At 40.2% G+C, this 144,179-nt stretch overlaps 1 protein-coding gene across 1 annotated transcript; it reads right to left on the bottom strand.

Moving 5' to 3' along the window:
* Positions 1-34,798: 34,798 nt before the first annotated feature.
* Positions 34,799-99,731, bottom strand: LOC132969366 (BMP/retinoic acid-inducible neural-specific protein 3-like). The gene is made up of 9 exons (XM_061034328.1): positions 98,912-99,731; positions 75,080-75,445; positions 57,247-57,437; positions 53,836-54,026; positions 46,183-46,288; positions 45,254-45,490; positions 42,710-42,932; positions 37,474-37,816; positions 34,799-36,119 (listed from the first exon to the last, which is right to left on the bottom strand). The coding sequence occupies exons 2-9, from the start codon at positions 75,301-75,303 to the stop codon at positions 35,349-35,351; spliced, it is 2,286 nt and encodes a 761-aa protein (XP_060890311.1). The 5' UTR covers positions 75,304-75,445; positions 98,912-99,731; the 3' UTR covers positions 34,799-35,348.
* Between the last annotated feature and the right edge of the window lie 44,448 nt (positions 99,732-144,179).

Here is a 144,179-nt window from a genome sequence, read left to right as displayed (position 1 = left end):
TCTGTCTGAACTTTTTTAAACTTCAGGAAAGAGCGTGCAGCTGTGGGTCGGTTGTCTTTCAACTGGAAGGTCGGGGGTTCGATCCCCAGCTCCTGCAGCAACATGTACAATGGGCAAGACACTTAACCCCGAATTTCTCCCGCTGCTTCGCTGGCGGTGTATGAATGGGATTAGTTACTTCTGATGGTCACTTTACATAGCAGCCTCTACCATCAGTGTGTGAATGTGTAGGTGTGACCTGTGGTGTAAAAGTGTTTTGAATGGTCAGAAGACTAGAAAAGTGCTTTACAAGCTCAAGTCTATTTACCATTTACAAATAAGTCTGTCACACTGTTGAGGTTATTGTACTCTAAAGAATGGCTTTCACACAATACTCCTAAACACCGAATAGAAGTTTGTCCACTCGAATTCATATGCATTCAAGTCAGCTGGAGTCCTATTTTTAGTCCAGCAATATGTCAAGCGTTAACATGACACCACCACCACACATTGTGTAGTTTCTCTTCTTAATGAATTCTCCGACGTTATTAGACGGCTCAGTGCTTCTGAGCTCAGCAAACATCCCAAAAGTCATGGTACATTTAGAGTTATTACTTTTTTTTTTTTTTTTTTTTTGCATGGACCAGAGGAAAATCCTTCTGCTGTTTTTCTAATGCAATGTATATTAATCTGCTCATCCGTAAAATCAGATCAAGGATTATGAGAAACGCTGAAACCAATACTTTTCATGAGACATTAACCTCGTGTGTACTCATCACAAATGGTGTTTGTTTCATCATCACCGTGATGACAAACAGAACCACAGGGGGACAAAGAGAGGCGGATTAGAGAGTCCTTCTTTTGTCGTTTCGAGCGCTCGTCTTCTTTAGATTTTGTTTTGCAGACACGGAATGATTACCGCTGAATAGAACAATAGCAGGAACAACAATAGAGCTTTATTGTTGATGGGGAAAAGCCACTTTGGCTTTCAGGATTTCACAATTGTCAAATCAGACACCAGGTATATACTATTCCCTTTTAGGAGCAATTACGCTGAAGCACATCAGACCTGTATTCTTCTCAAATGAGAGGCTGGACAATACGACCCAACATATGAGCAGCAGTTCGGTTCAGACGTCATGATAAACTGTATGACACATCTATGTTATTCTCTTCAGTTTATTGACTGTTATGATGAGCAACATGTTTCCAAGTCTTTGTAAAGAGCCCCAGAAGTCATCCTCAGTGTGCCCCCCCCCTTCCTTCATACATTTTAAAGGCTTCCTCTCACTTATGCTGTGCCTTTCAGAGAAAGAAATAGATCCAAGACCAGGAGGACAAAGGATATCAGTTGTGACTTCATAGAAGGGGGTGAACTATAGATAGAGAATGAGCAAGTGTTTGGGCAAGTCTCAGGGGAGCGCAGAGCAGAAGCAGAGGTCTTCATGGGTTCAGGGAGGAGAGGGGACAGAGGGAGGCTGGAGGTTGTTGGGAGGGCGATGGAGAGTAAGAGGCTGAGAAACCAGGGAGACGTGGAAGGAAGCGTTGGGTTTAAAAGCTCTGAGAAGGAATGAGGACAGTGGTGGTTTGTTTAAAGCCAATGTATGTTTTTATGATGTATGATCTTAAAATGATGACCACCCTGTGTTATATGGGAGAGGAGCCCTCGTTTTAAACGATATTGTATTCCAGTGTGAAGGGCAACCTTCAACAGAAACCACACAAATGATGTCAGAAATCAGCCCAGAATCATTAGAACACAATTTACATTGAATAAATATCAAGTACATAAAGGGCCAATATGCAGTAATGAAGAAGAAAGGGTGGAATGCAGGTTTTTTTTCATGTATCTGAACAGTAATTTGTAATGTTGTAAACATAACCTTTTTTATTTTTTGTCAGTGGCAATGTCCCAATCAAATGGCTGCATCCTTTCAAATTTCACATTTGGAGGCCAATTACAATTACGTCAAATGCTTCCCTATTTTTAAGGCTCCCTCTAATGTGACCTCCTTCTTCTTCCTCCAGCCAAAGAAGGAGCCATCCTTCACCTCCTTCTTGGGCCAGCATTTCCCAAGATTCATTGCACACCATTTATTTTACTTTTTTGGTTAACCTTTATTTGTAATCAAAGTCTGACATTTCAATTATGAATTTGCAGACATTACAGGATTACAGACTACACATAAGTTACTAAAATAAACAAAAAACAACAAAATAGCCTCAGACATCGCCACTGCCAATTTGTCAATTCTTCTTCAAATGCATAATTTCCAGGATTAAGCGCCCCCTATTGAGACCTGTTCTGATCATAGATAATACATATTAATGGACGAAGCCTGAGTGACATCAGTCATCTGTTATGGCACAGGGCTCCAGAGACTCATCAGAAGGAAATGTCATCTAAATTTTCAGTCAACCTAACGACAGGCTGAGAGCTGAAGGTGGGTTATAAGCCTCTTGACGAACCGTTACATTGCGCCCACCTGTCAATCAGTTCAGCTACACACCTAACTATGGATAACATGTATCATTCATAAAATCAAAACAGAGGCGTTTAAAAAGAAATGAGGACCATAATCAATCAGACTTGTTTGTTTTTGACTATACACATATTAATTTATGCTGTAAAAACAGCTTTTTTGCCTGTTGTTTGTATGTGACTACGGTGTTCCTGGAGCCAGCCTCAAGGGGACACTCGAGGAACTGCAGGATTTTGAACTTCAGCATTGGCTTCATTTTTCAAGACTGGAGTTTGCCGCTTGGTTATGACATTTTAATGTCAAGTTGTAGACATCGAAGACATCCTTAACAATGTCAGTTTTGACCAAAAGACACTTAATTATCAAATAAAGTGTTACCTTTATGCCTTTGGTATACAAACAAAACTCCAATTTTCTTTTTATTCCTTTGAATAAGAAGTCTAAAAAAACATGCTTTAATGTAAACAAGAGTGTTTACATGAAAACAGAGTAAAGGTTGGAGAAATCATATTCTTGTTTGCTCCTTGTCTGACCTTCACTGGCGCCAAACACCAGATTTTTCTCCATCACCCTGCAAAAACAAAAAAGTCTGACATGTTTGCCCGGGGCCCATCCCATTTCAAAGGTGGATTTTTGTATGTAGACAACAACCTAGTAATTTCCCTCGGCGCAGCAGCTGAGCACACTCGTCTGTGCGATGACAAACGGAAAGGGTTATCCGGTCCCCTCAGACTACCGCACAAACATCGCTCAGATAAACCTAATTTTGCCCAAGGCTCTCTTCACCTGCTCCAAAACTAGAGCAATAAATTTGCAAATATCTTCAAGAATTCCCCTTCCCCGAGCCTGCAGTAACTATCCCTCCACAGGGGCAGATCCCCTTCCCTTGAGGACTTTGGGAAATATCATTGAGGCCTTCAATATCTTTTTTTTTATGCTCTAACAATTACAAATGTCATGGAAGACAAATCTCAAGCTCCATCAGGGGCCCTGTAGCACTTTTTTTGGAGGGGTGACATTGCTGATGTGTTTGCTGTTTATTTATTAATTTTCTACTTTTTTTTCTCTTGCATAACATTATTCATGAATATTAATGTTTGCGGTACTCAGCGGGGCTGGAAGAGGCCATGAGACAAAGCTGGGAAACAAATCACACTTACTAATGTGAAGTGGGCTTTTGTTGAAGAGGATCGGTCGTTGGGATAACTGCTCACCAACAAATTTGACACTTTCTATATAAAAAGTAGTCGAATAAACTGAAATTCCCAAATAGCTGTCCAAGTGAAGCTTCATTTTTCCAAGTCCTGCAGGAGCTTTGAGCTGACCTAAAGTGGGTTTTTACCCCCAGACTAGAGCTTCTTTTAGATCAGACAGCCAAACTCCAGGTCAGCGGGGATTAATTAGCTTTTTGAAACCCACCCAGCAGATGTCAAGGTAATCTTGGGATGTTGGCTGCAGGGGTCAATGCAATATCTCTACAGCAGAGGGAACGGGAGCTGATCTCACCAGTGTCCAAACGCTCTGCCAGGCCAGGCATTAGTCCCAAACAGGCTGAGACCGCCCTGTGCCAACCTCCCAGCCTCATTCAGGCCCCATTAATGGCAGAGCTTTTAATTAGGTCACATTTTTCATGGCTGGAGGAGTCAATGTAACTTTCTTCCCACTGTTTTACATATAACATCGATATAGAGTAACTGTAAAGCAGGATCAGATTTAATTAACATAAACAAAACTTGTGATCTATCTTGGGAGGATTCACACAGTCATACAGTAGCACTCGTCTGTTTTCCCTTGCCCCCCTTTTTATCTGAGCTAACAGTATAACATTGTCCCCTCTGTTCTGGAGTGCTCTGCCAGCATAGGGACGAATCTCTGGCCAAAGCTATTATTATTCACTGAAAGGTGAGAAAACACTCAGGTAGGAAAGGCTCTGGGATTAGAATTGTCAGGGGCCGGCCTCAGAAGTGCTTGACTTCTTCGCCTTGTCAAAAAATTTGAACCATTTTGGGACATGAGCAACACACCCACATATACCTGCTTGTTTCTGAAAGACGTTACTGCATGCAAATAGATTCGATTTATAAAAAGGCGCCATTATGCACATAAGTTTTTCAGCATAAGCATGTACCATGTTAGATGGTAAGCAACTGTCAACCCTTTGCTATTAGGGTTGGTCAGAGAGGTAATGACAATGGAAAGGTAAGACGATGCACACACCAGGGAGCTCCCGTTAGAGGATTTATTCAGCAACAAGTGACGGGCCGACATGCTCTTCCTCAAACTCCCCGATGGCTACATGTAGTTTCTATCAAGTTTCTATCCATGTAGAAAGAAATGCACTTTCTTGAGTTAGACGCTAGCCGGTAGCATCCATTAACTGATCTACAGACACATATGCAAGTGGAAAGGAGGTGTAAGGTGTATAATCTGTGGAGGCTGATAAAGTATTTTGTTTAGGTTCTGAATTGAAAAGAGGAATTTATAGTAAAAGCCAAACGGCCAAATTTGGATCAACAAATCTTCCGAGTCAGAAAATCCTACAAAATCCAACCCTAGAAAATCTATTGTGTCTCTACATGCAGAGCAGACATTAAGGGGTGAAAAGATGACCTAACTGTTGAGAATCTGTGACCTGCTCTGGAGCTGCACAGCGTTAATGAATCAGAAAATGCAGCCATGCAGAATGCTTCCATGGGAGCGTCAGTCTGTCCACCATAACAGTGGGTGTGCATGTTGTTTTATAAGCAGAGCGGGAATGCTGTTCTCATCAATTTCAGCAATTAATATGTTGGAGTAACGTTGGTGTTGAGCATTTATTTCTGAAACAGCCCAATAAAGAGCTCTGAGTTCAAAGTGCCTCATATAAATACTTGTTTTTTTCTCTCTTTATGTTATTGCAGGTGTGTCTGGTTAGGAGTCGTGCTCTGCACTGCAATACTATTTTCAGTGTGCCAGGGTATACGAGAAATGCCACCCATATTTCTTCAGACTTAGTGCTGAACACAGCAAAGCTTTCTGGAAGAACCTGCAGGCCGAGGGCTGAATAGCTGAACTCTTGTCTTCTACAATTACAACAGACTGTCATTCGAACAGATGACGGTAATAGTGTCAAAGTTCAGGAATAATCTTCTCGGAAAAGTATCGTGTTGAAATAGCATGGTCATTACTGTCACAGCTCAGGCTCAGTGAGCTGGACAAACAGGGAGGCCACACAGTTGTAAAACTATTTAAGCTGTCATTATTGAAAACTAAGGCAAAATATCCTAATAAAAGAATACGCAGTTTGTAAACCAGTGGTGATGGCAATGGTAAATGTGTTGTGGAGGCTAAATAGAGACCACAAACCAAAGAAAGTGTTGACAAGACAGAGAGATAGAGACTGAGAAGCCATCTTAAAGAGCCCATATTATGCCCTTTTTGGGGTTCGTATATTTAATCTATGTACCTACTTTTGTACGTTCACAATAGCTAAAGTTCGAAAAAAAGTGTCTGTTTTCATGTACTGCTCCTCCTTGCTCCCTCTACGCTCTGAGTCTGTCAGCTACACTCTGCTGAGCCCACACTGTTAGACCCCACGTGGGCCAAGTCTGCTCTGATTGGTCTGCCGATCCACTCTGTCGTTATTGGTCAGTTGCTCAGCACGTGTCTTGGATTTCAACATGAGCTGCTGGGCTTGCCACAACGAGCCAATGGGCTTAGATCAGTGATCTCAAACTGACAATGACGTCGGACTGACAATTTTTTATCGAGGCAGGCTAGAACCGAGCGTTACATGCAGCTAATGCTACAGCTAACAGGAGGAGGTAGGAGAACCCGTGTTTCCACGGACTTTGAATTTTTGCACATAGATGTGCCTAAACATGCACAGGACACTTGGAAAACACACTAAAGAGCATATAAAACCAGAAAAAGCATAATATGGGACCTTTAAATACTCAGAGCCAGCCTGCCCAGGTGCATGACACCAAATTGACCAGCCCCGCCCCTTACTACCTGAAACCAACCTGAGTAGGGAGAGATACAAGGCAGCATGAAGAGCACTGACACAGTCAAGGGTTGACACATTTCCAAGATAGAGAGAGATTTTGTTCCCTTCAGGCTTACCAAAAAACTGACAGCTTCTAAATCCATATCATAGCTCAGTATACTATTGGAAACTAACAGGTGACACCTGACTCCAGAGACATTGACCAGAGCCACTGCAAACCTGTTACTTCACTTCCTGTTGCTACAGAACTTGATGATGTTAATTCAAGGCAAGCAATAGATTAATTTGGGAGCACAAATTGCATATTAGTGGGAATGTAATACCAATTTGTGCACCCACATTAGCTACTCATGCGTATAAAGAAACAACCCTTACACCCAAATTAGGGATTTGAGGTTAGCATTTCCTAATGATTAAATATTTTGCTCCTGATATCTGCTGAGCTCCACAGAAGGAGGGAGTGTTTTGCTGGTTTGATTAACCTATTTGTAGGTTAAGTCACACTACACCACCAGTTAGATCTAGCTTTCTAAACTCTGGTTAGGGAGATGTGAATAGTATCTAGAGATGGTTTTAAAACGAAGGTCACGTGTTTCAATTTCAAATCATGCACTGGAATAACTACACACACACACACACAAACAATAAAACTACTACACAAAAACACCTTAACCTACTAAGGAAGGTTTGAGTAATGCACTTAAGTCCTGATTCGACGCAGACTTGTGTGTTTACCTGTTTGCACGTTCATGTTTTGTTCATGTGTCGTGGTGATGTGTGGATTGCAGTCTGATCACTCTGGATTGAGCTATCAGGGACATAGAATTTAAAATTCTGATTAATAGTGAGTAGTTTGCAGGTCATTTTTAGTTGATTAGAGACTGGCTGCAGCCGACCCACCACTGCAGAATCAACCAGTGCATTACATGAAGTTAATATATATTCATCCAGGTTCGGGACCAGGACTACGCCCAAACCACACCTTCAATTACCTAAGCCTACTTATACTGAGCCATCCCACTCCACACCCTCCTTCCTTATCCCTCCATCTCGTTCGTCTGATTCTAGGCTCAGTCTGGGCTGTGATCAGCTCGGCCAGAATTAGGCTTGAGACAGCTGCTCTGCATCCAGTCCATCTTTCCAGACCAGCCAGCTGACAACATCCTCTTCCATCATAATCATTACCTTAACATACATTCATCTGTATCTTCTTTCATATGATCTATCACTAAATATCTAAAACGCATATGGTTTGGTGTGGTCCTTGCACACATGAAAACGAAGGACTGAAGACTCGACTCAGACTCAAAACTCGACTTGAGTCACCAAACCTTCAGTCCAGCACTGGAAGGTAGGGATATGTCTGTGTTTGTCAAATATACAGACAGCAAAACCTTATTTGAAACTCGATCTTTTATTCTTCTTTGAGATCTCGCCACTGACAGAATGAGATCTTGAAAACATCAGATCCAAATAACCACTTGAGAATGTGTACAACTGAATCCATGATAGATCTGTTTTTCTGATCTTTTTATATTTTGAAGTGCAACTTTAATTTGCAGCCATGCCGATAGATGGGGGATGGTTAACAGGTGTGTATTATCCAAGAGGAACACTTTGCTTACTTGAATTCTTCCACTTGCAACAGATCAGGCAGCTAACAAACTGTCATGTTAGCGCTTCTGACATACCAGTGAACATGTTCTTCCCTTCACATGAATATCTATCTGTCATATCCTAGTTCATTTCAGACAAGGGCCTGACAAATCAGTACTGCAGATCAGTTGAATTTACATAATACATCAGAAGACAGAAGTATTCACATGCGGGAAATGAACTTGGTGAAGTTTCAGACAAACCGGAAGGAAGGGAGTTCAACCTCAATGTAGGTCATCGAGTTTCCGGCCTCCGTGAAGTCAATCATCCTTTAAAACCGTTGTATCTGGGGCAGCTTCCAGTCTAAATGAGACGTGTTTTTGAACTGCAAAAAATAAACTTGTCATGACGGGAAGGAACGATGATTGAACTTTGATTAGAGTGTTAAGATCGTAGATTTCAAAAATGTGTCAGCGGAAGGCAAATATAGCGAGAAGAGTCAAAGTTGTCTTAAACAAACCTAAATATACTTATTTCAAAAAGTTATGTCTGTGAACATTTTTAGCCTTGCCTATTTCCTTCTGACATTTACAGGAAATGTATGTTTTGCCTTTCATCAATTAGCAACTGTCTTTATTAGAACTGTGTCAAAGGTTCCTCATTAAACTGACGTGCATGATGGAGTTAGAGCTTCCATCGTTGTGTTGCAGGACATGTTGTGTGGGTTGATGTTGCGGAGTACTACACGAGTTAGTCATGCATCTTAACGCATAGTGTTCTATTGATTATGTCAATACCTTCAGGTCCATGCAGAACAGAGGTGCCGTGCACATTCAACCTGTGGGGGGCTGGAGCCTTAAGGTGCATTTAAAAATGTATTTAATTAAAATAACACTTTTTCCTGTAGATTTCATTCTGTAGGTTATAAAAGAACACACTTTCTTATATCCATTATTTTTCCTTAGCTGTACCCTCTTTAGGGACTTTGTTTATCATACTTTTTTAAATAAAAGGAGAGAGTTAAATCCTAAAATTGGACCAAAATGAATTGATGGAGAGGAGGAAGGGAGATGAGAGTATTGGTCCTTGCAGATATTTTTCCCTTTTTTGCCTGTCCCCTTCCACATGGCTGCAGAGGTCTAGGGTTGTTATGAGACAAAAGCCACATAAGAGCTGCTATAGAGATTCACTGTCTTGCTCGAGGACACTTCAAGGTCCTGAACGGTTGAAAGAAAGCTCCGCCACACACAGTGGAGCCCAGAGTCATGATGTGAACGAATAAAGACACTGAATAGTATAGAAATAAGAGGCCATTATTTTCTTCTCTCGATGGCCTTTTCAAAGGGCCGAGGAGTTCATCTCGAACCCATAAGTAATAAAAGGATGTAACACTTGTATAACGCACAGGTTCCTGAGTTTACGTGCATCATACAATTCACTGTGACTACCGAGAGCAACGTTAGGCTTGATGCCCATCAACCTTTTGCAAGTCGAGCTCTAAATTTGCCTAATCTTGATTAGAATTAGATGATCATAAAAAAATTCAAGTGTACTGAGACTGTTTTTAAAAGGATCCTAAATACATGAGTTTACTATATATGACTATACTATCCATGTTCACATTCATGTACCAACTAAGTGAGGCGTTGGGTTGTCATGTACTGTATCTTATATTCAAAGTATTGTAATGAGCATTTCAGAAACATCATCATCAAAAATGTATTCATAACTACAAATGCCAGGCACATAAAGAAAACATAAACGCATGTGTGTGGGTGGTGTGTTATGGCTTGTATGAAAACTACAGCCATGAAGACATACAAAAGGTCAAACAAAAGCACAACGAGGTTAACTGGATATCAGACATCGCATACAAAATGGAGGGATTTAGTATAAACAAGCAAAGAAAAAATGTATAACAAAAAAGGAAAAATCCAAGCAACAACCTCCGGTCTTGAAAAATGAAGCCGATGCAGAAGTGCAAAATCCTGCAGTTTGTCTAGTTTCCACTTGAGGCTGGCTCCAGGAACACAGGAAGTCACATACACATGACAGATAAACAAATCTGTTTTAACAGCATGAATTAACATGTTTACAGCCTGGTACAAAAAACAAAATAGGTCTGATTAATTATTTTCTTCATGGGCACACATTGTACCGGGGTGAATTTATTTTTTAAATGGCTCCATGTTCACTTTTTGAACGATACATGTTATGCATAGTTAGGCGATTAGTTGACATGATTGACAGGTGGGTGTGATGTAACGGTTCGTCATAAGGCTTAAAACCCGCCTCATCTCCAGCTCTCAGTCTGTCGTTAGGTTGACTGAAAGTTAGTCTGAGACAGCATTTCCAGTATGGCAGCTGCTGCAGAAGAGCCTCCAGAGCGCCCTGCTGTAACACATTGGCTGACGTCACTCAGGCTTCATCTATTAATATTCACAGTCGGGGGAAAGCCATTGACAAACAATAAATAATTCACAAATTTTCATTTTAATGGATACTGCTCAAATCTTTATTTAGAGCAGGCGTTGACAACTGGTGGCCTCTGGGCCAAGAATAATATCTGGCTCGCAAGATTACTGTGATTGTGACTTTAATATATTTAAATATTTTCCTAACAACACCACCATGACAATCAGTGACATACACAAACATTTTACCACAGAACACAGTGTGAGCAGCGCTGCAGAGTGGACAGCGCCTGGTGCTGAAACAGAGCACCGTCACAGCAGCAGCAGTTATCACCAGAATCACCTCCGCTTTAGCCCTTTGCCTACAACAAGAATTCCAAAGACAGTGTTAAAAACAAATTGTACAATACAATTTGGCAACAGAATGCAAAACGACAGGCTTAGTACTTACTCGATGTGAAACTAGTATCTCCCATCTGCCACGATTGTTTGGATGTCCTGCATGTCACGCATGCATACATTGAGGAGAAGGTCAACGCGACCCTTGTTTCTCACACATACAGTAAACGGGCTGCCCAAGTCCAACCTGTGTTCATAGATTTGACGGGGAGAGATAATACACTACAAGGACATAGATCTCACTGAGCTCACAAAATTGCAAACTGTGTGCACGGGTTCCCAATGCAAATCTTTGCACACAGTTTAGTGAACCGTCCCCACAAATCGGAGTAGTGGTGCGTACTGATTTGCAAAACGTGGGTATGGATTTGAAAACGCCTTGTCATTTTGTTGTCTTAACTGAACCTTTGGATGCTCAGTGCGACACAAGTGAAAATGTTCCCTTACAATTCTGTTATCACAACAGGTGAGCATTGTGTGGGGAGCCAAACCAAGAGTAGAATCTCATCAGAGAGAGAGAGAGAGAGAGAGAGAATGGTTTGCTGTCCGTATGTCCCTATGTCCGTATGTCCCTCCCGTCAATGCATCGACTGAGGGGCAGGGGTCATGTCAAAACTGAAGCCTCTGCTGCCGGTGTGTTAAAAAAAAAAAAAAAAAAAAAAAAGAAGCAGTCAGTCATTCTCAGAATACACCTGAAACAAGGGTTGGCTATTTAAGATATTGTCAGGTAAAATAAAACTCTGGTCAACAATAATATTTTAGCACTCAAATAGGCCAATAATGAACATACAGGTATTTCAATCTCACACTTTCATTGATGAATAAAGACACACAATTGTAATATTTCATGCACAGCAAAACCCAGACACCATCACACATGTGGCTTTTTATTTCTGACTAACAGTCTGTTGCAAGTTCCAGCTGCATTATTTCAATAAATCCACTTCATAAATCAACCTCTGATTATGTTCTCGACTATCTAGTTGCTTAGAAAAATGTTTGCCCGAAGCCAACTTACTTGCCGACCCCTGACATCGTGCGATTAATTAAAATGGCAGACTCAACCCAGAGGACTCCCAAATACTTGATCTACACTATACAGTGAATATGTCATGATAAGTGATGTTGTTTTAAGCCTTTGAAAAAAACAATAAAAAGGCAGCTTCTCCATTGAAAAACATCTGTGCAATACGCATACATCTTGAGGAGGCTTATCAGACATGCCACGGAGATATTGCTTCATCAGTTCATGATAAATGGATGCTGTGTGGTTCCCTTTTGTACATGTCACACTGTGTTTTTGATTAAATTCATCGGTGCATTTACACACCAGAACATATAAGATTACATCCCATGTAAGCCAGAAATATTCAATTACAATAAATCCAATCTAAATGAAAAAAAAAAAAAGTGCATGTAACGATAGCTAGTGAAAGACCGAGGACAGAATATTAATGCAGAAGCATCTCTGAGCAGCGTAGGAGCAATGCTGCTGAATTCTTCTTCATTATCTTTTAAAGGCAGCAGAGGCGTCACTGTAGCTGGGTTTTGTCTCCCTTCAGGGACTATTTACCTCCGACTTAATTTCCTTGTTTTTGCTAATTCTTTGCAAGTTTCTTTGGGGGGGATGTGTTGGCTTTGCTGTTTATTAATAACATCACAGGGAGGTGTTTAATTTACAAAATGTAACAGCATTATAACGACATAAACCAAACAGTGAATATTCACTTCTTTTTTTTCTTGCAGGAGTAAATATTTCAAATTGTTGTTCATGATCTAAAGTGTGTTTCTGTGCTTTTACTATCCGCCTTGTATGTCTCGTTACAAATGATGCATAAAACAAGCAGCCTTCTTCGTGCATGGTGGGATTTAATTGAGTGGATATTATTGCAAGAGACAGACCACTGTGGCGAGGATGTTCACACGAGTTCCGAGCTGAGAAATAGAGGACACAGACCCTGAATATTTAATGACCGTCACATTACCCCAGCCCGATCAAATGATCAGATATGCACTTGTTTTTATTCACTCAGTCTGTGCATAATGCTCCCTCTCTTATTCGAGAGAGGGGATTCTCTGTGAATTTGCATGAATGCTCAGAGTTGAGCTGAGGATGTTCTCGGCGTAAATGGAATTTGGTGAGTGTGTGTATGTGTGTGTGTGGGAGATGCAGGTGAAACAACAAGAATAAACACAAATGCCAAACTGCGAAGTGTATTTTTAGAACATTACTTTTCAACATTGAATAATCTCTCCTCTTTCAAGAAAATCCTTCAAGGCTCCAGAAGAGATTTTGTGGGCTTTCCAGCAGTTTATCATCAGTTCCCGCTGAGTGCTCTCTCAAAGAATATACAGTGATCAAAACATGATGGATAGCTTCCACATTAGCCCTCATCTGCAGTCCCTCTCGGCAGCACCCACAGAGGTATTCATTCACACTCGGCTCTGTAGGCGTAAACTGTGAATGTATGTAGCCGTGCAATCTGTCAGGCTTGTGGCACGCTGGGGAGCAATTTACTTTAATCAGGCTTCAACAGGGTCAGTAATTCTAAAAGCAATCACAATACTCCAGACATCCTGACATTAAATGTAGACCCGGCAGCTCACGTTTTCCCTGAGAACGTTTGTTTTCGACGATACTGATGAGCAGCATTTGATGTCTTTCAACAGACAAATTAGCCAATAAACAAAATTCATAACGAGTTAGACTACTGTTGAGTATTTTAAGTAATACTTTAAGAAGGTTCTAAGTAAGAGTGGGCAGAACCCATGCTCACATTGAATATCCCTCTTGCAATTCAGCAGGGTTCTGAATTGAATCTCCAAAGCCAACATTGAGCATACTCTCTCTACTTCATCCTAAGAGGTGAGAAGTTTGCAGAGCTCATGGGAGGAGGTTGTGGGAGCAGATGGGCGTGCAGGGTATTGAATGTTAATGCAGGAGAGTGGAGTCGACTAACAGTGTGACCAGACAGAAAACAAAGCAGATATTGCATTGTGGAAGGGGTTTGGACACTGGATCATCTTTGTCAATTCACAATTAGAGATGCACCAATCCACTTTTTTTCAGTTCCGATCCGATTCCGATACACATGTACCAATACTGATTACAATATTTTTCACATCATAACCAATAGTTTTATTGTTGTTGTTGTTGGCATTATGTGAGGCTACACAACGCTGTAGTAAACCCGGACATTGCATTGTATTCTGCTGGCTTCACATACAAACAGGAAGCAGCAATAACTGTCAGGTTTTTCAAATGAAATCTTTTAAACTGAAGTGTAAGAATTTAACTTTAGATCATAAAGAAGGAGCTGTTCCATCTCGTCTGAACGTCGCCATGGAGACGATTTGTGGACACTTCTTACAGCTCAGTCTGAACATCTTCAAAGTGAGATGTTGAAAGTGCCCAACCATCTTTCTTGATCAGTGACGTGGAACGACGCCGTCAGTCCGATATCCGATGTGTGAATTACATCAAAATCGGACCCGATACCGATGTAATATAGGATCAGCCCCATCTCTATTCAGAATACACAAACATTCACTTTCCTGGATAGGTCATTGAGTGAAGTGCCATCATGTCTGGGTTCGTCAAATCCCTCTGGAGCAACATAGCTTGTGTTTTGTGTTTTTTTTTTCAATGCTTTCTCCAGTAACTTTGTCTGAACGAATTAAAATGCCACTTTTTTTCTCTTTAACTCGGTCTTTGTCTGCAATTGTCAATGTAATTTGTGGGCGGCAGTAGCTCAGTCTGTAGGGACTTGGGTTGGGAATCGGAGGGTTGCCGGTTCAAGTCCCGGCACGGACCAAGTCCGGAAATTGGTCTGGTAGCTGGAGAGGTGCCAGGCCACTTCCTGAGCACTGCCGAGGTGCCCTTGAGCAAGGCACCTAACCCCCCCCCCCTAACCCCCCCACAAGCTCAGGAGTGTGTGTGTGTGAGTGTGTGTATTTCAGCCTATGTTTGTGTAGCATGTTTACTAGACAGAGTGTAAAAACGAATTTCCCCTCGCGGGATCAATGAAGTATAAATTCTTCTTCTTCTTCTAATCTAATTCATAATTGAGACTTCAGATTTAAAAGCGTTTAAATACAAATGTAAAAAAAAAAATGTATGCAAGGAATCTTTGGCTACGTTTGGCCAGGAAGGATGCACTGAACCGATCCTTCGTTGGAATGGAAAGAAGGGCACATTTGTCAGCCGCATTTGAAGGAGCCTTCAAAATGGGACACCCTTTGACCCCTGCGGCTATAACATATCCTTTCTTCGAATGTGCCCTTTGAGGGATGCAGCCCTTAAATTGGGACATAGTAGTTACCACCCATCAAGAGGGATTCTGAGCAGTCAAATTCAACAAATCTTCTCTGCAGCTTCCATGTTAACAAGTAACTTCTAAAAGAATGTGAACATACTGAGTTCAGAAGAATGATTTCTCAATTTGGGAAATGGGACCCCCCACTGAGCATGTGAATGCAGGGTAGGATCCTTTTAATGGGAAAGCATTGTGCCACTATAATGGTGCTGTTTCTAAATGTGAATTCATTATTTTTCTTACAAATGACTACTGTTTGTTTTGTTTTTAAAAAAAAATCATATTTGTTTTCTGGTACCTCCCTGTGACCTGCCACAACATGCCTACATTCATTGTTAAATGAGCATTTTTCCTTCACACTTGCTCTGCACCATGCCTTATGAACACAGCTGTAGCCTCTGATCATGTATGAAACCTGAGCTTCCCATTACAAATGTATTCAACTGTTGCTTTGATGGGAAATCACACAACTGTTTCCCCAAGCTCCCCAGAGCTTGGACCCTGATGTATATGGGTGTTTTCACACCTATAGCTAGCTTGCTTTGTTCTGATTCAGACGATTAAATTATTCATTGCTGCATTTTCTCCTTGGGTCTTTATGTGTTCACACTACTTTAATGTATAATGGGCCACAGCACACACCAACACAGGAAAGACCATTATGACATTATGTCATAGCCTCCTTTCCCCAATGTGTAGGTAAACAATTGTCATGGGTACTTTTTGCTCGTTTTATCATGGGACGAATCCAAGACGCTAGTTAGCCAGTTACGCTACCAACAAAATGAACCATGGTTTGACTTACAGCATTCCAGGGTCTATAATCTCATTGACATTTGGGCAGGTGATCACATCTGTCAAGTGTTTGACACCTCTTGAAAATAAGACATAAGTTAACAAACATGTGAATCAGCACTTGAACGAGAGGTGCTTTCAACGCTCTGCTGGTGTTACAGTTCAGGTGTGACCCTGATAACTGGATGCTTTGAGCCCAATGCCAGTTGAAAACAAAACAAAAAGTCTTCAGGAATGCTTCTTTGTTTAGTTTTCATTAAAGACATACCTGATGAGAGGCATTCATGAGTACTGAGTGGGAGGCAGCTTCTCAAAAGAGAAGGTTCTAGTGATGAGAAGGTCAAATTCCCCTGGTTCAACCACTGGATATAAATTCTAGGGATTATACAAGTTTTTTTGAACCAGTAGATGTTGTAGATTCTCATGCTCTGCTGATGTTGAACTGGATGACAATGAGAAACGTTGGCCTATCCCAATATTTACGCCCCTTATATAAGTGTTAATCGAAATCGCTAACGACTGCATGTTTACCACGACTACTTCTGCTGCTGCTTATAGCCTACCACTGTAACTGTGATGAGACGACCAGTTCGGATTTTTGTTCTGTGTCGACTGCGTTCTCACTGCAAACGAACCGCTCCAGGGTTGGATTGGAAACAAGCTGAGACCACTTCTTCCAGGCGATTTGTTTTGTTCCACATCAGAGTACGATTGCTGTGTTCGCATATGTACAGAAGGACCAGGCCAAGGGGCCAACACCCCCTTGTTTTGGAACAACTTCTCAAAAAGGTCCAGGTGTGAAGACACCCTAAAGTGGATGGAGCTCACCAAAATGCCCAAGAAAACAAAAAATCATTTTAAGCATAACCAGTGGTAATTTTAAAAATGTCTATCTATAAAAAAAGGATGATTAATGACCCAATGATCAATGAATTAAATGAAAAAGAATCTAATGTTTAGCTGCAGGCCTATGGTGAAACACAATTCTGTATCTGCAGGGCTGTTTTTCACTGCTTCCTTTGTAGATTTTGACTTGTGTCTATTTTAGTGTGTGCCTCTACTGTATGTGTACTGTGTGAGGAGTCCTTGTTTACATCTGTTCCGGTGCGCCGGGTTCATTGTGTGAGAGCATTTATTCGATAAAGGCTTAGGGGGATTTGAGATGAATCTTGTTTCTCTGCCGTTTTCTGCTGCCTGTTTGATTTTTGGTATGAAAGCTGAAGATGAAGATTAGAGAAAAGCTGTGCGACCTTAGAAAGCATGTGTTTGGACTGTCTCAGGGCTGTGCTCCTTTCATTTGACCACCCTACTGATTTATAAATGACTCAATCAGACCCTGTAACTATTCAAATTCAGAGTTGATGTACTTATAATCACTGAAATTAACTTGTCCTTCGATTACAGAATCCTATCAAGGTTTGACCCTGAGGCCTTTTGACAGGTTCTGCTGGTTCTTTATTCAACATCCTCCTACAGACATCATGCAAAACTGAGTCTCACTGAAACATAAGAATTGCACTTAAAAAACCTGAGCAAATTCAGAATTTGGTGCTCGGATCTCACACATTCAAAATAACCTTGCACCTTTTTGAAGGCCAACATTTTATTATGAAGAGGTCCAAAAAGTCAGCAAAGAAGTGTTTGACCTGTGAAAGAAAAGCAAGTGTTTTATGTTCCGTCTCTTTGACTGTCCAAAGCCAATGCCTGCCCACACAGATATTTATTGTCTTTGACTGTAGCATAGCAAGGCCTGCAGTAAATCTCCCTTGAAATAAATCTCTTTAAACCAAACAGAATGTAATTTAGCTACATTCGTCTTCAAAGGATCTGCAGGATTCCCTGCAGGAGACACTAACGCTGTACCTGTTTGTGTCAGATTGATAGTTATTACATAAGTTACATGATATCCTGCTGTTTGGCTTATCAGATGGAGCTGCAAGCTAACACATTACCAAGAACAGTGGTGTCCTTATCAATATTCACTCTGCGTCCCGCACCGCTACCAAACAGATGGCTTTGCTGCTCTTTTTGCATAAACCCACAAGAAATGGCTACACTTCTTGCATACAAAGCATGATGTAGGCTCCAATAATGGAGTGTCACTCTGCATAATGTCCACATTTCTGATGGATTTGTGCTCATAATGGATTCTTAATTAATGCTTGTAGGTTTTTGAAAGGCGCCAGTGACTGCACAGATGATAAGGCTCTCAAACCACCCTGCACCCTCACTTTTTTTTTTCTTTTAGGAATCAGTGGACTTGAACGTGATGATGATGGCGATGATGATAACAGCTCTATTTAGATTCCTGTGCGTCTGTGCAGCCACCAGCCTGCCACACATCCATCTGTGGTGTTCTAATATTCTCGAACGTGGGCTGAGAGCGTCATTTGTCTTAGGTGTCAAAGGCACTTGACATTACGGGCCCTACAGCTCGCATCTCAAAGAGAGGTTGTCAGGAATCTGCCAGGCGATTTGAAGCCATCAGAGACAGGCCTGATCCGTCATGAGTGTCTTGTCTGTGCACTCTTAAGTTAACCACTGTAATGACTGTTGAGAAACTTCAGCTGAGGCCTGAGAACCAAACCTTTTACTGTAGAATGTCACCAGGCTGCAGCATGCTGGATTGAGCAGATTATTCACTGATTCCTGCTGAATTATGAGCTCTGGCAAGTTGAGCAATTTATCCAAAGCCAGTTAAAAGGTTCTGATGGGCGATAGTAAGAAACAGAGAAGCAACTGTATAAACCTTTATTTAAGTCTCATATAGACGCAAAATTAAACAACTGTGCATACTTCCTGAACCACATGATTTCTTGATCGTCATACCTCAAAACTGTTTATTTTCAGAAAATAAAAATTGGGAAATATTGAAGTCTATATTAACAATGTAAAGCAATTCTGACCAGTGCTTGTCCTTTTTCCTTCTCCGCATCCTGGGTCTGCAGAGCCTTCACCTCCTCGACCAGGTCTAGGATGCTTTATTGCTGCAGCCTGAGAGCAGAAACCTCCTCTGTCAGGAAGTCGAGCGACTTCTTAACGTCATCAACATGCTAAGACGTTGATCATCTTTGAACCCATTAAGCCCGGTTACGCTAGTTGTTTTTAGCACAATCAACCGTTACCGCAGGCAGATATTGGCTAAGCGGCTAGTATGATAGTCGGCTCCGCTCCTGTTTGCCGTCTAATACCAGGCAAGGGACCGGGGGTCTCAACAGAACGTACAGTGTCCGTAATCCAAAATGAGTGGTCAGGAAATCCAAACAGTTGTTAAAAAAAAGCCAGCGCAAACATCCCATGTCATAGAGCCGAGATTTGGGAACCAAATTAATTCAAATTGATGTGCTTTTAATTATTTAACTTTCAGGCTCATCTTTAAATAAGTGCTGCACTGCTACACCAGTGTGGTCTGAAACCATGACCTAGAGTCAGAAGACAGCGTCCAAGTGGTTATTCTGTGAAATACAGTGTTCATATATTGTTTTGAAAGGATAGCACTGTTACTGTTAGTGTTGCTATTTGCAGCCATCTGCGAATGCATGCCAGTATTCCTTTTTGTTCATGTACTTGTTTTCTGTTGAAACCAGTCTAGAAGGAAAACATGCACTGCTGCTAGGTCCTATGAATGTCTCAGCAATGATTTATTTCCATCAGTTCCCATAGCGTCACCATTCTGTCAAACTCGCTCTGATCAAGGAGCAATTTCAGCAGATACACTAGAAAGGCCTTTTTGATTTAGTTTTTGACATTTTTTGCCAATATGTCTGACATGCAATATATGCAAATTGAACTTCTCTAATAAGCATCTTCTTTGGTTCAATTGGTTCAGACCTTTTTTTTTCTTCTCTCATCTGACAGTCCACGTTTCTAATTTGGGTCATGAAAATAGCCTTATTATTTTCCTGATAAGGGCATGCCTATTGAGATGTCACTATTCTCTTCTCGCTGAGCAATCACCCCATGCGTTCAATTTGAATTCAAAATATCACTCTCACTTCTCGGGGGAGATTGTTACCTCTCTGCAGCATGTTCCAGGCACACATACAGCCATTTGCTCACGCTCAAGCACCTCATCATTGTCATCTCCAATAAGACTTAAATGATGGATGATTTTGTATTCAAGGCCAAATAGGAACACTGAGTTCTCTCACTCAGCTCCTCCAAGTTTTTGGCTCCCTGCTCGGCATCAATATGTGCTGCTCATATTTTCCTCTCTGAATATAAAACAAGGCGTAAGTCAGCTTTAGGTCATTGGAGGGATAAGCTCAATGCTATATATCTGTGCTTTTTGTTGAAACATAAGCACCAAAAACTGCAGTTCCTTCAGTGGCCACTTGAGGCTTGCTCCAAAAGTGAGTCGATCTCCATTAGACCCCATAATAAAGTACCCAAATTTAGAGTGAAATGAAACATGTTTCCCGGAAGAACTGAAAAGTTTGGGTCAGTGACTCACTTTTATATTCATGAGGGGGTAATAGGTCAAATCTTACTTGTTGGTTAAAATTCCATTCAATCTTTAAAGTTCAGCACATAGTCAGCGACATGGCGGCTGTGATTGACAGGGACATGCCACAAGCTGTCTGCTAGGTGCTGACTCACCTAAATCAGATACATAACTTAACCTCTAGTCTGTTGTTGATGCCTCTTTGATATTTTCAAAGCAAATCTATAATATAGGTTACTTTGAAGTTTATTTTCTTTATACCATGGACCCCCATTAGTTGCGACCACAGACTACTACTCTACTATTTTTGTCTTGACTGTGATTGCAGTTGCTGCTGTGACTGTATAATTTCCTGCAAAGGATTAATAAAGTATCTATCTTTCTATGTAACAATACATATGATTCACGATGAAGAGACAACATACAGTTGAATCATCACAGTCTTACCCAAATACCCTGTTGAATTTCTTATTCATCGTCTCCAGTTCTAAATAAATCATAAAATAGAAAATATTATAGTTATCATTTACTTACAAATTTTTTTTGAAGCTCTTTTTCAAAGATTGTTTTTTTACTGGTAGATCTTTTCAGGGGACATGGCAACATATTCCATTGAGTGTTAGCACAGTATAGAACTGTTTTCTGCATGGCACAGGAACTACTACATGCATGTGAAACCTGACTGGTAATATGATGGTGTCTGTTGATACATGAGATCTTTTGAGTATAGGCTTTTTACGTTTTTCATTGTGCATATATATTGCAAAAGGCAAGGAGAGTGCTTAAAAGTTTATCCTCCACTTTAAGCCATGAAAGAGCATGATGCATACCATGGATGTTCCTCCACTATGAAAAGTGCAGTGCCAGACGTGCAGCTTTATTCTGCACAAGTTGAAGCTTGTGCACGTCTTTCATCCACCCACTTGTGTTTTCCCCACAATTTAAATTCTCCTTATTGTTATTGATGTTAAACTGTAGCTTTAGGTTCTGTTATATCCATAATGCATGGATTTCTTTTACATACCCTTTGCAGGGAACTCGGGATTGTGCTTGGCTTTTCCCAACAGGAAATGAGACAGGCAGTCGTGATGTGAAGAAGGATTGTCTTTAAGTCTCTCTGTGACAGGAGAAGGGGAGGGGGATCAAGCAGTCAGTTTGTTGACTTCCTCAAGCTCTCTTAGCTTCTTAAGTCTGACAAATGAACAGTCCTGGTTAGCTACCATCACAATATCAATCTTATTCTGTGGGAAACCATAAAGCTAACTAGCTGATTAGCCAGTTAATGAATTAGCCACTGGCTATAGACTGTTTGCCAAATCCTAGCTCCTCTCCAGCATCACCAAGTCATCCAAATGTTGTCACGCCTGGCTCTTTAAAACCAAATTTAGGCTTTAAAAATGTAGCGGGAAAAAAAACTAATGGGCAACATTACAGTGGCTAAATCCAATATTCATGCAGTCTAGGATTGAAGATTAAACAACGGCAAGATGGTCATTGGAGGAACAGGTTGGAAGACATGCAACTCTACCCATATGCCCTTATTCCGGTCCCTGCGTTCTCTCTAGGTGTGTTCCCCCCGAGAGGCTGACGAATGAACGTCACCAATGCAGATCTGAAGAACTGTTATCGAGCAGCTGCACTGTGAAATTGATATTAATTGAAATTGATTATTCAATCTGGGACACATGGGTCATTAATTTCTAATCTCTCTTTTCAATCAATAAAACATCCCTCTCTCTCTAAAGCACCTTTTACAACATTTGACTTTTGTTTATGAAGAAAAAAGGATTACTACGATAGCATTCTATAATTAAAGCCTCCCCGCCTCTACTAGCAAGGAAAGTCAAGCTAAAAGAAAAAGGGGGAGAGTTAAGGGGAGGGGGGGGGGTCTGCTTGTTTGAATGTTTGCACTTTTTTGTACTTGATTTTTTTGGATGCCCGAGACATGTGTTTTCAATGGGTCTGTATTTCCCTCCTTGCATAACTGGCTCCATGTCATTTGTATTGAGATGGGAAAAGACAACAAGGTCCATGGGATGATCTATAGAAGGCTGTCAGGTCATTTGACTCACTTTGCCAGTCATGCAGAGGCACCACACTCCAGATCGTTGGTCTATTCAAAAATGATTTTATCAAATCAGGACAGATCCACTGTAGCAGCATATTTTAGTCAGCTCTGCATTTAGTCGTTGTTGTTTTCGTTCTGTATTTGTCTGCATCCAGTTCTTCTTTTGACATCAAGAAATTATTCATTTGAGTTCAATTTGAATGTTTTATACCAGTAGGATACCCAAATGCAATGTGTACTGATGTCATTATTACTGCTTCTAAATGTTACTGGCAATCAGTTCATAATAAAGGGACAGCAGCTGGTGAAATTAGGCTCACAGGACAAAGCCCTCCCATTCCTATACAATGAGACAAGTATTCTTACACATAACTTAGAACAATTTGTTTTAAATTTTGTAGCAACCGAACATAATAGTTAAAAGACACTTGCACAAAATGTCTAAATGGGCTTATTTTTTAAAGCCCAAGCACTGCAGCCACCACCAATGGACTGTTTCGTCCCCACAACCACTGCTGCCCTCATCCATGCACGGCATGCTCCGACCTCCACCTCAGCAGCAAGGAAGTGTGGACAACAGGAACGCGAGGAATACAAAGGAAACATAATTTTCTGCTATTATCCCATATGCTATATATTATCCCATCATCTTCCATTCACTTTGTTAGTGTTGTAGCATGAAATTTCTATGGAAACAAATGTAGAGCCTATCCATCTTTATTTGTGCATTAAATCGTGGTGTAATACTTACAATTCCAAGAACTCTAAAAATCTAAATTTGGTCAAAGCTTGAATGCAGACTTCTGCATAAGCTGTGCTAACTTTTGTAACTATAGTAAAATACTGTGTGCAAAAACCCTGCAGTCTCATTTGAATGCAGACGCCTCACCACCATTCACTTTCCGTGGATACACAGAATTACCACGAGGTTCTTCATGCAGAGCTGTTTGCCACAATACCTCCTGATTGAGCGTTGATTATGTTTGTTGGTTCAACCTTAATTATCCCGCCTGTTTGGTACCCATCTTCTGCCTCTGATTGCTGACGCATATTACCGTGAGGTTGTGAGGAGCAGCATCCTGTGCATGTCAACTGCGACATTTCAAGTGCCACTGAGGCTCCTAATGATCATTTCTGAGCACTCCACGCTGCTTGGGATTTGAAGTGTGCATGCCATTAAAAAAAAGGAGCTTTTTTTTCTTTTCAACAAAACACACAAAAATAGAGCTTCTTCATGCATGAATCATCATTCTTAAGGATGTTAAGTTTCAGTTTAAGACTGTTTGTCGCTGAAGTGATTGAATTATCTCTGATTTCAAAATTGGTATACTGGAATATGTTATATAATTATTTGATTACGAATAAAGGATCAAAGGAGAGAAAAAAAAAACTCTCATTGGGAGCATTAGAAGAATAAGCCCCACATATCGTATCCTATGCTTCTAAACAAAATAGATCCTCTTATGAATCAGTTGCCTTCATGCAGTAGCTTGCTAAAACTTCCAGGACAGGAGAGCCATCACATGTTTTTCTTCTTTTTGTCTGTACAGCGAATAAATACCTGGGAGGTACCCTTGACCCTAAGTAGTATTATACAACCGTATCTGTATGAGTGTGCTTGCACACAAAGACTCACATGGATGCACACAAGCATGCAGTCATTTACCAGGAATAAGGCAAACACTTGCAAGCAAAGGCAGGGGGACAGTGGCTGCATAGGGCGTATACCAATCCAAAATTTACTAATAATTCAGTTGTAATATTTATATGTCTTTTCTTGTGATGTCACACTCAGGGCGCGAAGCTCTATGATGCTAAAATGTTTTGTTTCAGATTAGCAAACCCTATAAAGCAAGGGCAGTTTGAAACATAGCTATCGTTCTCTGCTTCTCTGTTGATCAGCAACTGAAAAGACAATGGACAATTGAAACCTGGAACAGTATGAAGACACAGTAAAAGGTGAATTAGATGGATTATGTACTCCTAGCTTGGGATATATGCATTTTCTAACATTCAATGTAATACAATACTAAGATTCCTCAGAAATATTCTAAGAAACATTTAGAGAGCGATACCCCCTCATTCGTTCTTTCCATCCGTACATCTTATACATTGGGGTCGGCAGTAGCTCAGTCCATAGGGACTTGGGTTGGGAGCCGGAGGTTCACCTGCTCGAGTCCAGATGTGGAGCATAATATTGAAGATGGGCTGGTAGCTGGAGAGGTGCCAGGGCACCTCCCGAGCACGTCCAAGGTTCCCTTGAGCGAGGCACCGAACCCGCGACCTGATCATCCCTGTGTAGCAGTGTTTAGCAACCCCACTCTGACATCTCTCCACTAATGCATGTCTACAGGTCCTGTTTGTGCATGTGTGTCATTCGGACCTGTGTGTGAGAAGCATGTCTCTCAATAATAGAGTGTAAAATCTTGAATTAATAATTCAAAAAATTATACTAACCTTCCATAAACTGCTTTTAATCAAACCTTAAACTGCTTTTAATTTGTTACATATGAGCTCAATTTTGCTACAGAGGCCAATTTTTTAGTTTGTTAATCCAACACCTTTATTCCTGATTTTAGTGGAATTCCAGCTGTATTAAGTATACCTAACCATAGTTTGAAAAATGAACAGCCATTTAATTTCCATCAAACTCTTTTCACAGCTGATTTCCTCTTTCATACAAAGTATATCCACTCATTTTTTAATTCCTGAAATTTAACACAATGAGCCCAATTTATAACACCAAATTCAATTTGAATACCATAATCTAAAGCCGAGTTTGAGGCTGGATGAGCATTAAATAGGTAATACTTTATTGAAGCATCGCTGCACTGTAAGGCCTGAGTTACATTGAAACGAAATAGTTCTGATTTCACACTCCACTCCCTTAACAGACAGACAGACTCACATATCGACTGTGAGGCATCACATTCGTAAAAATGTGACACATAATCCAAATAATTCATAAATGACCTTGTCTAGCGGCGGTGCCTCAATCCTCTGATGAGTACATGTCACAGCAAAGGATTGTCTAATAAGTGATGCATTGGAAAGCCTGGCCAGAGGATCCCTAAAGCAATTCTTTTGTAATTGATGTTGCAGCATAAAATGGCTCTCAGTGGGCCAGGCTGATTAGGTTGGCTTTTTTTTGTAGCCGTCTAGCCGCTCACCTCTTTCAAACAGTCACTCACCAGGTGGAATGACAGTTTCACATCCAATTATCCCATTAAGCCTGTTCGCATTCTTGTGTGTCCTCCTGTTGTGTGTCTCACATCTCATCTCTGAATGCATGTTTGCAGACCAGAAGGGTTTGCATATTAATATTAAAGTCTGACTATCACATGCGCTGATTAACAGCAGCAGCAGCAACAAACTCAAGCTGCATGAGTTCATTCAGAGTATTGAATAGAATGTTTAATTTATGGGGATGAATATGCAGGAAAAATGTGTCTCGCGCTCTCTTTCCCAATCCGTCTTATAATCCTTGTTTTATTTTCTGTATTCACTGCCATGTGGACCCTGGGGACTCAATGCAAATGACCCAATGTTCCACATACTCGCCAAGTCAACAGGGTTCATCAACTCTAATCAGCTGTGTGGTTTCCACTGGTTTCCCCCACCTCATACCAGACACAGAGAGACGAGAATAAATGCATGTTTGTGCATACAACCTTATAATTTTTTTTAAAGCACTTCAGGGCATTTAAACACAACTGCATGAGCATTACATGTTGGTCCTGTGCAATATTACACATTAGAATGCAGCTAATATAATACATACAGTAGTATCATTATAGCATGCAGATTTCTACCAAACCCAGCAGACTTCAAATGCAGGAGTATAAAATTAGCTGAAGCGATGATCTAAAATTACAAATGTGTCTTTGATGTTTTATAAGCAAAGTTTCTGATTAAATATATTTGTATTTTGGATTGTCTGAACAGTTGCCTTAATTAATCAATGTGCTGTTTTAAGGATATTCCCAATACTAAGTAAAAGTTGTGTTTATGTCAGTGTCTCATCCTCTATGCTGATGATGTCATGCTTTTCACTTCACAGTATGTGGTTTGACTAAGAGAGAAACTTCATACTGCAAAACAGACTTTAAGAGGAGGACTCATTCTATTTTTAACCTCTGACAGAGTCTAAATATTATATATTCAATACTCAGCCTAGTTAAGAAAAATAATCAATGAGAGCTGGTTAATGATCTTTTCACAGCAAAGTAGATTTATCGGGTCTTCTAGTAGGCCTGAGTTTTTTAATCTGCTGCCATGGGGAAGATTTTCCTGCTCTGTGCACACCAATAACGATTCCTCGGACACCAACCAGCAATTGCTTGTTTATAAGCGTTAAAGGCACACGCAACCATGGCAACAGAGACAAACTAGTGGCAACCATGGCAACAGAGAAGAACCAGGGGCAACATGACCAGAGGAATAAAGTATGACTAGGAGTAGAGTTATGTCAGAAGAATTTGGATGTTGTCAGAAATAACTAGTTTTTGGGTCAGTATGTGGGATGCAGAATGCCAGATGATTATATCTGAAAGAAGTTTGGTCAACTTAATCGAAACAGCACAAACAATTTTTAGCGTGTAGCTAGCTTCTTTTGACCAAAATGTAAGATCAAGCTAAGCTTTGCAAGGCTCGCTTTACATCTTTGTTGGATACATGATGAATACACCTGGGCAAGTATGTCAATTCTCGTTCTCAGTGGGATCATTACCAAAAAAAAGAGAGTAGCATTTTAGAACCTATTGCTGCATATGGTATCACCATTTTTCCCTCCAATGGGAGTGTTTTTCACAGTGCGTCCGATTGTCCTCCAACTATCCAGATAACCCTCATCCGGACAAACTGGTTGTTCCTTTCTAATAATTGTTTCAGCAGACAAACAGAACAAAAGGACCCAAAAAGGCAGGCTCCCACCAGGTAAGATAACCAGTAAAGGGCAGAGTTTATGAAACAGTCCAGGTACAGAGGTAAGCAAATCAGCGGAGCAAACAAATCCAAAATGGACACACAAAAGGCAAAATCAAGAAGGCAGACAAATTTAAAAAACACAGGAAGGAAAAAAAATTAACTAGGCGACACAAGGAGCACAGAATGAACTGGCAACATGAGGGAGGACTTACGGGGATAAATGCTACATGCATGTGGTGTCGAACAAACAAGTTTCCAAGTTATAAAATGCACACGAACACCTGCTCACTGCGCAATTAGGAAAGTCGGAAAATAATTAGATGCCCCACTTGACGTCAGAATAGTCATCACATGGGGGGCAAAATTAGTTTGGTTTATGCTTACATACTTTATATTGAGTCACGTATTGCACATCACATTTTTGCTCAAATATAACTTTTAACAGTTACATTCCACACATACTTACAACGCATCCACGCTGTTTGTTGTTGTTACACCACTCTGTCTTTCCAAACTGAAATCACATGAACTCACTGAAATCAGAAGAAAGCACATGAATGCAGCATATATAGACAGACAATCAGGGGATAATGAGACACAGGTGTGCACAATCAGGGTTGGGGGAGCACAAGGTGGGAAAACCAGAGGAGCAGGATCTGAAAGACAGATACATGGGTAAGTACAAAAATAAAACAGGAAATAATAATTCTTAAAGATATTTAGAGAAACAAAACATAACTTTAGGTAACTTGACGGGTTGTGTCACAGAACTTTAAATGCTGGACTGTACCTGACTTACCATGCATTATTAAACGTGGGCTGAATTTATGTAAAAACAGATGTGCAGGTATGTTAGCCCTCTGCCTGTCTGTCTGTATGTCTGAAAATGGGGATGCTTTCAGTGATGTTTTCCTCATTGAAATTGGTTTTCGTACCAAAATAACGAGCCTACATCTTCGAAACTATTCATGATTAATACTGAAAAGAACATTACACACAATCAACATTAGTTTACACCGTACACCAAAACCGCTTTGTGCTCATCCTAGAGACGGTCTCTTATTCCCTGCACATCCACAGTCGTCGATGCAGCCTTACTTCCTAACGAATGGCATTCATCTGGCACCCTGAGTAATGTCATTTTACAATATATCATAGCAGCTAATAAACTCTGGATTGATTTGTGCTTATACAAAAACACATCAGGCGGAAACCATCACATTGGTAATAAATTGATGCTGATCTGGTCGTGGGGACAGAGCAGCCAAATGCCAGGAGGATTTATTTATTTATATATTTTTATCTTATTGGAGGCTCCTCAGCGGTGCGATCGATCTTGGTGCAGAGCCTTTTGTTCTCTGAAGTAATAAAGGAATGTATTGATTTATTGGCGGGCGACAGTTACCTTTTGCCTCCTCCTCCTGTTCTCTGTTTCGTTCCACTGTCGGGTCCCTGGGGAGGAAAAGTTTGGTCTGTATGAAGGCTGAAGCCTTACACTTTGCTACAGTACATCCATACTGACACTGAGATTTAATCTTCCTGCCAAAAGAAAATACAAGACGTATAGATCTGGACAAGCAGATTTTCTCTGGAATGGATTTTAGAAGAAGTCAGGCCTCTAACATCTTGTACAAATATGTTTGTTGATTTTCTGACTGTCAAATACCAAAATAGTCCCAGTATGATCTCCACTCAGGGATATAGGGTCTCCTGGAGTTGTTGTAACAGGTGTGAGTATCTGTAATTGTGTAAATTGAGCAGTAATTACTGCAGGAAACAAAGTGGCAGAAGCTTCCTGAGATCAGCTAGGTATCACTTGCACTAGCAACCACTCTGCAGTTATTCAATCATTTTTTATCTAAACTTTATTAACCCCTCCACCCCACCCTAGTAATTTCAACAGTTCAGTTTACATACATCGTTACAGAATGCGGCAAACCATAAGAAGCTGAGTGTTGTGACCACACCTAAGGGAACCTTGTGAAAAGGGTTCCCCTTTCTGCAATGTGTCTTTTTTTACATTTAGTCTGTTGTATGTAATTTTATTCAATGTTGCTCTCATGATCTATGTTTTCCTTATGATATTTCCTGGCTTTTTCAGTTTCCAGCATTGAATGAAGTTATTAATTTTCCCTACACCGCCCAAGGTCATCATCAGTATTAATCTCCTGCCTCGTCTTGTGTCAAAGTAGGATAACAACACAAACTAAAATAAATCATCTTCAAGCTAAGAATTTAATGAAGCAGATTTGCAGAGAATCATTTGAGCTTTTCTTTCCTCCTATATGTTTGATTGACAGATTACTAAAGGTTAATCAAAGCTTGCCTCTTTCCACCCACTCGCACTGCCATACTGGAGGCTGCTGGTGGAATAAAAAAAAAAATGGAGCTATTTACAAGCTCACCATGATCTATTATGGCTAGCTGCCTCTGCAGCATGGGTTTTTAGAACCGAGTAGGGTAATTGCACAATGAGCAGAGTGCTGTTAAACATCATAATTATGGCTACGCTACCTTGGGATCTTTTTTTATTTTGCTGGAGGAGGAACATGTACTACAGGGAGGGCAGAATGACTTTCCAGTCCTCCAGTTCCATTTTTCTTTGAAAAAGCCCATCCATATCCCTAATTACTGTGCAGATGATTAATTATTTTTTGATGCTGGGGTAAAGTAAGTGGGGGGGGGGGGGGGTTTCTGCAGGTTCCTGTTATGTGATCCTTTACCCCCTATGCACAGAGTTATGATAGAGTTTAACAACCTAAGGCTTTGCTAACCAGCTGTAAGAGAATCTGTTTGTTACAACTTTAAGGTCACTAAATGCCCAAAGTCACAGCAGTCACACAGTCAAAAGTGCCGTCTCGCTCTTCCTAACAGAGCTGCTCTTCTTACGCTGTGGTGAAGCACTCATCTCCGCCACATAATTGACACGGCTGTATCTGGGAAAAGACGTGCTGACATTTAGTAATACATTCCCCCACTCATGCATCTCATCAAACACTACTCACCCATGTACAGCCCTTGTCCAACGAAGCTTTTGACATGAGTTGGAGTTGAAAGGAGGAGCAGACAAATTGAGGTGATGACTGCTAACCTTCACAGGTGCTTGACTTCCCTTGTTGTTCTGCAGGGGCACTGAGGCACATGTGCATGTTAACAGATTAGAGGAGGCATCCTACGCCTGACATTAAGGGTGCAGATTGAATCTTTGACCTAGTCTACAGAGGTACAGAAGCATCAAATCAGTGACCCAAGTACAAGTCAAAAATGTTTATGAATCTGTTTAACACCATTAATTGATTTTAGAATAATCAGAACACACTGGTATACTTAATTTAATGGTACATGTTGGATAATTAGCCTGTCCAAGACTTAAACAGAACCTACAAAGCTAGCCTTGGAAGTCTGCAGTTTACTGTACTTTTAGACTCGGATGCTGATTGGTCCTTAAGTTCAGTTCAGTGTTAAATGCACAGTGTGTTTCCATCACTTTGCAGCGTTTACAACCAGGTTCTTAGGTTGCAGCAAACCCTTGTTTAAAATAATAATTTGTTACCCCCATTAATTCATTCCAAATTTGTAGGAAGAGGACCAGGTTTTTGATGTCAAACGTTTTCTTGTTTTAGTTAAAGTCATATAAACCAACCATGTGTGAGGGGGCTTTATGAGGAAAATCAAAATCAACAAAAGAACAACACTTCAAAATGTTTTCTGTCAGCATTCATCTTTTGCAATTGTTCTGAGAAGCTTTTTTTTTTTTTTTTAATGTGGTGAATCAAAACCATCAAAACCAGTGTGGTAATGTTCACAATTTACATCATAGGAGGGGAGGTAATGTTGGTGTTTTTCAGCCGTGTGTCTGTCACCGTGAGCAGGAGTGGGAGGTGCAGACCGAGCAGGGAGTGCACACTTAACATTAATTGATCACGGACCATGTAATTTCCTGGAAAATAAGTAAATATATTATTATGTATCGCAAAATTGACTTGGGCTACTGTTAATTAACCTGGGTGGGGGCCAGGTTAAAGTATGTGTGTCTGAAACACTGCGTGTTCGTTATTAGCTTTGTATTATTCATCATATTGCAGACTTACCACACTGGAAGCCTCTCGCCACAGAAAAATGAAAACGGGCCATATCCAGGGGGCCGCTAGTTGAAAAGGCCTGGTTTATGACATCTTCCTCAGCTGACCTGTCCGGGTATCTAAACTGCATCTTGCTACATTACATTAAAAATGTCTTTATTGACCAACAGTGGCGATTCTAGAGTATGTTGGGGCTCGAGGCAAAAATTAAATGAGGTCCCCTCTGACCACTTTAATATCTACCAGCATCCTGACGCTCTTCACATGTTGATGTCTCCTTGGGCAAGACACTTATCCCCAAGTTGCTCTTTCTGCTTCGTCAGCAGTGTGTGAATGTCTATGAATGGGATTAGCTAATACTGATGGGCATTTAGCAGCCTCCGTCATGAGCTCATTTGACCTGGAACTGAGGCCTGAGTGGACACAGGCCCTTATTGTTCTCTGATGATTGCTGATGTGATCCAGCATTCATGAATCTATCTGCAACCTGCGGGAAAGGATGAAACCTGCCACCATTTACCAACATCATAAGCCACAAAGCCACAAAGCCACAAAAAACAGACTTACAAACACACTTGTTAGCTTGGTCACAAATTTGCATCGATTATTACTGCAAGTTCTGTAGATAATAAACACAACAGCTCACTTACCTCACTTTTTTGGTTTTGCACTGAGATTTTTGAGAAAAGATTTTTTTAAAAAGCAGCAGGAAAAAAAAAAAGGTTTTAGAGCAGTGTTCGACATCTGAAACTTTAAAGAAAGAATGTGCAACATTTTACACATAAATATAGCAAAAATTAAGTATATCCTATTTTATATAACTCTGAGTCATGACTGTCTACGATGAGTGAGAAGTGCGAGTCCCGCTGGATGTGTTGACATGGACAAGACGGCCTTGAGTATAAAGCTGTTTTAGTCGAGGACTAGAGAAAAGAAGAACATACTCACTGCTTATTTGAAGTGTCTTTAGATCTCTGTCATTCCGTGTCAATTTACATACAATGTGAAGCTACAAGCTAACTAAAGTGTGCTAACATTTGCCTGCTAACACAACAATAAAGGCCACAGTTTTTAGCAAGCTAGAGCCAAGGACAATTTTGTCCACCGCTTGTGCTTACTGGAGCTCTTAAATTATGTTGCGTTCCATTTGATAACTCACTCTTGTGAACGCAAGGGGAAAGGGGTTGGAGGTGTGTCGCTGAAGCAGAACGGAGGTTTCAGTATGGAGGAGGTGTCGCCAAACAGCAGTTTGTTTAGCTTTCATTCCGGTGCTCAAGGGCCACATCTACTGGATAGAAAAGTCGCACATTCTTGGTTTAACAACGGCTATCTGTGAAATTAAGGAGATTGGCGCCTTCCAATGCCCCAAAACATACAGTCCCGAAAGATTGTTGACATTAAAAATCATCTCGTACGCAGTACATTTTAGTAGTTATGGTAGTCTACATTCAGCTTGACCTTGAAGTCAGGACCCAGATTGCATGAGAACAGAGAAACACAACAACTCACTGTTAGTACACGATGGACTCTTTGTGAAGGACAAGCTTTTGTGTGCTTTTTCTTTTCTTCCCAGTCTTGACACTGAATGAAGCTCACACAAGCTGTCTTGCAGCCACAGTTTAACAATGGTTTTTTGAGCTGCCATGCACTTGAGTTGGACATAAAGTGCGGTGTGCTGCCTGAGCCTAATTGGTACTTGGTCCAATCACCTTGTCGTTACTGGCCATGCAGCCGAAACAGCACGTCAGCAACACAATAGGAACAGCTGCTGTCCTCTGTCAGTGTCTAAACTGGATGTGTTCAGCCACAGCACTGCTGTGCAATCAAGGTGTGTTTGACAAAGCTCACCGTCCAGGGTATAAGCAGAGCTGTCTGTTTCAGTGATAGAGGGAGTGGAAAAAACCCTCAGGTTGCAGTTGCATAGCATGAATGAGACATAAGCCATGACACAGCAGGTCAAGTCAGCACCAAATTCATGTATCTGTTGTATGACTAGAAAGACTTGAAAACGTGTTATAAAGTATTACTGGGAAAACAGATTAAGGTTAAAATATGGCTTAAAACCTGAACTCAACAACCCTGGCGCCTGGATTTATGCCATGCACTGTTGCTAACCTCCCTTCTTTACTCCCATCGATACCTTTGTTTGTATTGTGTACAACTCTGCATGTTTAAATGTACAAAAAGTAGTTAACCATGTTAGTACAAGTGAATTTGGACCCTTAAAAAGGGCACCATAGCAACCATGCAAGTTGCATACGGAGGCTATAGTCCTCATCACACCTGCTGTGGGTTCAAAACCGACCGCTGCCCTTTGCCGCATATCATCGCCCGCTCTCTCCTCCCAACATGTCCTGTCTCTCTTCAGCTGTCCTAATGAAGTCAAAAAGCGAAAATGTTAATCCAATTAATTTCCCAAAGTTGGACTACCACACCTAGATAATGTGGTTGAGGGTGGATTTACACTATCATATATGCACCTCTGTTCTGTGCATGCTCCACAGCTCCTGAACTGGGCTTTGAACAGCATTGGTGAGGGTATCATCATGCTGAGTCCAAGAGCAAGACTGTATGAACTGTACAGAGCTGTAAAGTTTTCACTGTTGGACAAACAACCAATTTCCCGATTGCTAACTTGTTTGTCAGTTGTTTGGTTTTGGATGTAATGGGCCAACCAGTAGAAGGTCCAATGGTAACCAACTGAAAGAGGGTGTTTGTAACCTCCTGTTGCTGATTTACATACTTCAGTCAATAAATGGATCCTCCCTGATGCTTGTGTTATAGGATGAGTCAGTAGTTCAATTAAATGGCCTTATCGAACAATGAATGTAGCTTGACTTAATTGTGCTATAAACGTTCTGTGTGTTCGATTTTGATAGCAAGGACATTTGTTTGTTCCCCTTTTCAAGAACAAACAGATTCCCTTGTCTTGGAAAAATAATTTCTGAATGAAATGTAGTCTTTATTTTCATTTATCTTAACCACACCAGGGGAGTAAATGGCAGCTATTAGTTGTATTGCCATTGTTTTTTTTCTAATGTTTACAGTAACTAAGAGGCAAGGGGCAGTCTCTAGATAAATACATTTATATAACCTTGTTGATGTGACCTGCCAGTGTGTGCAGAGAAAAATAGAGCTTTTTTAATCGTACATATTGAAATGTAAAGTTTGTGCTCTAATCAAAATGTCCTCTGTACATTTCTGTTAAATTCCAAGATGGCAGAAATCAATGACTAGGAAGGTAATTGTCCCGACTAATCCGTCAAAACTTCAAAAGCGTGTTTTCAAATGAACAATTCCAACAGCTGTTATCTGTTATAACATAATGTTTTAATATCAATTTATCTACAAAATCTTGACTCACACCACTTTAATCTGGTCTTCATGGAAAGTGCACTGTTACTGAAGCAAAATAACATATAAAAATTACAAACAAATAGACTGTACTTTTTTTTTTCCATATAATGTCCATTCAGTTGGCATCAGGTACTTACAGTATAAATGAGCAGATTCATATTGAAACATGATGGTTCAACGTTTATGTGGTGGTATCAGAATTTTTAGATAGAATTATTTTGTGACAGAGTTTGTTATTGTGAAATAGTTGTGCATTTTCTTGCTGATTCACCTCAGTCTTTATGACAGAGCACTGAAGGTAGTGCCACAAAACAGAAACCAAAACAACCACATAAGTACATTCTTCGGCTGTCTACAGCTGGTTCTCTCCAGATTCACCATACAGTTTGGTAATCCATAGAGACAGGGGACAGCTGTAAGCGTCGGCCTCACAATGGGCACGATTAAATCTTTGTTCTGGATTTCTTCTTGAGGCAGTCAAGATCTCTGTTCGAGCAGCTGTTAACTGCACAGCTTGGTGGTCTCGTAATCCACTGAATTGGGCAGACGTGAGCTGAAGGCCTGTAAGGAGGTATGTATGCGAACCACCTCGCTGGCAGTCAGTTTGAGCCGGTGCCGCAGCAAACAAGCGAACAGATCCAATCTCTGTTGACCTGGTGGAGACAGCCGGTTCACCCGGTCTCGGATTTCCAAGAGCTGCAGCATGGCTGTGTCTTGGGAACCTTGGGTGTAAGGATAGTCCAGCTGCAGAATCAAGTCACGGATTGCCTCCGGGTCAAAGTGCATGCTGTAGCCAAAGACCTGGATGCTGTTGATCTTCATGTAGCCCAGGTTCCGCACAGGATCTGTCATTTCTAAAGGCTCATAGTAAGCACTGTCATTCACCCCGTCTTGAGTCTTTATCCTGCTCCGAAGATAGATGTGAATGGTTTCAAAGAATGTCTTCCATTTGTTGCCCAGCGTCAGCGTCCAGTTATAGCACTCAAAGGGAAGGTCCAGCTTGGTGGATTGCCAGTCTGGAAAGTTATTCTCATTAACCGGGATGTACCAGCTCTCTGAGTGGCTCCCTCCGAAGGGGTTGATGTAGAGAGTGAGGACAGGCTCAAGGGTGCTGTTCTTTGTAAGGCAGATCTGGAGGGATATTCCAAGCAGCATGTGGACCATGTTGGACTTGTACTTGTTGCTCTTCAGCGTCAGCAGCATCCTTTTTCTCCATGACGGGTCAAACCAGCTGTTCAGTCGCATGTCATTGCTGATGAAAATTGCATGGACCTATCAGACAAAGAAGACATGGAAGCAGTATAAATATTTAGAAGATGAAGTTAATTTGTTTTTTTCATCTAAACAAGTTGCCGTGGAATATACTGATTCATTCTGAGAGGTCTATGTTAATGCCTTTTGCAGAGGAGCCTGACATGTAAAAAGGGACAGCGCAAAAGTATAACCAGGCACATGTCAAAATTGACATTGCAAGTTGTGTAATCACCGGCCCTCAAGTGCCAAAGTGCAAAAAACATTGCAGTCCCTTGAGTCCCTCATTAACATCTATGTTTATTTTTTTACAAAGGGGTTAAAAATGTTAACAGCCAGGTACAAAACAAAGATTTGGTATAAATAGCTAATTCATTTTTTTGTACTGTGCAAGGAGTGATTTTTTTTATAACTTGGCCGCTTAACTCTAAGTATGTTACTAAAAAAAGACTGACAGTTAGGTGGAGATAGCATTTCCAGTATGGTGACCAGCATTTTTTTGCTTGAAAACATTGTTTCAGAAACCAATGGGTGATGTCACTGAGACTACGTCCATGTTTTATAGTCTATGGTTAAAGTAAGATTATCTTGGCACAACAAAAATAAACATAGCTGTCATTTACCATTGGTCCAAATAGTGTTGTCATTTGTTGGTGCCATGTCAGAACATTATATCTTGTTATATTAATTAATCATTAATTCAAACAGGACACTTGCATTGTAGAGCCAACATTCACTGAAGTACAAAAGGAAGGTGGGGGGAAAGGTAAATTAACAAGAAGTATAAATTGATAATTAGCTACATAGAGAGCAAATTTATCTCCCTTTTTTTGTAGCTTGACTCAGCCCATGACTTGTTTTCAAAGCTTCAACCATATCTCGCAGCATTTTGACCTTCCAGCGTATAGCTATTAGTATTATTCATATACGGCAATATGAGACATCGCCAGACCCAATGTGAAAGCAATGTCATGCTGCCATTTGAAATGTACTCAGCTGAGTAACATTGGGGATCATCTCAGGCAAAATTAAATCAACATTTGGCTGGCTCACCATATATCATCGTTTACTGAACCCAAAGAAAAAGTTGAAAGAATACAACATTGTAACTCTGCATTGAGAGTTGGTGGTGGTAAGGAACTTTTTCAAAAGCCTTTACAAAACATAACTGCTTCATATGTACACAACATCTAAAAGATGGTACGAGCTAAATCATTGGGCAGATCTATTTAGTTCCTCAGTGGAAAGAAGGGAAATACTTTGTTATTCAGCATAGCTCCCATGATTGAGTTTTTTTCCCAAGGCTAGTGCTGTGAAAGACAGCTCGGGTCTTGGTCAGTCTGACAGGATTTAACAAAGGCTAAAAGAAAAATACCTCTAGCCTGCGGTCAGCTCTCTGCAGTAGGTAGCCCAGCTCCAAATCCTGGAGGTCTGTCTCGAATCCCAGGTAGTTTTCCGAAGAGTCTGCCACCATGGGCCTGCAGCCCCCCTGCGTCAGGGCAAAGCCCGGGTTGCAGCTCCCACAGCGGGTGTGGTTGTCCGGGGCACATGCTGCACAAGCAGAGCCTTCCCCAACAGAGCAGGGGGGTGGCAGCTGACAGGGGCTGTGGTCGTAACGGCAGCTGCAGCTGTGGAGCTCTTCAGAGAAGGACCCGAGCTGGTTGTTCTCCGAGCAGTACAGGAGAGACTGAAAGTGATTCAGCCAGTAGGACTGACGCCTGCAGCGGGGATGGGAGAACAAGAGAAAAAAGGCGATAAAGGTGGTAATTGACCAGGGCTCATAAAAGTTGTTTAATTTGTAGCTGCGTTTGTAAGTCCAGGATGTGTGTGTAGAAAGCTAGTTTATTAAAACATTGGGCACAATCAGCATGTCAGGCAAGATCGAAATGATTGAAATGCTGTAGATATGTGCATTCTTCTTTCAAATCTCTTTTTTAACCACTTTTCCCGACAAATTCCATCAACCAATGAAAGTCACAAGTTAATTCTGGAAAATATCACATTTCAGCAAAACATTTTTGCTTAATTTTTACTTCAACACCGTATTATTTTTCAGTGCTCAGTGCTGATAATGACAGGCTAGTGCTCGACGATGAGATGTGTTTTTATATAAATATAAAGACTCCTTTTCCAGACGCAGCTTCAGAATCTTAAAATGACTTTACTCTCAGGAATTGTGGCATAAAAAAAATCATTAGTATCTTATTGAAATGTCACTGCAACAAACTCCACAGTCTACCTTTCTTAAACTGAATATTTCTTGCAGGGTAATGATCTTAAGCTCAAGTGGAAAAGGTTTGCAGGAACATCTTCCTGTTATTGAGTCAGTCAGGCGTAAGATTCCTGTGTATTCCAAGTGTCTGATGCATGTATGTTAACACATGCAAAAAACTATGAGCATAAACACTGTTGTTTGAAGAAGAGAGGAAGGACGGAAGAAAGGAAGGAAGAGAAGAAGGAAGGCATGAGAGAGAGAAAGTTGTCTTTGATCAGTTTGTGACATAAATATTAGAAGTGTTCTGCAGCCGCAGGGTAAGTGACGCTTGGATGCACATATAATTCCCCCATGTGGGGTAGAGTTTGATTCCCCGTCTGTAGCACTTTCTTGACTGTGATCCCTTTATGCCTCTTATCCTCTTTGCTTGCTGAAGAGAAGAAATTCACAGAACATACCGCTGGCTTTCCTTTCAGAAAGAAACCTTTTTCTTTGATGAGACGGTATTGTGGTAAACTTTATGCTAATATGAAAATGTTTGTTGGATTACATTTGGGGCAACCTTTCCCCCAGAATCTCAACCTTTATTGTGTGTTTGGCAGCGGGAAGCAGGTCTGAGTCGTGAAAATCCTAGATTTGAATATCATAAACCCTCCAAATGGAAAAAAAAGCAGTCATGGGAAATGAACTGAAAGGACTCTGCCTTTCCATCACCGGCTACCTGTGGGCAAGGCATTTCACCTCTGACAGCTTCAGCAGCACAAAGCAGTCACCAAGTCAAGACTGCTGTTGTACTGGTAGTTCCCTGGTGTGATTATGTACAGTCCTCCTGTGCCCTGCAACTCTTATTCTGGGCTACAACTTTTAAAGGTGCAGGTAAAACTGTGTTTTGAAAATGAAGTTGGCAGAATACACTGTTTTAACTTTCTAGTAAAAAGCCTGTAAAGCAACACTTATGGTCCTCCCTCTGTAAAGCTTTTTATAGAGGGGAAACTGTAGGAAATTCACAAGGATTAAGGGACTTCTGAAAATGTATGGGCTTGATTAAACCCATGCAGAAGAGCAGTATCTCCTGTGAACTAAAGAGCTTACATCTTTCTATGACCTGAAGTTTAGGCACCCAAAACATACCACCTTTAAGTGATTGTTGAAGGCAGAAACATAACGTCTATGTGCAGCCAGCCAAGGTTACAGAAAATCACCAGGTTAAACCTGGTCCAGGTTTAGAATATGCTGATTACCTAACTGATTTGAGTAAAAACTAAAATATTCAAACAGAATTCTTAACAACAACAAAATCAGAATTTCTGCTTTTGTCTTACAACTATTTTTTCTGCATCCAAACAAAACACCTTGGATATATACAAGAGTATAAAAAATAATTAAATGATTGTTACAATGGTTGTAACAGCAATCAACAAGCTCATAAAAAGAGCACAACAGCTCACAATCCAAAATCTTTTGGTTAACTAAATATTTAATATAACTGTCAATCAATAAAAATGCGAGCAAGCAAAAGCAATAAATATCCATCTGTTATCTATACCGCTTTTTCCCCGTCCGAGATCGCGGGGAGCTGGAGCCTATCCTCGCTGCCATTGGGCAGGAGGCGGGGTACATCCTGGACTTTCCGCCTGTCAACCAGCTACACTCACATTCACACCTACGGGCAATTTTAGAGTCACCAATTAACTTAGAAGCATGTCTTTGGACTGTGGGAGGAAGCCGGAGTACACAGAGAGGCTCCTGTCCGGCGGGCTTACGAACCAGGAACCTCCTCGCTGTGAGGCAACAGCGCTAACCACTGCACCATTGGCAGCCAAAAGCAATCAATCTGAGCAATGCACAGTCAGAAAACATCAAATGCTTTAATCACGCCTTCTGGACACTTTTTATTTTTTACCATTGAATGCAAATGAAACAGTTTGAGGTTGTAGCAATGAAATGAGTCCAATCTTATGTCCTGACAAGCTCATTAAAAATCTATTTCACAGTTTTATACAGAAATTGTAATTCCTCTGTCTCAGAAGTCAAAGATGAGAGGTTTCCTTGAGAACATATCCTGGTGGCCATGAAACAAACAGCAAGCACCAATGAAAAAATAATTTTCTCAGCTGATTAAAACAGAAGTACTGAAATCATCACTTAAATGACAATGTGCATCATTACGCCTAATGACTTAAGTTTGAGCACAGATTGTTCTGTTCAGTCTTATCATTACGCGCCTAATAAAAGCCAAGCCGGCTGCTGCTTCAACTGGCTTATCCGCTCATAATTGTTGGAAAAGTAGCCCCAAGGAAGCAAAATCAATCTTCTATCTCTCATCCATCTCAAGTGTCTCACACAGGATGTTAAAGGCAGAGCAAAGGGTTTCTCAAAAGCTTCCGTTTGTCTCGCAGGCAAACTGACACACATCCCACTTTCAATCTCTTTCCGCCGGGTATGGAGATTTCCGTGAAGACGTAAAAGAAAGGGAAGGCTTCACAGTTGATTCTGCTGTAATAATATAGATAAACACCGCCTGGATGAGGGCGATGACGCTCCCACTCCATTTCCTGGCGAGTGGGTGGGAATATCAGCTGCATGGATCAGTGATTAATGTGTGCTTTGGCAAGTTGGTGGAGGGAATGAGACGGTGGGGTACGCTGAGAGAAGAAGAAAGAAACAGAGAAAGAGAGACTGGACGTTGAACGGAGTGCACTGTATAGATTAATCTGCAGGTTGATTCATGTGTTGTTCTCTCCAGAATCACCGCCATCACTGTGGACGCTCAGTCAATATCAGCACTGTGCAACATCGACGGGTGGTAATCTGCCTCGCTGATGGAGATAGGTAGCCTAAGTCAATGAGAATTTCAGTCACTCTTAGGAGAGTGAAATTCAGGAACTGTCCTCACCTTACAAATAACATTGGCCAAACACTCAACATGAATTACGCCTGTAAAGTGACTTCTTTGTGGTATGTGTATAAATACTGTCCTCTCTCAGTAGCAAAGACATTTATGAGGTCAAAGTGGATGCTTGTTTGAAGCCAGTATTTGTGATTTTGTTTTTCAAAAAACATCAGAAACCAAATTTGTCTTTTTGTGGCATACATCAGACCTTGACCTTTTGTTGCAGATCAGAAAACTCATTATTTTTTTAGAACAGAACAATTGTTGTTTTTTTGAGAGCAAACCAAACTGTTCAAGTCAGTGATATTTCTGTTTAAAAATTAATCTGAAACTGGCTATGGCACAAACTTCAAGTGAAAAACAACCAGTTCCAAACGGCAGTTCCTTTACTGGCGTCTTGAGGCTCGCTCCACAGTGTCAGTGTCCAAGTTTACCAGGTTCCTCAACTTCTCAAAGCTTCTTATTCTTTATACTGTAACTCTTGTCAGCTAGCACCACAAATAGGAACACATTCTGTAGGATATAACATAAATAAGCCAAAGGCATAGGTTGACTGGCTTTGACAGATGTGATTTCCCAACCTCTTGCTCCTATCCAGCTCCAACCTCAGACATTTGCCTCCAAATGTCAAGATGGCGACGGCAACCAAAGAGGCATCAAGATTGATATCCACATACCAATGGGACACTGCAACTAAATCCACTTCCTGTTCAGTCTATATAAGCATCTGTGGTATGTGAAACTTCCTCGAAGTAACCAATTTGAAAACACATCAGTCTATAAACAGAACCAAATGTTCGATTGTTTCTTCTTCTATCTTTTTCCTTAAAACAATCTCAGATAATCAGCTTTCAAGCTGGAGTATGAAGTCAAATGGAATACAAAGAAATAAAGATGTCACTGTTTCATTGCAGATTTCATGAAGCTTATTAAACATTTAATGGGGCAGTGACTTGTTAACTTAAAAATTCAAGGTTAAGTGTCAAGGCAGTGAGACTGTAATGTAGGCCAGGTAATGTAATTCATGCTTATCTTCACGTGAACAGTTGTGTGTCTGCAAAACTGGTGTGACAAATTGCACTTTAATGTAAATACCTATCATTTCATTGCTTTTCAACATCCAGCAGGATGTACCTATTTCTAGGAAAGCTGAAAGTAAGAGATAAAAAATGACTTTACATACACCGATGGAGTATTTCAAGGGTGTGTGAAATTCTACGTCAGCAACGGCAGCTTTCACTTCCACCTACGTCCCTGAAATTGGTCTATAGAGAGAACTGCAGGCTGTGACTCCTTGTACAGTTTGGATTTGCTCCTCAAATGCCAGAACCTTTCAACTCCAATGAGGATATATATGAACCAGAAAGAGAAATATGCAATAGGAAAACCAGACCAGAAAAGACTCCCTTGATGAAAAAAGATGTTGGCTGCAGAAGATTTACTCAAAGTAGTTCTTGATCAAGACATGTTTTACAAGTTTATGATGTAAGAGGTTGGGCTCACCGTTCTCTTGGCAGATGGACCTGCGGCTGTCGGTGACACCTTTTACTCAGACTGAAGAGCTTGAAGATGACTCTGTGGGCTCGTCTGGACAGGACCTGCATGCTGTTCTCCAGCTGTTCGTATCTCCACTGGAACATGTTGTCCATGGACCACAAGTGTTGGATGGTTGACACGTTTAGGAAATAGTTCTGCGGCAGCCTCCCATAGAACCCCTTGAATTCATCTATAACAACAGAAAAGGGGTATTTGACCACATGAGCATCATTGCAGCATTAGATTGATAAAATACCCTGTTGTTAAACTTTGACAAAAGATTGTTGGCATTGACTTGAATGATGCTGGCCATGTTTTTCAAGTACGAGCCACTTAATGGGCAAAGGCAAAGACCGTCTTGAAAGACCCTCACCCCCATCTTTGTTCAGAGTGTAGACTTCTGCCCACATGGAGGACGTTAACTTACACTAGCAGGGCCAAATCAAACTAAGGCCATTTGTCCCAGCAGTAGTTGGGTTTTTAAATAAGCTGTAGGCACTGTTGCCATTACACTTAAACTGTGGACTGTTGGACTGTGTGTCTCTTTTCTCACTGCCCGTCTATGATGATGACATCCATTGGCGTTATGTATCAAATGGATGTATTTATGTCTTTGTGCAGCTATTTAGGATGTGTATTGGATGTGTGGACTTCTGTTGCAAACCAAATTGCCCCTTGGGGACAATAAAAAAAAATGTCCAATCTAATATTAAACATATTGTCAACAGTCATAATATCAATGTGGTATCACTCAGATTTTTTCTGTCGTGTGTCTATATCCAGGGTTCTGCTGGCGACCCCCAAAATAAGGTTCGAAAGACATGGGACCCCTACTGTCCCTGGCACACAAGTCATCTCTTAAATTACTTTTTTTGTCTATATTTTCACAACAATGGGTAAAATATCAAATTTGAAGAAAAGTTTCATTTTTACATGTTTTTAGAAAGAATCTTGCGACCCGTCCTCTCTGTTTCTTGCAACCCCCACTTTGGGAACCTACGATCTATATCATGTCTCAATGTCTAATAGGAACATGTACTGTATATGTTTATGCTTAGATCCATCACTTACATTTTCTAGGAGCTTTATAATATTTATACATATAATATGTATTATATTTCTCAGTAAATGGTCACATTTTGCTTTGTGACCATTTATTTCTTAAATAATGAGAATCATTTCATACATAAAATGTGGCAATAAGATAATCCCTGATGTACAAGGACAAGGACTTGACAAGGATCACTTTCATGTAGTTAAAGTGACCAGTGCATACTGAGTCGTATGATACTATAAAATCACAGAGGGGGAACCAGCTGTGTTTTCAGTTAGAGGCAGAGGCTGTTTTACTGAGCTGCATTTGAAGGAGACTTTGAATTGGAGAGACTTTGGCAGCTTGTTCTATTGGTTCAGGAATGAGGAGTACCTGGTTTGGAGGCAGCAGCTGGTGGTGTTTTGAAAAAGGTATCTCAAAAAGGTATCTCAAAAATTGTTTGAGAAAAAAAAATACTGAATATAGCACCAGTTATATATTATAACGACAGCAGTAATCAATGTATTACTATCATGAGTGTCCTTTGTCCTTTACTCAAGCTGCATTTCCTGCTGCAAAACTACTCTAAAAATTTCCCAGACAGACAACATGGAAGGTGAAAATGAGTTTAATCTCAAACCTTTCCCTGTGGAGAAGACAGTGGCTGCAATGAGAACAAAAGTTGTTTTAAGGAACCAAAAGCATTCATTAACTTGATGTTTAACAATAGGAACGTGTCAGTGGAAAAGTCTTATTGAATCTCAATCCGTGTCAATTGATCTTCCTCTGCAGATAAAGCAGCTGGCTATAAGTGTGTGATACCCCTCGCTGAAGGACACGTTTATGACACTTGTGAGCGTCTGCATTCTCAGCACGTTCCTGCACTCGCCTCGCACCCGGCTATTAAAACATAAACTTTGCAAGTAATTGCACTTAGAGAGATATTTCAGCTAAATCTGTCTATGGAATAAAAAAAAAAATGACGTCCATTTTGATTTCACCTGAGTAATAATGGTGAAGGCAGGTTGAGCGAGCACAGCACTAATAACTAAACATTATGCTTGGAGCTTCCACTCGAATTCCGTATCCCGGGTGATATGAAAAACTGGGCCGGCAATAAATGGGCTTTATAGCAGATTAATCTGCTCTGGACATATTGTAAACTACCTGAGCCGAAAAACTGTTGATTTTTAATTTGGTACTTTTGCCGTGTTAATATGCTTCATGCAGATAGTGTGCCAGGACCCAGGATTCACAACCAGCAATTATAGTCCACCTATAAATCATAGAATAGGGAGGATCACACATATAGGATCCACACTCAGATTTAACGGTGGAGATAAAACACTTGAATTCATCCCCTCTTCCTCTCATATAAATGATTCATATTCTAAAAGTTAGATCTTCTTGCATTAAGGATGAAGCATGCAATGTGGGAAAGAAGAAAGCCTCTGTTATTTTCCAGAAGCCTTTCATACCTGATTCTTCAAACTCTTTATAAAGCATCCCCCACGTCTCTGTGATCCTCTCCAGGCTCTCCTCCATGGCTTGGATGTCCATATAAGGGCAGTTGCACTCCGGATACTTGGGGTCACAGCTGCACCAGCAGTCGCTGTCCTTGCAGACGAATTCGCCCTCTCCATTACAGGCTATGTAGCTGAGAGCAGCCTGCACGAAGCCTTCTCTCAGGTAGACTGGAAGGATCAGCTGCAAACCTGTGAAACCAAACTGGTTTTTACTGCTACCATCAAACTGCAAACTGGAGGAGTGACATTGTACAATGCATGACTTGTTTAAATATACAGATTGTAAGACTTTATTGAATGTCATTGCTCATATTTCTCAGAAGATTATTTTTTTTTAAGCTTTAAAGGGGACATATTATGAAAAATACTCTTATACAGTGTTTTTGAACATATATTTGGGTAACCTGAGTGTCTACTGAACCACACAATGTGAAATAAACCCATCCAGTCCTTTGTTTGTGGTCTGCACAAGTTTCACAATTTCTCCCCTTGTGATGTCACAGTGGGATTCTGGTTAAAAAAATCCCCTCCCCCTCCTGTGTTGTCTCCGGCAGCAATGTTTTTCCCAGGGGGCACGGCGACGAGTTGCCATGGAAGCTCAAAGCTGAGCTTGTGTCGGCACCATTGGCTCACTGGTTGAGGGGGGGCTCATTGCATTTAAAGAGACACACACACCCAAACGGAGCGTTCTGAGAGAGCTGGTTTATACAGAGTCACAAACCTCCTCTGGTGCTTCATTCATGTTATATTTTGACCAAAGTACAGCACAGCACGGATGTTTCATTTAGACCACAGGGGACTGTTTGAAAAGGTGGAAAAGGGGTATAATATGTCCTCTTTAAAAACATTCACTATAAAACAGATTAAATAAGCCAACATACCTTGAAGCTGGACTTTATTTTCAGGGCTCTGAACCAGCACAGAGCTGACAGAATCAAGGTTGTCATAGTTACTGCATCCAAGAGGACCTGTGCGGGTCTCTGTCACCTGGGCAACAACACATAAAAAAAAAGCTCACAGCATGCTTTCACGAGCAAATGTAAGGTTCAATTATACATATTTATAGAACTTAAAGTTAGTTTAAAGGGAAGTCATATCAAGGGGATTTTTTGTCGTGTAACATGAATAAAGAAGGACAAAATTACACCTCAATACCAGACGATGATGTTTTTGTATCTGTCATGGATTACGAAGTTGACCATTATGAGATACGTTTTAGACATACTTTCGTAAAGCAAAGTCCACTTGAGTTATTTTTTCTAACCTTTCATTTGTTTGAAAGGTTTATTTGGGGCTTTTTTGGGGTCTTTATTTAGAGACAGGACAGTTGATAGATTCAGAAAATCTGAGAGAGAGAGAGAGAGAGAGAGAGAGAGTGGGGAATGACATGCAGGAAAGGTACAACAGGTCGGATTTGGACCTGGGCCGCCTGTTTGGAGGTCAATGGCCTCTATACATGGGGTGCGCACTAACCAGTAGGCTAATGGCGCACCTTTTCATTTTTCAAGTGCATCATCAGTTATTGGCATTAATATCTCTGTCATTACCTTGAACTTTTCAGACATGGGAATGCCAAGACAGAGTTGCAGATAGCATAACATTTTATTTGTGTCTCGCAATAGATGTAATTAAATAATGCCATTTGCCAGATTTACTATCTTTGTGATAAACGAGTCTGATACTGTGAGAGATACCTTAAAGGAATCATATGTGTACAATATTCCTTTAAGCATCTATTACAGAGTATATGTCCCTGTGTCCTTTCTCTATATGTTTCTCTATGAGACAGATCCATAAATGTATTCGATTATATACGAAACATGTCCCTTTTGTCAAGTGAAAGTGCCTTTTTGTGCTTTATTTAAATAAAGCAGTTCCTACATAATCAATTGTACTTGTGAGAGAAACAGAAAAAACTGGGGTAAGCTAATTTATTTCCTCTAAATTGCTGTAAGAGTGCTTTGCTGCACTTTTCTGCAAGAATGCTAAACCGTTTCTTTTTTTTTGTCTAGTCACTGATGGACGACGCTTCGATTGACCTTTGCCACAAAGCAGCTCCAGCAAAGCATCCTTTCTTCTTTTTTTTTTCTCCCTCCCTCTTCATTTGCAAGAAGAAGAACTTATTTCGGCTCTCTCTTTTCTCTTGCTGTGACACGGCATGGGAAGCATCTAACTGATTCTCATTTTTCTCCCTTTGTGGCGCTGGGACACCATATTTTGTTCGGCGATTTGTCCTGGTCAGGCTTGTCAGAGGACAGTTGGTGCAAAGTGACAGATGGATGAGGCGAGACAATGAGGGTCAGTCGATCAGTAACACAATCATAGAGGGGCTGACGGGGCTTGAGAGCTCATATGGAGGCCGTTGCTGCAGGGAAGTGAAAACACAGCATGGGGCTCTTTAATCACAAGCCTAATCCAAAGGAAAAAGGGGGGGTTTGTGAGCGGAAGAATAAATATCTTCTGTGAATGGGAAAAGGAAAATGAAAGATAATTTGAGTGCAATTCAAAGACTATAATATTTCTATCGCATTATAAATCCCTTGTTTCCGTCATGAGGGATTTGAATGCTGATATGAGAGTGAGGAAATGAGATACAAACCCAGGTTTTTCAGGCTGCATGAATATTGAATCCATATAAGGAATTATTTGATATGCCAGATGATATGCCATATGGCAAAACATTGACTGATGAGCAGAGCATTCAATTTCCGCTTTGCATAGCAGCTGCTTATCACTGTACATGCATTCTGGTATATTAAAAATACTTAATAGGGCATTATTGGCCACCTGTATCGTGGCATGCTGCTGTGTGAGGGGGGAAAAGCACACGAGCTCTTCCAAGTTGGTGTGTTCCCTTTTTCATGACGTGACCCTCTAATCCAGGTGTTACTGTGCTTAAAGTAGACTCATTCAAACAGCAGAGTGGAAGCAACACAAGACCAGGAAGAAGAGAGTTTCGATCGTTACTGCACACATGGATCATCATAAAGCCTGACAGCCTCTGAATTCAAAATATTTTCAGACTTAAACCTCTTCTAGCCTCGTTTTTTTAGTGTTTCTGAAAGCTGCACTGAGCAATTTTGGGCAGTAGAGGGCAGTAGGCACACTGCCTGACACATGTTCACGTTTTTTAAAAAGTTAAGAGTAAACGCATCAATGCGCGGGGGATTCTCAAAGTGGGATTTATTTACTGACTTGACACTGTCAGATGACTGACATTTGGAGTACTTCAAGGTCTGAAAGGGCATTGAACTCAACACAGTGAATCATCAGAAGAAAACTTGGAGAAATGCTTTAGATTTCTTTTTTTTTTCTTGTGGAAAAGGTCAACTATGAAAGCTGGTGTGTGTTTAGAACAGGTGAGAGGTTTACCAAGACTTCTTAAGGGCACTTTGGTAAAAACATTTTGTTCCAGATTATGGATGAAACTATTCAAACTGCAACATAAAAGACCTGACAAAAGCATGAATCACAGCTATTATATTATCGCAGAGACTCATGTTGAAAGGTAAAATTGAAAATCTCATCAAAGTTTTCATTTTCAAACCTCGGCTCAGACCTCAAAATTAATTGGTCTAGCAAATGAGATGACAAAAGTAACTTCTGCAGGGGTGCATAGTGCAGGGTACACCCTTGTATACCCACCTGTTTTACGTCTCCATTGCTTATACCCACTTCGAAATCACCTCTGATTTAGATAATAACTCCATTCCTGTTAGTCTCTCACTGACTCAAGCGGACACTCGAGGAACTACAGGATTTTGCACTTCCGCATTGGCTTAATTTTTCCAGACCACTTGGTGGCGACTTGTCTTGTGTGTATGTGCCTTAATGAGTGTGTATGATGAATTTCTTTCAATCGTCTCACCTTTGTAAGCAGATTATACAGCTAGCAAGCTAATTAGCTTAAAAAAAGACAAATGTGGTTGTAAAAGTTGGAGGACTTTTTGAAATAAAACAAAAGGCTCAAGAGGGCATGGTGATAATAACAACAAATGACCTCTATAGCATTTCTCTAGTCTTCTGACCAAAGCACTTTTACACTACATGTCACATTCACCCATTCAAACACTGGTGGCAGAGGAAGTAGAACCGTGCCCATGAGTTTTAACTCATCCCATTTATAAAGTATGCATTCATACACAGCTCGGTGTCACCGGGAGCTACTTGGAGTTCATTGTCTTGCCCAAGGACACTTCCACATGTGGACTGCAGGAGCAGGGTGTCAAACCCCAAACCTTTCAATTAAAAGACGACTGTCACTATCGCTGTGCCTTAAGCCCCGCATACACTGTAGGTTTGTATCAAATGTGTGTCAGAATGTTAGCTTACAGTGTACGACTCAATCGATAATGACCCACGACCAACGCTCACAATCTATGTGCTTACACTGTAAGACGATTGTTTTTTTGTTTTTTGCTTTATCAAAATGTATTGAACCAGGAAATCCTCCCAAGCCTTTCATTTTAACCGGCCCCTAAACATGTATGTATGGCATTCAGATTTTGATCTGTCTATAATGTATTGCCATGACAGTCTTGGACTATTTTACTTTGTCCGTACTTGGTGTCTCTATGCCTGTTGTTATAAAGTTTGGTTTGAGTGATCATAGATGATCAAGTTAGCCGTCTTTCCACTTTGCAGTAGTCCAGGCAACAACTGATCGATTCATATACCAGGGAACACAAAATGAAATCACAATACAATCGAGAGGCTGTCTGCAAGATGAAATATGAAACCAGAGACTCCTGCTGTTCCCCCGTTGAAGTCCGTCGCCTTGTTCATCACGGCGTGCAGACAGACCGGCAAATATGGCCCGACATTGTTTGGGGCCTTCGATTCAGCCCAGGAAATTCTCAAATTGTACCGAAAATGCTCCCTGATGCTCTCCAACAGCTGAAATCATTACTCTTTGTGCAAACAAGTTGATCAGACCCCAGGCTCTTCGCTCTTCCGTGACTTCTTTAAGAAAGCCCAGGTTTCCACAGCCAACGGTAACAGGCTTCTTTCTTTTATTTAAAATCCAAAATGAGCTCCAATTTCTCCTTTGCATGCAGGCAGCAGGAGGGCCTTTGGCTCGCCAGACCTCCCTCTTTATTCCTCAACCAGTTCAATTTCAACTCCATGCAGAGTACAGCTTAGTTGTGTCTGTTCCGCTGCTGTGTGGGTCAACACCCTGTGGAAATGTAGCAGAAATGTGGAGGAATATGTTTCTTTTGCCTCACATTACAGCGGTGATGGAGGTGAGTCTGTACTCTTTCCACTTCCTACCTGTCAGTTACGCCCTATGACTGTCTTTGGAGCATGAAAGCGCATTCCATCTCCTTCTCCTCCTCTCTGTAGCTACAGAAAAAAAAAAAACCCTAATTCCCAAGAAATGACACATACAAAAGCATCTGCCTCTGCCCTTCTGATGTGCCCACCTTAGCTGCAGAGAAGAAAAACCCAGCCCTCCCTGAACACAATGTAGAGCGAGGACAGGGCTTTGATATAAGTACAGGGAGACTGATTCATGTTCCGCTCCAGCAGGGAAAGCCACACTTCACAGGCCGACTACAAACTGTGTTCAGACGAATAGCGAAAAGGGAGAAAGAAGGGGTCATCCTCCTCCTACCCTCCAAAGCCCTATTAACCCCACACTGCCTGAAGGTGACAACCGGAGGCAGAAGCTGTCACGAGTCGCCTTTCACAAGATTTATTTATCTCCCCCCCACCCCCCCCCCCCCCTCCCGCCATATGGGCTCATCACAGAGCTTCCTCCAGACGCAATGTGCTTGCTGCGGCGGATCATCGGATCTTATAACAAGCAGGATGATAAAAGCCTCATCTTCCACTTTAATTTCATTGCTTTTTTTTTGCTTTTTCTTGTATGTAACAAGAAAAAGGTTAACAACAGAAAAGCCTTCATCTGTGCCTCTAAGAGAAGCTTTTCTCCTCGATGCAAAAATACATGGAAATACTAATGCATGCATGGATTGCTTCAAAATTTCCCCCCACGGTTCCCAATCTTCATCTGGATGAGAGAAATATAAAGTCCTGTTTCTACTTAGGCTCTTATTGGCTATAGCAGCCTTGGAACAGGGAATAGAAGGTTCTTATTGTTCAAATGAGGTGTCAGCGTTTTTCTCTCTGTGACCTTCAAAAACAGAGTGTGCCTTATATACCTGCGACTTATCTTTTCTAGTTAATAGGGAATATTGTGACCTTAAAGTGTTGCCCAACATTTTAATGCAATACTCCTATTATCTTTTTATAACCCATCGCCTGCTGACAATTGCATGACAATTCTGTTGAATCTTAAAATGTTGTCATTAGATGCCCTTATAAATCCTTGTTTATGGACAATTCATACAAATTAATTAATATATTTCTATCAGATATCATTTAATATCGGCTTATGTGTTATGGTACTTATTGTGTTATGTACTTTGCTTTCATTCAAAGACAGGTTTCTAAATATGTAGCGCACAAAAAACATCATTTTTAGTTTACAGCCAAAGTCAGACTGACATTTTATAACAGAGCAGACAGGCAAGCACAGGGTTTTTTGGTTTGTGATTACAGGCTTCTTAGAATAACAGCACTCAGTCTGCTGTACAAAGAAAGAAAATCCCTTTTCTTCTAGTCGAGGACATTTCTTTTTCATATTTTTCAAACCAGCTCCAGTGTAATTCCATCAGTAAACGTCAACTTTATTACATCATCATCTTGATGTAATACGGCTGAATCAAAACAATGAACGTCGTTCTGCACTGCTAGCAAAGCATGGCAGATTTTGTGGGAGGACTTCCAGGTGAATGAGATGCTAATCATGAATCTACACAAGACGCTACTGTACAACTACTAAAACAAAGACAAGAAAATATGATGAGTCATATCTTGCCCTCGGCTTCACCTGTACGACAGTGTGTAATGAAGAGAGCCACACTCCTTCCTTTTGACACATCCTACCTGTGTGAGAAAGGTTTTTCTGCAGTTGCCCCAATCAACACCAAACACAGATCACAGCTGGACTTTAAAAAATGAACTAAGAGTGGAAGACTCTCAGCTGCAACCCAGACTTGAGAAGATCTGTAGCACAAAACAAGCCCAAAGTAGTCATTGAAATGATTGCAGGACTGGAAGTATCAATCTGAAACGATTTTCATGATTTATTTTTACCTTTAGGTAATTTGTTCATCTTCAGAGATCCAGATTTAAAAGATGTATTTGTGGAAGTTTCTCTGTACAAAATAACTTGTCAATGCCTCCTCTGTAAAAGCTGTTTGTTAGTTTTTTCAATTTCTTGTAGCACACTGAAGTTGCTATTCTGTACTTTTTGCAGACAATGGTTGAGATATATAATAAAATAAAGGACTTTGTTAGCAAAACACATGACTGACAGCGTGTTTAGTATGTTGATATGCAGTGGTGACTCTAGAGTCTGTTGGGGCCCAAAGTAGGCCTGGGCGATAAAACGCTAACAATAATTGCGCCTTGGACGCTAGTTGCCACCCTACATTAAGGAGAAGAAGAAAAAGACTACGAACAGCCAATCATGTCGCAGGGATATGGGTAGGCAGGCTTACAGACCTCGGGAGCGGAAAAGGAAACAGCCGAAATTAGCGATCGCTACTCTGAAGGAAACACCGAACCTCAAAGCAGGAGAAAACATCCTCGACAAGACGACAAGAGAGGCCGCTTAACTTCTGGAGTTTAGAGACATTTTGGCTCTTTACAGTCCGACAAAAAACAGAGTAAAGTTCTCTGTTAACTGTGCCGAAGAGAAGTGCAGCTAAAACGGCGACACCACGAACCTGTTCCCCCATTGGGAACAATATGACCCGTTAGAACACACCGAAGGCAATAAATGTCCAAATGTCATAAATGAGTGTTAGTGTGGACCGTATTGTAAATAATATAAACTGTCTATGCATGGTCTGGACCCCAGCGGGCCAGTGAGTGTTACTCCCCAGCAACAAACTGTCATATTAGCTTAGCTATTAGCATATTCGTTTTTTGCTCTGAGCTTATGATGGTGAAATGTCTCTGTTTAATTATAATTCATCATGTTCTGACAATAAATAATAATTATACCATAATTAACCATCTGGTTTCTTCAACTTTCACCCAGGAGCAAAAATCAGCTTTTAAATTTGAAATAAATAATTACTGACAATTATTGTGATAATTATCGATATCGACTGATATGACATTTTATATCGTGATAACATTTTTTGTCATATCGCCCAGTCCTAGCCCAAAGCAAAAACTGACAGGGGGCCCCTCCAACCAGCATTCATTACCAATATTTCATAATAATCTGACACCAATGATGACTTTAATTTACAAACTTCACAGGAAGTTTCACAGGAAAATTGTTACACTTAGCAGCGCAACAATGTGCACTGTCAGATGGGGCCCTCATAGGGAAGTTTCCGACAGTCATAGTCCCTGCTGTGGTTTAACATTAGGGAAAAAGTATTGGAACCACTGCAATAGTCTGAGAGTAATTGTTCTGTAAGAACCCAGCAATAGAGACATGAAGGCGTTACCTTGATGGCAGTGGAGGCGATCTGGATGTGGTGCAGCTTGCGCAGGGTGCTCTCCCTGTCGATGAAGTAGGAGGCAGCCAGCTGGTGCAGAGCTTCCAGGGTCACAGTGGAGGAGTTCCCCGAGTAATCACTCACCTCAGCTTTCTTACTCAGTTTCCTCTTGTCCACAAATATCGTTAAGGCCTCTTCTCCTGCACGGAAACATGACATTTAGTGGAATTCATTTGATATGTTCCTGTGCTTTTTGAAACAGAGGGTGGACACATTATCTATGGCTGTCCAGGTACAATTTGTACTTATTCCGGGGTCTAAGTGACCAATGGGTACAAAATGTTTCCAAATTGTTCCAGTAGATTGCTCTGCTGGCAGCCAGGGCTGTAACCACTGAATCATACATCCAGATTGTTGTGTGGCCCTGGATTTCTGAAGGGTTATCTCGGATCCAAAACAACAGAACAGAACAAACAACAGGTTGAGACAGCAGTGGACAAGTTCAACTCCTAAGGTAAAATTCTGACATTTGTCAATCTGACGCTGGCTTTGGAGAGCAAAATAACCACTGTTTTGGGTTAAAACATGTCTCTTACCTTAACAAAAAGCTCCATCTTTGTAGCATTTATTTTTTGAGATGTTGTCAGACGGTTCTGTAACAATCTGAGCCTGTCAGTGGCAACAACAGCACCTTTCTTGGCGTTCTTAGATTGGGCACCAAAAGATTAAACTAGTCATTACATGCTGTGTCACAGCTGCGGGCCTCGACTGAAGCAATTCCAAAACTTTTTGAACCTGTAAGTCCTCTAGACCAGGGCTTCCCAAACTTTTCAGCCGGTGAACCCCAGAATAAAGGTGCAGAGACTGGGGAAACCCCACTTTCCCTGGAGGTGGTTAAGGTATATGAGTAACAAATAGCCAAGCATACACACTAATACTACTAAACCATCTGAAAAACCATCCAATTATTCATATAGTAAATTATTGTCAGAAAGGCTAGAAGCAGAACAAATTATCTCCATGTATAGACTTAATTAATAGACAAACAAACAGATGTGTTCATCTTGTATCTGTGTATTTTTTACACATATTTAAGATTATTTTGACCATATGTATTTAACACACCTTTAATACACCATGTGAATATGCTGGCTGAACCTGAGGCAGCTACAGGCGACACACCTTGTGCCCTCACAATACAGTGGCAGTAAAGTTATTCTCAGTGTACAGAGAATTACTGATTTATTTTCTGTTTTTAAATATGTATTCGTCTTTTTTTCAAAGGCATCTCAAGACCCCCATCTTGGTGGCTCGCAACCCCATTGGGGGATCCCGTACCCACACTTTTGGAACCATTGCTCTAGACCACAAAACAAGCAAAAAAGTTAAATATATACTGAATATGACTCCACTTTGAATGCTTTAAATCATGACCTCACTTTTTTAGCTTCTTGAGGGCTGACGTTAGCTTCTTTCCTGTAATGCATTGCAATTCCCACAAATCACATGTCGATAAAATTTTTTTAAAAAAAGCCAACGACTGTCAGATCTCTCACTTGGATTTTCTGCACATGAAGTATGAGAATCTGCGTTCGGCACCATGGCGGCACATGGCCCCTCGCTGCCTCTTTTAGCTTTAAATGATTCTAATAAATCTTCCTTTTTGAGATCATTTTAAACCAAACAGCTGCTCTGCTCCTGGAGAAACACCCACATGCACAAAAAATTCCAGGTGTTTAAGAGAACAGAAGCAGCCTTTCAGGAGCCCCTGAAGCACGGAGACACTTGACCACAATTAGGAGAAGCCACGTCACCGTCTCTCAGTAGCCGGTGATCACAGCAATCAGCACTTCATAAGTGCAGAAGCCGCGGAGCTGCACACTCTGCTTAAGAGTCCCCAAGACACTGCACATCATATTTCTCATCATAATGCAGCGTTAATGCTTCGGGGGCCATTTCTCTGCCCACTGTTTTTTCTTCCTCCGCTGCTGAAGGGCACCCTCTTAATAACACAATCTATTTATTAATTTCATTAAGTCCATATGTTTCTGCACACAGAGGCAATCCATTCAGAACCACAGAGGCATATCTCTGGCAGCCACCCAAAGCAAACTCCTCATTCTCCTCTCTTCATACCACTAAGTGCTGGCTGAGGGCCAGAGTGCGCGGCTGCATCGGCTCCGGCAGCTGCTACGGTTGCATTACATGCAGCCACTCACAACAGCGACCTTTCCTAAGCCAGGAGTCAGGTCCAAAGTAATTGACAAGTGTTGCTCTGTAAAAGCAAATCTGCGCTGCCATACTTACCTGCAACCTCTCTGGCATCTTAAATGACTTTTTCTTTTCACTCAGAGTGCCATTAATGCACGTTCATTCATCACGCCGCCGAAAACCAAAAAAAAAAAAAAAAGGGGGGTTTAACTGAGACCAGGAGTGGCAGGCTAACAGTACACAAGCTTTTACATGCATTCATTTATTTCTGAAGGGTGGTTTCTGTGCTGTCTGTGGTATTTTATTTGGCTGTGATGTTTTATTCAGTTACTTACTGAATCTGAGTTATTGTGCCATGTCCATCTGCTTTCCATATACAACAGCCGGGAGAGCAAATTCTAAAAGCTTTTATTGGGGCAAATTGTGTACTTTACTAAACACTACATCATCTGGGAGAGGAGTCATTCCTTAAAGCACATTTTTATTATTCATACTGCTGTACAATAAAGATAATACGCTTCACACTGGAAACAATACTTCTCCTTAATTATTAGTATGCGTGAGATCCCATTAGCCATATGGTAAATGGATTTGAGCTTATGTAGCGCTTTTCTGGTCTGTTTTGAATACTCAGTGCTTTTACACTGCAGGTCACACCTACACATTCACACACTGATGGCAGAGGCTGCTATGCTAAGTGACCATCAGAAGTCACTAATCACGTTAATTTGCCTCCAACGAAGCAGCTGGAGCAACTTGGGGTTAAGTGTCTTGCCCAAGGACACATCGGACATGTTGCTGCAGGAGCTGCGGATCGAATATGGTTTGCAGTATTGAGTAAGCATGACTATTAAGGATACTTTTGGAAGGTTGCATTTCAATCTAATCAGTTAAAATATTACAAAGAATCATCCAAAGACTTATTTTTTTCACACAATGAAACCCAGTTATCTCAATGCCTACAATCTGTGTTTGTCTTCATCAATGTGAAAACAGGAATCTTTTGTTACATTGATGCCTTTTTTTGTTGTTAGAAACTGAACACCTGCTGACTCAGAATTGATGGAATTAAAAAAAAAGGGCTGCACTGCTTTGTAAATAAACACAAGGCTTGCTGGTGGACACAAACGGTCCATGCATACCGCTTTAACTCATCTTAACAACATCACATTAACTGTTTTATGGTATAATCATCTCGTTGCTGTTTACCTCCCAGCGTGGCTGACAACAGGAAGTGTGTCCCATACTTCCTGATCAAGTTGTCAGTGATCATCTGGGTGGTGGGCCGGCGGCCCAGGAGTCGAATGTTCCTGATGAACTCAGGGGTCAGAGGTAACGGAGACGCCAAGAAATCCCTCCTTTCTACGGCCAGGTTGTTCACCTTCCATCTCCCAAACTCCCTGCAGAAATCACAGGAGAAAGACCACACATAAAATATCAGTAAAGAATTATTTTATTTTTTTAACAATTCTGTAATGGAAGTGGGAAAAGGGCCTTCAAAGGAAGAATGTGCCACTTTTTGATCCAGTAGATGTTGCTGTTGTACGACGCAGGATTAGGGCCAAGTTACATTTTTTTATTTCTAGATTAAACTCGTAAATGTAAGAGAATAATCTTGTAAATTAACGAGTTCGAGACCAACCATTTACGACTTTAATATTGAAATATATATATTATTTTTTAAATTAACGTGGCCCTAATCCTCCGTCGTACCGTTGAGCACCAGCATGAAACCAAAACAAACTGCTGTTTGGCCACACCTCCACTATTCTGAAGCCTCCGCTCTCCTCCAGCGACACACCTCTTTCCACTCGCGTTAACACGAAGGACTTGTGAATTAGAAAACACCATAATGAAGCACCATTAAGCACAAGCTCATAGCTTCATATTTCATATAAATTGATAGATCTAAAGATACTTATTTGACATCCAAATAAGCAGTGAGTATGTTCTTCTTCTTTTCCCTAGTCCTTGATGTAATCATGGCTCCGACAACAACAGAGCTAAAGGGACTCACACTTCTCACTCATTGTATTCAGTCATTACTTAGAGACATTTACAGACGATATACGTGATTTCTACTGTATTTATTTATGTGTAAAATGTCGCACATTCTGCTTTTAAGTCATGACTATCGTCTTTTTCAGCGTGAAGATTTCTTGATTTCCTCTATTTTTAAAATTACAAAGTGAATTTATCCGGATTTAAAATATTTCTTATTACTGTTTTACTATTTCTACATTTGTAAAAGGCTTTTTTTTCTCTGAATTTGGACCCAGTACAAACCTGGATAACAAGTACAGTGTATAAATAACATATTAACTTCATACACTGTAAACTATTGAAACTACAATGTTGATGTGATTTCCTAACTGTAGTTTCATAATTTTTTACGTTTAAATATTTGTTATTTTATTGCCAGAGAACTATTTGCTCACTTTTTTACTTCGACCCGTCACGAGTTGAGCAACTGAAACTTCTAAACCCATAAAGTCTTTTAATTTATGAAAAAATATACTCAGGGATTTGAGTTAGTCAATAAATATGCACAAATGAAGTCTTGACTTAGTAAACTCGTTGGCCTGCAAATTCAACCTGTGCCGCCTCTTACACATAGCAACATCAGTTTGCCGAAGGCTGGCAATCTAAGTGGAATAAATTACAGGAAGAAAGACACAGAGAAGAGGAATAAGACGAGAGACAGAGGATAACACGAGAGGATAATTTAATTCATATTCTTTGCTTTTGCAATGTAAGGATTCCTGCACACCATGCCCACACAGCCTGTACTTGATAAAGAAAGACGGAGAGAATAGGGGAGGAAAGAAGCCAGTGAGAAGAAGAAGAAAAAAAATCCATGCAAAAACAGGCTTGTAACCTGGGATAGATATGTGCTCATACTACAAAGCTGATAGATGTTTTCCCTAATAGCCCCATAATGACAGAGATATACATCGGAATGAATAAAGCACATGGTGGCACCAGCTCAAAGCCCCATTGCTCAAACGCAGAGTGTGTTGTGTAATGTGAGGGAATCAAAGAGGGGTAGGGTGGGCGGGGGCGGGGGGGGGGGGGGGGGGGTTGAAAGCAATGTGAACAAAAGACTCTCTCTCTCTCCCTCACACCTAATATGTCTGACCTCAACCATTATCTTCTGTGTTTAGAGCAATCCCTTATGCTTCATGATCATAATGCATTTGGACATGTTCATATTTGATTGCATCTGACAGCTTTACAGTGATTACAGGATGCCGGGCCAGGCAGCAGGAAGGGAGCAGCATTTTAATAAAGCTTTGAATACTGTAAAGGAAGGGCTTTCTTCCTGCTGCCTATCTCCCTCTTACAGCTTTAAATCCACTGTGGTACTCTACTTTCATGTAAAAAAACGAAAATATTTATTATAAGAAGGGGAGAAAAATAGGAATGCCAAAGCCTGCAAAGCAAGCTGCACTGGAGCAAAAACTTGAGGAACCAAAGGATATGGATGTTGAATCAACAAAGACCAGCCTGGCACCCTGCACACATTCTTTCTAGTTTTCTTTGAGCAAGTGTGCCCAAGGCAGAGCTCTTTAAACTGATATTGCATTCAGCAGTGCTTTGACTCATATATAAAGTTATACTGCCGGCAAAAGTTCAAGGTGTTTAGTGGAAGATTGCCATGTGAAGTGTCCTTCAAAAATACTTTAGTGTTCTGCGTGACCTGCAGCTCCACACTCAGCTTAACAGAGACGGCATGGTGTGAATTAAAATCAGACTTTCATGGGCTGCTTGTCTGACATTTGGGAAGAGGTGCACATTTTAGGAGAAAACTGTGTTTTGTGAGGAGAGGTGAGCGTCGCATCCGTCTTCTGAATAGCTTTGCAAAGTCAAACAAGTCAACTGAAAGAGGGAGGCTGAATAAGTGATTTAGATTCTCAGAACAGTGCATCTTCTGTGTTGTAGCATCGCAACACATTTCCTTTTTTTTTATTTGTTGTTCCGCCTCAGAGGAAAGTTAAATCAAAGAAACTCAAACACAATTTATTTCTTTCTGGTCAACATTATGGTGCATTGACAGCAGTAGTAACTGGAATACAAAGCACTTTTGAAGCCTCTATAAGAACAGGCAGAGTAATGTTGAAAGAAGAAAACTATGAATCAATACCTTTTAAATGCAGTTAGAAAAAGATGATTAATTGTGTAAGTCCGGCTAAAACTGGACATGTTAATCTGACTGAAGTCAAATTTCTCAAAGTCCAGGTAATGCGGTTTGGAGTCGATTTACTTGGCCTCTGAGCATGCTCAGTTCAGTAGGATACATGTCCTGGGAACCATACATACAGTAAACCTTTGTCGAGTATTATGGTAATCAATCCAAGTGTTAGAATAGTAGTGGTTGGTCTGACTGAGACCAAAACAGTTCTGTGGGTTATGTAACCAGCAGGGCTAAAGAAGCAATATTGAAAACTAAATGGTGTCAAAAGTTGTTCTACATCATTATGAGGAAAAAAGAGTTAAATTACAACCACTGAAACTGTTCAAATCAACGTTTGAAGAGATATCAACACGGTTCGATCCACCTTGAAACGCCTCTCTCCTTTTGTTTCTTTCATTATTTCCTCCAAACAGATAGCTCATGTTTCCGTGGTTACATACTTCCAAACATACACACACAGTTTCCAGCATTGCCTCCACACAGACCCATACTCTGTCAGTTGCAGTGCCTGCACCTCCCAAAAAGAAAAATTCAACAGATTTGGATTAAAGGGTTTTCGTTTGCCCCGAGCCGGCCAGGCTAAAAGTTACAGTCTGACCGCTGCTAACCTGCTGTCATGACAAATTGGATAAAAGAACCAACGGCCAAACTCTATACGACTTAGCACAAGATCAAAAATGCAGGGTCAAAACAGCTAGCTCTACAGAAAATATGCTCTTAGATGTGAGCGTTCAGCTCAAGAATTTTAGGTCTCTACCTTTGCTTTGGGTTTAAAGCCCTTTAAGACGTTAACATCCTGTGACAACAAAGTGCTCTAATGTATTTCTACTGAGCAATCAGATTTTAGCAATACAAAGATCAGAGTCTGATGACACTTGTTGCATTAGAACTTCTTGTGGCATTTTTAATGAACAGCATGCATATTTCATTTTTAATCTTAAAGCCATCATGGAAGAGAAGTAACAGGTTAAAATAAATGCATTTTGAACATCTTCAACTCTGTGACAACTACCTAATCTCCATCTGAGGATCTTGTAAAAATGAATTATGACAACTTGTAGGTAGTGTTGTAGTACTTGAAACCGTTCTTGGTCCCAAGTGCCTAAATGGTATTTATTCAGTTTTTATGTAGCGTCTTGACTGTGATTGCTGGTGTGACGGTGACATTTCCTGCAAAGGATTAGTAAAGTATCCATCTGTCTATCCAGACCACTTTTTGAAGGTCTCGTCTTGGTTCCAAAAGCATTTTAACTCTGTCTGGTCTCGGTCTCAGACTGGGTGGACTCTGAATTCAAAACAAGACTGGTCAAGACCACCACTGATAAGCAACTTTTCCACGGCATGACTACGATTAGAAGGAAAAAGCTCCTTTCTAAAAGAAGGAATAACTTCACTTCATCCATAATTAGATTTTCATCCCCCGGTTACCGCCGCAACCTTCCTGGTGTTACGCTCTATGTGAGCGACACGCCCGCTGCACACAGAATGATGATTTTTCTGTTGAGATATATGCTGTGGGGAGTCTGTGCGTAGTGATTTATTTCAAAATTGATCTGATGCTCTATGTGTCTGACTTCCTGTCCTGTTAGACCTGCTACTTTCTGCTTCAACTCAAAGCACCTAAAAAAAAAAGTCTTGGTGTGTATTTGGAGCGCAGCAGAGCAGAGTGATTCAAGGACAGTGGTTCGCAACTCGTCTAGCCTCAGGACACACCACCAAGTCCTCCGTGACAAATCACAACCCCAAATTTCTGGTATTTTTTTTGGACCAATCAGATTTCTTTACTGAAAAAAAAAAGAACAAAACCAACATGTTTATAAAGCGCTTCCCAGACTTTTTTTTACAAACGTACAAACGTTACACACGGCTGCTGTGGGTTCTGCAGGTTATAATTACCCCTTACAAAAACATGGCACATACTGTTACCTCAATAAAATATGTGGGTATCTAAACCTGTTGTCAATCAGGAGCTTAATTATGTCATGATGACTCGTTCTCCAATCATTAAATGCAGAAGGGTAAAAAAAAAAAAAAGCTGGAGGTTAGATTCTTTGAGAAGTGTTGTTTCCAGAGTTACCTTCAATCTCACATTTGTCATTAAATGTCTCCAGGGAAGCATTAATGTCACATCTGGCATTTACGAATACACCCACACAGCCGACACTTAAGTCATCCATTTACATTTTTAATCATGTGTTACATTTGTTCCATCTGAGGTCACATCCAGCGCTGATCATTAAGCACAAACATTCGATGTAAAAAAGCAATACTTTAGATAAAAAAATAAAATAAAAATTAAGATACTTAAAGATGGGAATATGTGTCCATATGCTGAGCACCTGTGTGAGGTTAACTGGGATAACTAATATGCTTTTGACAATTTGACACTGAGTCTACAGGTCAGACCCTAATTTGCACATATACTTTTTGTATTTTCCATGTGAGATACACCTATTGTTGGACATATTACATAACATGTGGAAGCCTAAATATACAAATTAGGATAAATGATATATGGCCTTGAGCTTGCACAGCGCTTTTCTAGTCTTCTGACTTCTCAAAGCACTTTTACACCAGAGGTCTCACCTACACATTCACACACTGATGGCAGAGGTTGCTGTAGTGACAGCATCATATAACTAATCCCATTCATACGCACACATACACCGCCGCCCAAGGACGCATCGGACAGGAGCTGGGGACCGCACCCTCGACCTTCCGGTTGAGAGACGACCGACTCTACCAACTGAGCCCTGGGGCAGGGGGCGAAGCTGCAGGACTCCTATGTGACAGTAAGATGCAGTCCTAGTGTCTCTAATACATTCTAAGGCTCTTTGATTCAGTTCTTCTTTTCAGGATTCAGTCAAGCCGACACACAAAGAAGGGGAAGGACATGACCTCCAAGAAATTGAGAAGAGACGCCGTTAAAATATACTCCATAACAATGCCAGCTTCACTTCTTTCTTTTTTTTCTTCTCCTTAGTCAAATAAATACAACTTCTGCTCACATATAACGCCATCTTTTTTCAGGTCCAGTGAAATTCATCACTATAAATAAGTGATAACAACTTCCACGGAATATGAAGTCTATTTCATTATGTGTGGGCTTGTTATAATTTAAAATCATTATGTAGAGATTTTTTGGGGGAAAATCAAATACATGCCACCTATTGAGATGTAACCTATTTCAGCATCTGTAACTTGCACTAATTAAAAAGATACTTGAAGAACTCAGACACCGTTTGAAGAGCACAACTATCTTTGAAGTTTATAAAAAATAAAAAAATAGGAATAGTCTGATGGGGCCAGTGGAGAGATTGTGTTTATTTCAGAGAGCACTTTCCTTCCATCACAATCTGCATGGTAATGAATGTATAAAGAGACAGTTATGAAGCTACAGACAGATATCGCAGCTGTAATTATAATAGATCGCTTGTGATTACTTTGAAATTTCTCAGGGAAGGCAACAGGAGTGCTATGCCAATTTCTTTTTTGTGTGTGTGTGCAATCCGCCTGGCTCTGCCCCCAATTTACTCACGTAATCACGTTCATATGAGAAGAAAAGGCACGGGAAAAACATCCCCTCAAAGAGGCTTCAGTCTTTTCAAAGAGCATTTTCAAAAGTGATTTGAAAGGCTACTTCCTGGTGCTTCATTGAAAGGAACAGCAACAATGACAGGTATCATTTATTTACGTCCATTACAACCAGAACTTATAAAATGACTGAATGTGGCAGTGATAAATATATGTGCCATAATTTACCACCATTCTCTCTTATTTTACTACTTTAATATTGTGAATACTGTTGGTGATATATGAGAATTGTTTTTCTACTGGAGATGTGGTTTTGTGTTGACATGGGTGCCCTCTGCACAAGTTTACTTTTTCTTTAAATTTTATTTTATTTTATTTACCATTTTGTACCTTTTGCACAATTTAGAATTTATTACTGTAAATATTATTTATCTTATTTTTACCTCATTTTATTTTATCTATTTTACCTTATCTTATTTTATCTTATTTTGGTTGTATTGCACCGCGGGACAGAGACAAACAAAATTTTGATTCCACTGTATGTCTGGCATATTTTGAAATTGACAATAAAGTTGACTTTGACTTTGACTTTGACTTTGACTTTGACTTTGACTCTACTGGTGCCCTGCAGACATGAGGGAATGCATCTCATGTATCGTTGTCGGTATGCATTATCCTGTCCCGCGATAGGTTGTTGTTTTGTTTTCCTTTGAATTATATTACTAAAATTTGAGAGCTCCTAAATATAGCCTATACCACGTAGATAATAAGCACTGGTGAGCTACACAATAAAAGCTCACCATGTTATTATTCTGACTCGTAGCTTTCATCATGTGCCTAAGAGTTGTACAGTTTATCCAATTTCCAACACAAGCGGATTTTAGTAATTCTTTGCAGGGGTTTTCACACATGCACTCCTGAAAATGTCCAGCAGACTGCCTTTAAAATCTTCCCGAGTTGCCTGTTTGCGTCATAGACTGTAAATATGAATTGGCAAAGCCTAAGTGATGTCAACCATCTGTTAGTGCAGGGGGCTTTGGAGTCCCATCAATGGCTGTTGCAATGCTGGAAATGTTGTCTCAGTCTTACATTCAGTCGACCTAACGACAAGCTAAGAGCTGGAGCTGAGGTGGGTTTTAAAGCCTCTTGACGAACTGTTACACCGTGCCTGTCTGTCAATCAGGTCAGCTACAAACCAGGAATAACCATTATCCTTCCAAAGGGACGAGGTATCAAAAAATTCAAATTCGATCAAAACATGAGCTAATCAGACCTCATCCATTCTTTGAACGTGCTGTAAACATGTTAATTTGCTGCTGTAAATACTGGCTTTTTTGAATGGGTGTGTATGTGAAGTCTGTTGATTCTGCAGCCAGCCTCAAGTGGACACTTGAAGAACTGCAGGTTTTTGCACTTGCGCGCCGGCTTCATTTTTCAACACAGGAGGTTGCTGCTCGGTCGGCACTTTCACCTCACAGTGGGAGACTTTCCTTTTAGGTCATGAGGGGGTCTCAGGAGGCAGGACATTAAGTAAAATAACACTGCATGAATGGTGGACAAAGCATGCCACGCCTGACGCTATGGTGTAGTTTGACATATTAACGATATCAACGAAAGAGAAGAACATACTGGTGAACAGAAAACAATTTAATTATGTGCACAACCATCACACAAGTGGGACATATAGTCACCCTAGGTGGAGCCCAAAGTGAATGTCTGAATGCCTGGTTCATCACACAATGCAGGACAGAGTACACAACCGCTACTTGAAGAAGAATTATTTTTTGTGTATTTTGTGTGTGACAGAAAGAAACAAAATCTGTAAAACATGTCAGCTGCGTGTACTATCTGTCAAATGTTGCACTTCTCTCTCTCCACACTAAAAAAGCCCTGACTGCTGTAATCAGAACAGGGTTGAGCAACCTTGGCGGCAGATGATGGATGGAGGGAGTGTGGCCTTTTGAAAGGGTATATATCACATTAAACCAGGAGTAATGAGGAAAGCTCGAACACCCAGATGTTTGAATGATACAGAGCGTAAATCTATCTCCAATTCAAAGTGATGCACACAAAGTTAGAACGAGTTTGTGGCAGAGATTTGGAGCGCGTTATCGATTTCAATTTTTGCTACATTATCGCAAAACAAGACACTCTTTCACACAGTGTTAAGCAGAAACTCTACCCAGAGTGTGTAAAATAAACATAATGATGTTAAATGGATATGTTGTACCCGCTGACCTTTTTGCTGACACCGTAGTTTTCAGACAAAGGCTTTGACTAATCTCTGGCTCAGATACATCGAGTGTAGCTATTAATCTTCACCTCATTTCATGCCATACAAATAAATGACCTCTTCAAATGGGACACTGTGTCTCTCGAGTTCCACTTTGCAGCGTGAAAGCACTAGTTCAAAGCCGCAGCACGTTCTGTGGAAAAAGAGGAATGCACAGGGAGGGAGAGCGAGCGAGGGAGGGAGAGGGAGAACAGGTACAGAAAGAGTATTCGCAAATCCCCGCCGTCGTTCGTTTCCTCAGTTATCGTTGACTGTGATAAGCTAGCCTGGCCTTATCTTAAACCCCTATAGGCCAAATAGTTCGTCCTGCGAGGAGAGGAGGAAATGAAAATGGGTTTCACCACGGAGTTGATTTTAACGGGCTGCAATCCGCCCAACAACAAGCTCAGTCATTATTATTATCAATTGCATTGCTCCTGTTTGCTAAAGGTACATCAGTTCAACTCTCTGGATGCTATCATGAAGCAAAGTTTTTTAAAGTTGCTTCTGTTTCCTCTCTCTGAATTCAAAGAGGCTCAAAAATTCCTCAACTGCATTGGTAGATAGTTTGAGGAAGGATTCTCAATGCTTAAGTGAATTGCAATATGCTCATGTTGTTCCTGAATATTTATTTTGTATGCACATTGGAGGCAAACATATTGGTTTTAACTCAAAGTTAATTTGGAAAGAAAATAGAACATTAAATCTAAAATATGTAAGAATAGAGACTGAATCAACTGAATGGGGGAGGACACTTAAACAGGCATTCTTGCTCTCTTTACGACTCCACCAGTTTCTCCTTCTTTTCAAAATTCCAGATGATCCGCATGTCCCTTCAACTTAATGCTAAGACTACTTTTAAACAGTTCGGATTGAGTTTCATGACCACCTTACACAAACAATCCAGAGATCATGAGAGCGCCAAAAACTATTTCCAGCTTTGGACATTTGTCATTGACTTTGGAATCCCTTGAAATGTTGTTTAGTGTAAGTCCAGTATTTGCTAAAAGATGGTGTTGGATTTGAATTTAATCAGGACCATATTAGGAAAAATCCTCACCACCAAGTTGCCTTACATTTTTAAAAAGATTGAATCAGCTGTTCACAAACTTTGTAGCTTCTGACAAAGCAGCAACCTCCAGTGTTGAAAAATGAAAGCGATGCGGAAGTGCAAAATCCTGCAGTTTGACAATTTTCAGCTAAAGGCATCGGGCAAGTCACAAACACACCACAACCAAAAAAATCAGTTTTTACAGCATAAATTCAGCATTATTGTCACAGATTAAAACACGTGGCTAAAATCCTATTTTTGCTATAAAAAGTGGTGTCTATAGCTGAGATCATTTCTGAGTTGTGAGAATGATCTCACCTCCTCTAATGGACACAAATTAAATGTTTGCAGGATGCAGAGAGGTCAAATTATAATACTTCAAATAAAAAGTAAAGTCAAGAATATGAATAAAAAACATGGGGAGCAGAACTCCTCTTCTCTCCTTCCCCATTAATCATCTCACAACCTCCTGATTTATCCTGTGACTCTTTGGCGGTAGTCCAAACCTTAAGATTGGCCCCCACAGTCCTTACAGAGTGTTTTATCTAACTGAATTTTAAGTGTTTACAGTGTGCTATGCCTTAAAGAGTAAAAACATTCAATTGCTACTTTTGCGTTAATGCACCACTAAACCTCATTATTTCCTTTTAAGTTGACTTTCATGCTGATCCCCATTTTGAAATTTACTCTGGGAGTAATCCCAGGACGAGACTGCAGAGGGCGCTAAGCGGTTTGTTCTTCAAATCACGCCATGGTTCCCTGATTTAAAACCAAGAATTTCACTAAACAGCTTCAATCCTCTATGTAGGCCGTTTAAACTTCATAGGCTCGCTTTTCACATCCCTGCAGCGTCTGCCCACTGGAAGGCTTCCAGAGATCTGGCCAATCAGAAGAAAGCAGGTACGCCTACAAGAGACAACGGCTAAAGAGAGGGCTTTTTGAGCAGCAATTCATGCAAAGCTACTCTATAGGTGTCACAGACTGACTACATGAAAGGTGAATGAGTATAATATGGGATCTTGAATAATAATTGGCTTAACTAACTTATTTTCACTTTTGATCATTTAAGTTTAGCTGAATATTGATCTGATAATGCTTATTAAAAGGTCACTTATTATCCTCCTTTTCAACAAGTTTAAATGATTCTCAGAGCTCCCCAAAACATGTCTGTGAAGTTTCTCTGATCCTGTATTTGATCATGTCTATAAACCCCTCTATTTCAGCCCTGCTCAGAACAGGCTGTTTCTGTGTCTGTAGCTTTAAATGTAAATGAGCAGTGTCTGACCACGCCCCCTCTCTGGAAGGGCTTGGGGTGGCTCGGGCTTTCTCGCTCCATGTCCTATTGTTTACGTTGAGAAGGCAGACTCAGAGGGCAGAACAAACACCTAGCTGTGGGAATGTCACCCACCTGGGGGAGGGGTTACTGCCCTTTGTGATGTCATGAAGGGAAAATCTCCAAACGGCCTGTTTGAGCACACATTTTCTGAAAAGTGGATCAGGCAAAAGATGGAGAGGATGGACTTTTCTAATAACTGGGGGGTTAGTAGACAGACTAGAGACACATATTAGTGAAAAACATGGAAAGTGTATTTTTCAAAATATGTGACATTTAAAATTCTGAACATATGCTCTTTGTGTCTATTTTTAATTAGATTGGAGCATCCCTAACATTTACAAAAAAAAAACCTGTGCCTATTTTCTGGCATGAAGCATTTATTTGGGCATAGGGGATTTTTCACAGTTAAATAATATTTATAAAGCAATCTTATTCCATGAAAAATAATGAAATGTATTATTCAAATGCAATATGTTGAGAACACCGCCAAATACATGTCACCACTCCTGCCTTCACCCTGGTGAACATGGCAGCCTTCCCTTGGCACTGTTTCCTGTGGACAGGTGGCTGAGCAGGAAGGCCCACATTGTGTTTGCGTTGGAAGCAACCGTTTGCTCTCCAGTGAATCGCCAGAACACGCTCACTGACAGCCACAAAAACACAGACCCTCTATGATGTATTTCAAATGTAATCAGTAAGAGGAGACAAACAGAGGAGAGGGGATAACTCAATGTGGAATTCTGACTCAATCATTGCTAAGGTGGCGTGAACGCTGTAACTCAAAGCGCTGCTTCTAGTAATCCATCTTCTCCCGTACCGGAGCATTTATTAGGATTTAACAGAGATCCAGGTTACCAATGAAGAAGACCAGACAAGACAATAACACAGTCACTTCCAATCTCCTCTGTCCTCTTTTCTACAATAAGGAAGATGACTCTCAAACAGCAATGAACATTATTTTTTCATTCAAGTGATGTCTGCACATCTTTTGGGGGAGCATTAATGTCTGAATTGTTTTCCTTTAACTATAGATCTCAAGCACAAAACTACACAGTATAAAGTAATGCTACAGAAGGAAGTCAGATGATTCAACTGGACAGACCAGCCGACAAAATGACACTGTCTGCTATCAATGTTTTTTAAGGGGAATAAAAGGGGAAACTAGAAAATAAATGAAAGTTTATTGTCATTGTACAGGTGTATAAACTAAATGATGTTGCACCGTCTGAGTGGAGCTGGTGGCAAAGTGGTTGGTGCGTACGGAGGCTACGGTCCTACAGGCGGGCAAGCTGGGTTCGAATCCGACCTGTGGCTCCTTTCCCGCATGTCCGTCCTCACTCTCTCTCTCTCCTTGATTTTCAACTCTGTCCACTGTCCTATCTCTCCAACCAAGGCACAAAAAGCCCAAAAATAAATATAAAAAAAACAGTAAAGTGTTAAATAGGTAAAATATGATCTGAAAATGTAAAATAGTAAATCCCATAGAGACATACATACACACACTACCTCCGACACACACACACACACATACTACCCCAAACACACACACACACACACGCATCATGCCTACACTCACAAAAGAACAGGTATTCACAGAACAAATGTATTCTTGAGGTAGCAGTTAAGAACAGCATTACTGCACTTGTGACAGTAATTCTCACAGTATTGCACTTCTTTAGATTAAAAGGTTTGCACTGCAATCGTCTATCTTGACATTCGAGCAGTGCTCAGCATGGTGACGGCTTCAGGGTGGAAGCTGTTCTTGAGTCTATCGAGGCGTGCTTTGATTGATCTGTAGTGCAGGGGGTCAAACAGGCAGTGGGCAAGAGTGAGGTGTGTCCTTGAGGATGCAGGATGTCTTGCGTATGGGCAACGGGAGGTGTAGATGTCATCCGGGGCAGGCAGATGTGTGTGTTTGTGATCGTCTGTGTTGCATTGATAACCCCTCTGTAGGGCCTTCCTGTCAGCAACAGAGCTGCTGCCGTACTGCACCAGGATCCGGTGTGCTCTCAATGGAGCATTGGTAGAAATTCATCCGCAGCTGTTGTGTAAGATTGACCATCATGAGAGTTCTCAGGAAGTAGAGCCGCTGTTGTTCAATGATGTTTCCCTCCATTAACAACTGCTGTTACACATTTATAATCTTTAGTGAATGAATAGTTCAGTGAAACAGCTCAACTAGAGAGAAATTGCAAAAACCTCTGAGGCCTGAGGCGTAAACCAATATAATAAAATTGAGAAGTTTAGTTTAAAAAAAAGAAAAAGTGAGTAATTAATCGAGCCAATTCAAGGAAGACTGTCTAATTTTGTGTCTCATTAGACTTCAAAAACAAGGAAGTGAAGAGACCAATACACTTCCTGCTATTTTAAACAGCGGCTGAGGAAATGTGCCTGAAGGTGGGAAGAACTACGATTTATTTAGGAGTTCCTTCAACAGCCTGTTTACCACCAGGAGCAACTTCAAGTTGCCAAAATCTCCGAGGGAATTGCGGTAGAAGAGAGCAGACAATGAACATCAGTGAGAGTGTAGCAGCGGGATGTTGAGAAGCAGTGCTGAGGGAGTTTGATCTAAAACACTAACCTCAACCCTCTTCAGAGCACCTGCAGACTCCCCTGGGGTTTCGGAAATCTGCTGTTGTTCACTCTGCTTGAAGTGGCTCTTATATCCAACATGATTGAACATGAGCTGCTTTCTTTTGATCAAGTTAACTCTACGGGTGGGCGGCTCCTGCATGGTGTGGTTGCCAGAATAAACTAATTGTCATTTTTGTATTTGAGTCCTATTGTTTTAAGACATTATATTGATGCACAGTGATGCTTTCCTGCAAAGTTAATCTATCAACTGATATACTCTTCTTTTAAAAGAAACTTTTCTGTTGAGGTTTCGCCTGGAGAAAGTGCCTGAATCTAGAAAGTTTATGTATCTGGATACATAGATACATAAATCTGACCTTGCTCTTACAGTTCAAGGCAATAATATACCTGGAGTAAATAACTTATGGACGTGAAACTTTGCAATTACTTCCCCGTCCCGTTTTCAAGCTCTGTGTCCCGAGTGCCCGCAAGAATAAAACACTTAGTATGTCCTGATTTTCAAAAGTCCCTGTCTATAACCAACCAAAACCATTACATTTTTTTTTTTACAGGATGCATTGATGACTGTAAGCATCACTTGTAATGAACCTAATTGCAGAATGGAAAAGTGCATCAATCACAAAGTAAATCAAAGGAGTTACATTTTATTTTTCCCCATCCTCTAACTTCTCTCCAAACTGGTAATCAAACCTCAATTCTCAGTAAACACACATTTTGGATGTCCCCACAGCATCAAATATAGAAAGCTGTTGGTTCTGAGTTTGAATCATGTTTACTGATTCTTTGATCGGATGTTTCTCATTAAAATCAATGAATCCAAAAGGCAAACTTTAGCAAAAACCTTGTTTTTTTCAAACCAACTCAAAATTAGACTTAAAAGCAGACTATTCACTGATGCATTGAGATGTCAGAGAGCATATTCATTTTCACCATTTTAAATATGTATAAATATCAGTTTCTAAACTTATGTGGTATCCTATCTATGGCAAAACTTTTTTTTTCAGCAGCTCAAATCACTCATCTGCTTATTCAAATGAAACAGCCCAAAAGGGAAACATCAGCCTTGATTTGTCCCGTGGTGATGAGTGGAGAAACTGTTTGAGCATAGCTATGAAATGAAACATTACGCAAGAGTTTTTGAGTTTTTTCTAACTTTGCGTGACATGGTCCTCTCGAGACAATATGGCAGTGGGCCTAGTTTCTTTAATAAAACAGCCCAAATGCATTTTTCATGAGCCAGCTCCAGGTGTGTGCACCCAAAAAACATCATCGCATCTCACCCCCCGAACAACACCACGGCACTGAACGAGAGCTGTTCTTTGCCAAAACATATAAACACAAGCGTCCTCACACAGCTGCTTCCCTCCTGTCTTTGTCAAGAGTCCTTTCTGGACTGGATTTGGGACCGAGTCCAAGAGAATTTCAATTTGGGGAAGATTTACAAGCTATTTACTTTTTAGGTTAGTTTTTCCTTTTAATATCATCACAATTAATCAACGCCGCATTGTGGTAATCTAGAGAGCCTCAAACACAACCTTGCAGCTGACAGAACCCTCTCAGGGGATTCTGTGATAATGCAGAGTAATAAGTACTAAGAGCTCACTAATCACTTGGCCACATGATAAGACTATTAATCTTGCTGCCCGTGCAGCTCGGCTCCGACGGATCGCTGCCTTTTTGCCAGAGAAGGAAATATTAAAAAAGCTCTAATGCAGCAGACGCTCGCAGACGCCATAAAGCATCCTTGCAGCGATCCATAGATGTCAGGAACCCTGTCCATCTATTTCCTGAAGCCCAGACAACATCCGCCCCCTTAATGACGAAGGATATGATTCATGACACAATCTCCGCTAATTCGTTCTCATGCCGATACCTCAGACTGTGTTGCTGTCACCACAAATCATCATTTTTTTCCAGCGCTAATCACCATAATTCAGCTGACCACCTGATCGGTAGACTCCCCTGAGGGCTTTAGAAAGGCAGAAGAACGTGACGTACAGCCTGCTGATAGCAACATGTCCGCATGAAATGCATCATGATTCTGTCGAGGAAAGTGCCAGAAATCTTGTGAACATTGGCAGCGAGGAACCTTTTCAGCATGACAGCACAGGGCAAATAATCCAGCCTGCCTACTAAATAACCATGAACAGGCTTTTCAGAGAGCATATTGGCCAGTGTGTGTGCACAAATGTGATGTTTCATTTTCTCCCTCACAGCATTTTGATGTCACAATAAAAAAATGGAAGCAGGGTAAAACAAATGGCACGGGAAAAAAAAAATCCTTTGCAGTTGAAGCTGTCACACTGACAAGGATCAAATCCCTTCATCCCATACGTGTTGAAATGCCCTTGGAATGACCTTGTCCTAAATTACATCAGATGTACATTTGCAAGATAATTCAATCCAAGCAGATGTGAGTTCATTCCCTTCTTATCTCATTCCGATCATTTAATTCAGCTTCAACTGATTTGCAGACTACGGTGCATTTCTTAAGACTCAGAGCATAATGTAACAAGGGTCAGGTAAGGATACGTTCAAAGTTCAGGCCGGTGTTTTTAATGCACATCTTTGAATGAGAAACAACTGAGTGGTATTAGGTTAACCAGAAATACCTGGCAATGATGGAAACAGGCAGTAGTTAACATCCATGAATGATGCTTATGACACAAGATTCAAATTGCAAAATCTCTATACAGAATCATTTCCTACAAATCAACTTTTACACTGTAATTGGTTAATGGTATTAAAAGCTAAGTTTATCTGGGTCAACGGTTGGCCTCTCTGTTAGGTCTACTCTATCCACTGTCCTGTTAATAAAAAGGCATATTTAACTTGTTTGAACAGAAGCCCTTTAAGTGCACATGCATCAGTACATTTGATTTGACTTCATTTTCCTTTGATCATGGGGAATTTCAATTGTTTCCTCAAGATTTTGAATGATTAACTTGTTATCTCTGGATTACAACCAACGCTGGTTTTCTAATGATAACAACTTCATGTCAGCCATTTTCTTGAGATCTCTACAAATACACTGGTTATCACTCCAAAAACCAGCACTGTCATCCCGAGATAATGAGATAAATAAGTTGGGATCTTGAGGACATTTTTTTTACATTTTATTTCACACACAATGTACAAATACAAGACACATAAAGAAAACATGTGTGGGTGCAATGGAAGCCTATAAATGTATTTTATTTACTCTTTATAACGGTAAATCAGAGTTAATAGTTTTATAATTGTTAAGGTAAAACAGAATGTATGGATGTTTGTCAGCTGAGGGTTAGGGCTTGTCTTAAACATGTAACAGATTAAGAGCTTTACAGTAATAGAAAGCTCAATTACTGCATTAAATGTAAGTTTGACTCCTTCAAGTGCTGACCACTCCAAGTTATTATTTCATACAAAATAATAATTTCAATCATGCTTATAATTAAAATACCAGTAATTATAGTCCCCAGAGTTTGGGCAGCTGTGATTGTATTCATAATTTATGCTTGCTAAAACTCTTTTCTGATACACTAGTATTACTCTCTCTGAACATGTCTGGTTAGTATTCTTGCTAACAGTCAGAGTTTGGTGACCAGGCATCCTACTTTGTTCAGGATTTTCGAAATGATTTGAAAAAACACTGAAATGTTCAAATGTAAAAAATGTTGGGACATTTTTTTTTGTGTTTGTTCAACACAATAAAACAATTGTATTGTAATAATACTCTGTTAAATGACCACAGAAACCTTTGTCATGAACAAGACGAGATTTATTTTTTGTGGACAGTGGATAGAGTCAGAAATAAAGGAGAGAGAGATTGGGGAATGATATGCGGAAAAGGAGCCACAGGTCTGATTTGAACCTGGGTCGCCCGCTTGGAGAACTATAGCCCCATACAAGGGACGTGCGCACTAACCACCGCCCCTCTATGTGGTCTTTATTTGGATGCAGCAAACATTTCAGAAAACAACCCTGCAGACTGTTTGATGTGGCTTGTGGGAGATGTGTCATTCATGTGAGAAGTAAAATAACTGCGTCTCCCCTTCCTGCAGTCCTTACAGTACTAACCTGTATATCTTGTATCTGGTGGAGAAGCCTTGCCGGTTCTTCTCCACAAAGTCGATGTACTCTGGGGAGTGGTGGAACGGCCCTTTATCCGACAGGAGCCAGTCCAAGGGGCCCCCGGCCTTGTCATTGGGGAGGCTGGTTGTTGCCGCTGCAGCTGCCGTAACCACAGACCGTAAACACACCCAGCAGTGAAGGCTGAGGCTGATGACGCCCCATAGAGCCATCAGAGATGGAGGGCGCGAGGAGGGGGTGAGGGGTGGCGATGGTGAAGGTGGGGGTGTTCAGCAGTGAAAGCCACTCTTTATTAGCTGGCTCCTCCACTGGGATGACCGGGGGACCTGCATCACCTCAACGCCCCCCGAACACCTGAAGGAGAGCGCAAACACAGACATAAGGATACAAACAAATACCCACAACCAGCAGAAAGACAGCGAGGGAGGCGACCATAAAGCCGACAATACTTCAAACTTTAACAGCTCCGTGTGGCAGACAGACACAGATGCTTGTATTCTCCAGTGTTTGAAGAGATTTCATTACACAGATGGATCATTTCAACACGATCCCTTTGTGTTGGATTGATTCTTACATTAATCACTCGTGAATTGACGGGAAGTTAATTGATCATGGAGATCATTTATCAAAGAAAGATGGCAAACATTCTCCAGCTGCAGCTTCATAAATATGAAGATCTTCTGCTTTTCTCAATTGTGTTCAACATGTTAGTAAATAGAAAACATTCAGGCTTGGGTTGTATTTAAAAAGGGAACTTTATCTTGATTAATCTCTGAAATGCAATAGTTAATTGGATTAATCACAGTTTTAATCAGATGTTTGAAATTCCATTATTCCATTGGGTTCCATTTCAGAAAAGCTTTTTTTTTATGCTTTTATTTTGTATCTTTATACTGTCTTGAACAATGGGTTCTTTACTTCCTGTTTGGATACAAACCTGCTTTTATTTTGAAAGAACAAGGAACTTGTGGGAGACAGAAGGTTAACCACGAAATAAATTAACTTTTTACAGAATTAAAAGTAAATGAAAATCTTAAAGAGGTCCGTAAAAAGAAAAATGTTTTGACGCCACGGGGTGGATATTACTTTTGACTCATCAACTGAGCTGTCTAGCCATCTTTATTTCAAGTGAAATTAGTCATTCCAAGGTGTGGAGATGTCGTTATTTTTCCGTCACTCTGACTACAAGGGGACGCCTCTGTCTGTGTGGTGGCTTAACTATGGTGTGCCTAAAGGGACAAAATAGTATGTGATCAATATGATTAAATCAAAGATACTTCATTATGTGACAAGAAGAGCCAGAGGGCCCGAGCCACTGAGCCTCAGACTCATGGACAGCCTCACTGCTGTTTGAGCCACACAGCTCCAAAAGCTCTGATTGGGTAAAACATCGCATCGCTCCAGATCTATCCACATTCACTGGCAAGTCAGAGAGAAATATTGGAATTTATTACTTTATGTAGAACAGGATAACACCAATACCAACTGAACAGAATTCAGCTTATACGTTTGATTCCCTGATGCATGCCCTGAGACTCAAGAAACTCAGGATGCTGAAATATGAATCCATTTGACAGACTATTTATAGAGTTAATGAAAATAGGTTTATTGTCCACTCTAAATGTAATGCTGCTTTTAGCTGGTTATGAAGTAGACCTCTATATGACTTACAAAAACAAACGAGACCATCAGAGATTATATTTATTATTCCTTAATTGTTTTTTATATTGGTGCTTTCATACATGCACAAAAGTCCTGAAAACTAACAGTGTTTTTTTGGGGCGAGATGCATTCAACCTTATTGCAAACAGCCACATTTTTTATTGCGACCTTTGCTTGAATTTTCCTGCATGTCCCTTAGTAAATGTGTGAATCAGTGTGAGCGAATGCAGCAGGAAATATTCTAGAAAATTCTCAATGAAGGTGTGGGAGGGTCTGATGACATTTAGATCTTGCGATCGGCACACAACCAATCAATCATTATTTGTAAAGCGCCAATTCATAACAAGTGTTATCTCGAGAAGCTTTACAAAAGAGCATATGGGATAATATGCAGGGAGGATTTCTCCTTTGTATTCCTGGCGTTAACCGTAGACTGTATACTGTGTGCGATCTTTCCTCTCCATGCATGTAATTAAACTGCTTTATTATGTTTTCCGTTTGCCAGTTTTTTTTCTTCTCTGCTCTTTGTTGATATTTTGAATATGTCGAACTTCACGTAGCGAGGTCCACGGGGGCTTTTTAAAAATCAACACAACCCAAAACGTATGTCACAGGAGGATTAATCTTAGACAGAATATACAAAACCCTTAAAATACTAAGTACACAGGAAAAATAAATCATATTATTGTTGGGACTACTAAATTGTGTGTTACAGTGCAGGATGCACATTCTAAACGAGGGCAACGTTTCAGCTTTGATTTGTTGTAGTAATCCCAGGGTAAGTCTGCAGAGGGCGCTAAACAGTTTGTTCTGCAAATCACCAGATAGTAACTGATATGAAACCAAGACTTTCAAGAGATAGCTTCAAGCCTCCACATTCACCCTTTAAACCTCATAGGCTCTCTTCTCCCAACACTGGAGAGCAGCCCTCCACTGGCAGCCCTACAGTGTTCTGCCCCCGGAAGGCTGGCCAATCAGAATAAAGTGGGCACATGGGGAGAGGGTTCTTAAAGAGACGGCGGCTGAAACAAATCGTTTTAGGCTGAGGCTGAAGTGAGGGGTTTTTACTGACACCAGTATACAGTAAGATACTGTAAATAAAATAAATAAGGAGTTTTTTGTATTGCAAATCATGCAAATCTACTCGATATGTTTCACAGATTGACAACATGAAAGGTGAAAATAAAATAAAAAATCACTTGAGCTATTACATAATAACAAAAGTAATATTAAGTCCGCAGTTCTACACTATTAAAAACTCAAACTTTCCAAGGTCTGTTGGGAATAAATATCACAATGAAATAAAAGAAAGTCACAGGTGATGTGCTGTGAATCGGTCTTCCTTCAGAAAGAGGACAATCAAGCTCTCTTTTTTTTGTACAGCTTAGAAATTCACATTAGTTTTGAGTCATTGCGTCTTGTGAGCTCGGGTTTTTCTACACCAGACGAGAAGTTAATTTCTGTTAAATGGGAAAAGTTGAGCAGAGATGATAAATAATGCTCACTTTGTGATTTTCAAAGATATGCTCATACAAAAGTCTAGACTAATAATTACTGCTCCTTTACTATTCTAATAGTTGATGGATGATTTTTACAGCAAGGTATTTGCTGTGAAGGACTGCTTTGAATGAAACCTTTAACTGTGTAATGAATTTCTGTGTCACTTTACAGTTACATTGTGGATTCATTTAAGAATAGTACTAACAGGCAAACCCAGAGAGAATAACACTCATGCACTTAGACAGAAAAAAGAAAAACCTTGGTCGCTGCGTTTTATCAGAAGACATGCTGTTCAGACTGTTGTCCAGAGCTCACATTAGTCTCCATCATCATCTCAAGCTCTGTCAATCATCTCCCCCGCAGTGACACACTCCTTTGCCGTGTGTGTGTTGGTGTCACGGTATTGGGAAGGGGGGGGGGGGGGGGGGGGTTTGAGTCCCATTACAGTATTCTGATGACAATCTGTCAAGTTAACTCAGCCATAAGACTCTGTGTGTGTGTGTATGTGTGTGTGTGTGCACACGCGTGTGTAGGTGTGTTTGCACGTGTGTGTGGGTTTCAACAATCACGACTCTCAGACAAAGCAGCAGGAAGCATGTGGAGAGTGCACAACAGCTGGAGGTGGGTATAAACAGCAGCAACACACAAATATAAAAAATTATTTTTTTTATATTGTTTTTTGTTCATTTACAGAAAAAGTTAGAGGAAAATGTAGATTGTTGAAAGTCTAAGCTCCAGGGAAATCTGAGCCTCAGTAGTTTTGATGAGATGATTCGGCAATTCATTTCAGTCTGACGTTGCTGACACTGCTCGTCTGACCCCAATGTGTGAAGGAGTATCTGTTCATGCATTTAAATGTTTTTTTGTGATTTAGTAAATTTGTCTCCACCAGGCTGTTTTAGTAGATTCAATCTTCACTCTATTTTTTTCAATTAGTGGAAAAAAAGGAGAACAAATCAATGCAGCCTAGTGAAAACTTTTATATTGTTATTATTCTACGCTTTTATCACCTACATTAGTATACAACTTGACTGGAAGATGGGGAGAGGGCTTGTCATGCTAGCACATGTCTTAATGTTGAGATAGCCTCGAGCAGAGATAAAGATTCCGTAGCTGAGGTCTGGTATGCTCATTTCCAAATGTAAAAAAATCACTTGAATGATGACACAAAACAACATTTCCCACCAGTGTTCACACTCGACTCTAGCTTGAAGATCCCTTCAAGTAGTTTTTCATTTTGATGCCTTAGTGGACATATTGTTGTCAATTACGTTTTTAAGCTTTGATAGTTTGTTGAATTTGACCCTTTTTTATGCAGCAATGTGGTGTGACCATGAAGTATTTAAATTGTAGTTTGATCCAAGAAGCTTTCTGAACATGTACTTATTAAATGTAGAAAGTATTTAACACATAGGCAGAGCATGATGTCAGAAATGGAGAGAGATAGACGAGTAAGACGATATTTAAAAAGTATATAGGAGTGTGGTGAAAGAGGGAGAGGCCGAAAGGTGCTTGTTTAAATATCTTTTGAGAACAGGTCTGTTGAGGAGGATTTAGAAATGTGAGGGATAGATAAATCCAGCAGATGGCAGTAATGCAACTTTTTGGATGCCAGCTGCCAATAAAAACCAAAGAAGAAGAAGAACAAGCAGCCTTCTGGTTTCAAAATGGAGTTGGATGCTGCTCAAAGATTTCTGGACTATATACACATAACAGGGTAAGAGTATGATGTCTAACTTAGGGATGGACTTGGGAAAACTCAGACGATACTGTCTGCACTATAGAAAGGGAGACGTCACAAATGGGGAGCACTTTCTAGTTGTTGGCGGTAATGCAACACCTTGGATGCAAACCACCATTAAAAACCAACAGCAGAAGAAGAACAAGTATCAAGTATCTTCACAGACCTTTAATGTGAAGATTTGTACTGAAAGCATCTTTGGCTCCTAATTCTAAGTAAAGAGAAAAGTGGAGCTCTCTATACCAAGTTCCTGGAGTGTTGGTTTTATTTGGTTCTCCGAACCTCCCAGCATTGCTGCTTTGCATCCTGATGAGCAGGTTTAAAAACCCTGACGAGTGTTGAAGGAGGACAACCCTCACTGGATTGCAGGTAATGAAGTGGTTTAAATTATAACACTGGGAAACCAAAAAACCTCTTGTTCCTACTCCAAAACACAAATGGACATGCATCAGAAACTGTTCTTTTGTGCTGATATTTTGCACCCAAAATGTCAGCCGAAAGCTTCAAGATTTTCCTTTGGGATTAACACAGTTCTATCTTCGCTCATTTTCTCTCATGTAATGCACATAAAAGGCTGAATGGATCAAACTCTGTAGAGACAGCTAGAGGAGATGGAGCTATTATAGGGGTTAGAGGATTTATATTTTAAAGTAATTCCCACTCATAGCACCCAGCTGCTGTACCATTTCCACTGCTTGCTTTTTTTTTACCACCTTGGCCTTTATTCCAGTTTTTTAACTTACAATTACAAAACACAGGTTTTAAAGTACTTTGGTGCAATTGGAGACAATGTTGGAGTTGCATTGGACTCACACTATATTAAGAATTCTTTAAGTCTGACTTTCCTGTTGGGTTTAGGCGTTGTCATCTAGACTTCTTCTCAATTCTTGAGATGCTACATGTGGCTGAAAGAATCCTGATGTCAATGTGAATCTTGTTGAAATTTTGTTACCATGAATTTGCAGCCATTTAGCTATAGCCATGTGCAAAACTCTTTAAATGTAAAAAAAAACAAAATCTGCTACTATAATGTCAATGCAACATGTATGGAGTTTTTAGTTTAGTCCCTATATTACTTAAATACCCATCTGTTTCAGATGTCTAAGTTTACAGATAAAAAATATTTATCAAACTTTATACCATTTAAAGCATCATGTGTAGGCAGTGATTTGGTACAACTGTGATCAGCATCTAAGAGTAACAAACAAGAGTTACATAATAGAGTTACATGTCTTGTCTAACTTTCTTTTGTTGTTCATGCAGTCAAACTGCCAACGAGTCCTTCAGCAATCTCTGCTCTCGCTCCAGCGGCGTTGAATTCTTTATTGGCACAGAGACAGAGGACCACTGTCTTCCCATCTTTTCTGTTATCTTCTGCCACGCTTGCACATCAAACTTTCCTGTTTCATCCTTCCAGAGGGCCACACAGTGTACAGAGTTACACTGTGGTGTCAGAGTTTGTCAGAACACACACAAAGTTGTGTCTTATTGTCGTTTAGAGTCAGGTTCTAAAGTAAGTTGTGATAAAATGCAACACATTCTCACTCATCACGCTTCAGGCAAGGCAGCCTGGCCAGCTGTGGCCAACTCAAAATATGACAGTAAAGGTGCCATAATGCTCTGCAGTCAAGGAAGCTAACAGAAATATGACAAGTGTCTAACATTCAGTTAAAATAAAAGCAATTCAATTAGGGTGAACTGTAGACCGTTGGACCACTTTTTATTCATTAAATGTAGCCTGATGTTTCTTAACACGTTATGTCAAATCTGTGTTGATTGATTGATTGGACATGCAACAATCATTAGCATGTCCAATCAATCAATCAACACATACAATATTTGACTTGAGAAATGGTTGCATTTGCATCGCAACTGATAGTCAATCCTACTTAGTTATGTCTAGGCATATAAATTACTTGTATAGATTTGTGGAAACATATGCTTTATGCTTGAATTGCTATAAATCTCTTTTAAATTCTGGGCGCAGTTGGTCAGAAGGTTTAATCAGGGTAAGAATGATCCAGATTTGGAAAAAAACATTTCCACCAAGGGTCAGGTAATCCAGCTCACTTTTAACCACTTTTTTCCAAGGAAAACTGATGATCCAAAAAGAGATTTCATGATTATAAATTCTGGATTACCATTGCTTTTGTGAGGAACTCGCACTACACGTTTTTTCCACAGAGGGCGCCAAACTCCACACAAACTAAAATATCTTTACAGTAACTGTAATTTAAATATTCAATGTTTGATAAAATAATGTTATTTGGTGAGATATTTTATAGGGACATAAACCTTAGCTTTTTCCAGTCCTAATGCCGTATGTACTTTATCAACTTTGTCACTGAAGCAAAACAGCATTCTATTGCAAAACACATTTATTAAGACTACCTTTTAAATGTTGTAAATAAACATTTTCATACTGTAGGTTTTGTCCAGATAAAAACCAGGACTAGATATATTTGATTACATAAACATTTTTCTGTTATTTTCCTTTGAACAAACTGTATTCAAGATTCTGGTTCAATGTGACAGCTTCAATCATGGTGTATTACTGTAGAGAAATTAGGCCCTGTGCTATTAGTACTACAGTTAATGATTTTAACACCAAGTAAAAAAAAAGAAAGATAGATGACAGCGTCCATAGATGATGCTTGATGGACACATTGAGCCACCAGCCAACATTTTGTATTCAACAGTTTTGGGAGGGAGAACTCGTTTGATAATAGCCGTATTCAGACTGACGTTTCAAGCTGCTAAATTTACGCCTCTGTGACGTTTCATCTTCAATCTGAATGTCGTGGAGGGGGGGGGGGTAATGGGGGGACAAAGTGATGGTACCTTTGTACCCGTTTTCAATCGTAGTAACAAAGGCAAGACAGTTTCAGTGGAGCCAGCGTGGGACTGAAGTCTGAAAAGGGCTGATAAGAACATGCGCACTCTGCAACTGACTTGGCCACAAAACCGCTTCAAGTGCATCTTTTGTTAACTGAATCCAAACGCTTTCACTTTGACTCTTGAGTTTTATAGGTGGGCACTGACTTGATTTACATGGTACATGTTGTGTATACAGCGACCTCTCTCAGAGGGGAGCGGGTGGCGTGTTAATATCAAAAAAGAGTGCAGAGGTCGTATTAAAAGACTCTTTAATCCTATCATCCAACAGGCAGCTGTCCAAAAAGCTGAGGCAGGAAAACTCTGGGCTCGCTCTCTTCCCTGTTGCTCACCGCCTTGTGTTTCCCCTGCGCTCGCACCCATCTTTGTCATTTTCTTTTGTCTCTCCTTCCTCAAACCACCCACTCTCTGCTTCTCCATTTTTTTTCTTTCTGAAATGCCTCCAAAGCCCACTGACTCACATACTCCATGTTTTTTTCACACACTTGATGTGACAGTCCTGCCTGTAAACATTCATTGTTTTCTGACAGGTCTGTGCCAGCCTTATAATCACATTATCTCCCGAACAAAGCCATCCACTAAGTCTTTGTCATCGGCTGCCTGGGTGTTATCAGATACATGCCATTTTCACTTTACAAGGCCATTTTGTCACATTTCCAACCTTATGCAAATACTGCTTTTCATCACTGTGAAAAAATGCTCCTCCTTGAGGCAGGAAGGAGCCACATAATCTAGAAACAACAAATCAAATGTTTGGTGATACAGCAAGCAGGAATTTTCAATTTTAGCAGTAGACAAATGCCGGGGCTCCAGTGGATCCACTCAAATATGATTTTGCACAACGTGGGCTAGCAATAACCCGGGGCTGTTTGGATCCTCTGTATAAAATGAAAGCTCTGTTTGTTCCTGTGAGGTCCTCTCAATGGGATTGTGAAGGGAGTGCAAATGATTGGGGGGAATAGAGTTTCTCACACATGGATGTAATGAGGACTCACATTCCCTGAATAGGCAAATGCTAAGAATAATATCTGTGAAAGGCGAGATGAAGCAAATACAGCCAATACAGCCCTTTTACCAATCAAGCATGTAGATTCAAGCTATCAAGTGACTGTTTTTTTTTATGAAGGTTTTCATAAGCTCCCTCTAAATTATGCCAGACATACTCTCCAAGCACCAAGGTAATCATGATGTTAAGTTAAATTAAAAACTGTTTGAGCCTTCAGAAGCATTATTTCCTGCTCTCTGGAAACATCTGTTATTGGCCCTCAAGGTTTATAACATTGCTCTGTCTATGGTTGCACATGTTGGCTGACAATTTCTCCAATCGCCTCAGCCTTGTCATATGACATGCAATTCTTCTTCCATAGGCTAAAAAAAAAAAAAAGTTCAACACATTTGGAGAAGAGAAATATGACGTTTGTTTGAGCGTAAGAGAAGCACAGACATTATAATTTATCTTTAAATAAATGACACTACATGGCAAGGTCGTGTTTATTTCTGCAAGGGAGAACGATTGCTCTAAACGGTCTCTCTTTTTTTCGGCCTTTTCCATGGAGGGAGAAGTGTGTTTAACAAATGGCCAATCGAGTGAAGCACAGCCAAAAGTGGATCAAACTCTACAACATTTTTAAGCCCACTGCCCGTCATAATGGCAGGCCATATTCAGTAAGCACCACTGAATATCAAATAGTTCAGCTGCAGAAATGCTTAACAACTTGTCCATGATGACTTCCATCATTTGCAAGGTTTAATGTCTCGTCATTACTTGACCAAAAGGCCCAGAAGATCAATGGTAGAGAAAGAAGTGCTGTCTGTGTCTCAGCTTCTTTCTTTTTTTCCTGACACCATTAGCTTTTTGACTAAAGAGTAAAGACTGTCTTATATGCTTTATATATATATATATATATATATATATATATATATATATAATCTTACTTGGACAGGTATTTCCTTTTTTGTGCATCATTTAGCATCAAATATAAATATACTTCATGAGGACCTTGTCTTACCAATTAGCAAGGCAGCATTATGTGGTGGTGGTGGCACAATGTGGGCATTATCAGCAGCTTTCATCGTCTTCTTCCAGAAATATATTTATTGTCCCCAAAACCCAAAGACATCTTGGATGATTTACAAATCAATCACTTTTTCTAAAGATTACAGGGCAGTTGGTGGATACAAATGGGTTGTCCTATGATTATTTGTTGGAAACAAGGCCATGGTCAGTACTAGGTAAGGGTTGGAAAGCAGCTTGTTGTTTGGCTAGTTAAGTTGGGTGATGTAAATAATATAACATGATGTAGGTTAAAAGTACAAATTTATAGCCTACAATACCAAAATTTACAATCTTAAGTCGTGGGGCTGCAGCCCTAGACTTACTCCTGATATACCCACCTGATGGTTTGGTTGCTACCAGTAAACCATTCTGTACAAAGAACCCCATTTTAGGGGGGTTTGTCTCCTTTCTCATCTTGAGTCCCTAACTCCCTGACTCATTTTTGTTTTTAGCCCCATGTGGTCCAAAAGTCACTCTTGTAGGCCAGCAGCCCTGCGTTGTAGTCGGCAGGGTTAGATAAAGGTATGTGGAACTGAAAATACAACATTAACATTATGTGGTTAGCTATATGCTGTTTAAGCAGGTAGGATAAGTAGATATGTTTAAATGGTATGCCATCATATAATTGCCAAGGCCAAGACATTTAGGGATCGAGACCTACTGTAGTTAAGACCAAGACCAAGGCCGGGCGAGTCTCAGTAGACTGTAACACCGGGAAGGTTGCGGCCATAAGCGGGGGGAAAAAAATAATTTGTTGTTCTCCTTCTAATCACAGTAATGATGTGGAAAAGTAGACTGTCAGTGCTGGTCTTGACCAGTTTTGATTTTAATTCCGGAGTCCGTCCAATCTAAGACCAAGACAAGGTAAAAATGCTTCCGATACCGGGACGAGACCTTGAAAAAGTAGCCTTGTGACCGGCCTTTTGAGTACTACAACACAGTTTGTGAATCCTTCTTTTGAAACCTCAGTTTCTGCATTTTGGAAGAAATAAAAAAAATACTTCAACATGAGAGTGGCTATCCATTGTTATGACTCCAACATGGCTTACAGGTCACTTTAGTGGTGTCGTGTCACTCAAGTCGGCTACACTCTGATGCTTAACCATCTTTTTTTATACTTTGGATCAAACTGAACATCATGCTTAAAAAAGACTTCAAACTAGCTACTGAGTAAAATCATGAAGAAAAGTTTTACTGAGGTAGTAAATCAAGTCAAAATTAGGAAAAAATTTGTACCTGGTTTCATACAAAATTACGTCTTTTCACCAGTGTAGTTCCCCCCTGCTGGCCTTAATAAGAATGCAGGTTTAAGACACTTCTTCATTAGCTTCACTTCTCAAAACATCCAGACGTTTATAGTCTTTGAACAATTCAAAAATAAGCCCACTATAGTTTCACATGTGACTCTCTCTCTACCTTTTAGGTGCAATGCGTGAGTCAAGCACACACAGGACTTGCCCCTGACTTCCACCCCAGAAGACTCTCAAGCTCTGTATCTCCTAAGGCTTTCACTGTGCAGGTAAGAACTAAACTAATGAATTTTATGTGGAAACTCGATGTCCACAAACAGCTGTGAGACTGATTTGAGTAACTATAGGACAAACTAATGGTCCAGTATGCCTTGATCATGAATCCTGAAGAGACTTGGACAAGTCAACTCAACAGGTTCATTCAGAGTTCTCATCTGTACATCAAACATTACTTCCATGTAAAACAGAATCCATGTTAAGACTGGTAGTCAAAGAAATAGGACAACATAGTCAAAGCTTAGTCAAATCTCACAATGTTCTTTCCTGAGGCATGATGTTAAAAAAGCAAATAAAACAGCCAGTCAGACATTTTCCATTATGAGGCTTACTGGTGGTTACATTAAGGTATGACACATACACAGTGTGGGCCATGTCCTCTGGCTATTTGGAACCTCTGTGTGAGATGACAACTCTCTTTGTGATTCTGCTTTTCATCCGAATGATCAAAAGGCACGCATTCACACTACGAAAAACGTCACGTCCTCCTCTGATACTGCTGTTACAGTCTCGTAAATGAACAGCCTCTGGGGGGGGGGGGGGGGAATAAAGTGTTTGCAAATGTGTCACTCAGGAAAAGAGATCATTTCCTCGAAGGCACGAGTGCTGATATTCTTGACATTCTTCTGCGCTTGTTTTCAAAGGATGTGATTGATTGAGATTGAGAGTTCTTGAGCTGAATTAACCAAATTGGCAGTTGTCGACACTCTGAGTTAATATCTTAATTGATTTTACTAAAGAGAACATCAGAAACACGCTTACATTTTTCATTTATGGGCCTCTGGTACTAATCTTTGTTTGTGATGAATAGATTTATCTGTCTCCACAAAATCTTTCGGGCTTTGCTGCAGCACTTCCGGTAACTTTGTGGAACTGTGGAAATGTTTCCTCCAGATAAACAGGCCTTGCTACTGACTGCGGTGTTGGATCTTGACTCTCACCCTGTGTTTCAGAGGATACTGTAAGCTTGATGAGATGTGGGAGCTCCCAAGCCTAATCTTTCTTGAGAATTTCAGCAGCCGTTTCCATTGGAGACCGGCACAAAAGAGAGCATTCGGCCCCCCCAAACATCTGCTCACTTATTGTAGGGTGCCAGCTGTAATGGTCACCCACCTGAGTGTATGTGTGTGTAGATATGTGCAAGTGTGTGTCCTTTTCCACAATTGGAAGCTTCCAAACAGCATCTCTCTGTGGGCACTGCCAGTATGTAAATTGAAATGAGTCTCTCGCAATCAAGCCCCATTCCCACATTCACCAAACTCCTTTAAATGTCCAAAGATTTCCGGGTTGAGCTGCATGTGTGAAAACAAGCAGACAAAGTTAGACCCAGACTTTACATAGAATTTTCCTTCCAGCCCCCCTAGTAAATATTTTATGATAAGGCTGGACATGCTGATGCTTTTCACATACAGAAAAATTCCCTGCAAAGGAGTGGGAGGGGGTGATTTTATCCTTCAACCGTTGGGACCTTCTGTTCCCCATTTCTGGCACTGCGAATATGCAAATGTATATGTCTCTTTTTATGATCTCTCACACTCAAGCCCTCTTCTTACATAACCTCAAGTACCTTAATGTCTGCAAGATGTGATCTTCATGCATGTTATGAAACTGCTTCATTAAGTTTTCTGTTCTCCAGTTTTTTTTATCCACCGCTCTCAGCTGTGAATTTGTCCAGCATTGATACTGAGGCTAAAACTGTCATCGTTTTGTGGACTCTCTCGCTCATCCTCAATCTCCGCACATTCTTTTTACTACATGGCTCACCCCCTCAGACCCTGAATACCTCTCCCGTCTGAAAACTTCCCACTGTCAGGAACATGTGAAAGCAACTCTAGAATAATTCAGGGACAAGCTTCGAAAATGTTCTATACATTTTCAGGAGTGCATGTTTTAAAAAAGGCTACCAAAAAGCATTTGAGGAAAATTACAGTAGAAGAAAAGATATAAACGAGAGGTTGGAGGGTTTAATTAAAACATTTCATGAGAATTTCTTCAACAGGATCAGCTTTGTAACCCGTCCCCGAGCCAACCCCAAAACCATCCTCAAAGTAAGGAAACAGGAACTGTTAAACTTTACATCTTCCCCTCCGTGCTGACTAATGAGGTTTTTGGCCCTAATTAACCCAGTTATCTTTCCCCCAACAACTGTCAACAATGCCTCTCATACCAGCGTCAGCGGTAAAACACGGCCTTTGTGAAATTATAACATGTGACTGCCAGTTGCACTCATCCGGCTGCCTTGCAAACAAATACAAAGGATGAGCTCCCGTGGTGTCCTGGGAAGCAGACATGAAAGACAGAAAATGTCACTAAGTGCTTACACACATGCACAAACACACACATCTACAAACATGACATGATCTAACAGCAGACATGAAGACTCAAAGCAATAATTCAGGACCTAGCAGTGCTGAGCTGCTGCAGGGAAGGTGAAATTAAAGTGTGTGTGAGGGTGTGTGTTTTTTTTTTCTGCACAAACTGTGGTACAGGTGTTGCTGTGTAGACTGCTAAATGTACCTGTGAGCCTCCTCGAGATGTTCCAATTTGGTGTTTGAAGATTCTCCCTCCATCACCAGAGACATATTTATTAAAAATGTAGCTCTGTGGTCTACAGTCCAACTTCTGATTTACTAAGTGAACACTCTGAAGCATAATTTCACGCACGTTAACTCTGTTTTTTTCTTAATAACTTCCGCTTTATCACTCCGAATTTTGGCTTAAACTATGATTTGCATTTTGGCTGCAATATTCCTTATCTCCTATAATCCTCTTTGTATGTAAATGAGTTTAAGTGAAGTTAGTCACTCAGCAAAGAAACTTATTTATATTAGTTATTTACATGGACTCCAACTATAATGATTTACACTACGGTATAGGGAGATGCTGTATTTTTAGACCTCATTCTAATGGCTAAACTTTAGCTTTCTTAAACCCCTGATTTAGCAAACGAGGGATGACGAAACATTGGCCATTCATAGGATGAGAAACCCAAAATGTATGCATAACATTTATATGAGGATGCGTTGATAAGAGACACCAAGCCAGCAGCTTTTTTTTACTCTGTATTGTAGTTTTCACAATTGCTCCCCAGCCCCCTCTCAACCTCTGGTCAGTGTTCACATTAGTAACATCGTTCCATGCCCGAGTACACTTGTGTATGTACACAGTCCGATACAGCAAGTGGCAGTATGCCCATAATTGGTTCGCAAATCTGCCAAGAAGCAGAGTCCATCCTGCTAACTGTGGATTTTTTTGTTATTTCAAAGACGCCCGTAATGACCCTCTTCCTACTTTCACATCTACCGTGCAGCACGGAGGACAAAATGTGCCCGAAGCTACAGGAGCCTATAAGAATTACGTCATGTAGCGTCCTACTTCCTTGTTTGAGCACTGTTGTGTTAACACCCCTTGTGGACCTTACTCGAGTACACATGAATTGTGCCCAAGACTACTTCTGTATATAAGTAAGTGGGATCGAGTACATTACCTGAATATGGTAAGTTTGTGTTAACACTGATCCAATGAACCAAAATGTGGGGTCAAGTGTACTCTGATCCAGGCCCAGGTCCCAATTGGAAACTTCCAGTGGCATCCTGAAACTTGTCATCATGTCCAATGTTAATTGGCAATTCTAATTACATTCTCAAAAGTTATAAAGTGCCAAGCCATTAAAAAATGGTTTATCTTGAAAGCTGACAAAGATGGCTGAGTCACAACTCCAGACTTTAGATCGATATACACTGTATGCATGGCTACTATGGTTGTGTGTTAAAGTTTGCTTGTTGAAAAGAATTCCAAACGGTCCAGAATTTCTGCTTCCTCCCTCTGATACAGCAGCAGCTGATCAACAGGGGAGCCAGAAAACAGATAAGCCAATAAACCAGCCAGTGTTACTGCCTCAAATGCACTCTGGGACTCTTTACGGTAGTGCAGTTGGGTTCAGTAGACTTGTCTTTTTAGGAAGCATACGTCACAGCATAAACTCTGTCTTTGTAAAATCCCCTTTAATCCATCTACCACTGTCTACAAAATACAGTAGTTCGTTAGAGCACAGAAACTCTCCAGCAAACATCTCCACGGCCAGCTTGGAAACAGATCAGGGAAACAAATCCTTCCTCTCACAAAAGAAAGAGGAACATTTGGCTGTAGGAGGAAGCAATAAACTGATAACAAACACTGCAAACCCTCCTTTTTTTAATACAGTGACAATTCATTATGGAGGATAGATGGAAAGAAACAAGCCCAGTCGCCTTACGCCAGATACTTTTAATAAAAAGGTGGACACACCATCTGGTTTAAAAAGTGAAGTCAACAGGAAAAATGACCAGCAGGGGGCGACTACATTGATCCCATTGTCAGAAACTAGAGATGAATATGAGCCAACACTCACATGCTCCTCACATTATTACCACAGCAAACGTTTGTCTTATTAGTTTATGCACTCAATTTCTAGTCTCAAGTCTTCTGTAATACAACATGATGTTTTGAAAATGTAATCATATATGTAAAGATAAGTAAGCTTTAGTATGTTGCCAGCTGTTAAAAAATGTGCCACCATGGCATCATGTCATCAGCAAAGATAGAGACGTAACAATCAGTGTTGGCCCAATCGTCCAAATATGGTCACTTGTTCCAAAAAAACAAGATGGCATTCGCAAAGTGCTTCATAGGATGTTCAAAAACCAATGATTATTTATTGTTGCAAAGTCAACTTGTGTTATACTAGAGAGTCACAAAGTGAGGCACTTGGCCCCTAGAGGGGGGCCTGGGGTTATGACTGGGGGCATAGGCAAGGCTGGATAAAAAATATAATGCGCACCATTCTGCACTGCTATCAAAGCATGGCATATTGTGTGAGAGGACTTCCAGGTAAACATGAGGCTGACAATGTATCTACACCAGATTTATTTTCTTGTCTTTGTTTTAGTAGTTGTAATGAGTCATATCTTGCCCTTGATTTCAACTGTACAACAGTGTGTAATGAATTCTGACACATCCTACCTGTGTGAGAAAGGTTTCTCTGCAGTTGCTCCAATCAACAAACACAGATCAAAGCTGGACATTGGAAATGAACAGACTTGAGAAGATCTGAAGCACACAACAAGCCCACACTAGTCATAGAAATGATTGCAGGACTGGATGTATAAATCTGAAAAGACTTTCATCATTTATTTTCATTTTGAGGTAGTGGGTCATCTTCAGAGATTCAGGTAAAAAATACATTACTGTTGGTACATATTGCAAATTGCAAAGTTTCTTGTTGCAGGATTTTAAATGCTTCCTCTGTAAAAGCTGCTTGTTAGTTTCTTTCAGTTCATTGTCACACTGAATCTGCTATTCTGTACTTTTTGCAGACTGTGTTTGGGATGAATTCTAAAAATACAGGAATTTGTTCGCAAAATGCTTGACTGACAGTGAGTTTAGTTTATATCGTTATGTTTATGTGTATGGCGAAGGGTGGGCGGGTTTGAAAAGATTTTCATTCATTTTCATTTCAAGGGGGGCCCAGTAGAAAAAAAGTATGTGAATCATTGTGTTGCACAGTCTATTGTGCAAAGATGAAAAGGGAATCCAAAAAAGCCACCAAACTAAATAGCAACCTAAAAAAGAACAGACACCTATACTGAAGGGCAAAAAAAACTGCAGTTACTCGACTATCCACTTGAGGCTGGCTGCACAAGTGCTGGATGTCCTTTTAAGTCCCATGTTAAAATGCCCATTTTGACAGCAGAAATAGACATCGATACAGCCTGGTTCCAAACGATTTTGGTCTGAAAAGCTCATTTTCAATTTGTTCACACTGTATTATTAACTGAATTATTTTTATAACCTATCCTTTATAATTTCATTAAGCCTAAGACTTGGGCATAATTAGTTGTGTGGCTTATCTGACTGACAGGCAGGTGAGTTGTTGTTGTTTTCCAAGAGGAGCTTGTGTCAGCTCCACCTCTTTAACTGTTTCTGTGTTGACCAAACGTTAATTTGACTTGACTTAATGGACTTGAGCTTGTATTTTCTAGTCTTCTGACTACTCAAAGCACTTGACACCACATGTCACTCCTACCCACACACTGATAGGTAGAGGCTGCTATGTTAAGTGACCATCAGAAATATATATACACACTCATACAATTTGGGGTTAAATGTCTTGCCCAAGGACACATCGGACATGTAGCTGCAGGAGCTGGGGATCCAACCCCCAACCTTCTGGTTGAGAGACGACCGACTTTACCAACTGAGCCACAGCCGCCCCCAACATTTCCAACATGGAAACCTCCATCATTGGGCTTCAGAACTCCACTTCAGGAAAGGCTGACGTCACTGAGCATACGTCCATGTGTTATACAGTCTATGCAGCAACCCAATCAATTCCATGTTTGTTTAAATTAAATCTCAATTTTCAACAACTGACGAGCATCAGAGTTGTGTGGGTGCATGTAGGAACTGTTTATGTAAGGCTATTTTCCGAGTGTGTTTTTCCCTCTACTCAATGGCTGGTGCAGCGATGGGTGATTAATTATTTAGACAGATTCAATCCTTTGCTCGGCTCTTGGTCTCTATCAGTGTCTATATGTTTGTACATGTGTTGACTTAAGCAAGTTAAGTGTGCCATTTTTTAATGTACAAGGGATGTTGCATTAAATCATTGGAAGCTATTGTACACTAAAAACTCGAGTTGAAAGCAAACAGCGTCAAAATTCCCCTTAATGATGGCTTTACAGACTGTAAACTTCATGCTTGCTTTTTTTTTATTTTTATGGCTGCATATCATCGAGCGGCCGAGAGAATACAGAGAGTGAAGCTTCGATAAATCAGAGTAAAATACAAACAGAGCTCTTCTGCTGGTGGCCTTGTGCAAACAGGGACAAAGGTGCCTCTTAAATTAAAGGGGCCGCATTTCTTCCCTCCCTATTCCCGTCGACTGCTTTATTTTGTGCGTGTCTTCTGCTTTTATGCCGGCTTCTTGAATGCCAACAACTGAAACAAATTAGACGTTATGTCCGACCACTTTTACTTCACATCCTTTAAATGTCGCAGTGGGTGTCTAGCAGATGTATGTTTTCAAAACAGTCTAATTTTGTTATGTCGTATTATTGAAGCTCAACCTTTTGCACACTATGTGGGCTATAAAAGATTGGTGTACACTAGCTGTATGCAACTTTGTGTACTTGTTCAGGAAAAGAGGACACTTGAACCTGAGCAGCTGATGGGAGTTTTCACAACAACATAATTGGTGATTATCTGAGAGATGAGAGTTCAGGTGCTGTGACAGGCTGTGTATTTATTAAGCATGTGAAAGCCCATTGATTTCTTTAATTCACAATTTGTCACCCTTTTGTAGCCCCTTAAGCTGGGTACACATTACAAAACAAAAAGAACCATTTTGGGGGTTCCGATTGCACGATTAATGTGACTTAGCAGAAAAATTATTTTGAGTTAATAAGGGAGAAAATATGTTTAAAAAAAAAGTGGCGCTGCCAGCCTGGACTACATCGCTATGTTTCCCCACAGTTTTACAGCAACAAACACTTCAGGTCCCATGTAGTGTGGGATGGTGGTGGCTGCACTCTCAATAATGACAGCACGTTTGTCAACATTTTATACTGGTATACTGGTCGCACTGGTATACAGGACACAGCCAGCTTTTTAGATGGACAAATATGTCTTAAAAAAGTGGGTCCTATACACCAGGTTTTACGATAATGCCCGTCTTATGTGTCCATGGTATTAAATTCTAGGACTACTGACTGAAGCACAAAGATAAATTAATGTTAGGGTTTACCACTTTAGCAAAATGTGAACTTGTTTCTATATTTAAATAGTTATATATTATGTAATAGTTCTATGACACATATTTGCATCTTTGTCTGATGCCCTTAAAATGACTCAAAGACTGATTTCCCCAAACCCCCCCTTAATATTCTGTAATACTTTAAACCATGTACTGAGTTCATGTTTCCCTTGGCATCTATCCATTTACATTATGATGTTTTTGACTTGGTTAAGACTCCAATACAGTAGACAGTCGTAAAAACAAAAATAATAATAATAATCACAGGACACCTATATAGGTCATAGAGAACAAACTGATCCAAAGTCGTGAAATATGAGATTGATAGAGTAACACACCTTAGAGATATAACAAAAGGTATAGCTACGGGGGATAAGGACTACATTTAGGGTTAAACCACTTAATGCATAACATCCATGTGGAAATCACAACCTCACAAGTGTGCACTAAACAGAGTTTCTACTGGGATTTTCATGACAATAATTATGTTATTAGTAGCAGGCTTGTCAACAGAAATGGCTGTGCCCTTAAAGGCCCAGTGAATGGGCCCCAGCTAGGATATGATTCAAATCAACTTATGCACATTTGATCAGTTGTTTTAGCGCTAGCCTCCTGGCTAACATTAGCGTCCTCTGAACCCGCTTACATAATATTACAAAAAAAAAGGTTCATATAATTTTTAAGAAGAGGGAGCTCACATTTTGAAACAGGGTCCATCTTACTCAAGAACCAATACATCAAATGTCTTTTTTTGTTGCTTGAAGAATTAACCGTGAGTATTTAGGTGTCAAATACAATTTGGTCATTGTTGCTTAAAATTAGGATGGATCGTGTTTTTGCTAAGCTCCAAGGGCCCTCCTCCCCCCATGCGACTAGGTCCCAGGAAGTCACTTTACCCCCCCCCCCCCCTTATGGGCAGCCTTGATTTAAAGCTGAGGTACATTTCAATGGAAATATAGCATTGCCATGTCGACTGTAGTGTGTGTGTGTGTGTGTGTGTGTGTGTGTGTGTGTGTGTGTGTGTGTGTGTGTGTGTGTGTGTGTGTGTGTGTGTGTGTGTGTGTGTGTGTGTGTGTGTGTGTGTGTGTGTGTGTGTGTGTGTGTGTGTGTGTGTGTGTGTGTGTGTGTGTGTGTGTGTGTGTGTGTGTGTGTGTGTGTGTGTGTGTGTGTGTGTGTGTGTGTGTGTGTGTGTGTGTGTGTGTGTGTGTGTGTGTGTGTGTGTGTGTGTGTGTGTGTGTGTGTGTGTGTGTGTGTGTGTGTGTGTGTGTGTGTGTGTGTGTGTGTGTGTGTGTGTGTGTGTGTGTGTGTGTGTGTGTGTGTGTGTGTGTGTGTGTGTGTGTGTGTGTGTGTGTGTGAGAGAGGGCTTTTATACAGTATCTTCAGACTCAACATTCAATTACCAGTTGCCTCAAAGAGATTCTGCTTTAATGCCCCAGTCGCACTTAATCTGAGAGATTCTATTTTAATGCCCTAGTCGGTCCCAAATCCCTCAATGAGACATTTTTTCCTCTTTTCATGATCTTCTCCTCCTTTTTTCTTTTTTTCTCATCTTTCTGCTGCTCTCGCTCTCGCACCCACTATGCTCCATCATTTCAGATTGAAGTCAAACCCCACGCTTTGGCTCATTATCATGAAATAACGGGCACATTCTGGCAAATCTTGACCTCCAAAATACCACCAAAAAACTGCACAGTCAGTCAATCTTTTCTCCCTCTTCTTCTTTATACTCCGTTCTCTCTCTCTCTCTCTCTCTCTCTCTCTCTCTACGCCCCTTATCTACTTAATTCAGACTTCATTTTTTACCTCCCTCCTCTGACTCCCACTTCCAAGCAAATAGCTGGTATGATCAAATATACTGCAGCGAGGGCCCTCATTCATTAAGTCGGAACACTTGTTAGCTTTACACTCCCCCCCTCCCCCTCCCCCTTCCCCCCATAGGAAGCTGCAGCACCGGAGAAACATTGTGTGTCAAACTGAAACTACATTCTCACTCCGCAGAGTCTCCTCATTCCCTTGTGGTGTGTTTACAGTGAGTGTGGGAGGAGAGAGGCACAATTCCTCCCTTGTCTCCCATTTTCTCCTCGCCCGTCACACCTACTAACAATGCCTGATCCGGACCAATCAGGCACCCAACACTAAACTGTAAGAACAAGGCGCCCTCTCAGGCATGTAATTCCTCCTGTTGGAGTTAGTTAAGACACGTATAGATGACCCCGAGTAGCCTCTTTGAATGTCTGTGTTGAATTGCTAAGAAAGGTACAATTTAGCATTTCTACAGAGCACGACGCTGGTGTGTTTCTTTTGCTTACTTTCAACTCTTGTTGGGCCTGTACACGTCCAGTGTAATCAAAACACACAGCATTACAATATCAAAAAAACACATTGCACTACAGATATGATGATAAAATTAAATAAATGCACCATAATATTCATAAAAACCTGTTTTCAATACACCAAAACACCTTAATAACTTGAGTTCAATAAGCCTAAACTGATGACAGCTGCAGAGCCCCTTGGCACCTTTCAGAAAAAAACTAAAGACCCAGCTCTTTCATGAACACCTACGCACTTAATTCTTGAAAGCGATGATGATGATAATGATATTTGTGATGGTTTTGATACTGATTAGAACTCTCAAGAACAGCTGTTGATGCAGTCGTTGATGACCACATTAAATTAAAATTATAAAAAAAATAAAGAGAAACTGTTTTGCCTCTGGTCACTGCCTGTGTGCATCTTTGTCCAATCTGACTCCAGGGCTGTTTTTTGCACTTACTGACATTGTTTCCTTCCTCTCTATTTCCTTGCTTGTGTTGTTCTGACTCTCTGATGTTCATTGCTGTCGATAAAAGCGTCTGCTAAGTGAATTGTAGAATTGTAGCGTTGCTTTTAGTCAGCACCAATCATTTTATTTGTAAAGATTTTACAGCATATCTTCAATTACTTTTGATCTCAGCTGATTATGTTTACCACGGCCTTTATGAGGAAAGCTTGAAAAGAAGACATTGTATTTTACAGTATCTTTTTTCTATCTACATGCTCCTCTGTTGCTGTCCCATTCTAGGATGTACTGTATGTGGAACCAGAACCGAAGATGGTTGATCCATTTGGAAACTTTTAGAGAAACATTGAAGAGTAACCTAACTCTTTTAACCAAACATATATGGATCTTTTTTCAATGTGACAGTGATGCCTTTTGTCTGTTTTTTAGTGCCTGGTTGTACACAGATGTAAGATTTCTAGAAGCAGATAGTGGTGCTTGAGCACATACTGCTGTACCATTCAAAGAAACTAAGAGAAAATAATGTTTGCCAAGGGCATTGTTGCAGAGTGGTTGGTACTCTGGTTGGAAGCTCAGCTTCTCCTCCACGACAGACAGCCGGTCTCCTCATTGACACCTGCACAAACGGGTAAATCTACCATAAAAGCAGGCACACAAAAGCGTCTCCCCCTGGCTGGACATCCTAACAGGGAGAAAAGTAGAAATGTGTTGAGCTGTTAACTTCCCCTTTTTGTGGCGCAGGTGAGCGACACAGGGAGAGAAATCTCTCTTTTCATGGGAGGGGACAGTGTGCCTTTCAGGCCCAGACACGCTCGGGTTCACCAGTCTCCCAGGATAGATGAGGACAGCCGCTGAACAGTGGCCCTGTTGTGGCCCTATAAACCGTCTGAGGCTCTGGCACTTCTGCCCGACAGTGGCGAGTGGCATTGAGAATTACAGCACTGTTTTTTTTTTCTTCTTCACAGTGTAAGCTCAGCTACAAAACCACCTTCCTGCCTCTGCTATGTTTTCAAAGATACTGCATAAATATTAACTTATTTCTTAAATATTACAAATAACACCTATGCCAGGGTGCCCTTGGGCCAGTATGATTGCATTTTAAATGTTATTTGTATGCTTCGAGGGCATTTGGCTCATTATCAGAGCCTCTGCTGACGGTCCCATATGGCTGCCCTGACTCATGTGCTGTCTTTGAGGGTGATGCTAAAGGGTGAAATGTATAATTATGAAATCAGTGGGACTGTTTTCCCTTTTTTTCTTTGGGCTGAAAGCGAGCGGGCTTTTTCTGCCTCGCTGCTGCTTGGCGAAGCGTGCACTGTGCACACATCAGTGTTAGAGATCTGATCCTCTACAGGCGAGAATGCCAATACACCCTAAGGAATATAGATTAGAGATGTTTGTTGGAGGAGGCAGATAAAGGGTGGCAGTGTGTGTACAGGGAAGGGAGGTAGAAGGGAAGGCAGTTGAGAAAGCAAAGGAGATGAGTCTGATTGTGCTCATATATGTACTGACAAGGCATGAAAAGCAATATTGTGTTCGCTCTCCGGGAGGCGACAGTAAATAGAGTTTGCCTGTTTCAGTCTGTTGTCATACTTGTGCAGGTATGTGACTGTGTGCGTGTGTGTTTGTGTGTGTGTGTGTGTGTGTGTGTGGGAGTTCCAGGAAGCATTTCACACATGTCACAGCGCAGCACATTTGTTTTTGGAACGCTATCCAGGTCAAGTACACTGCAGGTATGTGTATTTTCTAGAGAAATAAGCAGCACATGTCAACAGGATGGTTATACATTTATGTAGGAATTCTAATATGTAATCACATATTGACATTTCACTGTGGAGAAAAAGCAACATAATTACAAGAACTCACCGCGGTTTGGAACAGCAGATAAAGTTTAACTCAGTATTTCCCATTCTCGGTGCCTTGTAATTTTGCCGAAATTGTAGAGGAACTCATGTCACAGTTAATCAGGGTTCGATATCAACTCCGTGAAGGGGGACAAAATAACAAGCACTCCAAAAACACTCAGTACACACTCAGGGATCCGGTAAGACGTAAAAAAAAAAAAAAAAAGAAAAAAAAAAAAAGTGAAGGGTGGTGTAGGCTGCTCCGGACCAATCCGCCGCACCAGCGAGAAACTTTCACTTTGTCTTGCGGGTGAAAAAGTCGCTTTATCCCAGCTGCAATTCAACGTTCCTAGAAGCTTTGACCTTTGTGGGGATAATGAGTTAACAAAATGAAATCATCCAGCAGGAGATGTAGTCAAGAGGAGAGAGAGAGATGAGGAGGAGGAGGAGGAGGAGGAGGAGGAGAAGAGAGAGAGACTCAAGGAGCGCACAGGGGCTGTCGATTAGAGGATTAAAAAGACGCGTTTGCGCAATTTGTTGCAGCCAGAAAAGCGGCGGGGTCCAGCGTCGGGACAGATGCGACGGAATGCGGCTACAGGGGGACGCGGACAACCGCCCCACCGAGATGGTTAAAAAATCCCGTTATGAATTCCAACCCAACAACACGACCCGCCTACTCCGCATCAGTGACTCTCTCTCTCTGTGTGTGTGTGTGTGTGTGTGTGTGTGTGAGAGAGAGTGTGTGTGGAGGAGCGCAGGAGCCCGATCCTGTAGAAAGTGTAGGCGCCCGGCAGCAGATAACAGGCATGAGCGCCTCAGCTCTCCCCTCTGCCCCTCTCTCTCTCTCTCTCACCACTCTCTCTCTCTTTTAGTCACATGTTTAAGACACAAGAAGCCCTCTGTAATAGCTGCCAAAGCGGGGTAGAATAAGGTAGACGACGTGGAGAGAATGATAACACGCGACTTTTTTTTTGAATTCACACTCTTCCTTCTCACTTTAAATGAGGCTGTGCACTAAGCGAAATGGGAGTCTTCTCATTAACTTTATGCCCCAATATAGTTATTTTAATGTCCCAGTTACTTATAAAGACATGGGCAATGGCAGTAATTGAATAACTCGGATAACCTGGCAGGCTGGTCCAGAGAAAGCGCCCGGAGAGAGGACGTCAACACTGAAGTCCTTTTCTGTCTCAGCCGTCACATTAGTCAGAGGAGAGAAGATGTTGAGCAAAAAAAAGCTCAATCCTCCTAGGTTTTGTCTAGTTGAGCATGCCTATGCATGAACCATGAGTCATTAAGCGGCTCTGCACAGGAAGCTCTGCTCAAATCACCATGCAGCAGAGAGACCGTGAAGCCACTGAGTGAATGAATGGATGCTGGCGCTTTCATAATGACTATGACAGCACACATTACAGTTACAGGGATCAGCGCTGTTAAACTGTACGCCCAGGCACCTGATTTCATTTCAGGTGGCACTGATCAAAACCAGAGCCATGGAGCATGTAGGGTTTGAACTGGTCAGGAGGGATCTAACTGCTCCACAGGAAATGGATAATCATTATGCATAGAGAGTAAAAAGAGTTTTTTTTTTTTTTTAAAGTAAAAGTCTTGTGAAACTAAATTTAAATATCCCCAGAGATGTGAACATTTCCCAGTGTTAGGAGGTTTTAAACACCCTGATGGTTAAACATGTCTTTAAATAGTTAATACTGACTCTAAAATGTGGCTTGAAATAGTAAATGTGCATATCATACCAAAGCCTCGAGTCTCCTTAGGTATATCCACATGAATCTGAGTGGAAATACATTTTCCTAACTTTAGGGATAGGAAGTTACATTTGTTTGTTTTTTTAGGGCATTTGTGAAGACTTTGAAGGCACAATTAATGATACTTTGATCGACATTCAGAACCAGAATCAGAAATACTTTATTAATCTCAGGGGGAAATTTGGTTGTTACCTTTTAAGAAATAAGATAATAAGCTATGTAATAAGTGCAGTGACTTAAATATAACAACAATATTTACAATTATGAATAAACACAATGAACTGTGTTAAACAGATATTGCACGGTGTAATGATAAGGCTCAATATTAACAAAATTTTTACCAGTTTGCAGACAGATTGCACAGTTTCAAGGTTAAATAAATAAATCCAGATTAAAGGTCCAGTGTCCAAGAGTTATAAAGTCTGATGGCCACAGGCAGGAATGACCTTTCTGCCTGGCTTTTTGTCTGACAGCTAAGTGCTGCCCTTAGTGCACATTAACCAACATATCAGCTGTACAGTATGCATCAATGGAAATATTCTGGGATTAGCACAATAGCTACATTTCATCCATAGTCCTAAACACACACACAAAAACCTCACAAATGCTGTTCAAACTAAATGAAGACATTTTTTACAGACCAATATACAATTAGGTGGTTGAAATGAGGAATAAGTCAGGACAGTGGCATTTACAACTTGTCTGATTGCCATTCAATGTTCTATAATTGACTGAAAGTGGAAGGTCTTTATATATTGTAGATATATAATAAAGATAATCTAAGAGGTATTTTCAAGAAGATGAGAGGCACCAGACATGACAAAACAGTCGAGTTGAAGGCCGCTATCAAAGCTACCTGTGCTTTCATAACAACTCAGCAGTGTCACAGGCTGATATGCCTCTATGCAATGCAGTAATGAAGCAGTATTTCATGCAAAAAGGAGCCATGGCCAAGTATTGAGTTCATAAACGAACATACTTTTTAGAAGGTCAATATTTTCTGTATTATACAATGTGCTTATTTTCGGACATTCCCCTGCATGGGCTGCTCTTTTTATTTTTTTATTTCTAGTGTCGTATTGTCGTGAAGCTAATGTCCCTCAACAAAAAGTTCAACAGCATAAGCCAAAACTTGATCAGCAACGATCCCAAATAAAGTCCTGTCAGGGACATTGGATATCAGTGGTCAACACAATGGCTAAAGAGCTGTGAAATTACTGGGTAATTCTTGTCACGCATTTGCTAACTAAGCTTGATTCATTAAAAAGGTATCAAGAGAGTTTAATTCAAATGTATTGTAATATGGATTGAGACTCGTTTTTTTTACTTTCATGTACAAAGGATCAAAAATTACAAATAGTCCAAGCAAAATGCACTACTGATGGCATCCAGTACTTTCATGTAACTGAAGATGTTATCAGTCTTCATAAACGCTGAACCATGTTGCTTATGTAAATGGTTACGTTGGTGTTTCATATACAGTACAATGTGGGTGGTGTCTGTGGGTAATTTTTCAACCCCTGAGATCCGCTGGGACTAAAGAAAAGGAACTAAATCCACCCGGAAACAGCAGAAATTAATCTGCGGTAAGCAATCAGCCCCTTGGAATTCTACAAGCACAGCAGCCCCATAGTGGTGCTAATTAACCCAGTTCCCCTGCATGTTTCCAGTGTCCATTTAGTATGCTGTGCTGCGCTGTGGCCGTCCCTGCCTCTGAAGTTGATTTATGTCGCGTCCCAGCAGAGATTGGTGCCGTATTCTCTGTGACACGAACCCGGTTTTAATATTCCTATCTGTCAATTCTGATCAGGACGGTGCTGCGAAAAGTGACAACTTGTTTGAAAAAAATGTCATTAATTTAACCATTTCCTTTAAAGCGCATCCATCCATTTGCGCACTAAATTAGAATAGCAACACCGTTGTTGCCTTCAGAATCCATCTATCATTCACAATAAACCCCCTTCAGATGTGTGGAGCTTGTTGATGCTGATAAGGTGGTGGATGTGGAGCTGTCCATGGTGCTGAATAACCAGCTTCACACTGTTCAGAGCTCCTGGATCATCATCATCATCAAAGTTTAAATTTGAGATGATATGCTACTTAAACACTTGATTGGATAAATACTGTTTGCAAGAGAGCCCTCCTCACGTAACAGTAAACATAATAATTACAAAGCACTTCATATTCTATTTTTGTTCGACAACAAAAACACTCCAAACTTTGCTCCATAGAAATACTTTTCTTTGTACGTTGAAAGGGCTTTCTGTTTGAAACTGTATCCCTTTCTTCCTGGCCATGACCCGCTTAGTACTGTAATTCCATTAATTCCGCTATCAACCATTAATGACCTCCATTAGCATATTAATGAGTGATGTTCATGAAATGGATCTCCATCATGTCTGCTGGAAGTGGAGCAGCCCAGTGGATGTGCTGCTCCAGTGTCTGTGATGAGCGGGGCTGTGTAACTAATTTACACCTTAAGCACAGTCTCATTAGAGGACCTGGGAGTGTCTGGAGAGAATCACATTCATTTTCAGCTCTGCCACTCGCCACCGTCTTGACGGGTGCAGGAAATGTTCCTCTATAAAGGGAGGGCTGAGTGTGATATTTGGCCTTTTTCAGTGTCATTCTTCATTCTCTAATGCCAGGCTCCTGCTCACAAAGGAGATAACGTCCATGCCAGTGTCTTCCCTGTGTCAGAGATATAACCTTTTTTTTTTCTTTCAGGGGGGGATGTTTGTTTGACTTTTACGCAGGGTTGGACTTGAACACACAAAAAAAAATCCCGTGGCATTTTAGCCCAGACTGGCCTACCACCATCGATCACACAAAATCCATCTCCTTGCTGCATGTGTCAGGGTCTAATGTGAATTAATGAAGTTAAACTTAAAGGATTTATAATATTGGTGAGATTGTTATCGTAATGGCAACTGTCTAGTATTTAGAAGTGCTGTTATCCAAAGATGTGTGGATGAACTGACTGGATGAACATCGAGTCTGGGGACCAAAAAGTAATTTTCTAATGAAATCATTTAATTATTTTTACAATTAGAGTGGCTTTATAACACTATACATGTTGGATAGAAACTAAATAAAATCTGAAATATTCTGCTCATTTAGCATCTTCATAGATGGGTGCTTGCATTTTCTAGTTTTCAAGTATTTGTAATGTTTAGGCACATAACTGATCAGAGTAACCACAAGTCAAATGTTTGAGCTGTTTTATGTTCAAATTACCCAGTTTTTAACAAACTGAATTTCATGAAAATTGGGACGCAGAATTAAGTGAGTTTCAGATGCTTTTGTTAGGATGTCCTGATCTCTCGGTTCGTCTTTGTTTGCTAGCTGATCTTGACAAGCCCACTTGACAAGTGGACTGTGTTTAACAATCCATCCTAGAACGTCTTCAAACTGGCAAACCTAGCACTAATTACTTAAATTAAATTGAACATTGAAGTGAGACAAGGTGAACAGATCGGCATGAATCAGAGTAGCAACTGATTGAGTTTTTTTCTTCCTCATCAATGCTGAAGTCTGTTTATATTTTATTTTTCAATCAGCAGTCTTCAAACACCAGCAAATGAATCCCATAGCACGTTCCATTATGTTGGAACAGGCTAGTTCTGTTTCATGGATTTCTCCATCTTTGTGTCCAGTTTTGGTTCCTTTTTATTGTATATTATTTATTTGTAAAGGGACCATGTATAACATTTAAAAGATTTATGTTGCCAATTGATGATTGCACCATATTTAGCTTTGAGCTAGCTTACATCTGCGGTCCCTTTTTACCCTTTCCTGTTGTTATACTCTCCTTTTTGCTTTTCCAACAGTAAACAGACCAACGTCAAATTAAATGGACCTCTTTCTGCCGATTGATATGATTGCAGTTAGTCCTTCAGATTCTGTGATTATAGCTGCGTGCCTAGAAGACCGTTGCTGGCCAATCAGAATCAAGTGTTTATCACAGCCATATAATTGCAGTTTGCCAGTAAACAATTATAGTTTAGAGCACAGCAGGGATGGTGTGAAGTTACAGTGGGTTAAAATACATGTAGGTAACAAAAGTCTCTGTATCATTCTGCTTGCTGGTTGTTCCAACATATTGAGAATAATTTCCATTTCTTTGGTTATCATTTTGGTTGCAGATTTTAAGACTCATTCTTCCGGCTTTATATTTCTCTTTATATTTTCTCTATATTTTCTCTTTCTCACATAAAAGTGTAAGTGGACCCAAGGGAGAGTAGTTGCGTCTTAGGTAGTGGCTAATGGGGATCCAAATAAATAAATAAATGAACAGTAATGTTACTTTTTCATTTCTTTTTCAACCCTGGATCCCACATCATTTTCTGAAAACATAGTCATGGAATATAGCCACTGGCTGGCGTGAGATAAAAAAAAAAAAAAAAAGAAGCAAAATCATGTCGCCCACCACAAAAGTGCATTGTGGACCAGTGACCAGTCCAACCCTATACTCAAATACATGTTTGACTTAACACTTTTGACCACACTCCCTTTAATACACAACATGATTTGTCTTTCTGACCCAATTTAAGCTCCATCTCAGTGGATCTTACTGTATGTAGCTGAATGTCAGGGTCCTGCAATTCCTCTACAGTCACACACAAGCCGAACCCCCCCCCCTCCCCCCCCCCCTCTAGTTTGACCTTCGCCGTCTCCAATATCCCTCAGGCAGCCATGGAGGACAGTAGATTCAGAAAACTCCATTTCGTTGGGCCTGTGAAATGAATTTAGATCTGTTCAACCAAGAGCCCATTCATTTTGGCTCCATTTTGCCCTCTATCATTCCCCCAGAATGCCATCAGACCAGCGGTTATCTGTTCCATATTTAAAACAGCGGGGATTATTTGGTGCAGGGGATGGATCTACCTCATACTTCATACTGATTTCCTCAAGCTATCTTGTGTTACCTTCTATCCATTGCTGCACTAGAGATTCTCTGTATTAGAGTATAAGCCACTGCCAGCAGTATCGCACACTGTTTATTATGATGTGTGCTTATCACTGCATAGACAGGACAAAAAGCTTATGAACAGAGGGAACTTTTGAAAAGCTCAGAGGGGATATTTAAACTTTTTTTTTTTGTCTCGTCACAAAGCAAATTCTGTTGCTCCCCCTCTTGACTTCTTAAGGAGTCACGCTGCAATCATGATTATTTACCCTGATTGAACACGGCAAAATCTCAAGAACAACCCCATTGACTCCTGTTCTTACCGCATGCTGCAATAGACTTAATGAGAGTCTTCAGGGTTAATGTTTTCATCTACTGGAACTCCTCATAATATCATTACCAGCTCCCAAATGCATCCCACTTTAGTACTTATAATACCATAAACAACACTTTGTGTAATGGCCAATACGAGGCTTTAATGTTGACCCTGATGAGAAGAGGAATTAAGTAGATACCAAAGGCGGAGTGATAAAGGTGAGATAACCTTGTTTTCAGCTCAAAGCATCAACAGTAATACTGTGATAGCGATCAGTGTTTTCATTTCAGATATTTATCACGGTGTGGCAGCGTCAGTGCTTAACAGTGTGGCTGCTAATTCGGACGGATTGTTGGATTGATAAAACATCTGCAGAGGGGGATGAGGAAGTAAGCTGCTTTGTCTACCCTTCAGTAAACACAGATCATATTTCCTATCAAACACTGATACAGTGAGTTTTCTTCTGAATAAGCTGTCCAGAGTTCCTTTGGATTTTTCAGTAAAATTATTTCACACTTTCCCAAGTTAAAAATGGTCTAAATCACACTACATCAAGTAATTGCTAGATATTATGTAAGAACATTTGTGTAAATGTCACCCTTAAACCTCTTCTGAGGGGTTTTTAACTTGTTGTGAAAAAGAGCTAAATTAATACAGATTCCTCTACATTCCAAACCATCCGTAGAAATATTTAGTATTCAAATATTGTTATCTTTAACTTCTGAAACAGCTTCGAACGATCTTTGTCTACATTTTCCCAAACAAAAATAAAGTAGGATGAGACTTGTGTTAAAAAAAAAAAAAACACTACTTACATCGGATCAACAGAGACCAAGATGTATCACTTTGGCTACAGGGGGGCGCCAAAATCTACACAAACAGAAAGTTCCTCACAGGAGCTTTAACATGACTGTATCAGGTTTATATTAGGACATTTTAAATTAACATCAGATGCTTTGATTTATGCTTTGGTGCTGTTTAATCAACACTTATAGTTAGAAAGTCTGACAGTATATTATTGCCAATGCTAACTTTACTACTGTGGCAGTAGTGCACTGGAAAGCTGCTTGCCACCTGCAATGGTTTATGCATGTGTATGTGCATGTGTGTGTGTATCAGCCTGTGTGTCTGTAGCATGTTCAACAACAGAGTGGAAAGTTGAATTTCCACTTACTCTTTCCACTTGAATAGAGTAAATCTTCTTCTTCCTGCGTTTGCAAAGAAACTGAACAAAGCCTAAAGTCTGGGAACAGACATTTCTCCAAACTCTCTCCTCCTTTTCAAATTTGTCCAGACCTGAAAATAACCTCATTAATTTCCATACTTACAATACTGACTTGGATCCATTACATTGACCTGTTCATTTTTTTTTTTACAATAAGAAGTGCATGCTTAGAGGGATTAAGCAAAGGTTTGAGTTGCAACTCAAAATTCAAGTCGTATTTTCTTTTTGCAGTGACAGAACCAAATTCATGACAAAAAGTTGATGCCACAAAATCCCTGAAAAGGCTCATAAAAAAAAAGAGGAAATACTTGAACATCAGCTACAGCTTAGTGCCCTTAGGTTAGACACTGAACGTACTACTACTCCCTTCTAGCTGTTGTGTTCCCCAACAAAACTCCAGCAGTGCAGACTTTGTCAATCACTTCTCTTCCGGAAAGAAATTGGGAAATTGAGAGGACAGGCATGGATGGACCAATGTGCCTTTTTTTTTATAGCATGGGTACGCTGGCATGTAGGAAGCCTATCATTGAAACCCAATGAATAGATCGCTCAGAGATTCATCAGAAATGATACAGTGCTGTGAATGAGAAGGCTATGGCTTCTCCATTACCCATCCATCACCAGTGATGTATTGCAGATAAACAACTAGGCAGCAACAAGCTCTTGCTGAGAGGCTGACCTCGTTGATGAAAGTGAAAACTCCCCCATGGCCATCCCCGCATACACAGCCCCCTCTTCTCGACACAACAGTCGGTGCTTGTCTCGGTACGAGGGAACTCATATCAACACTATTACTACTTGGGGGTGGTGTGTGTGCACTGACAGAAAATAACAAACACACAATTTTTCTCCAGACATTGGATGGAAGGTCTCCCGACTCGACAACAGTCCCTTGAGGTGAAGTTTAAAGGTTACTCTTGCACTTATCTCTATTGTTCCACATAGAAATACGTACATAGAATCTGTACACGGGGGTCTTGACTGTCAGCATGTGAAGTTTTCGGGGGGGGGGGGGATGGGGGGTAGGTTGAGCTGTATTGGCCAATCAGGTCTCAGCAGACTTTGGTGTATGCAGGAGAAACAGTGTCTGTGGACAGCAAGAAAACAGGCAGAACGTCAACAGCCTTGATGACTTACCAGCTTCCATCGACAGTATTCTGCCTTTGATTTATTTGTCCTTATAAACAGATATCGGCATCAAAGTGAGGCTTACAATCTTTTCTAGATCAAAACACTGACTCACAAATCAGCTTGCCTCTGTTTCACCAAAGCCGATCGGTATTTAGATTCCTAGACTCCCTGAAAAGCATCAGATCCGACCTCCATTCAACATACAGTACGTACGAGCATTTTTTTTTTAATTGTTTCCTTCTCCACTTGAAGACAGACCTGACGAGACTTTTTATTTCTTTAAAATGTGTATTTCTGCACCATGATGTTGTAATTTATGCGACCTTAATTCCCAAGTTAATTGCCAGTAAATCACAAGAAAACGGTTTCTTTTTCCACGCTCTTACCACTGAAGCAGCATTATAACTTACACTTTTGAACTTAGACTAAACAGATGAACAGGCACTACTCAGGAATGTTATATGGACCGAGAAATGACTGCGTTTACGTTGCTGTACCGGAATTACTGAGTAATTCACTTCTGTTTCTTGAAGCATCCTCTATCAGATGATGAAAGACGATGATGGCTGATGGGTTCTGAGAATGCTCAGCCGATGTGCGTCTTCACTAGCCTGTACCTTGTTCCTATAGCAAATGCTTTTATTCCACACTGAAACTAACAAAAAGAGTAAAACTACAACTGTATTTTGTGTATTTATGGCCAAGAAGCCTAATGAACTCTCTGCCAAACAAGCAGCAACTTTCAGGGTTCAATGTGGAATTGCCCAAAACTGCAGTTTCTCAAGTGACCACTTGGGATTGGCTCCTAATACGAGTCAATCTTCTTTCGGTCAAACTATTGAAAAAGTAATGGCCACAATTATGTTCTTTTAGGCTCCTTGTGTATAGTTGGGGAAATTATTTTGGTTTCACTTTTTTATACAGCAGACTAAGGGCATCAAAAACACAAGGGAAAAGTCATGATGAGTAAGTGATGTAACACGTGTCAACAAAACAAATTGACCTCTGCGACCTTCAGGTCTATAGAAATGAAGCCAATGTTAAAGTGACATAAACTGCTCTGTGTCTCCTCCGCTGTCATGTCATTCCCTACTCTCTCTCTCTCCATGATTTCCAACTCTATCCACTGCCCTATCTCTCAAATAAAGGCACAAAAAGCCCAAAAAAAAATCTTAAAAAAAAAAAAAAAAAATGTGTCCCTGAAGGGCTCCACATAGCAGCTGAGAGCCGACTTTATTTTGAATACATCAGTACCATCAGTAAATCGCCAAATGATCCACCCAAGTCAGTCTTTAAACACAGTTTACATAAGAGATGACTCATCTTCCCAACAGCATAAAAAAAAGACTAATAATATCCTGGCATTAACACACCCCTCTTTAGAAGGGATGTCCCAATTAAGTTTGTAGCCCACAGCCCTTATTTAATATGTGTCTGGTGTTAGAGGTCAGCCTAATATTTACATTTCTTTTCACACTGTAGGACATATGAACTAGAGCATAAGACTGAATGGACACATTCCTTCTTTGGTACAGTCCCTGTTTCTCTTTTCACTTGCCAGGGAGAGTCTTCACCAGGCCTTAGTCCTGCAGAAATCAATACTAACCTTACAGATTGAACCATCCTTTGTGCAATTAAAAGCCCTGTCCAACCATTAGTGGTAGTTTTTGCAGTAACAAGCGCAGGATTCCTCATTAGCTTCTCTACCTTAAAGACTTTTGACTGTATTGATCAAGCCCAATAGAGCTTTCCGTTACCATCCCCTGCTCAGTTATCAATGCTCCTGACATTCCTGCTGTTTGTTTTCTGTAATATTTAAAGACATGTCATGGTCAGTGCTAGTGTCACACTAACAGAGACCAAGACATGCCCGACACCAGAGTGCTCCAAAACTGAGACAACACCAAGATACTAAGGGATCGCGACCGAATAAAGACCAAGTCATTTCGGGATCGAGACAGAGTCAAGACCAAGATCCAAGACCAACGCAGGGTGAGACCAAAACAAGACCAAGACATTTAGTGATAAAGACCGAGATGAGACCAAGACCATAAAAATCAATGAAATCAACAACTTGTGTGCAGTGGGGGTTTCACTCACTTAGACGGTAACACCAGGAAGATAGCAGTGGTGGTGGATCGAGACCTGCTTAGGCCCCACCCCATAGACATGTGGCTCAGCCCCAGAAATGACTCAAGAATGTGATCATGCTTCTGTTTTATCAGTTTCTGAAGGCAGAGGTTTTTCTCGCCATGACCAGAACCCAGATCAGAATTTTTATTCCACAAAGGAGAGTAAAAGATGAAATGCATTTTCCCCTCGTCTTTTTATCCTCTGTGTACTCTTCTTATCCAACCTTTTGTTTCGCCTTCAAGAGGGTAAACAAATGACACAAAGCTGAGTGGAAGTCTTAGAGATAAATTCTCAACCTGTGGTTTGCCGAGGATTGAGCTTTGGATGAAGGGACAAGTTAAGGCATGTGAAGTGACCCGGTCCACATTACCCCTGTCACTATCTGTATTTCCCAGCTTGGCCTGATAGATCCATGGGCCCTCTGCTGACAGAGATAATACGAGGCCAAAAGAAAGACTGTTTTGTGACAGCGCCGAAAGGAGCGGAGAGGAGCGAGGAAAAGCAGAGAAAAAAAGGGGGAAAGTGCATGACTCAGCGAAAGGTGCCGCACCATTAAAATTAAATTTACAGCTGGTTTCAGACAAATCTGTAAGCTCTGTGGCTGTAGGCAGGGGTGGCTGGGCATTTGGAGGACATTACAAATTGACACCCTACTTCTTGGGACTACTGAATCATTTATTACACCTACCACTACTTAAGCTGTCGAAGCGGTGATGGGTTTGGCACTGTGTTGTCCACAGTTAATTTATCAGCGATGAGCAGGCTGCTGCCCAGTCCACAGTTGAATCTTCCTCAGTCAGTAAAAATGTCCAAATCTCTGGCTTTGATTTTATCTGTGAAGCACATCACACTGCTCACTGAAGCATGGACTAGAAGATGTGTGTGTATGTACTCATTTGAGTAATCAATAATAGGGCCTATTTTCAGATACTTATTGTTTCCCTGTAAAGATTTAACAACGTCCACAGTAACGGTTTGGACAGATGGAAACTAGTAGAACCAGAGAGAACTCTGAACAGACTACCAAAATCCCACTCACATAAAGAACTCCTTAAAACTTAAAAAGTCTCGCTGTGTCCATTGATCGTCATTGAGCTCCGATTCAGACGTGCCGTGTGAGCTGATATTTTTCCACAACTTTTCTACAATCGTACAGTGTATGCGGGGCTTAACCAGTACAACGTAAGACAACTCTAAACAGGTAACAAGCTTCTGTTTTTTTTTCAAGAGTTCCAACCAGTGAGAACTGTGAACAGGTAACCTAGACGACCAGACTGACCCGGGCTTTGAAATGAGCTAAAACCTAGCTCATAATACTTGATTAAAAATGATGTTTTGTTTATTGTATTCAATGTTATTTAGTTTGTCTATGATCTCAAACATTTTGAATATGTCTTTATCTGTTTTATTATGCCTCGTCTGTAAAGCACTTTGTCAGCTGAGGCTGTTTTTAAATGTACTACACAAGTAAACTTAACTTAAGAACAAATAACTAGTACAAGTAGAACCAGAGGAAGTTCTTTACTTGAAACTGATTCAACCCGTTTAAGCATCCTCCCCCCTTTGTATTTGTTGTACTGGTAAAGAGGCAGACAGGTATCACATCAAAACTCCCCGTGCAGATGATAGAGTGAGACATGCTCTCTGCTTGACGTTAGGTAAGGGTCCGTGCCATGAAAGGCATTTGTCTTTCTAAAAAAGAGAATTCTTAAGTATCCAATACAAGCACACGGAAAAAAAGGTAAATAATATATATGGCCATATATATAAAAAATATATAAGCAACCTGCAGGACAACTGTGTGATCTCCATGTGTGCACAACACCATGAGAGAGCTGATGACTTTCTGCTGCAGACTATGACCCCTGATTAAACACACAAATTAAAAGCATAACAAAAACCTGGCTTTTCCTGTTGGAGTATTACTAAAAAAAAACAAAAAAAAACGGCGCTTCCAACATTATGCAGAGAAATTGATTTTTTTTTGTAAAACATTACCATAATACCCTTATATCTGTCTGCACAAATTAATTACTTCCATTACAGTCGAGCTTAGCCGAATGGATTTGCATTTTTTGGCCTTATAGCAAAAGCCACTCTCTCCTTTTTCTGACTTTTATTCATTAGGGCTTCGCTCATGGATACCAGATACAGACAGAAAAAAAACAGACCTAATTTGGGGTTTAAGGCTTTCCAGCTTCAAAACAGTTTTTATCAAACCATGACTTTTACTTTCTTTGCTTTATGCATTGATGTTTTTTTTTTTTTTTTTTTACTGTAGGGTTACATAACTATGTTAACAAGCTCGTATTGCAACGCTCACAATCTTCTTTACATTCTGTGTTTTATGCATAAAGCATCTTTTCTGCACTCAAGTTTTAAATGGCAAATTTAAAAAGTAGAAACCCACAACAAATTCCATTCACAAAACTCATTCTAATAATTTATGAACTCTTTGACAGTATACAACCGAGAAAGGCAATAATTATGTGTTATATCTCTGCATGGGGCTTGTTTCAGTTTCAAGTTAAAAAAGGAGTCATACAATATATATAGTTTTTGCTGTCAAAAGTCTGTCTTCATAATTCAAAAAGGAGGTAGAAGGGGTGTTTGGAGATACATCCTTTAGTGTCAAATCTTCCCAGAGTGGGCAGGCCGGTGAACATGTTTGATTGACAGGTTAACCGGTAGGAGCACAGAGGCACTATGTGAACAAAGCTTGCAGTGAACCAGCCATGGGCAGACATCATCATGTCAGCAGGACTAAACGAGCGCAGCGTATGTGATCTTGTATGTTTTCAATGTGCTCCAGCAGATGAATGTGCAACCTGGCCGGCTAAATTATAATAGCAATGTACCAGGGCAGAGTCAGGGCGGACCAGGGCCACCCTAATCTGCTTGGCAGCCGAAAATCCTAAACTTTGATTGGCTATGTGCCTTGTCAGAGACGAGGGACGGTTTAAATCAAATATTTGTGTAAATATTAAACAGACTGCTCTTAGCTTCCTTTGCATTTCAATGTAGCCTGTTGCATTATGTTTGTATTTTAAATTGCAGCTTTGGACATACATCACATTTTTGGGTCCTTAAAGAGTAAGGACCCCCCACCCCCCCACCCCATTAGAACATAGCCAAACCGGAACAGTATGGAAGCGATTAGTGATCAGAATTCAAATGATAAAGCTAATTTGAAAATTCAGATGCATTAACAGAAATTCTTTTTAATTTTCAGAATATGAGTGTATTATTTGACTCAAAAATAAAATGATGATTCATTTATCTAATTTGAATTTTAGTTTTCAACTTCAAAAATGGACATTCTTTGACTAAATTAAAATGAAGAAAGTGACATTTGCTTTATCATTTTCACCCCGCTAAATCTGTATCATAATTCAAATGAAAAAGCTAATTTTAAAATGAAAATACTGTAACAGAAACACGTTTTAATTTTCAGAATATAGGTGCATTATTTGACCTATATTTAAAATGAGTATTCAGTCATCCAGTTTGCATTATACTTTTACTCTCTATGTATGCATATTGTATGACATCATTCAAATGAAGACCAAAAGGTCTTTGGCTTTTCGTTTTCAAACTTGCCGTACTAAAAAGTGATCATAATTCAAACCAACTCGAAAACGAATTGGCAAAGTGGACAACGCAGGAAAGTGACGTCAGACTCCAGCCTCCAGACAGGCAAACGTAATATTTACAGTCTATGAGGTGAGCGGGCAGAACGCGCAGTACGATGGGTGGCGGGGTGCATATTTAACGCTGGTACAATCTCCAAACTAGTTGTTGCCCTGATTTTGATTCAATTTTGGCGTTGTAGTTGATTATTCTTTTAATAACAACAAAACAACCTCTGAAAGGGAGAGAGAGCTCATACAGTCAGTCAAGAGGGAGAGTGTGTGCCATTACGCACAGAGGATGAGAGACACTTTGTGTACAGAGCTGGAGAGATTATTTGAAACAGAAAATTCAATCAATAATCTTTTTTAATGTAATTAAGTTAAGCAGAGAAGAGAGTGATCTATAATCTATCAATAAACCGGTCTTAGGACACGTCTGTGTGAATTTCATCGCGTGCAGATGCTGAGTGACTCTCACGGTCAGAGATAGTGGGCATGGTGTCACGCGTGAGACTTGGCAGCTCGGGTTATAAAGCTGCTGCGTCATGCTCGCTGAAAGTTCAGTGTGCGCTGAAATAAACACTCCGATCACCACCTGTATCACAGTGTGAACTAAAGTCTGCCCTAGTGTTAAAGATTCACCCCGCCACCCATCGTACTGCACGTTCTGCCCGCTCGCCTCATAGACTGTAAATATTATGTTCACTTGCCTGAGAGCTGGAGTCTGACGTCACTTTCCTGCGTCGTCCACTTTGCCATTTCGTTTTCGAGTTGGTTTGAATTATGATCACTTTTTAGCACAGCAAGTTTGAAAACAAGAAGCCAAAGACCTTTTAGTTTCCATTTGAATTATATCATACAATATGCATACAGAGAGTAAAAGTATAATGCAAACTGGATGACTGAATATTCATTTTAAATATAGGTCAAATAATGCACCTATAATCTGAAAATTAAAACGTGTTTCTGTTACTGTATTTTCATTTTAAAATTAGCTTTTTCATTTGAATTATGATACAGATTTAGCGGGGCATTTTTTGAAAATGATAAAGCAAATGTCACTTTCTTCCTCATTTTAATTTAGTCAAAGAATGTGCATTTTTGAAGTTGAAAACTAAAATTCAAATTAGATAAATGAATCATCATTTTATTTTTGAGTCAAATAATACACTCATATTCTGAAAGTTAAAAAGAATTTCTGTTAATGCATTTGAATTTTCAAATTAGCTTTATCATTTGAATTCTGATCACTAATCGCTTCCATAGAACAGCGTCACCAAAAAAAACGAGCTACGTATTAAGCTGTGGGCTGACTGTATTATTGCATCCTTAGTAGCCAGTCACTAACTGTCCATCTTCAGTTTGTACATAAGGTTTTTTTTTTTAGAGCTTGTTTGCTGATTAAACACCCTAATGCTAAAAAAAAAAAAAAAGCTTTAAGGGTGAATCAATACAGTAAAGATGTACTGGCAGAAAGACCATTAAGGGAAAGTCACTGTGGAGCTCTTTGTATCTGAAATGAGCTGCACATTTAGGTGATCACTTTCATGACATTCATTTAAGTGACAGACAGCATCTTTTTGTTTAGATTAAAGTCCAAGAACATATAAGCTTGCACCAGATGGAAAAACATGGCTGCTGAAAGTTTGGTAACTTCTCAAGCTGCTGAAAGATTAGGTAACCTTCAAATGCGTTTAATTAAATTAAATGACTAGGAATTGAATCCTTGGAGGAGTACTGGAATTTAAATATAATTCTTTAAAAAAAATACATGGTCATCAGCTCGAAAGCAAGAAAAATTAATTGCTTGAATTTATTTATTTTTACTCTGAAGTCTAAACTCAATGTCAGTTTATAATACAACCGCCTTCCTCAGGAACATACGTGGGTTTCTATTCAACTCCTAGTTAATCGCTTTCATCGGCCCACTGAGCAGTGGTGATTTGGCTTGCTTTCAAGACACACTTTCACCCATCAACAGCGATTTAGACTTTGATTGTTGGACATCTGTTTTCCAGGGTTTTGGAGAATATTTACAGAGAAACAGAGCTGTCGCCAACCCCTGGCGTTTATCCCCACTATAGACAAGGGATTTAGAGGCCCTTTAGAAACAGTGATTGACAGTCATGTTAAATAACAGAGAGCTTCCAGAAGAGCCGTCTTCCCTCGTGGTTTGACTGGCTGTAATTTTCCCTGAATCTGGTGCGAGCATTCCCCTGCTTCTGAACGCTAATTTAACAGTCCTAAAGCACCTCGGTGCACTCGGTGCTGAACAAAAACCAAACATTGCTAATGCCAAGTTAATTAATAGAACCCCAGCTGCTCGAGTCTCGAAAAAGACATGACAAAGCCAAAGAGGAAATAATCTGCTTCATACGTGTCTATTGTGTCAATAATTATTCAGTGTCGATGGGAAATGCCCTTATTGCACCTCTCATCTGCTTTGTTTATTTTGTTTACAAGGGCATTACTTTCCAAAAAAGTGCTCAGATTAATTTTTTAGTATCATGGCTCATGGGGGCTTCCAGGTGCTGTCGGATTTGAAAGGAAGTTACCACACAAGTGGCTAGTTTTGTCAACACAAAATATTCTAATTTGATGTGATGAAATTCAATTTACAACATACGGCATACTAATCTTAACGTTACTATACCATTAACAACATACTAAACTACAGGCCCTGTGCTTTATCAGACATGTATTTGCATTCTGATCCATTCGTTGGATAAGCTAGCACCAAGCTAGCATGACCATCTGTTCCTGAAGAGACTTCAACAACAATAACATTCATTACTAATACAAAAATGTTGTCATTTTAAAAATTTCTGATGATTTAAAAAACTTGTTTTTACAGTTATACAGTTTGGTTACTTTTAATTGTTTCTTTCTGGCTGGCTTCATGAAGAGTGAGTACGACTAGTGAACTTTGTAGTGAAAAATTCTGTCTGTCTGTCTGTCGTCCCCATTTAAACATAAAAGACTTTGATGTTTGTGCGTCATTTAGCAATTAAAAACTGTTTCTCTGTATGGCCTTGGTCTGCATCTTCAACAGGTACGCTCCTCATTTATGGAGTTAGATCAGTCTCGATATTCACAAATGCACACAGAAGGATTCACAAATGTATTTCAATGCACACACAAATATATGTCATTCTATATAAATGTAAAACAAATCCACAAATACAAAAATAAGATTCACAAATGTATTTCTGATTCACACAAATATTTATAGTTTTGTATATATGTAATAGAAATCCACAAATATATAAACTGTTCAGTCTGCATTTACAAACTGTTGTCATTTGTGAACCTCTCTGCATTTGTGTGTGGGATTTTTGAGACTCCCCTGCCGTGGTTAGATTCACAAATGCATTTTTTTACTCATCATCTGAGTACAGCATGATCCTACATCAGTGCCCTCCTGACAAAGGTACCAGGTGCCTTATAGAAAGATGCTTGCCGAGATAAATCACCAGGCAAAATGGCAGAAGGCGTAGCCACTAGGGCAAGCTGAAACCAATGACGATGTATCACTCACCTATATACAAAATACCTACACCCTGTGAATGTATAAATATGCTCTGCAACCGGGACTGCCCCGGGAATCTTTGATGCACTTGTGACTGATGTCACCTTTGTAGCTGATTACCCCTTTTGCAAAAGAACTCTTTACTATATGCAATAAAATACACAAAGACAAAAGACTTTGACTTGAGATCTTTCATTACCAACAGAAAAATCCACAACAACTTTAACGTCCCATTGAAACAGAACTTTCCGAGTATCTAACTGCCATGCCTTGACGTATTTTGTACTGAAAGGGGATAGAACCAATCACAAGATAGAAGCCGGGACATAACGTTGGGATGACTTTGATTGAGTCATCAGAAATTTGAAATGTTTTACAGGAAGAGAAAAAAACTGTTATTTTGATGTAAAAATACACAGTTAAAATGCTTTATTGGAATATGTCTTGCCCAAGGACACATGAGCTCAGCTGGGGACCGAACCCTAGACCTTCCGGTTGAGAGGTGACGACTCTACCATTTGAGCCACAGCCGCCAATCTCCTTTAACACAGCAACGATGGATTTAAACCAGGAAAATATATTTATAAATTCATGACTATAATAATGATGACCCATCTAGTAAACATCAAGAGACAACATTGCATGCTATGAACTTTGGAATGCACGCCATACTCATTGTGACATATTACTTGACATGAATCGTACAAATGTTCACAATTTTGGACACAGCCATCATCATTATGAGCGTTTTAGCATGCTAGCATTAGCACTAGTTAGCTTGCACCCGTAACACATTCTGATTAAGATCATGTTATGCGACATCAATCATGAGTAAAGAACAGCTATAAGATACATGTATGTTGGGATTATGCATAATGGAAAACAATTTCTGTTTCAGAATGGAAAAAACATGAGAAAGGGTTATGAAGGAACAACGGTAATGTACGAGTGAATACCGCCTTTGAGAAAATCATTGAATTTGAAATAACACTATCTTTCATTCACGGGCAGTGCCAGACCTTTTTTTTCCTGCCCTTTCAAATGTAATCTCCCTCTCCCTTCATCAAGGGACTTGGGTAATTGAAAGGATAGATAACAACATGTTTTCATTGGGTGCAACGCTTTATCTAATCCAGTTTTGAGGGAAGATAATTAAAGGTCAAATGACTGACCAAGGTAGTGCTTCTACTCGCATCGGTGCCCCCTCTGATAAAACACCATGTCACCGAATCATTTAATTGACTTTGCTTTACATGTGCTACCTCAGAAATTGGAGAGCGATATACGATCGTGGGAGGCAAGGTCATAAATCATCTGCCCTGCCTGTAAACACTATCACTTAAATGGGATGGTAGATCTAGCCGGCGCTGTTAACAAATCTCCTTTGACCTGCAGAAGCAGACGGACAGCCTGTGCTGCTCGGCCTGGACCATTTCACCGGAGAGCAGAAGCAGCGCACATGCACCTTTCCATATCTGACTCTTTAATTTTCCATATCCAGCCTCTCTCTTGATACGAAGAGGCAGGTCAAATTGAGAAACATTGCCCAGAGTATGGTAACTGTGGTCAGTTAATGGCTCTGAAATATGTAGGCATTTTCCCCCTCTTCTCAGGCACGCACGCTATCGATTCCTTTGGGGCTCCATCAATCACGGCGATAACTCTGCCGTCACATAAGTTACTGAGAGCCATCGCTCAGACCCGGAGGCCGAGGGAGGACAGGACAGGAAGGGACAGAAATCTATGGGGTCTTTATCTCTCCAGTTTGTTTTATTCCTGCCTCTGTGTTGTTGCCACCATTCAAGTGGAGGATGACAGTAGGAGCCAATGAATCCTCTGACATGTACACTTTCAGTCTGATTGTATCACCTCTTAATTTTTCCAGAAATACCACAACCTCTCAGGTCTTTGGGAGGCTTAAAGATTGCTCTGTGAATGTATTTGTGTTAATGATTCTTCGTGATGAATAAGAAGTTCCTTGTTGAATTACACCATGGAACAAATTACAGATATGTCTTTTTGAACTTGCTTAATGCCACGCTAGTCAATATTTCCTATACTATGCCTAATAAGATTTATTATATAATGAAACATTGTTGCAAGGAAATAAAACCTATTTATTGGACTAATATTAGTTTGAGCCTTAAAAGGGATACTTCACCGTTTGAAACATGAATCTGTATTGACATTGGGTCATATATGTAGTAGAAATGTGAAATACATGTTGAAGTTGGAGCCTTCTTGGCCGAGAAAAGGCAGAAAGTGTCTTTTTGGCTCATGTGGATGAAAGACAACAACTCCCAGAATGCACAGCACCGCAGGCCACTCCTCAACTGCTTGTGGCTATATTGCGGCTCATAGAGATAGCCACCAACAACTTCCAGCACAAGACATTCATCCCCGTCATCCATATCAGTTTGAATTTGAAAGATACTTTCCGCCATTGTCAGTCTTTCTCAGCTTTCTCCATAGAGCCTGTTAGCATAGCTACCAAGCATTTTTGTGTCATCAGAAGCTCCTTTTCAGAAAGGAAATATGGATCTTTCCCATCTCAGGGGAAAATGAGGGCGGGATGCAAGACCATTCAAAAATACTACAAGGTTTCAATTGATACAAAGCTTAATGCAAATGGGTGAAGTATCCCTTTAATATAAGTGGATCATTTAAAGGTCACATATCCTCCTCCTTTTCAGCCAGTTTCAATAATTCTCAGAGCTCGGGAAAAAACATGTCTTCAAAAGTTTCTTGTCAAAAAAAAATCCCAAATATCTTATGGCTATATAAATTGGGGGTTTTGACGTAACATCTGGTGTTTCCATGGCAACGATAAACATGTCATGTCTGTTATGACAGCTCTGTGATGGTGATTGCCACTACAGAGGGGCATTACAACTATTAAAGAAAGGATTTCTCTGGCTTTGTTATTGTTTGGAAATATTTAACGTAATGTGAATACTCAACAACTATATAACATGGGTTTAGTCTGTTTTTAATTACTATAGATGTTTTATTGAAAGAAATCTACATTTTACACCTTTAAAAGGTTATGATAATCATTTTACAAATCAATGTCCACTCTATAAATATTAACACCCATAATGAATTATTAACTGATGAATGGATGTATGCCCAGTCCTGGTTATATCGCTCAAAAATTACACTCGAGTTCAAGAATATTCAAATGTATGTTGATGCTGCAGTGCTGCAAAAAAAGTATTGTCTTTACATTTTTCTAGCCTACAAATATTCTGTCTTGTGAGACAAATACATCTGTTCACTCCATTTGATTTTAACTGTAAGCCCTGGATAGAGCTCGATCTACTTCATAAATAAGTCATAAAAAAATACATATACAATTTCATTTTCTCTGCTTCTCTGCTCTGTCTGTGATTTTAAAAACACATTTAAGTTGTTTGTCTCTCTTCATAGTGTTCCCCCTGAAGAGGAGAGGGGTCACCCTGCTGTAAAGATCCACAGACTGTGTTTCGGTGGGGGGGGGGAGTGGGGTTGTTTTATATTCCAAGGAATATTCAGGCACATGCGGAACATGAGGACAAAATACTTGCAACTGAAAAGCCTCAGTGCCGAAATCTCAACATCAATATCCACTTTCTGGAAAACATTCTTTGTTTTAAGTGTCATAATATTTGAGCGTGTCATGGAGTGATTCAATTAGATCCTGACAGTAACAGGAATGTATTTGAAAGTCACTTTATTACATTCTTAGGTGATTGACAACCCGTCGCCTTCGCTGACACCATCTTAATTGTGCTGGTGCAATAAATCCCTGCCATCACGCAGTGCACACAGATTTTTTAAAAAGTGAGATTGATTTGCAAGTAGTTTTTGACCCAGGCCATAGTCACAAGCCTGTGCAAATGTCACTCAATGCACGTTAACAGCCAAGAGAGCACAGAAGGCAGCCGGGTGTAATATTTATTTTAAACTGATTTTGATGGGTATGTAAAAAAGGGGTCTGTTCTTGTCTGTTCTTCTGGCCAGCTGTGAGTAAACAAGTGGCCATTGTCTGATTGCTTTGCTGATGTCAAAGCTTTCCCCTGGGACCCACATCAAATATTCATAAGGCCTGTTCTGAAATGCAAGTAAAGTCATAGCAGAGAGTGAGTTGCAGAGGGGCTGCCACTGTATCTTTTTTTTTTACAAGATCCTTTAATCTGGAAGACAGTACCAGCATGTTTTAGCTTCACAGTATGTCATAATAATGGCCCAGACTGGATTTCTCATTTCAGGCTGGTTAGATCTCTGCTAGGCTTGATGTTGGCCATAAATAAAGCATTGCATAAAATGAAATGGGGATCAAATAAAGCAGGACGAGTTAAAATAGCATCTAGATGATGAATATGTATAATTTTTGAGCTCACATAGTCTGCTGTAAACTGGACACGTGTCATTGTTCAGGTTCCCTATGCTTCTCCCAGAGAGGAACTAATATGAACTTAGTTTTCTGTAAAGGAGAAAACAATTTGGTATAAAGCTGTAGAGAAAATTGGCAATGTGCATTTGGGACGTTTCCAAGAAAATAATAATCCGATAGTTTTTTCTTGCATAACTTTGAGACTTTTTAGTCAGTGCTCAGCAGGTCATTTGAATTAAAAAAAAAAAAGTAATTTCTGCAGGCAAGGATGGAGAATAATTTTTTCAACAACACAGAAATGTTTTCTTAAAAATGTATCTTTGTCCAAAGAACAATAGCTTGAAAGCAATCAACTAAAGGTGAGAGAAAGCATTGAAAAAAGGCATTCATTTCATTGATATTAAAAAAATAAAAGGTAAGTAATGATTGCTCAGAAACAGATTCGCAAGATCACATAATAATATGTGATAAAAAATCTTGTAATATAGCACACCATTAGCACAGTGGTTAGTGCGCGCCCGATGTATGGAGGCTGTAGTCCTCCAGGCGGGCGGCCAGGGTTCAAATCCAGCCTCTGGCTCCTTACCCGCATGTTATTCCCCACTCTCTCTGTCCCTGATTTCCGACTCTTCACTCTCCTATCTCTACAATAAAGGCACAAAAAGCCCAACAAATACATCTTTAAAAAATATTGTAATATGAACCTGGCATAAGTTTTCCTGCCTGAAAAAATGACAATGAACACATTGGGGAAGATGTCAGTGTAGCACTGTCTGTGCCGTGTCTTCAACGCTATGAGCTGTAATCAGCCCAAACAAGTGAAAACACCTGTTTACCAAGCAAAACTCCAACAGATGCACCTCATGATGTGTGATTAGAGTCTTTCTTTCAGGCTGTCAGACGTAGATCCTTCATCTTTCATTTTTTGTTGGTTCAAACTTAATCTCTATTTACAAATTCTACATAAGAATTTGAAAACAGGTTGTGTGATTTTTTAGCATGTGTGGTGTTCTGGTTACCATTTGTAGTAAATTTGTTGTTTGAGCTGTTTTGACCAATCACATATCAACAAGCTTTGGTGTAGACCAAGCAGCAGCCTCCGGTCTTGAAAACTGTAGCCAATATGGAAATGCAAAGCCCCGCAGTTCGTTTGTTTTGCGTATGACATATGAGCTCTCATCAACAGTATTCTTATTTGTCTCTGTAGACAGATATGTGCATACAAATGAAGCCAACAATATAATCTAATATTGATTAAACATTTCAACGTGAGGAACACATCTGCTTGACGCAGTGGCATGAAAGCAAATTATTGATCCGACCTCCATTCAACAAACATTCCAGTATTGTTCTGCTCTTCTTAAGGACAGACCCGACAGAGCTTGACTTTTGACAAATCTGCATCATGATATTGTTTATTCTGTAAACTTAATTATCCCTTATTGCAGGTAAATCACATGAAAATTAATGCATTTTTCGGGATCATTCTGCTAAAGTGAGCCAGACTTAAGCCACTCTACTGTTGAAATGAGACTCAACAGATGAAGGGGCGCTATGCGGGATGTAATGGACAAATAATTAATGGCACTAACTGTACATTGCAGACATAAAATACAACACGGAAAAAGAAGTCTTGCCTGCAAGTAGATTAACGCTTAACGCTGGCTTCACTGGAATTACTGAGGAATTCAGGTCTGTTTCCTGAAGCACATGTCGTACATCAGACGAAGATTGCCGAAGAGTTCAGAGATTTGTTCAGACAGAAAACTTTCTTTGGGTTTTATTATTGGCTCTGTATTATTGAGTCTCTTTTTTAAAAAAAAAAAAAAAAAAAAAAAAGCAATGCCATTCAAGCTCTAACTCTACATAAACACTCAAAAGTCAAGAAAGCCTGTGAACATTTTCTGTTCAGACCACTTTCTAGTTGCCACATTTTGCTTTGTGAAACATAATCTTGCAAGGATCTCTTGGATTTTTAAATGATGAGTTTTTCCAAAAGTAATTTTGTGCGGCGCCACTGGTTGAGTGGTTATTTTGCGCGCCCCATGTTCAGAGTTTGTGGTCCTCGGAGCGGGCTTCCCCGAGTTCGAATCCGACTTGTGGTTTGTTATCTTCATTCCCTACTCTCTCTCTCGATTCAATTACCAACACTGTCCACTTTCCTGTCTCTCCAAAAATGGCACAAAAATAATCTTTAAAAAAAAAAGTAATTTTGTATCTATTGTACACACATTTTTGCAATGGTTTCCAACAGTTTAGAATCAATCCCTTGTCTGCCATGTAGAAGAGTTTGATATTGAAGCATGACCATGACCACCAACAAACAAACTCTGATTAGTGTGATTGGCTGTCTTCCTCCACTGAGATGTATCCCACTGGGAGCTGTAGCAAACGGACACAAAATACGAGATGCCATCGAGTAATATTTCATTTTGTTGTTGCTGTTCTATTGTAGATGCAAACTTGCGGCTTCATATTAACATTCCTGGTCAGACTACTTTTTAGTTTTTGTTGTCTTTCATTTTGCTCTCGTAAACAAACAGCGGGGAAGCAGAGCAGTAGCAACATCCGTCTTTCAAAAGGAAGCAGCAGGGGTTTATGGGAAACAGAACAGGTGCTAGTGAGTTATCAACTCTCTACAACTACGGCTGTCAACTTCATGATTGATGTCTTCCAGTGGTACTCGCTGTAAATAAGATTGGAATCCAAATAGCCTGTGCTGCTGAGTCAAATGACAAGAAAGAGGTGAATAGAAAAAAAGAGGGTGATTGGGTGACAGAATTGGACATGGTACAAACCACAATGATATTGTCTCATGGCAATTTAGCCTCTGGGGCAAAGGTGCATATTCTGGTTCATTCAGTTTAGCCAGTAGATATCTGAATCAGGGTATCTGAGCCAAGACCTCCTTTTCAGTGTGGTGGTCATTGTTCACAGCCAACAAGCCTTCTGATATGGAAGAATGGAGTTAGAAGGGAGAGCCAGCAGTCAAGAATGGATTTATATCACTATACAGATGCAGATTTCTGTTTATGGAGATAAACAAAAAGCTTTATCAACATGAAACAATGGCCATTGGGGTCCAAAATACATGCTTTCCAGTTTTCGCCCAATCCACCGATGCCTGCTTAAACACACCTGGTAAACACAAACAGAAAGTAAAAAGGTGACAACATCAAGGATCTAGTTAAAGGCTTTATATGCGATTTTTCACACTTAAATATAATAGAAATCAAGTTTATCCTCTGAAAATAACTCTGTGAGTAATCACTGTCTACAATGGGTGTAACACCCGAGTCCCACTGTCTGTGATGTTTTCCGAGTCATATTTTAAGTTTGTTGACATCGCCGGGACGGCAGGCTGACTCCTCCCCTCGCGAATAAAAGTTGTTTAATTGAGGGACTAGAGAAAAGAAGAATAACATACTGTACTCACTCCTTAACTGCGTTTCTAGATCACGCTCATTGTCGGTAAATTTACATGCAGTGTGAAGATACGAGCATAATAAAGATCGCTAGCATTAGCATGCTAACACAACAATGCAACGCGAGTTGTTTTGGTTTCATGCTGGAGCTCAAGGGCGACATCTACTGGATAAAAAAAAAAATCGCATATAAAGCCTTTAATCAAGCAATTTTTATTACCAAATATTTACAAAATCAATCTTAGGAAACCCTATAATGTAGCAGGTCAAAACTGTCCAAGAACCCAACATAACCATGAGAACAGGACTTTTGAACATTTGTCAATAGTTCATGTTAAAAAAATGATGTCTAACATCATTTGTCTTTCAAACAACCTTGTAATTACTTTACAATTAAATGAAATAGTCATATAGAGTCTTTTTATGTGTATTACATTTCTTTAAAATAACTGAAGAGTTTTTATTTTCCAATCTCGTCAGAAGTTGTTAAATGTAGTGTTAAAGTCTATATTTTCTGCTCAAGTCTTTGCTGCAGCCTTGTTGTAAGGCCAGGTTTGTTGCTCTTGATAACAGCAATTAAGATAACTCCAAGGCCTAAACAAGCTTTTTGTTACCAAAACAAATTAATCCCAATTAGCCAGTATTCAGGGGCAAAATTGATAACAACAATTGTGGAAAACAACCTCAAACAGGGGAATTGGATGTGAGACTGGAGCTGTGTTCCTCCACTAAAAGCATTTTGAGTTTAGGTTTGAAGAAAAAATAAGAACCATAGCAACATATATAATCTCACATCGCTGTATCTTCAAAACTAATGTTACTAAATGAGGGGTTTTAATTTTTTTGTCCAATTATCTCAGTCAATTGCACTCAGTGGAGCCATGGAGCCATTATAGATGGAGCCTCTATGAACTTTTCTCCAGCTGGTTCTGTCCCAACAGGGGCTTTCATTAACATGGACTCCTGCTCCGAGCCTGGAGCCTTCCACCGTCCTTAAACTGCCCATGCTAAAAGGAGAAATTAGCAAATGTCAATCACCGGCTGACACAACTATCAGGAGTAGTCGCTGTGAGTGTGAAAACGGCCCGAGGGGTTGGTGGTGACGGAGCGGAGTTTCGTTTCCTTTTACATTGTCCCACTCTGAATATTAACTCGTCATATTATGTCCATCCTCCTCGCTGTGCGGAATATTTTGCCCACGGCGCTTCACAAAAAGTCGCCTCCTCCTCCGTCACCTTGTTTGCTCAAAATGACAGCCACTGGAAACCATGTAGGTGGATCAATTAGATGGCAGATGGTGCAACAATCACTGGCACGTTAGCTTGCAGGATTTCAACCGAGACAGCTCCTCTTATTCTGCAGATAATATAGGCAGTACACACAGAGAGATTATTCAAATTGACACTACTTAGCCAAAGTTGTGTAATAGTTCTGTGTGGTAGATTATAAATGATCATTTGCATGGAAGAACTGGGACATAAATCAAGACATTGTTAAGGGTTCCAGAGATCTGTGGCCTAGCTGGACAGGGCAATGGAAAGAGAACGTTTTTACTAAAATGCTTTTTCTTTCCTACCTTTACAAAAGCAGAGTTCAAACCATATTTTTCCATGATGCAAGAAATCTTTTGCATTACAAAAAAAGTCCCTTACATAAAATGCAATGTTCTTTTCAAAGGAGGAGCTGAATGTTGTTATCTCCAACAAAAGAAAGCAGGGAATACAAACTGATATAATGGGGGGGGGGGGGGGGGGTAAAGGGTTGATATCGCAGTGTTGTGCATCACTGTGAATTTCCATTCATTAGTTGCATTTATAAAGACTTTCCCCCCTGCTTTTGTGACTCACTTACTGCAATGCAGGTTGTGTTTTCGCAATCAACTTTTAACCTTGATTCACCAGGTGAATGTGATGTGGCAACATGATGTTTCCTGACTTTCCCACATTGACAAGGACCTTCTGAATGCACCATTAAACAATTGACTATTGGCATAATTGGCTGCAGAGGGTACATCAGTTTGTGTCACCTAATTTCAAACAAGGGCGGCTGCATTTATGTCTTTGCTGTTGGGAGAAGTGTGAGGAAGAGGACAGGTCTGTCAGCCTGATGTATTTGGTGGTGAAAATACAGTGTATAGGAGGGTGCAGCCTCTGAATTGAGATGCAACACACAGCAGTTGTGCCAAACAGAAGTCCCTGAGTCTCCCGTTGTGTTTTCCCTGCATGCAGTCCCGTGCTCCCCTGTCTCAGCTGCCTCTAATTAAGGCCTACCTTATTATCCCTAATGTATTTAGGCTGTGTGCCGCAGTCTCAGCTGCTGAGAGCAATGACAGATCGGCCTAATTCTTCAGAAAAACAAACAGAAAAACAAAGAAAGTGGTCCGAAATCTGCACTCACAATAACTTAATCTTCCTATTGTGGTGGGTTTTTTAGTACTTCTACTCATATTTAAAGTATTTTTTAGACAAGCCTATGGGCTGTACAAATAAATTTTATCAGAAATAGTGCAGTTTTAATAAGGTACTTGTTTTGAATTTCACTTGGACTCATAACTTGCTTCATCAAAATGCAAATGAAACCACTAAAAGAGCAGAAAAGACACTTGAAACTTGAAGCGATTTCATCCTAACAGAGAGAAGTTAATTTGCTTGCTCTCGCCCCCACAAACAAATATGAAGAAAAAACACACATCTTACAAAGCACATTTAAATACACTTGGGAGCACTATCTACTTTCTAGCCCTATGGCGAGATACCTTAGTATTGCACAGGGCTTTTGAATTGCAATTATAATTTTATCAGAGACTTAAATGGAGTAAACTCATAAGAGCGCTTCCACCAATGCATCCTCTTAAGTGTGACCTCCGAGGTCAGCAGGGCCAAGAAAGTCACACCCAATTTTACTCAGCTGCTGTTGGTGCATTATCCTACTAATGCATGCCACATTATGTGAGAGAAAGCTAATAGAATCTCTTCCACAATCTGTCAGACTGTCTGTCTGTTTTGTATTTAAGTCATTGACTATAAGAATTCAGGACTAAAATTATGACAGCCAGACTTCTAATGGGGACCAACCTTTGAATGACCCTTTCATTGATGTCTCTTCTAACTTTCTAGAACCATTGTTTTTGATGGATGCCCACAGGATGACCCGTGTTTCTTTTCCGATTATCAACTTCTGTTTGGAACAGCCTGAGGCTGCACAGTGTACTGTAGAGGCCATTTTGGTGCAACTCGAAATAACTGAATTTCTGACAGTTTACTTCCATTTTATAGTGGTAGTAGTTGTTTTTGAGAATATGATTCCTCCCCTGTCTGCAGAAACACAGCACTCATCCCATGACTTTGGTAAAATAGGCCTCAGGTTGTGAATTTGTTGGTTCATCCAGCTTTTATCAAGAGGTCAGTTTACCAACTATCTGGTACAAATCGCACCATGGATTTTCTTGCTCTCCACTATGGCAAAGGCCAGCAAACCTACCACATGCCTCATTTTTAACCGCTTGTGGTGAATTTTCAAGTCTGCCTTGGTTAACCCTCCTCCAATCTCGGCAGTACTCAGAGTTTTGGAGCCGAGGGCCGCCCAGCCTTTCACATCTTCAGTTTCTAAGTCGAACCATATTAGCTGCTGAATTCCTTGGAGTCCAACAAAATCTGTGATGCATCCCTTTAGCTGCTTTAACAAGCCCTATCTACATTTTTACTTGGCTGCTTCTTTTTGAGTGATCATAAGTTTCTACCATTTCGCTTAATACTCAAGTGGTGGACGTTTTATGTAATCAACCCTTCAGGGAGTGAGTAATTTCTGGATATACTCATGGCCACATCTTGAATAAATATTTTTTACACAACTTCTGTCTGTCTAAAATGAGCAGTGTGAATGCTGTAATTTATTGTTTCAAGTGGCTATCAATTCCATTTTGCCTTTAGATAGCAAAACACTGGTTGCTTGACTGATCTCTTGACTATTAGCGCTACACTACCACAAGTTGTTCTTTAAACTAACCAATGTTTCCAAATGGACTGCTTGTATGAGCCACTCCTTTTTTTGTCATTCAAGTCCAACAGATCTGCTATAAGCGATTATTTTACTGCTCCCAATACCCCAATAGCCAACAGACAGCATAGCAGATGGGAAAGCGTCACCAACTGGATGTTGCTAACTTTAATGACTCACTCCAGCTCATGCTGCAAAGTGTATCAGCCACACCTATACCATCTTCTCAGCCAGGATTCCACCCATATTCTTTATTGGGGAGAATCACTTTTCATAATGTGTTTGTACTGAATAATACCCACTGCAAAAAAAAAACCTACAAAAAAATAGCGTTAGCAAGGAATTTCACAGGAAGGCATTTTTCAAAGTAAATGTTCTTTTGCATTTTATTCTCACCAGTGACAGAGAACCTGAGTAGAAGCAACATGAGATCACAGCCTTGGATTTCTCTGTTGACCAACAGTTGTTGAACATGTGAGGGCAGCTTTGTGTAACTCCCAAGGTGAAAACTACAGAGTAATACTTCTAAGGGGGAAAAGAGAGAGAGAGAGTGACATTTGATTGCCACATAGGCTTTTTAAAGTTGTTATTCACTGACTTTCATTCTCTGTCAGTCAGATAAGTCAAATATCTGCACAGCTCAAGACACCAAAATTGCTCTTAGCTGCCTGATTGTTACTGACACATCCACTCACTGTGCCTTTCCTCTGACTTTGTCAAGTCATGCTCACAATGACACAGGGACAGCGTGCGAAAAAAAGTCACCTCCCCTCTAAATACAATCCATACCCTCTGTGTATCTGTGTTAGGAGAATGAATGGCTTCTATGGGATGCTCATTCTCTAACACAAAAAATGCATACAAAAACAAAGGCTGGCAGGTGGTGTAGAGTCTGTGCTTACCTCTGGTCAGCAGTCGGCAGCGAGCTCCGACCGCCAGCTCTCACATAAGAGGCTAGACCAAGCACACAGTCTCTTTCTCAAGTTTTGTTGTTGTTAAAGGTTGTTTAAGGTAGGTAGTGGATGTCCGTCTTCACTGTTGCTACAATATCAGGTCACACGGCTCAGCGTCCATATCCACCCAACAAACTGTACTGAACCAAACCGGACCGCTTGGTGGAAACGGGGCTTAAGGAGAGGCTGAATGGCACGGAGCCATCATGGTCGTTATTTTTTACGTCTTGCAATTACTTTACTATTGTCAAACATTTTCTTTGCAGATAGTTTCACCCTCAACCAAGGTGTTTTTTTTATATCAGAGAGAAACAAAGATTTTTCATAGTTTTAAATCATTTTTTTCAGTCTTAGCTTTTATGTGAAAAGCTGCGGCTGCAGAGGCACCATAAAAAGAGAAGGCCCGCATGTGCAATTGCACTTTTATTTGACAATATCAGACAATAAACTGATCCTGCCTAGTGTATTCAAAGCCCAGTAGATCAACAAATGGATGTAATTGTAAAATGATTGCTTCTGTTTTCTTAGAAAAATAGACTGTGCAGTACTCCATCTTCACACTAGTGCACTTGCAGGTCATGATATGAATTGTTATAAAACATAATCTTATCACCTACAAACCTGTACAATTAGAATACACACGTCCTTGAGGTGGAGGTCGGAGCAGGCCGTGCGTGAATGAGGACGGCGGTGGTTGTGGGGCGGACCATAGCAGCAGGCTGTCCTAACCAACCTACAAGACTTGAGAGCTGAGGAGATCCCAGGAAAATATGAGGTTAGTAACTAAGATTTACAGATAGCGACATGCAGTAATAAGACTAACCTGACAGTTGCCATTAGCAACAACTAATGCATGCACTCTCCATTTCAAATGACTCCATCCAACACGTATTTCTGGTCCGAGCTACATTGGATAAACTTGCACTGGGGGAGCACACCAGTCAGCTGTTTATTTTATTTTCTAACAGCGAAATATATATATCCAGTACTTATACAGCAAAGTAGTTATTGTAAACTGTTCTCCTGCAAAAAAACATAGCACAGTAAAGTTTGCTTCACTTGTACACCACTTGTTGAGTGGCTGGCGAGTTCCGTCACTGAAATATCTGAAGAGCCGCAGTGCATTGTGGGCATTGAGCTCCTGTTTCATACATGCCAATTATGGCTAATCTAGTATACAACTGAGCCCTTCTCACATACACAAAATTGTATAGAATTAATTTTGTGTCAGTGCTTTCAAATCCAGTGCTGACGTCTAAAGAGAGACGCTCTCAGATTGGGAAATGCTGGGTCAAATCATAAGGCATTCAATCAGGGATCATTGTGTGTTGTGTTTTATTAATTTTGGCTTTGGTTGTTTTTTTTTTCTGGTTTGAGCAACGAAAAATACCTTTTGAGTGTTTTGTGTGTTTCCTTCGTGGAAGCGTGTTAGCCCCTTAGGGCTGTCTTAGGGTGGAGTGTAACAGACTACTATGGTACAAAGGGTGGGTGCTCACTATGTCAGCTTTTTTCCTAGAATACCGAGTGTGAAAAACTGTATACAGTGTGCAGAATATTGGCATTTTTACAGCATTTCCTATTTTCATGAAATTTCACATATTTCTGGAACAAATCAATGTTTGCTTATGGGGACCCCAAACATGTATCAAAGCCCAGTAGGACACAGTGGGTTCAGAAGAGTAGAGCTTTGTAGCAGGAAGGGTCAGGTAGCAGTCAGAGCTGACCTCTGGAGCCCTAAGAGGGAGTCCTTGTGGGGCCAGCCATGGGGTGCTTTGAAACCAAACCAGGCAAGAAATTCAGCCTGGTGGAATCAAGTTTGTCACTGCTATGAATGTTCAGAGTGAATATGATAAATCTACAAACTTGTTGCCATGGAAATGGATTTCATCTAACTATTTACCATACCCCAAATTCTTTGTTTAAAGCAGTCAGTCACAGTGGGACTAAAAAAATCATATCATTGAATACTTTCCAGGACACTCTGTGTAAGGTCTCTGCAGACAGCTAAAATGCAAATCTTAAACAATGACAGATAGTCCTTGATTAGGCTCCTGCCTGCGCGGGGCAGGCCGGGTTTGATAGTGCAAGAGTGTGAGATCATTTGCATTGATTATGTCACCTTCTTGTTACAGAGAGCCAATCCCTGGGAATTAACTTCAGTTCCGGATCTGTAATCATTTTTAACCAACGTGCTGAAATGAAGGCAAGAGTGATCGATATGGCTTCGACTGATTCTATGTGGGGGTCGCTCCACGTCTTATCTCCTCCTCTAGCAGCATTGACAGATGAATTTAACAAGAGGGGCACTATCTGCCTCGCCGAGAATAGAGCAGCTAAACTATCCGCGGCCTTGCTTGCATGGTTTCAGCAGTATTGATGAATACATCACAGTGCGTTCAGTCAGAAGGAACCAATCCTCCTCCTCCTCCTTGTCTTTTTATTTTAATCACTGATTTGGTTGGATCTCTTCCCATGCAGCTGGGTGCGATGACCCACGGTAAGCCGCAATTTCACAGGCAGACTTTTGTGCTGGTAAATGAAATTCTCTCCATTCCTAAATGCATTCATTCTGGCTATTCTGTTGGAGGTCACGAGTGCTTTTACAGCTCGGTAAACAAGTTGAATGCAGCGTTTGCTGTGCAGTAAACAAATTACCCGAAGCAATGATTGACTCCAGTACACTACCAGATGTAGAAACTGAGTCTTGAATGTGTACTTTGCTATACTTCTTTCATCAGATGTGGTGTATACTTTCGATAGTAAGGATGATAAATAACTAGAACGTTTGCTTCTGTAGACCTTAACGAGTAAGTTAGCATCCACATTGAGATGTTTACTACAACATATGAAATGTCAAGGACGTTTCTGCCATGCAGACATTTGATTTGGATTGCAATTCCAAAGAGTCCAGAAGCACTGTATATTATTATTTAGTTCCAGCCGTTGTATTTGACCAAGCGGTATGAAGCCAATGCGTTGCCGGGTCCGAGCTGTAAAAGCACTCATGACCTCCAACAGAATAGACGGAATGAAAGCATTTAGGAATGGAGAGAATTTCATTTATCAGCGCTTACAGAATAGAAAAAAATACAATGATGATACAGTGCAAGCTTAAGGGCCTGTGTCACTTCTCTCTCACCAACCAATCAAAATCATGAAAGGGGTGGGACTTTTGAAATCAACTAAGTCAACAGCAATGGCGGAGGAGAAACTAATCAGACATGTCTTTTTGAGGGTGAAGTTTCCAGGTTTAGATCTGTTACTAATGCCGGGTCACATTTCCTTTCCATGGTGTTTATGTTTCCTGTGTGAAATCTAGTTTGAAACAAAGCAAATATAAAAGATACAGTGCAATGTAAAAACAGACCTTATGGTCTCTAATAAGCGAAGTGGAAATGCTGTGAGACAACTTTTATAACCTAGCAACACTAAGCGCCAGTGACAGGCGCTCTGAAATTTAAGTCTTGGGCACAGCCAGCGCAAAAAAAATATCAGTTAGTTATCACTTACCCACATATTTCCTACATCCAATAAGCTATTTATCTCACTACCTCAGCCTACAGTGGAGAGAAAACATGGTGGTCCATTACTGGTAAAATGTAATTTTAATATTGTACAATAACATGGCTGGTTAGCATGTTTTTACACAAGACTAGCAATCACTTCATTCTAACTCTATGCAGTACATGCAAAATTTTAACTGAACCAAAGCTTTCAATAAGCTCTAGAGACTAGAGAAAGTTCTGTCCAAGATCTATTCTTTCTACTGGAGTATTTAAAGGCTTTATATGCAATTTTTTGATCCAGTAGATGTCGCCCTTGAGCACCAGCAAGAAACCAAAGCAAATCGCCCTGCATTGTTGTGTTAGCATGCTAATGCTAGCGATCTTTATTATGCTCGTATCTTCACACTGCAAGTAAATTGACATGAAATGACCCTCATCTAAAAACGCTTAAGTGACATTCAGTTAAGCAGTGAGTACAGTATGTTATTCTTCTTTTCTCTAGTCCCTCAATTAAACAACTTTTATACACGAGGGGATGAGCCGGCCGGCCGTCCCGACGATGAAAACAAACTGAAGATAGGACTCGGAAAATTCGGACAGCATCACGGACAGTGGGACTCCGGTGTTACACCCATTGTAGACAGTCATGACTCAGAGTTATTTTCAGAGGATATACTTGATTTCTATTAGATTAAGTGTGAAAAATCTAATATTAAGGCTTTAAGGTTTCATTCCATTAAGATGTTCTAATATGGGCTTTAGAACTGGTAAACCAAATCCCTACCAATATGAGTTTTTTTCTTTCTCATCATTTCAGTTCTCTTTTAGACTAATATGTATATGTCATAAAGTTGATGCATTCTGGATGTGTATTTCATGCAGCTCAGGAACAATCTCACTTCAATATTTCAGTGCATTCAATATCAGAGAAGGTCTGTCAGTACTCAAGCTTTTAAAGTGTGAACAGCGTACTGTACTCATGCACTGTGAACACAATAGGTAAGACAAAGTACCTAGAAATGTAAAAACAAATTATGAAGCAAAATCACGTTGATAATTGTAAAATGAAAATGTGAGGATGTGACAGCGAATTCAGACGTTGTGGAGAGGTACAAGTGAACCACAGGACCTCGTCTCCATCAGGGTCACATGGAAGCAGAAAGGGTACTCTAACACAGGAGAGGGACGCCCAGCACTCACACACTGACTGATAGGAGAAACAAACAAACAGAGGGGGGAAAGACAAGGACACATGTAAACTAGGGAGAGAGGGAGAAAAAGGAGAGGCTGAATCTCCTCAAGGAGATGATCCAGAGAGAGAGAGAGAGAGAGAGAGATAGAGAGAGATAGAGGACACGCAGCGCTCGCAGGGCCATCAATGATTGAATCATTTTCTTCATTTTGAAATGAATGATACTGTTTCTGACCCATCGGCCCATGTTGTGTTCACCTGCAGCAGGAATGTTCAAAGACAAAAAACTCCCTCCATGGATGATGGCAGTGAGGTTCAGAAGTCTTACACAGAGCCCGGGGTAACATAGCTTCCATGTATATACATCACAGTATGTCTCTATGTCAGGGAGACGCATTTTTAAAGTAAATCAAATAGAATCAAACAAATGACCTTGCCGAAAGAAAATAATGGGTACCATGAACAGAATATAAAAAAAATTGGTTCCCCTCAGCACGTGTTTATCGCTTCGTTTATTATTCGTTTATGTCAATGTTTTCAGGGCAATGCATTTCTAGAAATTGCACAGCATAAGGCCCCCGTGTCCACCAACTTTTTTTTTTTTTTTTGGGGTAGTAAAAGCGCTGGCTGTGCGCTTTTTAAAATAGTTTTTTATCGTTTTTACCCCAGCAGAAACAGAGCAATGAGGAATATGGGCACAAGACACGATCTGTAGGCAGTAAAAATATGGGGAGTATAGTAAATTTGGAAAAGAGTGCCGGTGACGTCAACAGCGCCATACTAAAAAGTTGGAAGAATTTCAACTCGAGCGCTCTGAGTTGCTGCTTAGCGAAGGCGGAGCGCTCAGAAAAAAAAAAAAACGATTGCTGCCATTCTTCCCTGGGCGGCCGCCTGCTGCTGCTGCAAACACTCTCTACTCATTAAAAACAATTCAAAATAACACTGGTGCTCAAGTTTGACACAGAGCCGAACAGCCCCATATGTGGAAGGTAGAGCTATATAAAAAAATTTAAAAAACTATCCAAGAGCTGTTGAGCCTTTTTTTTATTTCTTGAATCTAAAACTCGGTTATTTATTAGCCTTATAGGCCAAGTGAAAGCACCTGGATGGTGGCACAGTTAGTTATGCCGAGGATTGATTAAGTGTGGTGCATAGGTTAACAAGATCCCTCTGTGGGAAATGATGAAGGACACTTATTAATATCACAGCATGTGCAGGCCCGGGGAAAAAGGGCACTCATTGTTTTTTCAAGCAATCTGCCATCCCACAGTGTCAGAGCGAAGAGGCAGAGACGGCTTATTTACCACTTGTCCCTCAGGATCTGTGACATTTTCATATAAAATTTCACCCTTAACCCTCATTCTCTTGACAATGTTTTTCTTTTGTCTCTTTTTTTTTTGCAGTGTCTGAGAGGAAAAAAATCTTACAGGAAATGCCGGGTTAGCTGAGCAGCATCACTGTCAGTACGTGAAATTGCAGCAAAGACATGAATTATTCATTTATTATTTGAGCTCTCTGCCGTTAGCTTTGCAATGGCATGTATGACATAACATGTTTGAAAAGCAGCCGTGGTGATTGTTATCAGCATGAAGTGTTTTTAGCATTTTTCCCAAATTTTGCCATATTTAGTACAAACATTAGGGGGGGTTTGAGTCAGTGGAATAAAAAGGGATGGTTCATTGTGTGCAGAGGTTGTGTGTAGAGTTTAGATGAAGAGTTGGCTATTTGGTTTGAGGGAGGGGGGGGGGGGGCTCCTCTCCTCTCCTCTCCTCATGACAGAGTACCATCAGGTGATATGGATTTATTGTCCACAGGGGATGTGTGTGTTCGTATTTTTCTTTCCACTGTGTTGATGGTTTGTAAACCATGCTCATAAATCATGTGTGTATGGGAGCTTGCACATTATGCACAGGTTGAATACTACATTTTTGATTTATATATCTACTGTATATATCTATATATAGAGATTTAGTTATAAGCCTAAGGAGACAATTAACAATGCCTACATGTTGTCTTATTTAGTGGTTACACCAGACAGCGATCAGCTTGTTTTTTTTAGATGTATTTTCAGGTTGTTTTTTTTAAATCCTTTTTTAGAGGACAGGACAGTGGACTGAGAAGCAAATCCAGAGTAGAGAGCGGTGGATGACATGTAGGAAAGAGACCAAGAGGCCTTTTACTGTCTGATTTTGTTTTTATCTTTATTTATTTTTTATTCTATTTATCTGATTTTATTGTCTGTTTGCTTACTGTCTGTCTGTTGCTTTTTATTGTCTGTTGTGAAGCACTTTGTTACTTGTATCATTATTATTATTATTATTATTATTATTATTATTAATAATAATAATAATAATAATAATAAAGATTAAACGCCCCTAATCAGCTGATCACCATAGCAGGGAGACAGAGGGAGTGAATGACGAACATTTGACTGAATGTTAGGGGGAGTAAATAAATTCTTGCTTCAACTTCCGCTGAGCTGAACAGTAAGAACTGAACTGCACCTTAAATATAAAAGATAAGCACAGTGTTGCATGAGTCTGTGAGAATGTGTGTGACCTTTTTTCATTGATCAATTCATCGATGAACCCAACACGACATTATCTTCACTTGTAACATACAAGCGCTGTGAAGTGGTTCATTTGTTCATTGTGTTTTGTTGAGTGTGATTAATAGACTGTGAATAACGGCAACCGGGCAAATCAGTTTGTAATTGTTTCTGCCTACATTTGAAAAAAACAATGCTTCATCTCTTACAGCAATTTAAAAATCATTTTTTCTTCTGATTCTTTACAATTAAATCTCAACGTTTCAACTTTTGAATGAGAACCAAAGCCACACCAATTATCCAAAAATTGGGTCCCCTATGTTTTCATTATTTTAAAAAAACATTTCCTATTGTTGGTCCTGATTTTCATTTTCTTATTTTCAGCTTTGCTTCTGACTAATCAAACACAACAAGAACAAAGTCAAAGTCTGCACACAAAGACGGCACGTCGACAATGTCACTATAAAAGTCTGTCTTTTCCCACCGTAAAGATTAACTTTCAATTTTGTTAATTGGCCTCCAAAATGACATTTTATACCTTTTTGTATTTTCCTGCAGAGGTATTTAGATTAATGAGGAACATCACTGTTTAACAAGAACAGGCTGCACAGCTGTCCTTGGGAAGACAACCATCGCTGCACTAACAAAATGTTGATGGCAGAAATGTGGTGAGCAAGCCAGAGGAATTTTTTACAGGAGCAGAGACAGAACTTAGGAGAAGAAGCCGAGGGAGGGAGGAGGGGAGGGGAGGGGGGCGAAATAATCATTGGGAGAGGGATGTGCCATCCACAGGGGCTCCTGCTAATTGCCTCGCTCATGAGTTTGTGGGATGTGTTAGCCGGCGACTGGATCTGGATCCAGCTCTGCCGCCTCAGGGGTGTTGGCATCTCCGCTCACCAGACGACAGCTCAGTTTGACATGGACTTTTTATTTTTTTCTCCTTCCTCCCAGCCATTGCAGCTTGCCTCCCCCTAGAGGTTTTTCTCCCCCCCCCCCATCAGAAGTGGCCTAGCTGTGATGGATTGGCATCCTGTGAGTGTCAAACTGCTTTATGGCTCTTTAATGAGGCGATCAGGCTGAGGGAGCCTCCACTGCCACTGCCACTATTGGTGCTTAAATAGGAAATCAAAACAGGTGAAGTTTCATTACGGCTGCTGTTAGCAACCGCCTTGGGTGGACAAACTGCTCCTACATAGAAAACAAGCACACACATTCAGTAAGAGGGGAAAGTGGACCATTTCCATATTTGAAATCGATTCAAGTAACCATGTATGTTTGCATGTGTTTAATGGACATAAACAAGCTAAGGGAACTTGTGGAATGCAATTTTCCAAATTGATTGGAGTTTCTGAAATCTAAATGTAGGAAAGCAATCAAAGAAACTTAAACCAAAAGTGCATTCTTCTTAATTCCTGCTCAAATAAGGCTTATTCTGTACGTTCATATGAATGGCATAATTACAAGCAAGACAACGGCGTACACTTACAGAAAGCAGATGTCTTCCCAGCTTCAATATTGCATGATTTTTTTTTTTTTTTTGACTGACATCATTAGCCAAACACAACAGAACAGCCAGCATTCAATAATGATGTTTCAGCTCACAACAATCTGTTGGTTTAATGTATTCTGCATTGACTTAGCACCCACCCACCCACTCGTACTGTCTGCACACGAGAAAAAAACACACACCTATGCATGTCTGCACACAATCCAGCCCCGAATAAAACACACAATCCAAAAACACTCCAAAACAGAAGCAAAGTGAACCCTGTTGACAAAGAAATACTCCAATTATGCATAAAAGAAGATACAGCGGCGAGCAATTACTCAAACTGTGCCAGCTGTCACAACAGTAATACGGCTGTGCATATGCTGTACTCCATCAATCAGGAAGGCGCCACATGTGTGTCTCAGCGCAGAGCTGTAGTCTGCTGATGGTCGGAAATCATTTATTCTGACAAAATTAGTCACAACTGGAAAGCAAAAAGTAGGTCTGTTTATTGCAAACATCCCACAAGAATATATGCAATGAATTTCTAATTTTCCCTAAATCTGTATACTGTGAGTGTTTCTTCTTCTTCTTTCTTTTGCTGCCAAGTCGGCAGGGAGAAGAATCTGACGACATTTAAGTGACGGTTTAACACTTGGTGAACTGAGCGTGAACTCTGAAATGCTCATTATTGTTTTCTTGGACACACACACTGCAGACATGTCGCATTCCACGATGCATTTCACCTGCATGTCTAAGAAACAACACAACAGGACTTCCTCCGTTTTTTTTGCTCACCTCTTGCTACAAGTTAAAGTCAGAGAAGCTGCAGGTGAAAAAGAATGCATGACACGAGGAGACATTATCTAAAGCAAGAAAATGTACTTTTTATAATCGTATCTTTTAAATGAGAGATGCTGGACATTGTGTCAGTGCCCCTGGATTTCAATATATTTTCATTTACATTGATTATCAAACTATAAAGAATATTCTAATTGATGAGATATTTCACTTAAAGTTGACCTGTAGGTCTGATTTTAAAACTAACATATACTGTAGTCCTCCCCTGGCAGCCCTGCAGCGTTCTGCCCCCCCCCCAGAAGGCTTCCAGAGAGCTGGCCAATCAGAAGAAAGCCCACACGTGGGGAAGGGGTCCAGTTGCTGAAACCAACAATTTCAGGCACAAATTAAAATGACGGTTTTTACCGTCACCAGTATCAGATAAATAAGGAGTTGATTGAGACACAAACCATGAAAACGTTACTCTAAAGGTTTCACACACTGACAACTTGAAAGGTAAAAAATGAGTTTTATATGCGACTTTTAAATATCTATGAAAAAAAGGTGATGCCAATCTTTCAAAATTACCTATGCGAGTGAGAGTCCTTCTTTAAGAAAGAACAGTTATGGGAGGCTGCACCGTAAACCAGGAACAAGTGCTAAAAAATGACCTCCAGATGTTTGAATACATGATTATACAAAATTATTTTAAATGATTCAAAAATGTGCAAAAAGGTTTAATTTGTATGTATAGAGAACGTCCTCAAGGTATAAAAAAAAAGATTTAATCAATGCATTAAATTTCATCAAGCACCAGTAATTGAAATTGCGTCCTCTCTTCTGGTTTTGATTGGTGCCTCTCTGCAGTACTTGACATGTTAGTGCTACTTATCAATCAGTGCAACAGCATGAACCCAGGTACACAACACCAGGCTCATAGAAAAACTCTCATTTTGACATGTGTAGATTCATACTTCGGTAATCTAGCCAGTTCTATAGGTTGTTTATTTAACTCTCTCTGTAGCCAATGGGGGAGGGCGATTATGGGTACATAGTATTAGTGCTGAGCCAGTGACATAAAATCTTTGATCATGTAATACTGCATATTGTGCTACTTTGGGACGTTGTGTGATGCCATATTAGAATGCATAAGTGTAACTAGATAATTTAAAAAAAAAACTGAGGCAATATGTGGTAACCTCAAATCATACAGCCACCATTTGATTGCATTTAATACGCTATAAATGTCCAGCAAAGCATTTTGCAGCAAGCTAAGGACAACGCAATAAATAAACAACAAGTTTTATAACCACCATGACGTCTAGAAGACAGAAGATGTTAAAAAAAATAATTATATGCCTCTTTTAAATCCATTCTATTTATCCAGTGTGAAGCAATTAAAACCGCACATTGGGAGAGACACTATAAATACACGTTGGGTCGTAAAAACTAAATTAAAGGCCTCTTAATGCTGCTTGTTTTGTGTGTGTTTTTTTGTGTGTGTTTTTTTTTTCAATTTTGGAGATTAAGCAAAAAACAGTAAATCCCATTTTGTCTTGTATCTCCATTGCTCCACAGAGGCTGAATAAAATACAGAGTTTTACTGATTGGAATTAGTTAGTGCTCCTCTTCTAAAGAAAAAATGTTTCCCTGGAATAGCTTGCAAACAGACCCAATTTCATGCTGCTTTAACACTCAGAAAATCATTTTAATTCAGGAACACAAAGCGGATCCCAAACCGCATGCAGTCAGATGAAGGCCATTATGCGACGAGGATTAAATCCACAATACACGGCATTGACATGGAACTCTCTGTTTGTTTCTTCAAAATTAAAAGAGATCAAATAACAGTCATCTTACAATGTTGCTTTTCTGTTAGATACTTTGTGACAGTGGCAGCTTGTTTATTGTTCTTCATGGTGGGCACAGTTTCTCACAGATGGATCGGGATGTAGGCCATTTCTTAGCTTGTTAGCTTGATGCTAACACATACTGGAAAATGCAATTAACTGGCTAAAATAAGTAGCTTCACAATTATTTTAGCGTAGGAAACAATCTATTACCCTAATGTACTCAACAAACAACAACATATGCACATGTACAAACATATGTTTCCTAAACTCTGTGGAGACATTCTTAAAAAAACTGCTGACTCATGCTAGCCTGATTTGCTTCCCTGGTCTACCTTAATAAACGATCAGAGATCTGATCCAGTGACACTGCATAATTCGCTCTTTATGTCTCAGTTCATGGGACGTATCCTCTGCTGCCAACCTTTGGGTGGTGGTGTGTAATGCACTCTCGTTATTGGTGAATTAAATTTGTTTGTATGTGGTGTGCTGTTTTGGTCATATCATTGTTAGCCACAAACTATAGGAACGAAAATGTGAAATCTGTCATTATCTGTCGTCATGTGTGGGGTCTAGTAATTAATGAAGGAGGGGTAGAAGAAGCCTTTGCTTTACCTTGTAAGTTTGATTATTAAAACATACTTTACCATGTGATGGTTACCTATATGATGCACTTAGAATTTTCTTTGTTGATATGACTGCAATGATCCTGGTCATGGCTCAAGTATCAAATAAACGAATACAAATGTTTTTAACAATCGCCTTTTTCATCAGAACCAAGGCTTGGACCGGGTGACTTTCAAAGGAACACTTCCTAAATGGAAAGAGAAGCCATAACCTCCTTACTTTGCAGCCACAGTGACTCCAACACTTACTCTGTCACTCCACAGAATAGGCCTCCCTAAAAAGCACAGCAAGTGGTGATTATGTAGGGAGGAAAGTGGATGAAAATAAATCATATCCTCCAGCCTGGCCCTATGGAACAAATTCAATCTTCCCAAATGTGCAAGCTCGGCCTCCCAAGCAAGGAAACCTATGTACTTAAACTCATTGTAAGCATTTTGATTGCTATTTGGCCCATGCTTTAGATTATAATCCCACAGCATGGCCACCAGAGGCTGAATGTTGGAGGCAGCAGGCAGCACTAAAACGGTCCCCTGGACAATGATTTATGTCAGTGCAGTGTGTTTGTAAAAGCCAAAACTTAATAAAAAAAATATCTCAGTCGTTTCTGCAAAAGGTCATGATAAACATGTACACCTTGGCTTCAGATATTATTCCAAAAAACAAAGCAAAAAAAAAACATTTATTGGATGAGGTTTGATTTATTCCACTAACTTTTTTTAAAATTTCTGTATAATAATAATAATAATATTACATGTGTTTTTACTGTATAGCACTTTAAATACAAACACAGGTACAAAAATACGATAATGTAATATCCATAACATCATACCACATTCAGGCACACACAAACAGCACAGTGCATGGACAGACATGATTTATGATGTGAATGATTTTTTAGCAGTCGATTAAATGACCTGATGCTCTGGGGAAGTCTGTTCTAGAGTTTAAGAGATGCCACTTCAAAAGCACGACCACCTCTTGATTTAAAATGTGAGCTAAGAACTAATAATAAGCTATGATCAGATCAATCAGGAGGACAGCTAGAAAACTAGAATAAAGAGTCAGAAAGGCCACATTAACATGAAAATGATCCACCTGAAACAGTGTAGTTTTCTGTTTGCATTTTCAAAAAAGGTCAGTTTCAGACAACTGGTTTTTTTTGGGGGGGGGCTTTTTGTGCCTTTATTGTAGAGAAAGGACAAAAGAGTCTGAAATCAGACTGAGAGAGAGAGAGTGGGGAATGGCATGCTGGAAAGGAGCCACAGGTCGGATTCGAACCTGTGCCGCCCACTTGGAGGACTACAGCATCCGTACATGGTGCACTAACCTCTGACGAACCCAGGTTACGTTTTGATAACAGCTGTGCATCTCTGCAAGAACGACTGAAAACGGTGTGGTGTAGATGCCAGGCCAGTAGGTGCATGCATACATACTCTTCCTCCTACAGAGCTGTGAGGCATAAATATACAAAAATGACTAACTTAAGGCTTTTAATTTGGATTGAGTGAAAAAAATAAAAAATCATGAATTTAAATCGGCTTTCATCATAAATCTGTACAGGGGAGAAAAGTAGTTGGCCTAAAACATGCTGCTTCTTCCATCTTAGAATGAACAGAAAATATAATTAACAATGAAATGATGTCATCTTGTAATATATAATGTTAATATCTTTCCTAGATTTGGACTCTATTTGAATGGCTTGTTGAGTATACTTATCATATTGCCAATGAGCACTTTGGACTAATGATTCTGTCTCGTTATGTCTAATAGAAAGCAGTTATGGCCTCCCTGCAATACTTTATCCTTGTTAAAGTCTGTGTACTGGACAATGGCTGTGCAGCGGTGTGTTATTACTGAGATGAGCCCTCCAACTTAACTCATTTCCATCCAAATGTCAGCTTTGATTAA

Source organism: Labrus mixtus, chromosome 3, assembly GCF_963584025.1.
Source record: "Labrus mixtus chromosome 3, fLabMix1.1, whole genome shotgun sequence".
Lineage (NCBI taxonomy): Eukaryota > Metazoa > Chordata > Actinopteri > Labriformes > Labridae > Labrus > Labrus mixtus.
The sequence above is the reverse complement of the archived record's forward strand: the minus strand, read 5'-3'. Positions and strand labels throughout refer to the sequence as shown.

What these genes read in the sequence shown, in the direction of transcription:
- LOC132969366 (XM_061034328.1), bottom strand. Translation starts at nt 75,303, where the DNA reads ATGGCTCTATGGGGCGTCATCAGCCTCAGCCTTCACTGCTGGGTGTGT. An exon ending in GTTGTCAGCCACGCTGGGAG is followed by an intron (nt 54,027 to 57,246) that starts GTAAACAGCAAC and finishes GTTTCCGTGCAG; the next exon opens with GAGAAGAGGCCTTAACGATA. An exon ending in AAATAAAGTCCAGCTTCAAG is followed by an intron (nt 45,491 to 46,182) that starts GTATGTTGGCTT and finishes TTGGTTTCACAG; the next exon opens with GTTTGCAGCTGATCCTTCCA.